This window comes from Podarcis erhardii (genome assembly GCF_964252035.2).
Source record: "Podarcis erhardii genome assembly, chromosome: Z".
NCBI classification, from domain to species: domain Eukaryota; kingdom Metazoa; phylum Chordata; class Lepidosauria; order Squamata; family Lacertidae; genus Podarcis; species Podarcis erhardii.
In genome coordinates this window covers 48,574,309-48,717,599 of record NC_138504.1, presented here as the reverse complement: position 1 = coordinate 48,717,599, position 143,291 = coordinate 48,574,309, and the positions used below count along the sequence as shown (strand labels likewise).

General features: G+C 47.1%; 3 protein-coding genes across 3 annotated transcripts in view; all 3 read left to right on the top strand.

The window, feature by feature from the left end:
• SAPCD2 (suppressor APC domain containing 2) overlaps positions 1–7,506 on the top strand; it is a 15,483-nt gene extending 7,977 nt beyond the window's left edge. Inside the window, exons 4-6 of the mRNA XM_081847729.1 lie at positions 663–758; positions 3,079–3,201; positions 5,268–7,506. Of these exons, the coding sequence (XP_081703855.1) occupies positions 663–758; positions 3,079–3,201; positions 5,268–5,396 (348 nt within the window). The 3' untranslated portion in view covers positions 5,397–7,506. The remainder of the gene's footprint in view (positions 1–662; positions 759–3,078; positions 3,202–5,267) is intronic.
• Positions 7,507–38,003: 30,497 nt separating this feature from the next.
• Positions 38,004–77,278, top strand: ENTPD2 (ectonucleoside triphosphate diphosphohydrolase 2). Its single transcript, XM_081847665.1, has 9 exons — positions 38,004–38,233; positions 60,680–60,797; positions 64,880–65,030; positions 67,348–67,507; positions 67,926–68,153; positions 68,801–69,070; positions 72,535–72,654; positions 73,687–73,821; positions 75,012–77,278. Exons 1-9 carry the CDS (start codon positions 38,111–38,113, stop codon positions 75,213–75,215), a joined length of 1,509 nt encoding a protein of 502 aa, XP_081703791.1. The 5' UTR covers positions 38,004–38,110; the 3' UTR covers positions 75,216–77,278.
• A 7,789-nt stretch (positions 77,279–85,067) lies between these two features.
• NPDC1 (neural proliferation, differentiation and control 1) lies at positions 85,068–135,795 on the top strand. The gene is made up of 9 exons (XM_081847794.1): positions 85,068–85,237; positions 116,471–116,611; positions 126,861–126,944; positions 127,885–128,052; positions 129,698–129,764; positions 130,463–130,547; positions 130,977–131,056; positions 133,121–133,217; positions 134,731–135,795. Exons 1-9 carry the CDS (start codon positions 85,177–85,179, stop codon positions 134,806–134,808), a joined length of 861 nt encoding a protein of 286 aa, XP_081703920.1. The 5' UTR covers positions 85,068–85,176; the 3' UTR covers positions 134,809–135,795.
• The last annotated feature ends 7,496 nt before the right edge of the window (positions 135,796–143,291 follow it).

Sequence of the window (143,291 nt, the reverse complement as noted above, 5' to 3'; positions counted from 1 at the left end):
ATGACCATAGTTTAGAGGTCCCAGGCCCTAAGGAAGTCAGACTATCCTCCACCAGGGCCAGGGCCTTTTCAGTGATGGCTCCGACCTGGTGGAATGCTCTGCCCCATGAGACTAGGGCCCTTCAGGATTTAACCTCCTTCCGTCGGGCCTGTAAGACAGAGCTATTCCGCCTGGCCTTTAATTTGAATTCAGCCTGATCTTTTATTTCCCTTCTCTTCCCTCCCCCTCCCCTTTTATGAAGATCACCCGCTCTGAGACCCCACGGGTAATTCTCCCCTGGCCTCCTCGATGGCCCAAGTAGGACCAATTCAGCCAGCTAGCCCTGGGGATTATCGAATGCTCATTTCCCCTAAATTGATTTTTGAATTTTATTGTTATTTATGTTTTTCTACTGTATTTTCTACTGCTTTTATAATTAAGTGTTTTAAATTTGTTGTTAGCCGCCCTGAGTTTTCTGAACGGGAAAGGGCAGGGTATAAATAAATTATTATTATTATTATTATTATTATTATTATTATTATTATTATTATTAGCTATCTGGGGGTGCTGGCTGCAGGCATGAAGGAGCTATGGTGGAGTGCTCCTATGGGTTGACAGCTGGCCTGGCTGCTCTCTTATATTGATTTCTCCCCCCCATCCCCCCCCGGCTTTGTCTCACACAGGACTTGTTCGCAGAGGGCACTCTGAGCCACCATCTCCTCCTCAAACTGCAAGCGCTGAATCACTACCTCAGTGAGCTATTGTCTCTTTCAGCAAAGGTGAGAGCTGCGGTATGGAGAAGGGCCAAGGAAGTGGGAGTGGTGGGAGTTGTTAGGTCCTGAGTGGGCTAGCAGAGGCTACTAACCATGAGGGGTATACTCTGCCTTCATACTCTGAGGCCGCAATGCTTCTGAACACCAGAAGCTACAGGAGAGGAGAATGCTCTTGTGCTTAGGTCCTCCTTGCAGGTTTCCCATGGGGGGGGGGATCTGGTTGGCCACTGTGAGAAGAGGGTGCTGGACCAGATGGGCCATTGGCCTGACACAGCGGGGCTCTTTAATTAATTAATATCCTTTATTAGGCATAGCAAACCACACATTATCAAACAGACACCGTATATAAATTGTGCAAAATACAAGCTCAACATAACAAGGTTTGTCCCAGTCAGATCTTTAACTCCAGAGAGAATCAATTTGCAGAAGTAGTACAATGCAACCCTAACACATCACTGATCAGTTAAGAACCACTAAATCTCTTTGGATCATTCCTGTTCAGGACCTGCTCTCGGACAGGAATGATCAAATTACCTTAATAGTGGCTGAATTTTTGAGTGCTGTCCATGTAGAAATACTGGGCCATTATAAAGAGATTTAGTGGTTCTTAACTGATCAGTGATGTGTTAGGGCTGCATTGTACTACTTCTGCAAATTGATTCTCTCTGGAGTTAAAGATCTGACTGGGACAAACTCAAAAAATTAGAATATCGTGGAAAAGTTCCTTTATTTCCGTAATCCAACTTGAAAGGTGAAACTAATATATGAGATAGACTCGTGACATGCAAAGCGAGATATGTCAAGCCTTGATTTGTTATCATTGCGATGATCACGGCGTACAGCTTATGAAAACCCCAAATTAACCATCTCAGAAAATTAGAATATTCAAGGAAATCAGCAAAACAAGGACTGCAAATCAATTCTACTCTGAGAAGTAGAAGCACATCTCACTTTGCGTGTCATGAGTCGATCTCATACACTAGTTTCACCTTTTAAGTTGAATTAGTGAAATAATAAATAAGTTTTATGGCAGTCGCACAGAATTTGGCCACCCTTAGCGTAATCTCCAGATCCTTGTCCTTTACCAAGAGTTTTAGACATTGAACCCATTTGGAGATTTTTGTATAACAAGAGTGATAAATACCGAGCATATATCCCTGTAGAAACGGCCCTGTAACAAGACATGAGAGACAGTTTCTACCTCCATCAAGCCACGGGGCAGACTCGTTCCACGTATGGTTTACCCTTGAATCTGCCCTGCAATAAGGCAGATGGCAGCACGTTGAATCTAGTGAGGGTAAATGACCGTCTATATTTGGGTATTTGTAATTCTGACAAATAATTTGCTGGGGTAAATCCTCTCCCATTAACTTTTATTGCTGGGGGTTTATTCATCTCGCTCACGTGGCATTGCAGTTCCACATCCCAAATTCATTGGCGGTTTAATGCTCTAGCAAACATCACTGGGGGCATTCAGAGTGCTCCCCACCGGGTGACAACAAAGGAGAGGGCCTTTTCTGTTGTGGGAACCCTCAATCTGGACCCAGGCATAAGAGCACCCTCTGGGCCATGTGGCTTCCAGTGACTGTGGAAGCAAAGCATAGCTGCCATGGTTAGTAGCCATCGATAGCTCAGTCTCACCCATGCATTTGTCCAATCCTCTTTTAAAGCCATCTAGGTTGACAGCCATCACTGCCTCTTGTGGGAGGGAGTTCCACAGTTTAACTGTGCTCTGTGTTAGTTAGACATGGGTGGCACTGTGGGTTAAACTATAGAGCCTAGGAGTTGCTGATCAGAAGGTTGGCGGTTCGAATCCCCACGACAGGATGCGCTCCCATTGCTCGGTCCCTGCACCTGCCAACCTAGCAGTCCAAAAGCATGAAATGCAAGTAGATAAATAGGTACCACTCCAGCGGGAAGGTAAATGGTGTTTCCGTGTGCTGCTCTGGTTCGCCAGAAGCGGCTTAGTCCTGCTGGCCACATGACCCGGAAGCTATACGCCGGTTCCCTCGGCCAGTAAAGCGAGATGAGCGCCGCAACCCCAGAGTCGGTCACGAGTGGACCTAATGGTCAGGAGTCCTTTGGTCAGGTGTCAGTCATAGAATTGTACAGTCATAGAATTGTACAGAGGACATGTAGTCCAACCCTCTACAATGCAGGAATCACAGCTAAGTAGTCCCTGACAGATCAAGGAGTCACCTAAAGACTTTCTCGTGTGTGAGAATGAGGGATGAAGTGCATTAAGAAAATGGTGGTGGTTTGTCTTTTTGAGAGAGTGTGTAAATCACGTGCAGCCCTGGGACAAACCGCTTTTCTTTGTCTCTAGCCACTGAACCCCAGTTTTGCAATGGGGCATGCTCCACCCTCTGCGCTCACGACCTCCCCTCCTCTCGTCGGATCTCAGCAGGCCTTCAACATGTTGAAGGAGCAGAACCGTCTCCTCACCATGGTGAGTCTGCTATTAAGTGCCAGTCCGTTTGAGTCACTGCCAGCCCACCTGTCCCCAGCCATGTTTTTTTTCCCTTCAAAATTTTTTATTCATTTTATAACACAAATAAACAACACAAACAGAAAAAACAAACAATACAAACGAATTCTTATCTTATCATTTTTTCCCCCTAAACATTGTTAGGTGAGCTTCCCCAAGTCCCCCCATCTGATTTTCATTTTACCTCATCTTTAGCAACCTATATCATAATTTATAACCATTTTTTTATCACACTTACTTTTACCATAAAAATCTTCACATTTTATCCCTTACATATAATACTGTTTTAAAATACACTTTCTTCTACTTCTAACCCTACAGCCTATATCAACTTCCAAAGCTATTCTAAGATTTAAATATTAACATATTTTTTCAAATATTCTTTAAACTTCAGTGGTGCCCCGCAAGACGAACGCCTCGCAAGACGGAAAACCCGCTAGACGAAAGGGTTTTCCGTTTTGGAGGCGCTTCACAAAACGAATTTCCCTATGGGCTTGCTTCGTAAGACAAAATGTCTTGCGAGTTCCTGCGGGTTTCCCCCCTTCCCCCCCTTTTCCTAAGCCGCTAAGCCGCTTATCAGCTGATCCGCTGATAAGCCGCTTATCAGCTGATCCGCTAAAAGCCGCTAAACCGCTAATAGCGCTAAACCACTAAGCTGTCAATGGGCTTGCTTCGCAAGACGAAAAAACCGCTATACGAAGAGCCTCACGGAACAGATTAATTTCGTCTTGCGAGGCACCACTGTTCTTCCAATCTTCTTCCACCGTCTCTTCTCTCTGGTCTCGGAGTCTCCCAGTCAGTTCGGCAAGTTTCATATACAGTGGTGCCTCGCAAGACGAAATTAATTCGTTCCACAAGTTTTTTCTTCTTGCGAGTTTTTCGTCTTGCGAAGCACGGTTTCCCATAGGAATGCATTGAAAATCAATTAATGCGTTCCTAGGGAGACCGCCTTCAGACCAGGTCCGGAGACAGTCTGTCCCCGGACCTCTTCTGAAGGCTGGTGGGGGGGGGGGAGAAGGACTTTTCTCCCCACCGCCAGCCTTCAGAACAGCCTTCTGAAGGCTGGCGGTGGGAAGAAAAGCCCTTCTCCCGCCGCCAGCCTTCAGAAGAGTTCCTGCAGGGCTGCCTAGGCTGCGGGGCAGACATTCGCAGCTTGGGGAGCCCTGCAGGACTTCCCCGCAGGGCTCTCCAAGCTGCGGATAGCAGCCTGCTGCCCCGCACGAGGGGCGCTCTTAAGCAGAGCGCCCCTCGCGCGGGGCAGACATCTGCAGCTTGGGGAGCCCTGCAGGACTTCCCCGCAGGCCTCTCCAAGCTGTGGATAGCAGCCTGCTGCCCCACACGAGGGGCAGACATCTACAGCTTGGGGAGCCCTGCAGGACTTCCCCGCAGGGCTCTCCAAGCTGCGGATAGCAGCCTGCTGCCCCGCGCGAGGGGCGCTCTTTCGTCTTGCGGGTTTTTCGTTTAGCGAGACATTCGTCTTGCGGGGCACCACTGTAGTCCATCATCATCATCTGCCATTTTCGATAGTTGGTAAATCTTGTTTCTTTCTTCCAATTCTTTGCTAGTAATATTCTTACAGCTGTTGTGGCATACAGAAAAACAGTAATATCCCTTTTGGAGATTTCACCCCCCACTATACCAAGTAAAAAGGCTTCTGGTTTTTTAATAAATGTGTTTTTCAACACTTTTTTAATTCATTATAAATCCTTTCCCAGAAGTCTTTTAGCTTGGGGGACGTCCACCACATGTGGTAAAAGGTTCCTTCTTTTTCCATACATTTCCAGCATTTATTATCATGAGTATGATACATTTTTGCTAACTTCACTGGTGTTAAGTACCATCTATACATCATTTTCATCAAATTTTCTCTTAATACACTACATGTTGTGAATTTAATTCCTTTTTTCCACAATCTCTCCCAGTCCACCATCATAATATTGTGCCCCACATCCCTGGCCCATTCAGTTATTACAGATTTCACCTGTCCCCAGCCATGTGGCGGCCTTAACTCTGCCTTTACCCCGCAGGAGGTGACAGACAAGAGTGAGCGGATCACCCAGCTGGAGCTGGAGAAGTCTGCTCTGATCAAGCAGCTGTTTGAAGCGCGTGCCCACAGCCACCACGAAAGCAACCTGCTGGACTCCACCTTCATCTAAGACCATCTTTGGACATTGTGCAGGGCTGCAGGGAGCCACCAGCCCTGGCTGCAAGCATCTTGCAGGATCCTGTGCAGCCGTAAACAAGGTGGCGACTTACACCTCATCTCTGCGCCATTTGGCCTTGGATCCCTTTTACCTTGTGGCCAAGGCCTGAAATCATGACATTGGGTGCAATTTACTCTCTTGACGGTTGGGGAAAGGAGCGTCGATGTGCAGGCCTGCATTGCTCCAGCCCAACCCATTCCAGGATCCAGATTTGGATTAGCTGCTGTTCCACCCCACCCCACCCCCCCGGAAATGCCGGTGGTGTTTGGTGTTTTTATTTTAACTCCTGCCCTACGACGCCATTCCACTGAGTGTGGATGGGGAATTGGGGCTTTCACTCCAGTATTGATGGTCCGACCCGTTTCCCATGGTTAGAAGTCTCTTCCTTGACGTGAGAAAGGAGATTAATGGTATTTATCTTTAGGATATCTGCAACTCATTGACAAGCATTCTACATTGGGGGAACGGTATGTACTCCATGCTGGACCCAGCGGCAGAATGTAAGCATTCACACACCCACCCCAGGATGTTTGTGTGGGGCACACCCCCCCCCAAGGGGGCCTGGGATGAAGGAAGCCCTCTGCGGCTTGCTGATTCTTCTCTTCTCCACCCCTGGGTTAGTCCTGACCCGGGAGCAGAGCTTTAAGCTGGGTGCACACTGGAGCCAGGCTCCAGTGGGAGCCTGTTGTGGGGGCACCTGGTCATGCCTCCTCCCAAAAATGTGCCTGGGGAAACAGCCCCACCACCACCACCACGCTACGCCAGTGGCTGAACCCTGGAAACTGTTCCAAAAGTGAGATTCAGGCCCAGAAATGAAGTCCTTCTTTTTGGCTCAGTTGTCAGGAGTGATATTTTTCTTTGGCTTAAGAGGAGAGTACTCCTGAGTTCACGTAGAGTGCTCTTTCCTCCTTTGCTGTGGCTGGGATTTGGGCAAACCTCCGAACCCCCTTCCTAAACCTGTGCCTGTTTTCGTAAGAGTCACAGCAAAGGCCAAGCAGACGACATTGGGGATTATACCGCCTCTTATGCGAGAGGATTGTTTGAGCTGTTGCAGCTAATAGACTTCTCATTTCATATCAGGTGGTTGGAGGTTTTCAAGCAAGCCTGGAATTCTCCAGGACATAGATGGAGTAGGCTTATTTTATGTTGCTGGTTATTTTAACCAACTCTTTGCAGGAGGTTGGACCAAATGACCCTTTGGGTCCCTTCCAACTATATAATTCTGTGTACAAAACATAGCTATCTTTCGAAACTCTTAAATTCTCTCAATTTTGCAAAGCGCAGTTCTCCAGCTGAGGAATGCCTACAAAGAAGCACACAGCGAGAAGAAGTGTACAAAGAAATGCACTTATTAGTGAAAATAACATACAAAAGATGCATTATATTGGGGGGAAATTGCTCTGCAAAAATGTGTAGATATTAAGTAAAATTGCATAAAAGCATCTATAGAATCCTAAGGGTTGGGAGGGATCCCAAAGATCATCTAGCTCAACCCCCTGCAATGCAGGAATCTCAACTGAAGCATCCAGAAAAGAGTGTCATCCAATCTCTGCTTAAAAACATCCGAAGAAGGAGAGCCCACCAGTTCTTGTGGAAGTCTGTTCCACTGTCAAACAGCTCTTTCCGTCAAAAAGTTATTCCTGATCTTGAGTCGGAATCTCATTTCTTGTCATTTGAATCGATAGTGGGAGGCACTCAAACTGAAAGGCAGGTGAGTTTCCATGATAACCTTTTCTTTAAATTGCTAGCTAATGTGGAATGGAAGCCTGGCAAAACGAGAAGCTGAATATTGGCAGACTTACCCAATATCTGTCACACTCCAAATAGAATGTCCACAGACATGCTGTGACATCACTGATCGTCCACCAATGGCAGAAAACCGATGACAGCTACAGTGGGTTTTGTGGACATGTAACGCTGGGGGAGGGACATGGGTGGCGCTGTGGGTTAAACCACAGAGCCTAGAACATGCCGATCAGAAGGTCAACGGTTCGAATCCCCACAAGGGGGTGAGCTCCCGTTGCTTGGTCCCTGCTCCTGCCAACCTAGCAGTTCAAAAGCATGTCAAGTGCAATAAATAGGTACCGCTCTTGCGGGAAGGTAAACGGTGTTTCTGTGTGTTGCTTTGGTTCGCCAGAAGCGGCTTAGTCATGCTGGCCACATAACCCGGAAGTTGTCTGCAGACAAATGCTGGCTCTCTCGGCCAGTAAAGCGAGATGAGCACCGCAACCCCAGAGCCGGTCACGACTGGACCTAATGGTCAGGGGTCCCTTTACCTTTACCTTTACTAACACTGGGGGAATCCCGTCCACTTTTTGCCACTGCTGTTTTGACTTGGGATGTCTCTGCAAAGAGCACCCCACCCCCCATAATCAGAATTGTAGAGTTGGAAGGGACCCTGAGTATCATCTAATCCAGCCCCCTGCAATGCAGGAATATGCAGTTATTTCATACGGGGATCGAACCTGCAACCTTGGCATTATCACCACCATGTTCTAAGCACCCAAGCTATCCAGGCTGTGGTTAAGATGCTATGTGACTCCACTCTTCAAATATGTTTACCCTCCCCAAATAGGTTTACATCTGAACACTTGTATGCCATTTTTGTATGTAGCATTTTTGTACCGGTAACTTGTCTGAAGTTCTTCATGTATGTATATGTACACTTGTTCTGTGACCATGGAGGATTGTTGGTTCCTTTTTCCTCCCAAATAAAAGCTGAAATGAGCCTGAAACCATTACTACTGCTGCTGTTGTTGTGACTGTTGTTGTTACTCTTATTTATCATGCTAATTGATGCTTTTGAATTCTGGTGCTGGAGGAGACTCTTGAGAGTCCCATGGACTGCAAGAAGAACAAACCGATCCATTCTTAAGGAAATCAGCCCTGAGTGCTCACTGGAAGGACAGATCCTGAAGCTGAGGCTCCAGTACTTTGGCCACCTCATGAGAAGAGAAGACTCCCTGGAAAAGACCCTGATGTTGGGAAAGATGGAGGGCGCAAGGAGAAGGGGACGACAGAGGACGAGATGGTTGGACAGTGTTCTCGAAGCCACAAACATGAGTTTGACCAAACTGTGGGAGGCAGTGGAAGACAGGAGTGCCTGGCGTGTTCTGGTCCATGGGGTCACGAAGAGTCAGACGCAACTAAACAACAAAAATCACATGCAGGGTGCCTTACAAATAATAATGATAGTGCAGGTCTCTGTCCCAAGGGGCTTACAATCTACAAATGGTCCCAAGACAGCAAGAGTGGGCTGTGTGACTTCTCACCTAAGAGCATTCATTATTATTTATTAATAAAAGTATTTATATACTGCTAAATCACAAAACATATCAAAGTGGTTTACAACATTGAAAAGATTAAAACCACACACAATAAAAGCTTTAGAAAAAAAGTAAAAGCCATTTTGAAGCAAAAATGTGTGTTAAAAACACACATCAGTCAACCATTTATGGAGTGGTATTTCCTGCATAAGCCTGGTGGAATAAAAAAAAAGTTTTCATCGGGCTTTTAAAAGTTGGTACTGAGGGCACCTGCTTTGATGTGGATTTCACTTGGGACAACCAAAGTTTCTGCAGAAATGTCCTGCTTTGGTCCACAAGAGGGCCCTGCTGTCCCACTTAGAATACATTGGGTTTTAAAGAGCAGCATTAGCGCACAGGCCACATGGGGTTGATTAATCTTTTTAGATTCATTTCACATATTTATAAACTGATTCACAGACTGAAGCCATTGAAGCACTGTACAACAATATAAACATGAGGGGGTGGGGGAGATTCCCTAGGTGGAGATGGAGGCAATGAATTTTACAGATCTGCCTCTGAGTCAGTCCTTCGCCTCCCAGGAGGACACAGCACAGTAAGATCACATCTTGTGTGCAGTTAGCTTGCATTCTTTCAGACAGGTTGGAAGATAGCCTCTTGGAATTGAGCAAATTAAATGTATTCAAGCTGGAGAGCTGAAAAGTTTGGGGTTTTTTGTGTGTGCCAGGTTTTCCCAGCAAAGCCTCCTCACTGTGCCTTGCTCACTTGTGTGCAACCTCTGGAGTGATGCAAGCATGGGATCAGTTTGAGTAAACACATTTATGTGCCATCCCTGGAACATACCCCACCCCATGCAAGATGGAATCAGATGATGATGATGATGATAATTATTATTATTATTATTATTATTATTATTATTATTATTATTATTTATACCCCGCCCTCCCCAGCCAAGGCCGGGCTCAGGGCTGCTAACAAGCAATAATAAAAACAAGTTGAATGAATACAACTTAAAAACAAGATTAAAATACAACAATTAAAATGTTGAAACATTAAAATATTAAAATACAGCCTCATTGCAGGAGGAGAAAGGAAAAGGAAAAAAGAAAGAAGAAAGAGGGGAAGGGAATCAAATTGACTCCAAGCCAAAGGCCAGGCAGAACAACTCTGTCTTATAGGCCCTGCGGAAAGAAATCAGATCCCGCAGGGCCCTGGTCTCATGAGGCAGATCGTTCCACCAGGCCGGAGCCAGTGTTGAAAAGGCCCTGGCTCTGGTTGAGGCTAATCTGACTTCCTTAGTGCCCGGGACCTTAGGGTGTTGCTTGAAGCTCTCCGTGGGGCATACCAGGAGAGGCGGTCCCGTAGGTACGAGGGTCCTAGGCCGTGAAGGGCTTTAAAGGTCAAATCCAGCACCATAAATCTGACCCTGTATTCCACCGGGAGCCAGTGCAGCTGGTAAAGCACTGGGTGAATATGCTCCCATGGCAGAGAACCTGTGAGGAGCCTCGCTGCAGCATTCTGCACCCGCTGGAGTTTCTGGGACAGCTTCAAGGGCAGCCCCACGTAGAGCGAATTACAGTAGTCAAGCCTGGAGGTTACCGGCGCATGGATCACTGTGGCCAGGTCGGGGCGGGAAAGGTAAGGGACCAACTGCTTGATGTGGCAAAGGTGGGAAAATGTCGCCTTGGCTGTTGCTGTGACCTGCGCCTCCATGGAAAGGGAGGCGTCAAGGATTACACCCAAACTCTTAACGGAAGGCAATGGCACTAATTGGGCCCCCGCAAGAGAAGGGAGTTGGTCCCTCATCCCCATGCCATCCCGAACCAGCCATAGGACCTCTGTCTTTGAAGGATTTAGTTTCAATCGGCTCCCACGAAACCATCCAGCCACAGCTTCCAAGCATCTGGTCAGTGTGTCTGGGGCCGAGTTGGTGTGGCCATCCTTCAGCAGATAGAGCTGAGTGTCATCAGCATATTGGTGACAGCCCAGCCCAAAGCTCCGGACAATCTGGGCAAGGGGGCGCATAAAGATGTTAAAAAGCTTCGGGGAGAGGATTGTGCCCTGCAGCACTCCACACACCAAGGAATGGCGCGACGACATCTCCCTCCCTAGTGCCATCCTCTGTCCCCGACCAGAGATAAAAGAGCACAGCCATTTACGGGCTATGCCCTGTATCCCCACGTATACTGGGACACACCCCCCCCCAATTTTGGCTGAAGGTTTTAATGCATGGGTATGCAAACTAAGGCCCGGGGGCAGGATCCGGTCCAATCACCTTCCAAATCTGGCCCGTGGACAGTCTGGGAATCACTGTGTTTTTTAAGTAGAATATGTGCTTTTCTTTAAAATACATCTCTGGGTTATTTGTGGAGCCTGCCTGGTGTTTTTACATGAGTAGAATGTGTCCTTTTATTTAAAATGCATTTCTGGGTTATTTGTGGGGCATAGGAATTCTTTCATTTTTTCCCTTCAAAAGGAAAAAGTCTACCCCCCACCCCCAGGTCTGAGGGACAGTGGACCGGGCCCCTGCTGGAAAAAAGTTTGCTGACCCCTGTTTTAATGCATAAGTCACTTGGGTACATAAGTCAGGTGACAAAGCTCTGAGGTCAATGGGTGCAGCAGCCAATGAGGTACATGGCCAGGAGTAAGACAAGACAAGGGACGCGGGTGGCGCTGTGGGTTAAACTACAGAGCCTAGGACTTGTTGATCAGAAGGTTGGCAGTTCGAATCCCCGCCACGGGGTGAGCTCCCATTGCTCGGTCCCTGCTCCTGCCCACCTAGCAGTTCAAAAGCACGTCAAAGTGCAAGTAGATAAATAGGTATCGCTCCAGCAGGAAGGTAAACGGCGTTTCCGTGCGCTGCTCTGGTTCGCCAGAAGTGGCTTAGTCATGCTGGCCACATGACCCGGAAGCTGTACGCCGGCTCCCTCGGCCAATAAAGCGAGATGAGCGCCACAACCCCAGAGTAGGCCACGACTGGACCTAATGGTCAGGGGTCCCTTTACCTTTACCTTTAAGCCAAGACATTCCCCGAAATCTTTGCTCCTGAAATGGTTGGCACCCACAGAACTGAGAAAGCAAGCAAGCAGGCACTCCTCTGACCAGGCTGAGTTTGCCAAGTCTGTTTGCACCAGCACAGCTGTGTTCACATCCTTGGTGATGGGAGACAGAGTTGATAGGGCCAGCTCACCGTGTGATGGAATCCCAGACACCTCAGAGAGGGCTCTTCACTGCTCGGAGGTGCTACTAGAGACATGTCAGTCTGCTTTGGCATAGCACTCATGACCAATTCTGCCAGGATGTCTCTACCAGACCCATAACACTTTGGGAACCGATCCATTTCCCACTTGCACCCAGGACTTTGTTGGGGGGGGCAGGACTTTTGTTAGGCAGGCATAACTGATGTGATTGGCCAGTTAGTTAAGTATTTCTATTGTTTTACTAAGGAGGGAGCAGCTGCCCCATGCCTGCCCCCCCCCCCAGGCTACGTCCAGGCCACTGCGGCTTGAACCTGGAACCTTCTGCATGCAAAGCAGGTGCCCAGTACTGAGCTACAGCCCCATCCCCTGAAACCATTGTTGTTGTTGTTTAGTCGTTTAGCCGTGTCCGACCCTTCGTGACCCCATGGACCAGAGCACGCCAGGCACTCCTGTCTTCCACTGCCTCCTGCAGTTTGGTCAAACTCATGCTGGTAGCTTCGAGAACACTGTCCAACCATCTCGTCCTCTGCCGTCCCCTTCTCCTTGTGCCCTCCATCTTTCCCAACATCAGGGTCTTTTCCAGGGAGTCTTCTCTTCTCATGAGGTGGCCAAAGTATTGGAACCTCAGCTTCAGGATCTGTCCTTCCTGAGAGCACTCAGGGCTGATCTCCTTAAGAATGGATGTGTTTGATCTTCTTGCAGTCCATGGGACTCTCAAGAGTCTCCACCAGCACCATAATTCAAAAGCATCAATTCTTCGGCGATCAGCCTTCTTTATGGTCCAGCTCTCACTTCCATACATCACTACTGGGAAAACCCTGAAACCATTAGAAATCCCTTTAAGAGGCGTACAGTCTCGAAGGGGAATAAATGGTATAAAAGGTGGATGCCACAGATATTGTCTGGACTGTAGTCGCCCTGCCGTCCTGGATTTCCCTCACAAGATCAGAAAACAGTACAATTATGGAAAGGGCTGGCCTGGGTAAGGTTTAGGCTCTGTATAGGAAACTGTGTACATCCTGGTCTGCTTCAAGTTGTCTGCATCCCTATTCTTGGGTCGGGGTCACCTTCTGTGTCTTGGGCTCTGCATTCCAATGAATTGGGTAGAGTGAATGGTTATTGAGGAACTTGGTATGTTAATAACGTTTACCTTCATAGATGCTGTTTTATTTTTGCTGTGTTGAACACAGCAAATATACAGTGGTACCTCAGGTTACATACGCTTCAGTTTACATACGCTTCAGGTTACAGACTCCGCTAACCCAGAAATAGTAACTGAGGTTAAGAATTTTGCAGCAGGAGGCCCCATTAGCTAAAGTGGTGCTTCAGGTTAAAAACAGTTTCAGGTTAAGAACAGACCTCCAGAACGAATTAAGTACTTAACCCGAGGTACCACTGTATATCGAACAGATATATATATATATAGAAAAAATATATTGAACAGATGGAAAGCTCTTCATTCTGAACAGGCTGAAAGCAAAGAGTAAGGTTACCATAACTTCTGTCATAGAGCTGCAGTATGCTGATGACAACGTAGTGTTCGCGTGTTGAGAGGATGACCTCCAAACCATCCTAAATATCTTCGCAGAAGCTTACAGAAAGCTTGGCCTATCACTCAACATTCAAAAAACCAAAGTGCTGCAACTGCAAGTACAAAATAACCCCTCTGCAGTGCCACAAATCCAACTCAATGGTGTAATGCTGGAAAATGTCAATCACTTCTCCTACCTTGTGGGATCACTTCCCACAAGGGCCAACACTGATGCCGAAATCCAGCATCGCCTGAGCTCTGCGAGTGCGGCTTTCTCCAGATTGAAGTGCAGAGTGTTTGAGGACCATGACAGTCGCAGGGAAACCAAAATGCTTGTTTACAAAGCTATTGTACTACCAACCTTACTGTATGCTTGTGAAACATGGACAACTTATAAACGTCATCTCCAACTCTCCAACCAAGATTCCATTAACAGTGTCTCCGAAAAATTTTACACATCACTTGGGAAGACAGGCAAACTAATACCAGTGTACTGGAAGAAGCAAAGATCACCAGTGTTGAAGCAATGATTCTTCAACATCAACTTTGTTGGACTGGTCATGTTGTGCGGATGCCTGATGATCGTCTTCCAAAGCAGCTACTCTATTCCGAACTTATTCTGGGCCTATTCTGAAGACTCGGTTGCCTCTGCTCTTAGTGGCCCAGGCATTGTAATTAAGAAGTTTTGTGTTATGTTGTGATATTCCAATGCTATGTGTGGTGTCTCTCAGCTGTTTTGGGACTCTTTTGAGTGGGAAGAAGCTTAGAAATGCAATTGGTCCATTTCTGAACCAATTTGGGGGCAACCCAAAGAGGCACAAGGAAAACAGCAGTTTATGAAACATCAGTCCATAAATTTTTTTTTATAAATAAATAAATAAAAAAAAGGTGGCATGGGGAAAACCCTGAGCTCCTAATGCCTAAAACAAAGGTCAGCACACAAATCTTGCATTGCTGGCAAAGTTAAGCTAACATCTCTGGTAGGGAAGAATGGTAAATGGTCACATTCGCTCTCTAGGTTCCTGAGATGGTTAGGGATCCTTTTTCACTCTTTGCCTTAAGGTGTGCTTGTGCTGTGTGATGTGCTGCCTGCTTATATTGTGATATTGCTGTCTGAAGGCAGCACCAGTTACTCTGTCACTTTCATTTCATGCAAGTTTTCAGGAAACTATGCTTCCTTTATTTCTCTGGTATGTGAATTCCTTGGGGTGTGTGTGGAATGTTGAACATGGGGACACATATTCATAAAAGGTGCCCTTTTTTAACTCCAGCAAAAGATCCTTCGCCTCTTGGGAGTGTGCATGGCTTGTGGGTTCAACATACACATTGCAACGTGGGTAGACAGGGTCAGCAATGGAGGAAAGTGGTTTCAGAGGCTTTTGGGTGGTCCTGTGAAACTGCTGCATCAGGCCGGTGTGGGGTAGTGGTTAGGAGGGGTAGTCTTGTAATCTAGGGAACAGGGTTTGTGTCTCTGCTCCTCCACATGCAGCGGCTGAGTGACCTTGGGCCAGTCACACTTCTTTGAAGTCTCTCAGCCCCAGTCGCCTCACAGAGTGTTTGTTGTAGGGGAGGAAAAGAAAGGAGATTGTGAGCCGCTTTGAGACTCCTTCGGGTAGTGATAAAGCAGGATGTGAAATCTAAACTCTTCTTCTTCTCTTGCTCAGCTGTAGGTCACAAACTCACGGACAGCTGAGTTGCTTGCCAGACAGCTCCCTTGCCCCAACAAACACCTGGCCCACAACCTATCCATCCCTTTTTAACCAAAGACAGGCCAATTTTTTGTGTCCATCCCTGTTAAACTCCCTGCCCAGTTTTGCCTTTTAGGATCCATGGGGTGTTCTCCCTTTTAAGTGAAGGGGCTGGGGGAAGCATCCCTGTTCTCTGCCATTACTCATAACAGCCTATGCAGGCAGTAAATGTTTTTGCTGTTGTTGCCGCTCAGGGCTGGCCCAGGACATTTTGGCACCTGAGGAGAACCACAAAATGGTGCCTCACCTGCCAGTGAAGAAGGGGGTGGAGTGAAGATCTACATCGGGAACAAGTGGGGAGTGAAGATCTACTTTGGGGACATCTATCTAGCATAGATTGGTCTACTCTGACTGTCTTGTACCCCCTGGTGGCAAGTACTGCTGGTGTACACAGTATGTAGGGCTGCTATATGTCTCGGAATATCCAGACATGTCCTCTTTTGGGGGGCAAATAGGCCCATCCGAGGGGATATTTACATTTTAAAGGAAACGTCCGGGATTTGGGGGGGGGTCTTTTGGCTCGGGTGCAGGAGGCTCAGGCACAGGCAAGGGTGTGGACTGCTCTGCACGCCACGGCTGCTGCCAGGCCAAGCTGGAGATGGAGGTGTGCAGGTGCTGTGGCGGTAGCCCCACAAGTGTGTGCCCATGAACCTCTTTCCCCAGCTCGGGCTGGCAGCAGCTCGGGCTGTCCTCTTTTTGCTCTTCAAATTATGGCAACCCTAACAGTATGTCAAGTCAACAGGTCAGGAAATGCAGTCCAGAGTCAAACCCAAAGCACAATCCTGTATAAGTCCTGGAGCAGCCAAGCCGAGTTCCATTAACATGGGCAGTTGAGCAGACCGAGCGCCTCTGCTTCCCTTTTATACCTTGCCTGTTGATAGATCTGTCTGTCTGTCTGTCTGTCTGTCTGTCTGTCTGTCTGTCTATCTATCTATCTATCTATCTATCTATCTATCTATCTATCTATCTACCTTGCCTGTTGATTGCAGCATCTGGGCTTGGCGAGGCAGGTGACCCTCACTGGTTGTGAGCCCACTCCAGCTGGGGAATCACACACCGCCTCCCTGAGCTAATGAGCCCCACTTGGGCTGTGGGCCCTTGCCTGCCTCAGGCTCCCAGAGTGTAACCTCCTGCTGCTCCCTATGTCTCAGAGCCCACCTTGAGCATGGAGATAGGGACCTCTGTGGCTCTGATGAAGGGTCCTGAACTTCTGGTCCCTGCACACTAACCCCCTCACCGCCCTCTGCCACCCCGTGTGTACTTTCCACAACCCCACACTCCCCCCTCCTAACCGCAGCTTGCCCCAGTGGGTCCCAGTCATGGCTGCACCCTTCACCAAGATCCTCTTCCTCCTCTCTGTTGTCCTGCCAGTTCATGGCACTGACTGGCAGTGGCTCTCCAGGATCTCATGCAGTGGCCTTTCCCAGCCCTACATGGAAGTGCCATTGGGGATCAAACCTTGGATCAGCTTCATGCAAAGCAGGTGCTCTGGTACTGAGTCCCTGCACACACACACCTCCGCCCTTCCTGACATCATGCAAGTGCAGCTGCTTTACAAGCCATGACAGGGCATGCTAGGAGGATGAGACCCTTTATTTTGTCTCGGAAAGGCTGCTTGCTGCCCAAGCTCTGGGCCACACCGGTTGTTCTGTGGGTTCCCTGATAACGCTGGGTGCTGCTCAAGGTGGTTTTTGCCCAGGGCTGTGGTTGTTTGGAGCAGTTGCCAGGAGAAGGCCAGCAATAAATCACATAGCATCAGTGAAGTTAACCTTTTATTCAAGGAAACAAGGCCAGCTCAGGAGGCCAGGTTTAAAGAGCACAGCAATGTGTTTCAGTAGATCTTGCCCTTATGTGGCAGTTGTGGGGACCTTCCCACAGCTCCCTAAGTCTCCTCCTCTGCTGGTTCCTTCCTGAGTAGTCTGAGACTCTGACATCTTGTCTGTCTCTGCTCTGGCCTCTTCATCTTTCTTCTGGTTCTGAGTGAGGTGAGCTTGTTGCAGCAGAAGGGGGGACACCCTGACGTCTTCAGCAGCCTGACTCCTCTCTTCCCACTTGGCCTCCCTCCTCTCTAGCCTCCCCATTTGCCTCTGGTTCTGGACTACTGTCTGCCACAAACTCCCCACACTCACTAAAGCCTGTTGCCTCTTCAGCTTCCCACACCTCCTCCTCCTCCCAGTCTGCTGCCTCTTGCCCCTGTGACCACTCATCATCATCCCACCACCAACCCCTGGCTCTGAGCCTGCCTCCCTTGGGGGTTCCCCAGCTGGTGCCTCCCACCATTCCTTTGCATCCAGCGAGTCCATGAAATGGGCGCTGCTCAAGGGGCCTTGATGGTGGCCCAGGCATGCCTGTGGCATCAGCCCAAGTCAACAGCAAAACCAGCCAAATCAGAAATATTGATTTGGGGGAGGCTGGTGGGCCACCTCTTGGTGCAAGCCCTTACTCCATGCAGGAAATTGAAAGGTTAGAGCATGGGGAGTCCTTTGCTCTAAGTCAGGGGTCAGCAAACTTTTCCAGCAGGGGGACAGTCCACTGTCCCTCAGGCCATGCGGGGGGCCGGACTATATTTTTTTTGGGGGGGGGAAGGAATGAATGAATTTCTATGCCCCAAAAACAACCCAGAGATGCATCTGAAATAAAAGCACACATTCTACTCATGTAAAAACACCAGATAAGCTCCACAAACAACCCAGAGATGCATTTGAAATAAAAGGACACATTTTACTCGTGTAAAAACACGCTGATTCCCGGACCGTCCGCGGGCCAGATTGAGAAGGCGATTGGGCCGGATCTGGCCCCCGGGCCTTAGTTTGTCTACCCCTGCTCTAAGTAGTTGGTCAATAATTGTTCCAGTAGGAGACATTTGCTGTGTTTTGTGAAAACAGAGGGCCTTCTCAGTAGTGGCACCTGCCCTGTGGAATGCCCTCCCACCAGATGTCAAAGAGAAAAATAACTACCAAACTTTTAGAAGACATCTGAAGGCAGCCTTGTTTAGGCAAGCTTTTAATGTTTAATAGGTTATTGTATTTTAGTGTTTTGTTGGAAGCCGCCCAGAGTGGCTGGGGAAACCCAGCCAGATGGGCGGGGTATAAATAATAAATTATTATTATATTATTATTATAAAACTTATTTCTGTGCCTCTTTGAAAAAAAACCAATAACATGTATTATTTAAAACCAATAAAATGTATTTTTTAAGCAAAAGCCATTGGTCAGGTGGTTGACCACTGCTCCTTGCATGAAAGCTTGCAAGTGTTTTCATTTGAACCAGAAGTGGCTGTAGCAGGGGGCAGAGAACTGGATCAGGGCAGGGGCAGAGAGGGGAAGAGCAATTCGTCCTTCCCTTTTGTATTATTTTTCTGATATAAATCACTCCCTGAAACTGCAGGAACCCTGTGATGGAAATCGCAAGTCAGCAAGATCTTGAGAATCGTTTCCTGCACCATGGATCTCCCCAGTTTTTAGTTCACTCCAATGGCAAAGAATCTCTCTCTGAGCTGGTTCTCATTTCCCCATCCAGAATTATGGGTCTCTCCACCCCACACCGTTCCACTTCCTCTGTGGATGCCCTTATGCCCTTTTGGTTTTAACCACCAGAAGTTCCCTGTAAGCGTGACTCACACCAGCCTCTCGCAGCAGCCAGGATTTTCGATTCTTCCCTGTAGGCAAGACTGGAATGCCTTACTAGAAATGGCAGCTGTGCACTTCAGCACAAACACATATGGGAAACAAAAGCCTCCAGAAATCCTCCCTAGAATCTGCTTGCCAACCGTTTAAGTTTCTTTTCCCTATATATATATATAAACCGTATATTTTACAATCCCACTTGCAACCCTGCCTAGTCACCTTCTGATTATTTATATCCTGCTTTATTTGCACAAAGTTTTCACAGTGCGTTGGTTCTGATTAGTTTGCAAGATTGTTAGATGACTGCACACCACTCCACAGTTATCCCATCGTTTCCAGTGAATTCCACCCGCCCGCCCCCCATCATTGAGGGGAGGTGTAGTCCCAGGCAGGGCCAGATTTAGGTTTGATGTGGCCCTAAGCTACTGAAGGTAATGGGGTCCTTTATATGTCCAGCTGTCCTTTGTCAACAACAAATTGTCACTTTTTTGTGTTGAATATATGCTATATGGGAATTTATGGACCTAATAGGTATCTAAAGCCATTTGTCACTGTTGCAGTATGTAGGTTTTATTTTATTTTTTCCCCTGATACTTTGGAAATGTACATCCAGTTTTTTCCCCTTTAATGTTTTTGGGGCCCCCCAAGAGAGTGGGGCCCTAAGCTATAGCTTGTTTAGCTGATACTTAAATCTGGCACTGGTCCCAAGCCAGTGGTAGGCATGGCCAGGTACGAAACGTACCCCATATATATGTGGGGAGCACTGTGTGTAGACACACAGACACCCCACACATATATACAGTGCTTTTTTCTAAAAAGAATGTTTAGGGGTACTCTCATTTTCCTACTCATATTGAAATACTGCCTCCCAATGAGGCCAAACTTAGATTCACAAAATGTTTAGGGGCATGCGTACCCCTGTGTCCCCCCAGAAAAAAGTGTGCTGTGTGTGTGTGTGTGTGTGTGTGCACCAGAGCAGCACATGGAAACGCTGTTTACCTTCCCGCTGGAGCGGTACCTATTTATCTACTTGTACTCTGACACAATGGGGTGAGCTCCCGTTGCTCAGTCCCAGCTCCTGCCAACCTAGCAGTTCGAAAGCACGTCCAAGCGCAAGTAGATAAATAGGTACCGCTCCGGCAGGAAGGTAAACGGCGTTCCGTGCACTGCTCTGGTTCACCAGAAGCGGCTTAGTCCTGCTGGCCACATGACCCGGAAGCTGTACGCCGGCTCCCTTGGCTAGTAAAGCGAGATGAGCGCCACAACCCCAGAGTCGACCACGACTGGACCTAATGGTCAGGGGTCCCTTTCCCTTTACTCTGACGTGCTTTTGAACTGCTAGGTTGGCAGGAGCAGGGACCGAGCCACGCGAGCTCACCCTGTCACAGGGATTCGAACCGCTGACCTTCTGATCGGCAAGTCCTAGGCTCTGTGGTTTAACACACAGCGTCCCTTATCGCCAGCTTAGATGCCTTTAAAAGAAAATTGGATGAATTCATGGAGACTACCAATAGCTACTAGCTATGTTGGCTCTGCTCTGTCTCCATGGTTGGAGGCACCAATGCTTCTGAATACCACCAGAGGGGAGGGTTCTCTTGCACTCAAGTCCTGCTTGCAGGTTTCCCACAGTGAGCACCACAGTTAGTCACTGTGAGAACAGGATGCTGGAACAGATGGGCCACTGGCCTGATTCAGCAGGAGGGCTTTTCTTACGTTCTTAATTATATGAATAACTGTAAACTAGTGTTTTTGTTTGTTGCTTTCAAAGATCAATAGTTATTTTTTAAAAAACAAAAACTCTAACCTAACTTAGGCCACTGCAACCTGTAGTTCACCCTTTTTGTTCACTTTCCATGAGGTCTGCTGCCTGGTGACCTTTCCCTCTTTGTGTCTTCAGCGCCAGTCATAAAAAAAAAGATCCGGTTAATCCCAAAACAGTCCAATGAATGTAAAAGATGAACAAAGCTGTCCTGTCAATAGCTTCTTTCATTTCATTTTGTTGTCTTTTCTTTATCCTTCCCAACTGTGAGAATCAACATGTTAGGGGTGTGTTTGGAGGCAGGGACATTGCCTTTGTAAGATTTCCAGGATCCTGCCCTCTTCTCCACAAAGTGCTCAAAGAAACACAACAGCCGTGCCTGCCTTGGAAGAACAGATCATTTTGTCCTTCCAGGAAAGTAGGGTATGCCACAGCTGAACCTCTGTGTGTTTATTCCCTATTCAGCTGCACTGGTGTCTGGAGTGTCTAATCTTGTTTGCAAAAGCAACAAGGACAATTTGTGTTTCGTTTCATTTGTTTTAGTTAGCGCTGCAATCTTTTCATATGTTTGCTATGAGGATAAATCAGCTGAAGTCCTGGCATCAAGGAACACATTTTGCTAGTTGTTAAAGAATACCAGAAGAACTCTGCAGCTGGATCAGGCCAAAGGCCTATCTGGTCAAGCCACCTGTTCTTACGGTGGCCAACCAGGCAGCGGCGTAGCATGGGTTGTCAGCACCCGGGGCAAGGCAAGTAATTTGCTCCCCCTAACCTGGGGCAAGGCAAGTAATTTGCGCCCCTAACCCCTAACCCCTAACCTGCCGCCGCTGCCAACTTCTTCTTGCTGCTGCCTGGGCTGGTCGGGTGTGGTTCTCTCCCGCGCTCAGCGCTGCACTGGGCGGCCGCTGCACTGTCCCTCCCCCAGATAGTCCCTCCCTCGCTCTCTCTCCGCTCCTCTCCACACTGCAACGCACGCCTGGCACCCCCCCCCCCTCCACAGTGGGCGGCGACCCGGCAGCTTGGATCAGATTCGCACAGCCAGCACTGCAGTGAGAGAGAGTGAGTGAGCCAGGTAGGGGCAGAGAGCTGCGAGTGCGAGCGTGCCCCCCCAAATGTTGCGCCCGGTGCGGCTGGCCCCCCCTGCACCCCCCACGCTACGCCACTGCAACCAGGTGACCCAATGAGAAGCCTGCAAGCAGGACCCTAGCACAACAGCTGTCTCCCCACCTGTGATTCCCAACATCTGGTATTTGGAAGCCTACTGTCTCTAACAGTGGATGTAGAACATAGTGATCATGGCTAGTGGCCACTGATAGCCTCCTCCATCCATGTTTGTTTAGTCATTTAGTCATGTCCGACTCTTCGTGACCCCCTGGACCAGAGCACGCCAAGCACTCCTGTCTTCCACTGCCTCCCACAGTTTGGTCAAACTCATGTTGGTAGCTTCGAGAACACTGTCCAACCATCTCGTCCTCTGTCGTCCCCTTCTCCTTGTGCCCTCCATCTTTGCCAACATCAGGGTCTTTGTTGGCAAGGTGATGTCTCTGCTTTTTAAGATGCTATCTAGGTTTGTCATTGCTTTTCTCCCAAGAAGCAGGCGTCTTTTAATTTCGTGACTGCTCTCACCTTTTGCAGTGATCGTGGCGGTTCCATCCATATCCTCCAACATTTCTCTGATGAAAATAGGGACGTCCCATTCCATAATGATAATTTTGCTGTTTATACCCTGCACATCTTGCTGGGTTGCCCCAGCCACTCTGGGCAGCTTCCAACATATATAAAAACATAATAAAACATTAAACATTTTTTAAAAACCCTTCCCTATAGAGGATTGCCTTCAGACGGCTTGGGGGTCGGATAACTCTATACCCTCCAACATTTCTCCAAGGAAAATAGGGACATCCTAAGGAAAAGTGGGACATTCCAGGATTGAATCAGAAACTGGGACAGCTTCTCTAGATCAGGGATGTCCCTGGAATATAGGGACAATTGGCGGGTCTGCTCCATCCAAGATGGTGGCCATCTCTACATCAAATGGGAACAAATTCCGTAGCTTAAATACGTGCTGTATGAAGAAGGCTTTGGGTTGTATCCAATGTTGGACCTACTTAAGCCATTGAAGTTAATTTCAATGAGAAGAACTTAGTTGGATATTCTTTAGCATTCCTGCAAAGCAGGGGTTTTTACTAGATAACTCTTTCCTTTAGACTACTTCCAAATCTAAAATTCCTATGGTTCGGTAATCTGTTTCATTTTGTCTGTCCTGCATCTTCCGGCATTCATCTTCTCCAGATGTCTTCATGGAGTTCTAAAACAATGCAGGACAAAAACTCCCTTCTCCTTGAACCTTGCATACCCATCTATCACCTCCTCTCTTCCTCTCCTTTTCTCTAAAGTCTAAACAAATAACTCTCAAAGTCTGCAAAGAGCATCCTTTACCATTGCCAAAGTTTGTAGGGCACAGTTGGTCTGCCAATGGGCCTGGTGCCTGAAGTGTATGTGTGTGTGTACACACACAGACATTATACAGCTGTATGGATGCCATGATCTACACCTTGGGGGGGGGACAGTGGAATTACTAGGGGGTTGCTAAGGGGCAAGTAGGGGGCAAGGGGTGCTGGATGTAGAGTTGGAAATGAACTCAAGGAAATATCAGACTTTGGAAAGCTGGTATCACTGGATAAAGTTAATCAATTTTGTTGAATTCTGTTAGTTTTAATTGGATTTTGACTAAATGTGCTATTAATTATTGCTGTTTTCAATTTTGTTGTTCGTACAAATGTGGGTGGCGCTGTGGGTTAAACCACAGAGCCTGGGACTTGCTGATCAGAAGGTCGGTGGTTTGAATCCCCGCGACAGGGTGAGCTCCCATTGCTCGGTCCCTGCTCCTGCCAGCCTAGCAGTTCGAAAGCATGTCAAAGTGCAAGTAGATAAATAGGTACCACTCCGGCAGGAAGGTAAACAGTGTTTCCGTGCGCTGCTCTGGTTCGCCAGAAGCAGCTTAGTCATGCTACCCACATGACCTGGAAGCTGTATGCTGGCTCCCTCGGCCAGTAAAGCGAGATGAGCGCCACAACCCCAGAGTCGGCCACGACTGGACCTAATGGCCAGGGGTCCCTTTACCTTTACTATCTTTTGTAGGGTAGCAGGCACTGAAGATGAGTTCATGGAAGCAGGGGGTGGTGAGCAGAAAAAGTTCAAGAAGCCCTGATCTACAGCAGTAAACCACTTAAAAGGTCCATATTGGGACATACTGTCACGTGATAGCCACATGCTGAACTTCAGTCAGCGGAAACACATGGGGCCAAAGAAAAGAGCGCTTTCTAAGCACAAGTCTGATCAGTTTTGCCTTTGCCTCACTGCTTTCCCCCAGAAACCTTCTCTTAAACGCTGAATCAGAGTGTTTGCTAAATCATCAGTGCTACAGGTTTTCCGGGCGGTGGGGAGCGTTGAGTGAAACAGAAGTGTGGGTGGTCCCAGAGTGTCAGATTCTGGGGACATACCATTAAGCCAGCCTTCCCCAACTTGGGCTGTCCTCCAGATGTTGCAGACCACCATGTTCACCAGCCAGCACAGCTGTATAAGGTCACTGGAAGTGCTTGGTTCAAATGTTTGGAGGGTACCAGGTTGGGAAAAGCTCCAAGGAGCCCATCTTCTGGGTTTCTTGGAAGCTTCTGGCGAAGGCCCATTGAGAACAGAATGTGGGAGCAGAGTACCAGTGGTTCTGTCTAGTGGACATTTTGTTCTGTGCTCGTGATGGCGGGAGGTGGTGCGTGAAAAGCCTTCTGATCTTCTTCAAACAAATATTTCTCAGTTTCTGCCATCTTTGCCGCTGGGCATACTTTGCCAGACATACTTTTGCCTTCTCTGTCTTGTGTGGTTGGGACATTAAGAACTGTCATCTTCCAGCCCCAACAGACTGGCCTTCTGGGACCTTTTAAAATGCCAACCGAAGGGCAGCCTGTACACTCTGGTGGGGGGTGGGGGGTGGGGGGTGGGGCAGGGGATTCCTCCTTCTTCCTCTAGCAAATGATTTCCACGAAGGCCACTTTCAATGAATTGCGGAGGCCATGTGTTTGTCAGGCTAATTGTGGAAGAGAAGTAAAACAAAGGAAGATGCTAGGAGGAAATGGCTATAATTAGTGAGCCTGTTATCCACCACCCCCACCGCCCCACACAGGGAGGGATATTTAGTGTGACAAAGGCTTTTCTGTTCTCTGTCCTTGTTTTGGGGGGTGATGGCCGACTCCTTGATATACCCTTGGGCATGCGTCATTTGTTCCAGCCGAAATGCTTCAGAAATACAAATAAAAGGCCACATTCACACTATGCATTTAAAGCACCACAGTACCACTTTAGCAGTCATGGCTTCCCCAAAATAATTATGGGAGCTGTAGTTTGCTAAGGCTGCTGAGAGTTATTAGGAGACACACACACACCCTGCATTCTCCTCCCAGAGCACCAGTTCCCAGGGTGCTTTAACAATCACTCCCTCTTCCCAGGAAACTCTGGGAATTGCAGCTCTGAGAAGGGATTCACCATCACTTTTAATTTGTATACCGCCTTTCTATCTTACAATACTCAAGGTGGTTTACAAGCTGAAGAGACAAAGAATGTAGACCTTATAACAATCTGATGCAATACAAAAATGTGATAATAAAACATGGCTTTAAAATAAGTAAGCTACATCAATTAAAGTAACATTCAACAATCATTAGAATAGTGTAGAATAACAGTATCATCACATAAAACAGATCTATAATAGTTAACCTGTATGTACAGTCCAGCATGAACCACACTATGTACAGTACAGGCATCTCTCCACTTATACATTCAACTCACGTATCCCCACAACACCTACTCACTATGGACCCTACTAAAGCAAACAGTCTAACTGGTCAACGTCTAAAAGATGTCAAGCATCAGAACAACCTGGCCACTATAAGGAAATTCTGCCCTTGGTATGTTCATTTTCCACCTCTCCATTTTGATTCTCTGGCCCCATATTGGCACAAACTTATTATCCCAAAATACAGACGTGCTTTTACACTTGCAAGACTGGATGTTTTGCCATCTGCGGTACTTGATGGTTGATTCCAAAAGATCCCACCCGAGAAACGTCTTTGCCCCTGTGGAGATGGCAGCACCGAAACAGCGGCCCACGTCCTCCTGTTTTGCACTTTCTACAAAGACCTGAGGAACGAGATCATCCCCCCACTCGTACTAACCATCCCAGGGCGCTCAGCCACTTCCACAATGTCCTTTCTTCTATGAGATCAAAATGAGCAGATAACAGCAAAGGTTGCTAGGTTCATAGCAGGGGCAATCAGAATAAGGGCCACTAATTGACAGCTGATTCAGGACTTTAAATTGTGCTCTTACATCAAATTTCCCTTTCTGCGTATCCTGTAATGTTTTATTGTTGCTATGGCCATTGGCTAATGCGAATAAAGTTTTATCTAAATTTTTTAAAAAATCAACTCATGCACAACCATATATATGTGCAGCACCAGGAAATAAATAAATAAATAAATTTAAACTGCAAAAAGGTGTAGAAAGGGTAAAAACGGCCCTGTCCTGAACCTCAATATATCCAGAGAGTAGTCAGACTGTTCAAATGGTCAAATAATGGTCCAGGTTCAATACAATGAGTAAGGTCCAAAGTCAATCTATAAGGTCAGGTTCCCACCTTTGCAGAAGATCCAGGGTTGGAACACCTGGAGTTGGTCCCAAAGTCACAGTCCAGGAGAGACCCCAAAGCAGCCGAGCTGTGATCCATCAACAGAGAAAGTTAAGTCTCTGCCTTGCAAAGGAGCCAACTCCTGGGGGCCAAGGGGTCTTTTGCCCCCCCAATAAAATATTTGAGTGCCCCCCCTCAAGATGATGGGCATTGCCATTCAAATGGTGTGTGTGTTCACCAAATCATGTGATTGATTATGAGGGGCAGGGCTTACCTGCCCGCCAAATATTTTATTCAAGTTGGCCCCTCTGATGTCTTGCTTCCCTTTTGTCCTTCCCAGTCGTGATGGCTGCACCTGAGTTTGCTCCACCTGTGCAGCTGTTCCTCCCCGCTTGGCGAAGTATGTGGTCTTCACCTGCCATCAGTGACTACAAACCTTCTCCCAGACCCAACAAGCCCCAGGTTCTCCACTTGGTCCACTAGTGAGCTGGGCTGTGTTCCCTTGCCTGCCTCAGTCTCCTGGAGTGCACTTCCTGCTGTCCCCGATGCCTCAGAGTCGCTGTGTCTGCAGAGACAGGGGCACCTCTGGTTCTGGTGATGTGTCCCCCTCCCCTGGCTCCCATGAACTGTCCACTACCCCCTCAGCATCCTCTGATGTCCATGGAGTACCTCTCAAGCCCTCAACCTTTTCAGCTTTTCTGGTTTGTTTCAATCGTGGCTACACCCTTTGCCGGGATCCTCTTCCTTGTTCTCCTGGCAGCTCATGACAGGTCTGGGAAGAATGGCGAAACTGAAATGAGGAAGAATGAGAGCCACCATTGCTGCTGGTTTTTTAAAGAGGTTTTCAAATGTTTACAGGCTTTTGTTAGCTTGCACCCAGTTCTCCAATCTTTTAAGGTCATTCTGAATTCTGATTCTGTCTTCTGCAGCATTAGCTACCCCTCTCAGTTTGGTGTCATCTGCAAATTTGATAAGCATCCCCACAACAACTTCATCCAAGTCATTTATAAAGGCAGTGAACAACAATGGGCCCAGGTCATCGGAGACTGTGGTTCCATCAGGGTATATGGTTTTATGCACACGTATTTACAACCTGAGCATAGGATGGAGGGGCTCACGTTATCAACACCCCAACACATCTTGCTTCCCCAGTAAAGTTTCCAGGGGAGCCCCGAGTCCACCGTAAAGCAAGCTACATCTCCATGTCTCCAGCTTCCAGCATTAGCCCAAACTCGCTCACACACAACCCCCACCTCCCAGCCTATTGTTAGTATCGTAGAATTGGTGTATTGCAAGGGACCCTGAGGGTCATCTATCACCATCATTATTATTATATTTATTTATTTATTTATTGAATTTATATACCGCCCTATACCTGGGGGTTTTGGCAGTTCACAGAATAAAATCAAGATCTAAAACCACAAAATACCTAATAAAAATAAAAACAACAACCCAATATAGTGGATGCTCAGGGTTGCGAACGTGATCCATGTGGAATGCACGTTTGCAACCCGCAGCGGTGCATCTGCACACGTGCAGGTTGCGATTCGGCGCGCACTTCTACGCATGCGCAAAGCACGATTTAGCATTTCTGCACATGTGCGACCGCCAAAACCCAGAAGTAACCCGGTACTTCCAGATTTCGACGGTCTGCAACCTGAAAAAACACAACCTGAAGCGTCTGTATGACTGTAGTGCCGCCACCCCCCCCCCCCAAGATACACATTTTAAAAAGGCATAGGATGTAACTTGGATCAACCAAAGGCCTGGTTAAAAAGGAAAATTTTTGCCTGGCACCTAAAGGTGTATCAGGAATACGCCAGGTGAACTTCCCTGGGGAGAGCATTCTACAGACGGGGAGCCACGGCAGAGAAGGCCCTGCTCTCGTGTTGCCAGCTCTGGACCCCTTGTGGAGGAGACACATGAAGGAGGGCCTCTGAAGATGACCTCAGAGTCCAGGTAGGTTCATCTGGAAAGAGGTGGTCCTTGAGGTATTGCTGTCCTGAGCCGTCTAACCTCCTACAATGCAGGAATGTTCTCCATCCTAAGATGACTTGGCATCCTGGCAACAGAGCTCACTCTTTTAAGATGTGAATGATGGGTACTTAGTTGAGCTTTTAAGGCCATCACCTTGATGAAGGAACTGGCCTCACTGTTTTAGCAACCTTCCTCCTCTCATACACAGGATCACACATCTGGAAAGGACCCGTGGATATCATCCAGACAGGCTTCCCTCCCACCCCACCCCCACCCTCACCCCCGTGTGTGTATTAGTTTCTTTTCCTTCAAACCAGCTTCCACCCAGTTTGTGAGTGGAGGCCACAGTTAAAGCGTGTGTGTGTGTGTACATCTGAGCAGTCATTGTGCATGTACAGTTGTACCTCTGGTTGCGAACGGGATCCATTCTGGAGCCCCATTCGCAACATGAGCAGAGCACAACCCGCATCTGCGCATCTGCGCATGCTCAGGTCGTGATTCACCGTGTGACGTCATTTTGAGCATCTGCGCATATGTGAGCGGCGAAACCCAGAAGTAACCTGTTTTGTTACTTCCGGGTCGCTGTGGGACGTATCCTGAAAGAACGTTAACATGAACCAAATGTAACAAGAGGTATGACTGTACAGATGGCGACACAGGTACATAGAGCAGCTTCATTGAATGCCAGTTCAGCATGGGGAAAGAAATTAGGTAATGTGCATCAAGTGAGGAATCGCTTCCCTGCCTCCCCTACAATGTGTCCTGCAATATTAAAAAATCAGCTTGAAACTCAGTGGGGAGAAATGACCCAGCTGACTTCTGGGTAATGCAGCCTGGCTCAGAAGTAAATGTCTGGAAGAGCCTTCCTTATCTCTCTCTGCCTGCGTGAGGAATGCAAGGCCAGTCATGATGCAGTCTGCCAAAGGAGGTACAGAGCTGTCAGCAAGAATTGTCAATAAATGCTCTTCTTATCCAGCAACTGGATTTGTCCAAATAGCAAAACGCATTCTGCCCACACATGGAGAGGGGTTTCATAGTTTTTTAATGGTTTTTTTTTTAGTTATAAAAAATACTTTTAATTAATTCTGCAGAACATGGCGTTGTGCAGAAGAGGATCTTGCGACAAGATACATAGTTCATATGCACTTAAAGATGATCGCCAAAGGAATACAGACATGAAATAAAACCAAAACAGATAAACCACAGGTATGCGTCAAATGTAGCAACTAAAACTGTATGTACCATAGACCTTGTGGTTAGACAAAACAAGGACCCTGTTATGCTGACAGAGAGAATTCAAAGTCACTGTTTCAGCTATATCAGCTTGTAGGCCAAGAGGTGTCCTTGACTATGTTCCTCCTTGCTTCCAAGTGAAATAGACTCAGACTAAACAGGTATGAAATCCTGATCCTCGGGTTTTTTTGGCGCCTAAGAACAATCCCTTATTAGTTAGTTTTCCCAGCAGAAGATGCCAGATACCACCAGTTCCATTTTCCTAAACTGGATGGGGCATCTGCAGAAGAAAAAGTGGACCCTCCCCACCCAAAACAACCACCATAAAGGGTGCTCTGTGTCCCTGTAAAGGTAAAGGTAAAGGTACTCCTGACCATTAGGTCCAGTTGCGGAAGACTCTGGGGTTGCAGCGCTCATCTCGCTCTATAGGCTGAGGGAGCCGGCATACAGCTTCTGGGTCATGTGGCCAGCATGACTAAGCCACTTCTGGCAAACCAGAGCAGCACATGGAAACGCCGTTTACCTTCCCGCCAGAGCGGTACCTATTGATCTACTTGCACTTTGACTAGGTGGGCAGGAGCTGGGACAGAACAACGGGCGCTTACCCTGTCGCAGGGATTCGAACTGCCAACCTTCTGATCGGCAAGCCCTGGCTTAGACCACAGCGCCACCCGCATCCCCTCTAGTGTCCCTGAGCCTCCACTAAATCCAGCAACTTGGACCCTCTCTAGCAACATGCCCTCTTTGTTCTGCAGGACCCTCCACAATCACCTCCTGCACCCCAGGAACAAAGATGGTGATGAACCTCAGCAGAAGCCAGTTTTAGAAGGACAAGTCTCCTGGCAGTGCCAGGCTCTCCTCCCCAATGCTCTGCGGCTGAAAGTGAAACCTCACTTAGAATCATAGAGTGATAGAGTTGGAAGGGACCAAGAGGGTAATCTAGTCTAACCCCCTGCAAGACAGGAATCTTTTGCCCATCGTGACTGCTTTGTAATAGTGCTGTGTTGGAGGGGTCAGTAGCTCCATGACTTTTTCCAGAGCAGGAGCAGTGAGTGCCAGAGAAACTGATAGGCAAGTGAACGAGCTGATAATGAGTCTTTCATGTTGGTTTGCAGCAGATGAGCATAGACCAGTGGTTTTCAACCAGTGTGCCATGGCACCTTGGGGTGTCGAGAGCAGCACTGTCCTCTGTCCCTCTTTCCTTCCCTCCCTCCTCTGATGCCCTCTCTGTCTCTGCCTCCCAAAGGCTTGGGTGGCTGTTTGTTGCAGCAGCCCTGGCTACAAGCTCCCCAGGTGAATGGTGCCTCTGGGGCTGGCCAGGGGGTGCTTCCCAGGCCCCTATGGGGCAGTGTGAGGAGGCACCTCTCTTTGGGGCAGGGGGGCAGCTCAGAGACCAGGGGCGGCAGCAGCAGCTGCTCAGAGGACTCCCAAGGGCAGAGGAGAGGAGGCTGAGGGAACACTCCCCAAGGGAGGGTGTTCAAAAAAGGGGAGAGGCTGCCAGCTCTGCAGGCAAGGGGGGACGTAACTGGGCTCCTGAGCCCCACAGGGGTGCCCCAGAAAGAATGGAGTTGATCAAGGGAACTGTGGATCCAAAAAGGTTGGAAAAACGCTAGCATAGAAGAATCCTGAGATGAGGGAAATCGCCCCAAGCAGAGGCTGGATAGCAGTGGTGAGGTGTGAAATGAAAACATCTCAGATCTTTGGGATGGAGGCAGTACTTGTTGCTGGCTCTGCTGTTAAACTGGGCTTCAATGGCCACTGTGACAGCGACTCTCATTTTTAAAAACTATTGCTTTGTGGCTGTATTTGTGTGGTTGATGTCAGTTGGAAAGGTGGGATATGGAACTGACAAAATAAACAAATTTGAAGAAGTGTCCATGTGCTTGGAATGTTCTTTATGCTTTGACAATTTTAAAGCCTGTCTATTTTTCAAGAAAAGTATGGATGGTGGGTTTCTGTTGGTTTTGTTTACATTCCTTAGTCCATTGCTGTTTTTGATGTTAGGATTTCTTTCTTTCTTTTTTTAATGAGCCCTTGGGATGTTGATTCTTCAGTGTTACTTCACAGAAATGAGGTTTGTTAGTACACAAGTTTTCTCAAGGCAGAAATGAGGAAAAGAACAAGGAAGGAAGGAAGGAAGGAAGGAAGGAAGGAAGGAAGGAAGGAAGGAAGGAAGGAAGGAAGGAGAGGAATCTACCTCAGACACAATGGTGGGGAAATAAGGTCCCTGTTCCTTTAATTGCATAAGATACCAACTTCGTGGCCATGAGACCAAGCTATGAATCAAGACGAAACTCTGAGTTCAAATCTTGCCTCTGCTATGAATGGGGACAGAGGGTGGCGCTTGGGGTGGAACTGTTGTCGCGCCACTCCTTGGTGTGTGGAGTGCTGCAGGGTGCGATACTCTCCCTGATGCCTTTCTACATCTTTATGCGCCCCCACACTCAGCTTGCCCGGAGTTTTGGTTTGGGCTGCTATCAGTATGCTGATGACACCCAACTCTATCTGTTGATGGATGGCCATCCTGACTCGGCCCCAGACACACTGATCAGATGTTTGGAAGCTGTGGCTGGATGGTTACGTGGGAGCCAGTTGAAGTTAAATCCTTCAAAGACATAGGTCCTTTGGCTGGGTCGGGATGATATGGGATTGGGGGGGGGGGCAACTCCCATCTCTTGCGGAGGCACAGTTAGTGCCAGCACCATCCGTTAAAAGTTTGGGTGTAATCTTCGACACCTCCCTTTTGATGGAGGCGCAGATTGCAGCTATAACAAAGGCCGCATTTTTTCATCTCCACCAAGCTAAGTAGTTGGCCCGTTACCTCTCTCGCCCTGACTTAGCCACTGTGATCCATGAGACTGTCACCTCCAGGCTTGATTACTGTAATTTGCTCTATGTGGGGCTGCCCTTGAGACTGACCCAGAAACTCCAGCGGGTGCAGAATGCCGCGGCAAGACTCCTTACGGGGTTTTCTCCGCGGGATCACATTCACCCGGTGCTATACCAGCTGCACTGGTTCCCGGTGGAGTACAGGATCAGGTTTAAGGGGCTGGTTTTGACCTTTAAAGCCCTATATGGCCTAGGACCCTTGTACCTACGGGACCACCTCTCCTGGTATGTCCCACGGAGGACCTTACGGTCTTCAAACAAAAACATCTTGGAGATTCCAGGCCACAGGGAGGCTAGGCTGGCCTCAACCAGAGCCAGGGCTTTTTCAACCGTGGCCCCGAGTGGAACGCTCTGTCACAAGAGACTAGGGCCCTGCGGGACTTGACAACTTTCCGCAGGGCCTGCAAGACAGAGCTGTTCCACCAGGCCTTTGGCCAAGGCACGGTCTGACCCCCTCTCTCCTTCTGTAATCCTCCTAGAACTGTAATCCTACCTGAAGGAGCGTCTCCACCCCCATCGTTCTGCCCGGACGCTGAGGTCCAGCGCCGAGGGCCTTCTGGCGGTTCCCTCATTACGAGAAGCAAAGCTACAGGGAACCAGGCAGAGGGCCTTCTCGGTAGTGGCACCCGCCTTGTGGAACGCCCTCCCATCAGATGTCAAAGCGATAAATAACTACCTGACATTCAGAAGACATCTGAAGGCAGCCCTGTTCAGGGAAGTTTTTAATCTGTGATATTTTAGTGTATTTCTGGTTTTTATGGAAGCCGCCCAGAGTGGCTGGGGAAACCCAGCCAGATGGGCGGGGTACAAATAATAAATTATTATTATTATTATTATTATTATAGTCCAATGGTTGCCATTAATTTGATTCTGAATTTATTTTAGAATGTATTTCAATTAATTGAATGTGATTTTATGTAAACTGTGCTATTTTTACTATTGTTAGTTGCTCTGAGCCCAGCTTTGGCTGGGGAGGGCGGGATAGAAATAAAATTTATTATCATCATCATTATTATTATTATTAGTTGTTTAGTCGTTTAGTCATGTCCGACTCTTCGTGACCCCATGGACCAGAGCACGCTAGGCACTCCTGTCTTCCACTGCCTCCCACAATTTGGTCAAACTCTATTATTTTTATTTTTATTATTTTTATTATTTTTATTATTTTTATTATTTTTATTTTTATTTTTATTTTTATTTTTATTTTTATTTTTATTTTTATTTTTATTTTTATTTTTATTTTTATTTTTATTTTTATTTTTATTTTTATTTTTATTTTTATTGCAAGCTGGCCTCCTGTACACCACTGCTTCTCAACCTCACCATCCTTCATCTGTGATATGGAGATGATGATGATGATGATGATGATGATGATGATGATATTTGTATACCACCCTATCCCCGCAGGTTTCAGATATAACGATGCTTGCCTTGCATTTTGAGGCTGTTCTTCTCCTGAGCTGACACACATAAGGTGCATTGAGTATGCAGACAGTATACATACAGTTCATGTCCTGCATTTAAGTGCCATTCACTTGAATTAAATTTAAGTGGGATAGGAATGGCTGGATGAGTAAATAAAGCTTGGTCACCCAAAGAGATGCTTCTGGATGGCCCACAAGCAGGGCCATGGAGGCAGCAGTAGTCCTCCCTGTCTTCCCCCAGCATCTTGTAGGTGGCTGGAAGCAGACTGTGTCTGGGTATGGAGTGCTTGTTTAGATGGACCAGGAGATCCATCTGGTCCTCTCTGAGTTTCATCTGCAGAAGAGGGGCATTGCCCATCCCCTAAGTGGTGGTGTCTTGACTTGGGAATACACCTTCCAATTGACTCATCTAACCCGCAGGACAACCCTTTGAAGTAGGTTAGGCTGACAGAGGCAGTGGCTGGCGGCCAAGATAACACACGGTAAGCCTCCTGCTGAGTGAGGATTTGAACGCTGCTCTCTCTTAGGTTCTAGTCCAATACTCTAACCCCTATGCCACACTGACTCTCTACTGCTTAGCAACACCAGCCCCATAAAAGGCTGTGGGAATACCATCAGAGGAGTGTGGTGGAATGGTTAGAGCATGGATGGCAAGCCCCTGGACTCCCCAAAGCTAGGAAGGACTCTGTGAATTGAAAGCAGAGATGCTGTATGTGCCTTTGTTATCCAAGAAAATATTTTACTATCTATCTATTGGTGTGGTGTGAGCAAACTTTTATTCTGAAAGTGTGGCCCAGGTAAAAAGTTTGAGAACAACTGCTCTAGTGTATAGTATATTGGTTTGTTTGTTTGTTTTTAAATTGTGCTGATACTTGATCTTTATATGCCCTGTCCTGAAATTCATGCTTTGGATGACTACACAGTTTAGACATCTTCAGAACAAATAAATGGTTACAATTTTATGGAACTTAGTATTTTTTGCACATACGGTATATCCTACTACCTTGGGATCTTGAGACAGCTGATGGGAATCTTTACTAAAATGTACATAACAAATAAAGAGTAGCTTGGCAATCGAGATTCCCACAGTGGTGTTTTAGATGCCTCTGTTGGGGCAGGGGGAGCCCACAAAGAGGCTCATCCACAAAAGCCAATTTTATGACATTTATAGCCCACTTTCCCTCCTAGGGACGCAGGTGGTGCTGTGGGTTAAACCACACAGCCTAGGACTTGCCGATCAGAAGGTTGGCGAATCCCCGCAACGGGGTGAGCGCCCGTTGCTTGGTCCCAGCTCCTGCCAACCTAGCAGATTGAAAGCATGTCAAAGTGCAAGTAGATAAATAGGTACCACTCCGGCGGGAAGGTAAACGGCATTTCCGTGTGCTGCTCTGGTTCGCCAGAAGCGGCTTAGTCATGCTGGCCACATGACCTGGAAGCTGTACGCTGGCTCCCTCGGCCAATAAAGCAAGATGAGCGCCGCAACCCCAGAGTAGGCCATGACTGGACCTAATGGTCAGGGGTCCCTTTACCTTTTTATCTTCCCTCCCAGGAGAGCTAGGCAGCCCTTCACTTCCTCACAACAGCCCTGTGAGGCAGGTTAGGCTGAAAGACAGCAGTGGGCACAACAGCACCCAGAGAAATTCCAAGATGGCCTTGGATTTGAACTTGGATCCCACTCTTTCTTCCTAGACTGACGCTCTAACCTAGGAATACGTACAATCTCCATCAACTTTGTTGGACTGGTCATGTTGTTCAGATGCCCAATTATCATCTTCCAAAGCAACTACTCTATTCCCAACTTAAAAATGGAAAGCAAAACACAGGTGGACAACAAAAGAGGTTTAAAGAAGCTCTCAAGGCAAATCTTTAAAAAATGCAGTACAGCGGACGCTCAGGTTGCAAACGTGATCCATGCGGGAGGAACGTTTGCAACCCGCAACGGCGCGTGCATGCACGCACGGGTTGCGATTCAGCGCTTCTGCACGTGGGCAAAGCGTGATTTAGTGCTGTGCCTGCACGACCGCCGAAACCCGGAAGTAACCTGTTCCAGTACTTCCAGGTTTTGGCGTGTCTGTAACCCGAAAAAATGCAACCTGAAGCGCCTGTAACCTGAGGTATTCCTGTATAAACATGGGAAATTGGGAAACACCGGCCTGTTGGGGAATATCTTTTACCAATGTGTATTGCACTTTGCAATCATCGGGAGGTTTGGGCTGGGTGTTCATCAGTATGCGGATGATACCCAGCTCTACCTCGCTTTTAAATCAGAATCAGTGAAGGCGGTGAAGGTCCTGTGTGAGTGTCAGGAGGCGGTTGGAGGATGGATGGTGGCTAACAGATTGAGGTTGAATCCTGACAAGACAGAAGTACTGTTTTGGGGGGACGGGAGGAGGGCAAGTGTGGAGGACTCCCTGATCCTGAATGGGATAACTGTGCCCCTGAAGGACCAGGTGCGCAGCCTGGGAGTCATTTTGTACTCACAGCTGTCCATGGAGGCACAGGTCAATTCTGTATCCAGGGCAGCTGTTTACCAGCTCCATCTGATACTCAGGCTGAGACCCTATCTGCCTGCGGACTGTCTCGCCAGAGTGGTGCATGCTCTGGTTATCTCCCGCTTGGACTACTGCAATGCACTCTACGTGGGGCTACCTTTGAAGGAGACTCGGAAACTACAACTAATCCAGAATGCGGCAGCTAGACTGGTGACTGGGAGCGGCCGCCGAGACCATATAACACCGGTCTTGAAAGACCTACATTGGCTCCCAGTACGTTTCCGAGCACAATTCAAGGTGTTGGTGCTGACCTTTAAAGCCCTAAACGGCCTCGGTCCAGTATACCTGAAGGAGCGTCTCCACCCCCATCATTCTGCCCGGACGCTGAGGTCCAGCGCCGAGGGCCTTCTGGCGGTTCCCTCATTGCGAGAAGCAAAGCTACAGCGAACCAGGCAGAGGGCCTTCTCGGTAGTGGCGCCCGCCCTGTGGAACGCCCTTCCAGCAGATGTCAAAGTGATAAACAACTACCTGACATTCAGAAGACATCTTAAGGCAGTCCTGTTCAGGGAAGTTTTTAACGTGTGATATCTTACTGTATTTTTGGTTTTTATGCAAGCCGCCCAGAGTGGCTGGGGAGGCCCAGCCAGATGGGCGGGATATAAATAATAATTATTATTATTATTATTATTTGAAGAAGCATGAACTCAGGACAAAAGGAAGAAATGAGATGATGATGGTGATAATAATAATAATAATAATAATAATAATAATAATAATACCGTGCCCATCTGGCTGGGTTTCCCAAGCCATGCTAAGAGGAAGGCATGTTTGGCAGACTCTCACTGTGATCAGCTCCCACACGGAAACCCATGTCCCCACTGTGGAAGGACGTGTGGATCCAGAATTGGCCTCCACAGTCACTTACGGACTCACCATTAAGACCGTGTTCATGGAAGACAATCTTACTTGGCTACAAGGGATCGCTGAAGAAGAAGAAGAAGACAACCTCCATCAATCCTAACCATTGTGTGCCACCCTGAGCTCCTTGAAGAAAGGGTAGGATGGAAATGAATGGAATCTATTGGATTTCCTTACCCATATATGCCCACTTGACCGCTTTGATTGCCAGAATGGACACCGTTATACCTGCTGCACCCATTCCATATTGCAAGTACTCAGTCTTTTAGTGCGGCAGCACCTGCACACTTTGGAACTCCCTGCCTGTTGATGGTGCTTTCACCTTACTCTTTGTGGCGCCTGCTAAAAACATACTTGTTTAAAACAATAAACAATAGTCTAAAACAGATTAAAACATCTGGGCAGCCTTGTTTAAACAAGAATGCTTTTAGCAAAATGTTTAAGAAAATGTAACTTTCTGAAAGTTTTAAATTGCTGTTGTTAGTTTTTCCTTATTGTTGATTTATCTTTTTTGTAAGTTGCTTCGATGTTTGTGCGCTGTTGTTGCTGTTTTAACAGTCAAATTTTATGAAACAGGTACATTAGCACATAAATCGGCGGTAGCCTGCGCCTGCACAGAGAGGTTCCACCGACCTGCCATCCCCACGCGTGGGGCGCTGATACTTCCCAGAAAGCCCGGTCCAAGCTGACTTGGCAGCTTTGCTAAGAGGAGGAGGAGGAGGAGGAGGAGGAGGAGGGACTCTTCCCTACCTGCCCAGTCAGGTCCCGCCCCGCCTTCCTTCTTTGGCTGCGCCGGCCTCTTAAGCCGCCCGGTCAGGAAGGAGGAGGAGCTGAGCTTCGGAGCAGCGGCGGAGAGCAGGCGAGGCGCATCAGCTCCGGTTTTCGGTTTGCAGCTCCGGTTTTCGGTTTGCCAAAGCCGCGAGATGGGCAGCGGCGGGACCAAGAAGGTGGCGGTGGTTCTAGGCGGTCTGGGCTTGGCGGCGTTGGCGGGCCTCCTGCTCCTCTGCCTGCCAACCAAGGACCTCCGGGAGCCTCCCGCTTTCAAGGTAGGTAGCGCGCGTGCAGCGCCCGGCACAATCCAGACGCCTGGCGTAGCCTCCGCTGCAGCTGGCGTGGAGGTGGTGAATCGGGGCACAGCTCTGTCTCCTCCAGGAAAAAGAGCATGTGCAGAGGCACTCAGCTTTGCAAACTGAGCGGGCTTGCGGCAGCGTTCTGCAGCAGAGCATCTGCCTTATGCGCGGCAGGTCGCAGGCGCAGTTATTGGCATCTCCCAACAAGGCTGGCAGCCTCCTTCGTCTGAGAACTTGGAGAGCTTCCACCAGCCAGAGCTGGCACTGGCAGCGCTAAGCGCGGCGGACCAGTGGCCTGACCCCAGTATAAGGCGGTTTCCTATGGCTCCATTCTGATCCAGCTCTTCATTCAGAACAATGAGGACCGGAGCTTTATTTTAGTAGGGGAAGGGCTGTAGCTCAGCCTCAGAGCGCTCGCTTTGCGCGCAGGAAGTTCCTCGTCCGGTCCTTGGCGTTTCCAACGGGAGTCACACGGGGCTTCTGCCAGTCAGTGTCAGAGGACCAGTTCCTCAAACAGGGAGATGGGATGGGATGTTGTTTCTAACTTCCACTTTTCTGCGGGTGGTGGCAGCGCTTCTCTCCGCCTCGAGTTTCCGAGCCCATTTAATGACCTCCAGTTCAAGTCCGAACTCTTGAGTTGAAAGCAAACCAACTTAAATGTTTTATCCAATTGAAGAGTTCAGAAGATGAAATAAAAGGGCCCCATCTAGGATGCAAAGTTGGAGAGAGCTCAGTGTATTACACAGTTTCCATAGGAACCTCTTCATCTTTCTGTTCAAAAGTTGTGGAGAAGTATCTCCAGTTTGTTTTTCGTTTGGGGTATGTGTGTGCGTGCGTGCGTGTTGAGAGTCATTGGGGACAACGCTCAAATTTTTTTGTTATCCTTATTGCTATTTATTAATTTATTAGCCAACCCCTCATGCTAAGGTTGGCGGGTTACAGCATTAAAACCAATATTTAAAACAACATAAACTCTTAAAGCAACTTGCAACCATAAAAATATGTTGGGTCCTAAAAACACGCGCCTCGAGTGTTAAAAGCGTTGGTCCTTCATAGGCGTGGGGACGTCTCCTTGCTTTGAGTTCTAATGTCGCGGCGTTTAAGGGTTTGTCGATTTAGATGCGTTTTCCAGGTGGTTTGATTGGAGGCGGGCAGGGTTAATGGGGTTGAGGAGGGAAATGGGTCGCTAGGGAGAGGGGACCCCTGACTTAGCATCTTCCTGGTGCAATTGGAAGTTCATCCCCACTCCCTAAAATTGTCATTGATTTTGTTCTTGAGCGGGTGGTGGAGGAAAGGCAGGCGCTTCCTGGGCAGTTTAAAGTTTAGTTTCTGGTGAACAAGTGGGATAGTCCAGCTCTTTGCGCTGTAATTCAATGGTAGCAATTCTTTAGGGGTTTCGTTGGAACCCAGGGCTGAGCCCCAGGGCTGAATCCAATCTCTCTTCATGGAGCGCAACGGAAGATGGTCCTTTAAGGCCCTGTCTGTTCTTGGCTCTGGCGCCACCTATTGTTGGTCTCTCTGCTTTCTGGCTTTCTGAAAGTTTTAAACTGCTGCTGTTAGTTTTTCTTATTGATGATTTTATAATATTGTATTTTTTGTAAGCTGTTTTGAGATTTGGTTGTTGTTTTAACAGTCAAGTGGCAGGCAATTTTTCTGGGTGGCCAGCCACCTTAGCTGAGAAGTGGTGGCTAAAAATGTAACAGTAGCTCTGAGCATATCCAAAGTGCCACCCTACTTACTCATGCTCTGCTTATTAATTTTTTTAATCACCTGTGTTTTAATATGCTTTAATATGTTTGAATATGCTTAGCTGAGATGACAAAGTTAACGTGCTTAATTAGAGAAAAATGTTTACTGACATTTATTCAGGACTGGAAACTTCTTATGGACTTTTTCTAGGAAATAAAATGCTTGTAATATCTGGATTTGAAGATTTGAAAAATGGTTTATAGAAGATAGAATGGTTGGAAATTAATGAGTAAAAACTATATTTACCTGCAGGACAGAGAACCGGGAGTCTTTTTCATAGAGTATTTCTTTCCCTTTTCCCTTTCTTCTTTCATTTATTTCCCTTTTTTCTTCTTCTTTCTGCCTTTATTCCTTTTCAGATTAAACATTTATTTCAGTGTATTATAAAATGATATTCTGTACTGGGTATGAACTTTTGCATATCTTTGGGCAAGTATCAATAAATATAATTAAATGGGGGGGGAGGGAAAATATTTTGAGATTGTTTGCTTACATCTTTCATTTTCAGCTTTTTGGATATAACCTGTATTTGGCTGACCAATAAAGTTGTTGTTGCTGAATAACCACACCCAACCTGCAACCGTCTAAAACCAGAGGCTGATATTTCTGAGTGTGACAGAATAATTTGAGTAAAGGATTGAATGCCTATAATCTCTCTGTTGTATTAATTAAATACTTTGTGTTATGTGTGTGGGGGAGGGGAGGGTCCCGGGTGGCTTTCCTGGGTGCTAAAACTGGGGTATGTCCAGGGAGCAAATCATCTTCAGTGACAGGAACTCTGAATTGGTACCTTATTTATCAGCACCTATAACACACAAAAAACACCATGGTACAAATCTTTCAGATTGCACACCACACCTTTTCAAAGCAGAACGGGTTAAAATGAAGTAAAAGGCCACACATTGTCTCCAGCAAAGTGCCACTGAATGTGCCCATTAATCTAGCACTGGATATTACCCATCTTTACATCTCCTGGTTAATATTAACAAGCTGAGATATTAACAAGAACAACTTCAGAGTGAGTGTTCTTTTAAGAAACAGTGGAAGGAATAAAAAGGGATTGCTGGGTGGACCTAAAGACCCCCCCCCCCGACCTTGTCCACCCACCCCTTTTGAAACCAATTATCAACAATTTGAAGGGGGTGGATCTGCTAAGAAATATTAATGGACTGGATGACAATGCACTTTCTTGCTATCCCTGCAAGGCCTTCAGGGCCTTTGGCACCTGGCGAGGGAGGCACATTTAGTCGCAAAGCCTGCTAGGAAAATTTAATGTCCTGTTTTTGGGGAACCCAGTACTGTTGGCCTCCAGCCCCCATCAGCCAGAACTGCCAATGCTCAGGGGTGTTGGGAATTGTAGTCCAGCAACATCTGAAATGGCCTCAGGTGTTCCTCACACCTGGCCTAGTGGGCAGCTTCGCCCTGTAATAGAAAAATCCCAGTTTATCACACAGCAGCTCTTTCAAGATCTTTCAGTGGACCAGTGTTTGCACCTGACCCTCCCATCTCAGAAACCAACCCCCGCCCAATACTGGCATGGAGTAACGGTCACAATCTTTCTTCCTTTCTACCTCCCTGGAGAGAAAGGCAATCAGTCAGCTCAAGCGCTCCAAAACACTTTAAGAATGCAAGGGTCATCTGTTTAGATCAGGGAGGGCAAGGACTTTGCTGACATAGAACAACTGCCTGGCGTGCAGAAGAGCCCAGGTCTAAGGCCTAAGACCACCCTGGGAAGCTGCTGACAGTCGGAGGAGGCTGGATGGACAAAAGGTCTAACCTGATACAAGGCAGCGTCTGATGTTTAGAACAAGCAATCTGTTTGCTGGAAATAATCCCAGTTTCTGTGCCTCCCTTTTTATGGTGGTTTATTGGATTCGTGTGAGGTATCTTCTTGGGCAGTTTGTAGTTTCTGCTTTGGAGAGATGCCTGGGTTTTTAAAAAATGCAATAGGAACCATCTTCAAATATTTGGAATGCTGTTCTCTCTTGTCTCTTGTTCCAGAGGATAAGAACCCAGATTAGTAGGTGCACATTGCAAGAAAAAAAGGCTTCGAACGAAGTGGTAGGCAGTGGAACAGAATGTGGTTTCTCCTCACTGGAGGTTTTAAAGCAGAGGCTAGATGGCCTCCTTTCAGGGTTATTGTATGAGGAGATTTCCTGCATTAAAGGGGTGAGGGTTGTACTAGATCCATGAGCTTAGCCCAGGGGTCTGCAACCTTTAAGACAAAAAGAGCCACTTGGACCCGTTTCCGAAGAAAAAAAAAACTGGGAGCCGCAAAACCATTGCGACATTTAAAACAAATATATCTCCAGAGCCGCAATCTGACAGTGGGCGGGAAGGTGACGTCGGGACTGTGCGTGACTAATGCACACACCGCCCCCATGCGACGTCACGGCCAGTACAGCACCCGCCACAGTGGGGAGTGTCGGGGTGCACAATGCGCCTCCTCCCCTCGCTAGTATCCGCCCTGGAGCCGCGGCAAAGGTGTAAAAGAGCCACATGCGGCTCCAGAGCCGTGGGTTGCAGACCCCTGGCTTAGCCCCTCATCCATAGCTCCACCCCTCTCTTTTCACAATACAGTGGTACCTCAGGTTACAGACACTTCAGGTTACAGACTCCGCTAACCCAGAAATAGTACCTAGGGTTAAGAACTTTGCTTCAGGATGAGAACAGAAATCACGTGGTGGCGGCAGCAGGAGGCCCCATTAGCTAAAGTGGTACCTCAGGTTAAGAACAGACCTCCAGAACGAATTAAGTTTTTAACCCGAGGTACCACGGTATACACTCATCAAGGTTCTGCTTGCTCCTTTCATATCTATCAACAACAACAACAACACAATAGCAAATATAACAACATAAGCAACAACAGTAGCATTTCAGTACTATAAATACTACAAGATTGCATTAATCTTTTCTCAGAGTTGGCCTTGCTCCTTGGGAACCTCTTCCTTGAACCTTTTCCATCTAGGCATCTGGGTTGCTGAGCACCATGCCAGACAGGCAAGATGCCTTCCATATGATCATAAATTTCCAGTTACGTTTTGGGCCTACAGTATCTGTGTTCCCATCAGCAGGGCAGGTACAATATCTGCTGTCAGGGAAGATGAGGTGAGGTTAGAGCGGGGAAGCCCTCTTGTGTCATCCACACTGTGGAAACTGTTGCCAAACACGCCTCGTTCCACGTGCATTCCTGCCATAAATAAACACAGGGCAGTGTAGGAGTTCTCCGCCTACCCTCCTGGTTTTTGTTTAAATTGTTTGGGGCACTGCTCCTTAGGCCCTCCCCAGAGGAAAAGAGGCAAGAGAGAAAGGTATCCCAGCTATTTGGCAACGAGGATCTATTGTGAAATGGCAATGTGAGCTTAGGAAATGAAGTGGCACATTTAGGCAAGGTCAGGTTAAACATTAAGGATATATATACTTGCCGGTGCAGTTTGCAAATGGAGCGAGGCTGTGTGGAGAGATTGCGAAAGAGACTTCCTTGTAGTCGTCATTTTCTTAGAATCATAGAATCATAGAATGATAGAGTTGGAAGAGACCACAAGGGCCATCGAGTCCAACCCCCTGCCAAGCAGGAAACACCATCAGAGCACTCCTGACATATGGTTGTCAAGCCTCTGCTTAAAGACCTCCAAAGAAGGAGACTCCACCACACTCCTTGGCAGCAAATTCCACTGTCAAACAGCTCTTACTGTCAGGAAGTTCTTCCTAATGTTTAGGTGGAATCTTCTTTGACCACATTTTTGCACCATGGAAATCTCATACTGTATTTTCCTTGTAGGGCACATACCAGACATGCATAAATGTAAGCAGATCTGCTAGCATTTCCTTTTGTTTATCTCGCTGCCCTCCATCGTGATGGAGGCCATTTAGGTGGCTTTCGATGTAGAGAGAGAGAGATATGGTTAGATGACGTTGCTGGGCCGGAGCTCCCACTGTTCCTGATCAATGGCCACATTAGCTGGTGCTGATGGGATCTAGGTCTGGTCTTGGACTGGGTGGGTGACCACTTAGAAGCCACACCCACCATGGCTTCTATGATAGCAGCGTCCAGTATGGTTTCAAACTGGATGGGAAACTGAGATCCCTACCTTGCAGGGAAATGGACTAAATGACCCTCTACAGTTTTATGATTCTATGGAAGAAAGAGTCTATGGATCTTTGCATTTATAGCCAACCTTTCTTCCATAGAATCAAAGTATTGTAGAGTTGGAAGGGACCCTGTAAAATGAAGCGGATGTAACCTTCCAGATGTTGCTGGATTGCAGCTTCGCTGTTTCCCACCCACTGCTATGTTGAGGCCAATGCAAAATGGATTCCACGGAGCCGCAGAGGGTTGAAAGGTAAATAGAACTTCCACTTGCAGGGGCAGTCTACCTCTAGAACAGATAGGGCAGACAAACAGTAGATCACCATCAGCTGCCACCCCCTGCTTGCCCCTTTTGGGACCTACAGTGCTGACTAAGTGAGATGATTGCTTCTCGTTCTGTTTGTGGTTTACCCACTTCCTGCCTCTGGCAGGCTGACATCTCCTGCTGATTTCTGGTGGCAATGCCACGACATAGGCTCACTCTTTTATTATTTCTATTTAAAGGTAGTCAAGATTTCCCACCTGTGAACATGGGATCTGTGGATCCATAGAAGGGGGATGAAGGACAGAGAGGGAGAATTGTGGGTTCATATCTTGCTTCCACCATTCTCGCTCATCATCTTCTTTAATCTGCACCATGGGAAGAGTCACACTGACCTGTGTTACGCAGTCACTGGAAAGCTGTTTGAGAAAAGTGAAATAATATAGAGATTGTTCAGGGGAGTTTCTGCTTTTGGTTACATGCATAGGCTGGGTTGCTGTGGGAGCACTGCATTTGGAGAGTCTCCTGGTGGGGCGGGGGCAGAGGGGGGAGAGAGGCACGGTCTCCGCATGGGCATCCTGCCTTCCACGCTTGGTATGTAAATCTCTTTAAATCCCTTGGCACCCCAGCCAAGTCTGAGAGTACTGCTTTGCCAGGGCAGGAGAGAGCCTTTTAAGAAGCCTGGGAACAATCTTGCACAATTTTGCTGAGGCCTGCATCCAAAAACCTGCCCTGCATGCACAGAAGCCTTTTGGCACCTTGACTTTGCTGGAGGGGAGATCAGGAAAGCCTTGGGGCTAATTCGTGGACTGCAATTGCCAGAGACACTTCCAAGTCGTTTCAAAGTCTAAATCCACAGTAAAAGGATGAGTGGTTTGCATTAACCATGACCCCCTAATGCATTCTCTTTCAGCATGGTTACCTCTCAGCAGTTCTCAACCTGTGGGTCCCCAGATGTTGTTGGACTACAACTCCCATCATCCCTGAGCTCTGGCCTTGGTGATGGGATTTGTAGTTCAACAACATCTGGGGACCCACAGGTTGAGAAAGGCTGCTCCAGATATTATCAGACTCCAGCTCCCATCATGCCTCATCATTGGCCACACTGGCTGGGGCTGATGGGAGTTGGAGTCCAACAAGGTTTTAGGTCCTTGTATCTGTTTACAGAACCTTGAATAGCTTTGCTCCAGGGTACTTAAGGCACCACCTGAATATTTGTATCTCATCTCAGTCACTGAGATCATCTGCAGCAGCACTGCTGGTCATTCTCTGAGTTGGTGAAGTTCATATGAAAGCATCAAGAAACTGAGCCGGTTCTGTGGAACACTCTACAACCAGAGAACCAGCAAATTCCTTCCATTTCAACTTTTAAATGTCCGCTGAAAATTTCTACTCCTTCAGGCTTGGAATACATATTTCCACAAGAGTTAGCTGATTTCTGATTTTAAGCTTTTGATATGGTTTTTATTGTATGCCTTTATGCACAATTGTTGTAAACGCTCTGATATATTTAGGAAGAAGCAACTAAGGGTAAGAGCTGTTCAACAATGGAACGTTCTCCCTTGGGAGATGGTGGATTCTCCTTCCTTGGAGGTATTTAAGCAGAGGTTGGATGGCCACCTGTCATGGATGCTTGAACTGAGATTCCTACATTGCCGGGGGTTGGACTAGATGATCCTTGGGTTCCCTTCCAACTCTACAATTCTATGATTTTATGAATCATCATATGTAAATATTTTTATAAACATCTGGAGGGCCACAGGTTGCCATATGGAGTGCTACTTGATCAGGATCTGAGCCATTCCAGTCAGCCATGCCCCTGTTTTCCATCCTCACTCTGTCAGTCAGTATCCTTTGACCACGCTCGGTCTTTATTCAGCAGTTTTTAGGGTTTTCTCTTTCCACCACTCCGACTGCACTGGGTTTTTTTTTACTGGGTATTTTTGTACTTCTCCAAATTTTGGGGCAGCCCCAAGCCTCTTGACCTCCTTCTTTTCGGGGGGGGGAGGGAGGGTGATGTTATTTTGGCTACCTAAACCTTGACTCTCATAGCCTGAATCTATCAGTCGAAGGAATGATTTGGAACCTTGTTCTGTGACCTCCCAGGACTGATCTCCTCCCATTCCCTTCTGCTCGTTCCTTCCTTCAAGTTTGATGACGCCTCCTCTGGCGTTTCTTCTTCCTTCCTCCAGATTAGCATTCAAGTCACCCAGGAGTTATATAAATGCTGTGCTCTTTCCCTGCTTTCGTTCCTACTTTCCAGCTGGAACTCTCCCTGACTCTCCTGTAACTTTGCCAAAGTGTGACTTCATCTGCAGCCTCCCAGATGAGACAATGAGCAACCCTGAAGCCCTGTTTCTCAATCTCTCTCACTTGGAAGCATTGGTGGGTAGAGCTTTGGGAAGTGACAAAATGTGCTGTCACAAACTGACATGATATCTTAGGAATACAAGGAAGAGCTGGGTCAGGGAAGGGCTGTAGCGCAGTACTAGGGCACCTGCTTTGCCTGAAGAAGGTCTCAGGTTCCCCTAATGGCATCTCCAGGTACGGTGAAACCCTGTAGAGCTGCTGGCAGTCAGTGTAGTGATACTGAGCAAGATGCATCCTGTGGTCTGATGGTATAAGGCACTTAAATGACTACACCCCAGAACAGTTGGCCATAGAGCGAAGCAGAGGGTGGGGAATGACCCTGGACTGAGCCTTAAGTGGTCCCCAGAGCCTGCTGCAATATGTTAACTGTTGCTGGACCGATTAGCAACAGTGATCACAGAGCCATAACTTCACATATGTAAATGGACAACTTCCAGTAACATTCATATTTGACTTCAAAAGTGGAAAGCAGGAATAGCATGGCTTCTGCAAAGGCAAGCCATGTCTCATTAACCTTTTAAAGTTCTCTGAGAGAATCTACAGGCACATAGAGGTGACCCAGCTGAAATGGTGTACTTTGTCAAAAGATTTTTGAAAATCTAAGCACCTCACCCAGGACTCCTGAGTGAGCTTAGCTGTCACGGAATGAAAGGTGGGGTCTTTTTTGTGAACCAGGAGCCTATTAAGAAACAGGGAAAGCAGGAAGCAAAGAGTGGGAATAGATGGACAGTTCTCTAAATAAAGAGATGTAGGAAATGGAGACCCCCAAAGGATTGGTGTTGTGACCTCTGCTTTTTAACTTGATCACAAACTATCTATATGTAGGGATGAGCAGTGAGGCAGCCAGGTTTCCTGGTGCTACTAAATTGTTTAAAACAAAAAAGAGTTTGAGAAGAGCTCTGATAGGACCTCTCCAAACTGACTGAGTGGGTGGTAAAACAGCAGGTGCAATTCACTGTACACAAGTGTAAAGTGAGACACACAAATGAAATAGTAATATCAATTTCATGTTTATGCTCCCGGGTTCTGAGGAATAAATGTGGCCCTCTAGATGCTGCCTTGCAACAAGTCTCAGCATATTTCTGCATTGCAGGGGGCTGGAGTAGATGACCCTTGCAGTCCCTTCCAAATCTACAGTTTATGATCTACGAGCTGCAAGAGTCAAGCAGCATCTTGGAGGGCTTGCAAGGGACTCCAGGTCTTTCCCTTCTTTATTTCAAATCAGGACACAGTGAAGCTGCAGTCAATTCTTCTTCTTGTTGTTCTTCTTTCTGGGAATCCCAGAGATGTTCTTTGCAAAGGTCATTCAGCCGCTGCCAGAATGAGCCCCTGTGCGCTTAGAAAAATTCTTCTCTGTCCGGCAGATTGAGTGCCAGGACTTCTCCAAGAGACTATTGGGCTTGTCTTGGGCTTTTTGCAATGCAGCGGGGGCTGTTTTAATGAGGATCTCTTGAATTCATTCTCTCTCGCTGGTCTCTCTCTCTCTCTCTCTCTCTCTCTCTCTCTCTCTCTCTTTCTTTCTCTCTCTCTCTGTGGCTATTTCCTTTCTCAGAGCTTCAGATAATGTTTTCTGCTCAGAGTTCTGTTTGCACCATGACACAGGTGCAAACTCCTAGGGGCCGAGGGATCTTCGCTCCCCTCCCCCATAAAATATTTGAGGGAGCCCACCCCCATTCATGGGCATTGCCAGTCAAATGGTGTGCATGTTCCACATCTTGTGATTGATTATATGGGGTGGGGCTTATATGGGGTATAGTGTAGTATCAAAATAGGGCTTCTTTTTTTGGCACAATATGGATAGACGTCTTTTCAAAATTTGAGGAAGAGGATTGGCTATATTTTACAAAAACTATACCAATCAGTATCCCTTTATTGAATCCATCAAAACTTATTTATACTGTTGAATTTATCTTAATGCTACCAGCGTTTTCAGCTGTACATAATTATTTTCCATATATTAACTAAACGTTTTCCAATCTTCTTTAAACACATGTTCTTCTTGTTGTCTTATTCTATATGTTAAGTCTGCAAGTTTTGCATATTCTGTCAACTTAAGTTGCCATTCTTCTTTGGTTGGGACTTCGCTCGTTTTCCATTTGGGGGCTAACAAAACACAAGCTGCAGTTGTAGCATACATAAATAACCTTTTTTGACACCTGGGGATTCCAGTCTGAATTATCCCCAACAGAAAGAACTCTGGTTTTTTTTGGGGGGGGGGAGAACCTTTAAACATTCCCCCCCCCCAATTCATTATAGATCACTTCCCAATACTCTTTTACTGGGGCTGATGGGAGCTGTAGTCTAAAACAGCAGGAGGGCACCAGGTTAGTGAAGGCTGCTCAAGAGGGTAGCTCAGGTGACCCATGTAATGTTGGGGTGTCTTTCACCCCAGTTCCTCCCATTCTTAGAGCCAGCCAATTAGCCTTGATGGCCCATTGTCTATCCTGCCATGACAATGAATTGCAATGGCTTGGTCGCTGGGTGTGGATAAATGGATAAAAGCTTGAACTTGGAGTTCATGCAAGCACCTTGCAAAATTTGCTATATAAGGGCATTCTCTGAAGCGGAAACACAAACCCACTCTGCCACCTCCAGCTTTCAGTTTTAGATAAGTTGTGAAGATGAAGGGAAACATTTTCTTGGTGGTGTAAAGAAATTCAGAATCTGGCTTTGGGTCTCTCTCTCTAACTACTGATTGTTTTCTCTTCTTGGGGGGTCTCCTGAGATCCTTCTGCTGCTGTTTTACAACCCAAGCCCCCCCCCCAAAGCCCCCAATGATTAGAGTACAGCAATTCAAGGAAAACCAAAACCTCCTGGGGCCACTGTTACGCACAATTCAATACCAAACCATGTGGGAAGTTGCCTCCCCTGTGGCTCTGCGAAAGTTGCTGCTCTGAGTTGGCATCCGTTCAGTTGGTCTCCTCCAGGAAGTGGAAGCTTCCAGGAAGTGGGGAGACAAGTCTAACATACTCCACATTCTAAGGACAGATCACAACTAATAAATGCTTTTTGCGCGGTGACGGGGAAGCAGCATTTCCTTAGATTTGGACATGCTAGGCGCAAAAGAAAAGTAGCAATGCTAATCGTGGACCCTTCTGCATTTCCAACTTTACTATAAGAAGACATTATTTAAAAGATACCCTTCAAAAATCTAAGGGCATATTGGCATTCCCACCACCACACGTACATACATGTCCCCTCCCCACCCTGTATCTTGCATTCCCTCCAGCAATTAAGCGATGGGAGATCACAAATGCAACTAAGGGCAGACAGGGTCATGTACCAGGGGAGGCAGATGCATGGAGCAGAGGTCTAGCCATCATGGCTAACAGCCATTGGCAGGTGGAGCCTCCAGGCAGTATGCCTTTTGAACAACTACTGCAGGGGCCAGATCATTGATCCACCATGCTCACTGTTGTCTGCACTGACACTCTCCAGAGTTCCAGCTTGTGGCTGTTCCCAGCCATGCCTGGAAATGCCCAGGATTAAACCTAGGAGGATTTTCTGAGGCAAAATGGTTGGCCATTGTACGAAAACAGGATACTGGTCTAGATGGACCAGAGTCCGGTTCAGCAAGGCTCGTCTTACACCCTTATGCTTGTTAAATGGAGCCTCCATTTGCAGAGGCAGTCTGCCTCTGAAAGCAGATGCTGGATAACCAGCGAAAGGAGGCTTTTGCCTTTACGCCCTGCTCGTAAAAGCATCCTGATTGGCTGCTGGAGGTATTGGTTTAGATGGTTCTTTGGCCAGATCCAGCAAGGCTCTTCTTAGGATATGTTGTTGTTCTTTGCACACACACCCCTCTCCTGAATGCATCAGCTTTCCAAGAACTCTGTGAGCTTTACAAGTCATGCATCTGGCAGTCCGAAGCATGTATTGTTTTGGAATTTGCAAGAGTCCAAGTCCCAACTCTAGATTTTTCCACCTAAAGGAGGGTGATAAAAAAACAGACTTCTCTCCAGGCTCTTTTGCAGGGGCCTGTCAAGGAAGCGGGGGGAGGGGGGTTGGAGGGGGGGTATTCCTGGCTGAGGTTTGACCTACAGATGTGCAGGCTGGGAAATGGGCTGCTCTCTGTTGCTGAGCTCACAATACGCTGTTTACGGAAAAATTGGCCTTGTGAATCTTGTAGCTAAATAAGCTCCAGGGGAGCCTTGCTTAAAAATGGGAGGAGAGGCTGGACTGTGGAACAAGGCGGGAGGCATAGATGACTATCAGATGTAGAAGGGAACATGGGCTGGCTGTCGGTCTGAATGTCCCCTTTTGGCTTGGAGTGGTCAGAGGTTATGGGAAAGAGATTTCAAGAGGCAGATGCTGGTCCTGCAATAGGCGGAACCAATGTACAAACTGTGAAGGCAAAGCAAGCGAGCTGCTCTGAGTTCTTAATTCCCTGACTCCAGCCAAACTGCTTTGAAAATCATAGAGCTGTAGAGTTGGAAGATATCGGTCATCTAGTACAAACCTCTGCAATGCAGGTACCAAAAAAAATATGAAGAAGTCCAACCTCTTGCATGAAACCATCACCATTTGCATGCACACATTTTACACAAATGCCCTGGAGTGTTTGCAAACATTCCTCTCAGGTGTATGGTGTCTGTCATAGAATGTTGGCCAACTGGAGCCTGCATCTGTGAGTCTGGATATAGCTGTCATGAATCTTAAATCTGAATTGGATCTTAAGTTCAATTCCACATCAGCCTTCTATTTGTTCTTTAAGTTCTCATGAAAATTTATTGGTATTTTAATGCCAATTTCTGCTAACATTATTCATCTTTTTACACAGCTTTGCCCAACCTTTTATATTTTTTTATTGCAAAGCACAGCATCTTGGATGTCACTGCTATGAATACAGGTACACTGTTCCACACACTTTACCCAGTCTTATGTAATTTTGTGCACATTGCTGGACTGGAGGAGAATGGCATTGCAAAATTCAGAGGAACATAAATATTGGAGGATGGCTGTGTTTTTGTCTGCATATTTTTCGAGAAAGCAAAAATTAGGCAGGCTTACCTTTAAAGGTGATCTGGATGGAATTTCTCCCCCATCCTGAATAGTTGTCAAGACAGAGCCAGGCACTACTAGGGTAAGTGAGGTGCCAGGACTTGTTTGGAAGGAAACTGAAGCAGCGTTACCAGTTACAAGGCATTTTTTGCTTGCTCTGGATACTGTCATGTTGTCTGGGCAGCCTCTTTAGGACAATCAAGTTATTGCTTGAATGCAAACCAGCGAGACATGCCCTAGAAAATTAACTGCCCTGGAGGTGTGTATTAAGTAATCAGAAGGCATTAAGAAAAAAAAACCCATTTGCAAGAATCTCCACCAGATTTTTGACACAGAACTGGATCGTCCAGGTTCTCTGCAAAGTGGAGGGTGAAAGGCTGGTGCTGTGTGTGCATTGTTGCAAATTTGAGGACGTATCCTAAGAAGAGCCCTGCAGCAGCTGGATTGGACCAGAGGGGCCTATCTAGTCCAGCATCCTCTTCTTACAGTGGCCAACCAGAGGCCCATTATGGGAAGCGTGCAAGCAGGGCCTGAATGCAACAGCAGCTCACTCCCCACTTGCAATTCCATGCAACTGGTACTGCCTACAATAGCAATGATGGGTTTAGTTTGGATGTAATCTGAGGGGTCCCTTATAGTCCTGTGATTCTTGGCTGTGTTTTGTTCACCAGGAGCGGGTTTACAGAACAAGGAAGACCTCTAGGGATTATCTTGCTGGTTCTGAGACAGTGTTCAGCTGTCCTGCCTTTTGACATGGAAGCATGTTCCATCAACAGATGGGCTCTTCTGAAAGGAGGTCATTTGGGAACCAGAGAATCATAGAATTGTATTATTGTTGATGACTTCTGAGAGGAAGGAATGGCAGTTCAGCTGTCTCTCTGTTAGCTCAATCTTCTGGTGTAGGGAAAGCAGACTGAGAGGTTTTTTGCTCATCCTACTAGAAAGAAACATTTTACCACCCCTGGTGGGAATGCATTCCAATATGAGGGTTTTGGTCTGATGCACATAAGGAACTGCTACTGGTGCTACAGGTGATAATAGAGAATTATTTTTGCTGTCTATGTTTATGGGGCATAACAAGGATATCAGGTCTAAGGACTTGATTCTGCATTTGCTAATTTCAGCTGGAGGAGCCGGCACTTGACACAGGTAAGATTTTGATAACCTAAACTTCCATCCTGGTACAGAAGGATTTGGACTTTAGCAACAGCAGAGAAAATGATGCAGCAAATCAGGTTTATGCAAGGAAAAGGAAAACCACAACAATTTTGCCTGTTTTGTAAGTCAAAGACTTACAAAACACACAACAATAGCAGTTATGAACATTGGGCAAATTTAATATACTTAATGTGAACTCTGGAACTGTTTAATCTTTTATTCTTTGAGGTCACGGTGTGCCTTGTCCTTTTCTTGCATTTCCCCCCTTTTTAATTTCTATTTTATTGTTTTTCTTTTGGATAAATAAACTGGGGGATCCAATGAAGGTGAATGTTGGAAGATTATAGACAGACAAAAGAGAGTAGTTCACTCAGGGCAAAGTTAAACTTAAACTCTGAACTTCCCTCCCAGAAGGAGGATGGCTTTAAAATGGGGGGTGTGCACAAATTCATGGAGGATCAGACTCACAGAGGCAACCAGCCACAATGGCTGTGTTCTACCTCCACTGCCAGTGTCTGCATGTCTCCAAATGCTGGGACTTGCAGGTAGCGAGGCTGCTGTTGTACCCAGGTCCTACTTGGGCTTCCCATTTGGCTGGTCACTGCAACAAGAGGATGCTGGCTCGGATGGGCCATTGGCCTGATCCATGAGGGTTCATCTTCTGACGTCCTCATGTTTCTGAGTCAGACTACTGTTCCACCCAGCCAGCTATTGCCCCTACTCTGCTTGGCAGTTGTTCTCCAGGGTGGTGGGCAGAGAGAGCAATTTCCAGAGCTGATGCAGACATTGAACGTGTGACCTCTTCTGCTTGCAAAGCATGCTATCTGCCACTGAGTGCTAGCCCCAAACGAGGGCTGGCAATCATGAGCTGGCACCACTGGGCACTTTCCAATGCACACACCTCCAAAGGGGGGGCCCCACTGCCTCGTTGTTACTGCCTGTTTCTTACTCTGAAGTAGCATAGGAGGACCCAGAAGATGAGGAGGGCCCTTGCCATCTCTGAGCTTTTCTGTGGACTGGACAGCATCAGTGGGGGGGGGGGAGGTTCACCTAGGAAGAGCCCACCCATCTCAAAATCTGGAGCTGGCCCTGTCCCAAATCCCGCTAATGGAGCTGGTTCTAGGTGCCTCGGCAGTGTGGATTTAGCCTGAGAGGTCAAGAGAGGGAGTTTTCCAGATGACTTTGCAAGGCTTCGGTCTCCATATCACTAGTTGACAGAGAAGAGCCTTCTTTGCACCCTTGGGTTCCATGGGGCAGGCTCATTGCCTTTTGGAACTGGACACTACCCAGCAGCCACCATCCTTCAGTGGCAAAGCACAAGCTGCTATTTCATTCCATTGTGTGCTGTTACTTGCTGGAATGTGAAGGCTTATCTCCCTCCCACTTAATAATGCTTTTTGTTTCTTTCATGTAGAGCACTTATGTCTCAAGGGCTTGTGCTTGCTGGCCAGAAAGGCTCTTTTCTTTTCTTTTTCTTTTTGTGATATGATACTTTATTTAGAATTCAACATTAACAAAGGAAAGAAAAACCACAGTAGTTGCTACATCAATTCCTTTACAATTAACCAATTTTAACAATATATAAATAGTAATAAAAAAATTACATAACACCACTTTTAACTTACGGAGGTTTTCATATTACACTTTTGTCTCTTTCTTAATATATCAAAAAGAGAAAGACCAAGAAGGGAAACAGAAAGAAATAAAAAAGAAGAGAAAGAAGAAGGGGGAGGGGGGGAGGGAGGGGGGAGGGAGGGGGAGGGAGAGGGGGGGGGAAATAAAAATAAAACAGAGCTCTCAGAGTAGTAGCTGACACACACTCAGTTAAAACTAGACAGAGCCTGTCCACAGGCTTGCAGTCTAAAGAACAGAATATAACATGGCACACAAGGGACGGGGGGGGGGGGGAGGGAATCAAACTCAGGCACCAACTCTTAAACAGTTGTTCCTGTAATGACCAAATGCTGGCGCTGTTCAAGGGAAGGAGGTGCTTAGTGCAGCTGGTCTTTCGGCAAAGCATCCCATCTCTCCTGCTGAGGCAGCCTGATGGAATGCCTTGCTCCCAGGGGACGGCTGAGGGAGAGGAGGAAGGAATATGTGTCAAAGGGTTACGTTCATGCTGATGGTATGAGTTGTTGTTGTTGTTTTCTTAATGGGCCAGGGCAGTTTTCTGTGGTTCCATGAACAAAAGCCTGCGGCCCTCCTGATGGCTGTGTTGGCAGGGGCTGATGGGAGATGTAGTCCAAAATGGCGGTGGGTGGGTGGGGACTCCAAGTTGGCCAAGGCTGGAAGAAACCTGCCCATTGGACACGGCAGCAAGCCCAAATACAGGAGAACAGCCAATTAGTGAAGCATTGGGTTTCTGAGCTTATGCTGTAAGATTCCCAAGAAATGTTTATTGATGGGTGGCTAAATAAAACAATAGAATCTTAGAGCTGGAAGGGACACCAAGGGTCATCTAGTCCCTCCCCCGCAATGCAGGAATCACAACTAAAGAATACCTGACAGGTGGCTATCCAAACTTTCTTTGAACATCTCAACTGAAGGGAGCCTGTTCCATTGCCAGAAAGCTCTTCCTGATGGTTAGTCGACATCTCCTTTTTTGTTGTTTAAATCCATTGGTTTGGGTCTTACCCTCGGGAGCAGCAGAAAACAAGCTTGCTCCACCCTCCCTGTAGATATTTCAAGATGGCTATCTTGTCACCTCTCAGTCTCTCTTCTTTTCCAAGCTAAACATACACAGCACCTTCAGCCACTACTCTTAAGGCTTAGTTTCCAGACCCTTGATCATCTTGGTTGCCCTCATCTACACAACTTCCAGTTTGCCAATATCCTTCTTAAATTGTGGTACCCAGATCTGGACGCAGGACTCCAGGTGTGGACTGACCAAGGCAGGATAGAGCAGCTCTAGTACTTCCCTTGATTTGGACGCTTCTATTGATGCAGCCTAGAATTGCATTGGCCTTTTGGTGACTTTGAGTGGCCAACAGCATTCTGCTGCCTGTGCCTTACAAAGTTCAGCTGATACAACTGCAGCAAAATTGACCCATTGGGTCTCTTCCTGCATTCCCATATGCCCCACAGGACAGATAATCTGAATTTCTGAGAAGGGGGAAACAGAAGGGTTAACTGGGAAGAAAATGCTCAGATGCTTCCGGTTGCTCCCTTGCATGCCCCTACAGGCAGGGGCCTCTCTTTTTCTAAGCGCTTTGTTCCTTTGATGGTAGCTTTCTAAATAAATAATAGTTTATCTTTCTGAGTAAGTCCTTAAGTTGCCAGTAATGCAATTGTGGCAAAATCATGAGGGCCATTCTTCTAAGTGGGGAGGGCAATTTGAAGCAAGTGCATTTCATTATGTATTCTTCTAATCAGGGAGAATGATTTGGCGCAAATGCACTTGATGATAGACTTGTAGAGTTGGAAGGGACCCAAAGGGTCATCTAGTCTCACTGCCTTCTTTCTACCCGGCCTTTTGACAGACATTGCTGAACTTTGCCATCTGGGAATGGATCTGAGATTGCCTGACAAATGGAATCTCTCCTACCCCCTCCAAGCTTCTTATCATCATCATCATCATCATCATCATCATCATCATCATCATCATAATTTATTATTTATACCCCGCCCATCTGGCTGGGCCTCCCCAGCCATTCTGGGTGGCACTCAACAAAATATCAAAACACAGTAATGCATCAAACATTAAAAGCTTCCCTAAAGAGGGCTGCCTTCAGATGTCTTCTAAAAGTCTGGTAGTTGTTTTTATCTTTGACATCTGGTGGGAAGGCGTTCCACAGGGTGGGTGCCACTACCGAGAAGGCCCTCTGCCTGGTTCCCTGTAGCTTTGCTTCTCGCAGTGAGGGAACCGCCAGAAGGCCCTTGGCGCTGGACCTCAGTGTCCAGGCAGAATGATGGAGGTGGAGACGCTCCTTCAGGTATACTGGGCCAAGGCTTATCAGTGTCCTTCCTATCCCACTTGACATAAAACTGGTGAGAGCACCTGCGCGGAAGTGCCTGCTAACTCAGGGGGCTATCAGGGAGTTGTGAGTTCAGGCCACATTCTGGTTGCATGGCTTTGGTGTGTCAAAGGCCCGTGCACCGCACAAGGAAATTCTCTGGGCAAACACTCTCCAGCTCCCAAACAGTTTAACACCAAGTCGTAGTAATAATCAATTATTCCCTTGCTGTTCTTGTGCTCATCACTTCTCTCTTAGCTTCAGGATTCCTCACCTGTAATATAGGTGTTTGGATCAATTCAGGGGAATTGTTGCCCTGCCCTCTTTTGCAGTGGGCACTGGATCTCTTGCCCCTTCATCCATTTAGTGGTGCAGCTCCTGCTTTGCATAAAAAGCTCACAAGTTCAGCCTCCAGTGGCCTCTCTAGGCAGTGCTAGGAGAATCTTCCTGCCTGATGAGTCCCTGCCAGTCAGTGTAGGCAATACTAGCTGTATGGACTGCATTGGCTAATTATTGACAGTGCAGTATAATTTTTTTATGCCCTCATGAAAACTCAACAGTGTCTCAGTGCACCTTTCTCCATAATATATCCATTTCTGTATATAGTTTTCCTAATACAATGCATTTTGTTTTGTACGTTACAATATGAATTATTTAATGCGAACTTTCCCCTGATATATGCATATTTGTGCATGGTTTTCACTTTGGCCTTTCTGATTGGCCAAAAGGCTGCACTGCAAGATTCGGGGAAACAGCGGTTCTGATGCTCAGCTCTGTTTGGGTTCCCTTCTTGCTTCGGGAAATGTGAATTGGGTAGGTTTGCATTTACATGAGGACCGAATTCCTCCTGCATCTCTCATTGGTGATGGGTGTTCCCCTTCTCCATCCCCGGCAGAAGCCTTGTGTGTTTCAGTTCCCTGTTCTTCATGGGCATTTGGTGGGGCTTGCCTTGGCAAGCAGGAGGGAGAAGAAAGGACCTATTTATAGAATGGCTGTTCAGTCCATAGATGGTCAAAAGGACAGGAACTGTTGAGAACCCTGCCGTTCTCCTGCCATGGTCTGTTTTGAGAAGGAGCTGTGGGTCTCTCCGCTCAGGTGACAGCTGAATCTTTCCTGACGCTCTCTGGCAAAGAGCAAAGTCCGGGATATCAGCTCTGAAGTGAGTAGCCTTGTAATCCCTGTATGGAAATCCTGCACTTGAAACACAGTTAAGTGTGGGCAAAGCTCAGTTTGCATTTTAAAAGACAGGGGTGTGGCGGCTCCACTCCTCATCCTAAACCAACAGGAGTCCTGTTACTTAAACCAAGGTATATGAGAGCTGCCTGCTGGTATTCAGAAGAGGGACGGTGGCACTTTGCATGTGCTCAGAGGCTATTCCCCTTGCTCAGAGAATCACAATGGGATCCAGCCCCCAGGGGATCCGCATTCAGTCCTGGTTCATTTCTGTGTGTGCATTTGGAAAGCCTTTACCTATGGCCTCCTTAAATTAAATTAAATCAAATCAAATCAAATCAAATTCAATTAATTAATTCTAATTTAATTAAATAAATTATATTTATTTTATATATTCATTAGTATTTTTTAATCCTACCATCACTCTTGGGGCTGCATGCATAGTTTTCATTGAACCATAATGTTGGAAGGGACCCAAGGGTCATCTAGTCCAACCCACTGCAATGCAGGAACCACAGCTAAACTATTCATGGCAGACGGCCATCCAACCTCTGTTTAAAAGCCTCCAGTGAAGGAGAGCCCAGGAGGTCATCAGGTACCCCCTTCACTTCCTCACATCAGCCCTGCAAGGTAGGGGGCCAGAGAGAAAATGAGTGACTGTCCTAAATGTCACCCAGTGAGTTTCATGATTGAAGGAGGGACTGTAACAGTAAGGGTGGGGGCTTTTAGGGGATAACCACCATCCAGGAATTATACTTACCCCTCCCCCACAACTTTCTTAATTTTTATTTTATCTCACCATTTGCTCCTAAACTGGAAGTGAAAGAGGCTCTGCAAGGCAGGGAGTAGGACTGAACCCAGAGATTGCTCTTCCACTGTGGTTAAAAATGTACTGTATTTTTTGCTTTATAAGACGCACGTTTCCCCTCCTAAAAAGTAAGGGGAAATGTGTGTGCGTCTCATGGAGCGAATGCAGGCTGCGCAGCTATCCCAGAAGCCAGAACAGCAAGAGGGATCATTGTGCACCAATCCCTCTTGCTCTCCTGGCTTCAGCGATAGCCACGCAAAGCCTCTTGAGTGAAGAGGGACCCCTCCTTCCTCTTCGCTCAAGAGGTTTTGCATGGCTTTCTTGTTTTCCTCCTCTAAAAACTAGGTGCGTCTTATGGTCGGGTGCGTCTTATAGAGCGAAAAATACGGTAATAGTTATGAGAACAGAAGGAGAGCCTGCTGGGCCAGGCCAGGGGCCCCTCCAGCATCCTGTTCTCACAGTGGCCAACCAGATGCCCCAATGGAAAAACCTGCAAGTAGGACCTGAGCGCCAAAGGCCCCTCCCCTTCTGTGTCCCCCAGCAATTGGCACTATTCAGAAGCATTCCTGCCTCTGACGGTGAAGGCAGAGTAGAGACATGGTGTCTTGTAGCCTTTGATAGTCCTCTTCTTCTCCTCCATGAATTTGACTGCTCCTTTTTTAAAAGCCACCCAGGTTGGTAGCCCCCACTGCCTCCTGCAGGAGGGAGTTGCGTGGCGAGTCCCCCCCCCCAGTGGAAATAATGACACACGACACAATTATTAAGGTTAATGGGTTAAATAAGGCCACAATTTTTGTTGGTTACAGGTGATGAGCGGTATTGGCTTAGGCATTGGTCCTAACCGACTATATCTGACTTCAGCCTGTCTGCTTGAAGTCCGGGAAGGGTTAACCACCAGTAGGGGGAGTCCTGCTGATGCACATCAACTAGGAACTCCCCCGGGGTCGCCAATAGGGGGCGTGCCTTAGGCCTTCACCTCCCTATGCTTCGGACAGGGCCATGCCCCCCCCCCCGGAATCCTTTATCCGACTACCCTTCAATATGCAGGGCAGCTGATGGCATAACCTCCCCTCTTCCATCTGCAGAGCAATACCAATGCCTAACCGCCAATACCAAGAAAGTTGTGACGATTTGCTATGAGGTAGGCGAAAACCAAGTGGCTGGTGCCAATTTGCCAAGTGGAAAAATTCCTACCAGGCCCCTCAACGGTGACCAACCAAGGTCCATAGCAAGGTCAAAGAATGAAAACCTTATAGGGTGGGAAAAGCAGGAACAGCTGGTAAGCGGCAAAGAGGGAGATCCCCGGCTGCGTCCTGCTTTTAATAAGGCAAGCCACATGCCCAGAGCCAGCCGATTGGTTGGCCAGGAGATGCCGCGACCGGGAATCCCCCCAATCGCCCAGAGGGGCCATGAAGCCCGCAACTCCACCTCCTCCGAAGGGCAGAAGTGGCTTTCCACAGTTGGACTTTGCACTGTGTGAAAAAGAACTTTCTTTTATCTGTCCTGAACCTTCCAGCATTCAGCTTCATCAGATGCCCACCAGTTCTAGCATTACGAAAAAGACAGGGAAACTTTGCCCTTTCCCCATGCTATGCCTTGTTTTATAAACTCCAATCCTGTCTCCTCTTGTAAGGTGTTTAAATATAATACTTAGCCATTGATCCCCTTTTGATGATACACCCATGCCTGCTACCTCTTGGGTTGGACAGGTGGGTTTTTCCTCTTGCTGGATCTTCACAACAGCCCTGTGAGGTGGTTTTGTGAGGCAGAGAGTCACCTTTTGAGTTTCAGGGCTTGGCCATCTGTAATCCAGAGTTCCTTCTGAAGCTAACATCCCCCCTTCTCTGTTTGTGCCCAGTATGGAATTGTTTTGGATGCCGGATCTTCCCACACTGCCATGTTCGTGTACAAGTGGCCTGCAGACAAGGAGAATGACACTGGGATTGTCAGTCAACACAGCATGTGTGATGTAGAAGGTAAGTGTGGCTTGTGCGCAGTTAGGCATCCCAGCCTTCAGGGGGCGCTCTACCCTTACTGCAGCTCCCATCATGCTGTTAACAGAATGGGAATGTATTGTAGAATTGGGGAGTTGGGGCATCTGGCTGGCAGCTTACCTTTAAAAATCATTTTGAAATTAGAGGGTTGCAATTGGAGGCAACAACACTCAGTTCCTCAACAGATGTCATGGTTTGTTGGCAAGTTAAGGTACCGCAGGTCCTAGGTTTCGCAAGCTACAAGCAGATTACCTTAAATCTTAGCTGGTCAGCTGGTTAGGCTTACGAAAGATCTGTAGTCGACTCTACTTGTTGCCACAGCCTGGAACTTGTTAGAGGATCCTCCTTTAACTCAGACCCACCTGTATCTTTTCTGCACCAAGGAAACCTATTTTCTCAAAGCAGAATTAAGTCTCACTTTAATTACGCAATTAAAATTGAAGCGATGGTCTGCTCTTGTCCTTGAAAAGCTCTCTGGCACAGTGACAGAAAATGACCTGCCCCAGGAGAAAGCAAACTCCTGCATTTCTACCTGAGGGAAGATAGGAGAGAGCAGTGACTCATGGAGGGGCAATGGGAACTCTAGTCAGAAATCGCCATTCTTCTTAACAGGGCTTAAATTGCCTCTGAGTTAGTGATGTGGCAGAATTATCTGCAGCCCTGATTGGAAGACACTTGCAAAGATGCAATAGACAACGGCCTCTCCCGGTCTGCCCCGCAGAGGACCTTAAGGTCCATGAATAACCATAGTTTAGAGGTTCCGGGTCCTAAGGAAGTCAGACTATCCTCCACCAGGGCCAGGGCCCGGGCCTTCTCAGTGATGGCTCTGACCTGGTGGAATGCACTGTCCCATGAGACCAGGGCCCTGCAGGATTTAACCTCCTTCCACAGGACATGTAAGACAGAGCAATTCCGCCTGGCTTTCAATTTGAATTTGGCCTGATCTTTTATTCCCCTTCCTTCCCTCCCCCTCCCCTTTTTATGAAGATTACCCGCTCTGGTATCCCACAACTAATTCTCCCCTGGTCTCCTCGCTGGCCCAAATGGGACTAATTTGGCCAGCTAGCCCTGGTGATCATCTAATGTTTATTGGATATTTTTCTTCCCCTAAATTGATTTTTGAATTCTAAATTTATTGTTATTCATGTTTTGTACTGTATTTTATGCTATTTTTTGTTGCATCAATTAAGTGTTTTGAATTTGTTGTTGGCCGCCCTGAGCCCGGTTTTCTGAAAAAGGAAGGGCGGGGTATAAATAAAAAATTATTATTAAGAGCACAACTCTGGGATTCCATCTTGCGCAATGTGGCACTTGTTCCTTCTTGGGTCAAACTGGTGGCGCCTGCCTTGGGAGTGTGTTGTGGCGGCTGGCTCTGATCTGGCCATTGTCTGAGCTTTCCAATCTGGCTTTTGTACAGTGGGCATGCCACAGGAGAAGCTAGGTTGGCCAGTCCACTATTTTCTCCCCATCCCTTTTCCCACGGAGCGCCAGACAAAGAACCAGCCTCGCCCACCTGCTTTGAAATCTTTAGTGCCAACTTCCTTTTCTTTTTTTAAGGCAATGTGGTCTCTGTTCCAGAGCTGGCATCGGCTGGGCAAATGGCACAAAAGGCCCAGGTGCTTGTTTTTAAAACATAAAATAATATGTCACAATGGGAGGACAGGCAGAGAGCCAGGTGGGTGCTCTGCCCGTGCCAAACCAACAAATGGTTTTGGGATCCAGAGGGTGGCTCAACAGGGCGTGATTTGGCAATGTAAAGGGCACAAGTTAATCTCCTGGCCATTTCATGCTGGCTCTACACAGCTTTGGAGAAAGCTAGGAGGACTTTGGGACGCGGGTGGCACTGTGGGTTAAACCACAGAGCCTAGGGCTCGCCGATCAGAAGGTCGGCGGTTCAAATCCCCGTGACGAGGTGAGCTCCCATTGCCCGGTCCCTGCTCCTGCCAACCTAGCAGTTTGAAAGCACGTCAAAGTGCAAGTAGATAAATAGGTACCACTCGGGCGGGAAGGTAAACGGTGTTACCGTGCGCTGCTCTGGTTCACCAGAAGCAGCTTAGTCATGCTGGCCACATGACTCGGAAGCTGTACGCCGGCTCTCTCGGCCTATAGAGCGAGATGAGCGCCGCAACCCCAGAGTCGGCCATAACTGGACCTAATGGTCAGGGGTCCCTTTACCTTTACCACAAAAGTGAAGCCCCCAGCCCCCTAAATTACACAGGCTTATACAGAGACATTCCCTCCATATGGTGGGGAGGGCCAGGGGTGCTGTAGCCCTGGGCACATGATTTTGAGGGGATGCGAGCCAGGCTACCCCACGCATGGATCCCCGCCCTGCCTGCCGCCAGGGGTCCCTGGGCCCTGAAGCCTGGCCTGGCCTGGCCTTGCTGCTGTGCCCTCCAGCCCCCTCTCTGAATGGCCACCCAGCCAGCGTTGGGGCCATGCGGATTCTCCTAACGATATCATTGCACACACTCTGCTTACATCTTCTCACATGTAGGCTCCCTATCAATGTGACCTATGGAAGAGTCATAGCTCAGCTGACAGAGCACCTGCCTTGCAAGCGGAAGGTTGCAGGTTCAATCCCTGCCAGCATCTCAAAGTAGTGAAAAAATGAACCTATGCTGCCAATTCTCGTAGTAGACCAGTATGAAGCAAGCAGGACATAGGCAGCACACAAAACACTACCAAACCATTCTACATCCTAAATCTTATATTAATAATCTAAAAATTGAGAGGACAAGGTGCAAGATCTACTACAGAAGCCACAAACAGAAAACTCATTCAAATTGTGTCCAAAAGGAAGATTCAGTCTTTAAAGTTCCTCTAGCCAGGCTCCTGTTAGATATCAACAAAGATAAGTTTAATCAACTGAAGTGTCGGCGATGTTACGTTCAAGGGTTAGATATCAACGAAGATAAGATATCAATGAAGATATCAACATTTGATCAAACTTACCGTTGTTGATATCTACAGGAGCCTGGCTAAAGGAACTTTAAAGACTGAATCTTCCTTTTGGACACAATTTGAATGAGTTTTCTGTTTGTACCTTCTGTAGTAGATCTTGTACCTTGTCCTCTCAATTTTTGGATTATTAATATAAGATTTAGGACGTAGAATGGTTTGGTAGCATCTCAAAGTAGGGCTAGGAGAGACTCCGTGCCTGAAACCCTTGAGAGCTACTGCCAGTCAGTGTAGACAATACTGAGTTAGATGGACCAATAGTCTGACTCTGTATGAGGCAGCTTTCCATGTTCTATGGCAATCTATATACCTAAACAGGAAACTAAGGGCTCATCCACACTTCCGTTTGTCCCGCTGCTTTCCCCCAGGAAAACCCATTCTTTACCACTGAATTGGAGCAAACATCAATCAGATTTCCCCACAGATGAACGTTTGCTCCAATTCAGCTCCAAATAGTGAGTTTTCCCAGGGAAAGTGGCGGAACAAGCGGAAAACTGCTTGGGCATGTGCTTTCTAGGCCAGGGACCAGAGGAAGTATGGGTGAACCCTAACACAGAGAGTCTAATTTCAGATGTTCTTTGGAACGCTGTCTCAAGGGGATGGCCATGGCTCAATGGTAAAGCATCTTCCTTGCAAACAGAAGTCCCAGGTGTTCACTCCTCAGTGGCATCTCCAGGCTCCCTGTCTGAAATCCTGGAGAGCCATTGCTATCAGTCAGTGTAAACAATACTGAACTAAATAGACCAAAGGCCTGAGCTGATACGAAGCAGATTCCTATGTTCCTGCTTATGCCTACATCAATACGGCCACCCACCACACCACACCACCCAACCAACCAACCACTTGATGTCACCATGGCACCAGACGATTGACACCTGTGGAGTTCAGTGGCGATCACTGTGTGATTGAAGGTGACGGAAGCCTCCTCTGAAGATGGACTTTCTGTGCCGTTGGCTGATTGGTGCTGGGAATGCTCTTCCAGAGAGGCTCCCTGTGACCAATGACCAACTGGCATGACCAGTACCACCTTCTCCTTTCAATGCCCATCCCCTACTGTGCCCCTAGACTGGGAATGATGGCTTTGTCTCTGGTTGAATCCGCAGGTGGTGGCATCTCCAGCTACGTTGCAGATCCCTCAGCAGCTGGACGGAGCTTGCAGGCGTGCCTTGACCAGGCCCAGGATGATGTTCCGAAGGAGAGGCATGCAGCCACCCCTCTGTACCTGGGAGCCACGGCCGGCATGCGACTGCTCAAGTGAGAACTCCGTAGCCTAGCCTGGCGTCTCGGGGCATTTTTTCATGCTTCTGTCTATCATTGCCATGTCATCTTCATCACTGGTTGTCATGGCTGCAGCTCCCCAGGAACTGGCTTTCAGAGGTAGACTGCCTCTAAAGCTGGTGGCTCCAGACAACCATCATGACTGGCTCCTCCTCCTCCCTTGAATTTGTCTAGTCTCTTTCTGAAGCCACCTAAGCCAGTGGTATCTTGTGGCAGTGAGTTCCATCATTTGCTTGAACCTGCTGCCCATCTACAGATAGGTAGCCGTGTTGGTCTGCCATAGTCAAAACAAAATAAAAAAATTCCTTCCAGTAGCACCTTAAAGACCAGCTAAGTTAGTTCTTGGTATGAGCTTTCGTGTGCATGCACACTTCTTCAGATACACTGAAATAGAAGTGCTGCCCATCAACTTAATTGGATGATCCTCAATTCTAGTATTACAAGGCGGGGGAGGAACTTCCCTCTCTCTCTCTCTCTCTCTCTCTCTCTCTCTCTCTCTCTCTCTCTCTCTCTCACACACACACACACACACACACACACACACACACATTTTTATAAACCCCACTTGGGCCCTCCCACTGTCTTAGAAACCTTTTTTCTGGGCCCCAAAGCTTTGAATACTGAAGGTGCTCTAATCCTTTCTTTGCACTCCATGGATGAGATCTATTTCCCATTTGGCTCTTCTTCACTGCATCAAAATTAGACTCCGTGAGGTGGCAGTTTCTGTCCTCTCTGGACAGGTCCTAGACCAAAAGGTCCCAGCTGAGTAGTATCTCTCTCTCTCTCTCTCACTCACACACACACACACACACACACACACACACACCTTTCATGCATTTTAACTTTTGACTATCACGTGCATGTTTGTGTGTTGCATGTGTGTTTAAAATTTGCAATTATAACCCACTTTATTATTTTGGAGCATGATTTATCTCTGCCACATAGGATTACACATTTATTTTATTTATTTTGTTTCATAAAATTTATACCCCGCTTGATTGTAAAACACACACACACTGCAAAAGAGTTCACAAAAAAGGATAAATCTATAAAATTGTCAATAAGAAAAATTAACAACAATTTAAGACTTTCAAAAAGTTAAAATAACAATAGACTAAAAGCAAATCAAAACTTTGCACCAACTCTCTAAACATCTGTGTAGGTGCTGCCACACTAAAAGATCAAATTGTTACATGTGCACACGTAGCGCTGATCACAATTCCTCACACCCACAGTTTCTTTGAAGGGTGTTGACCATCACCAGTGCCCAGTGAGTAAGCTGTGTGCATATGAGCAATCAGTGTGTGCATTGGGGTTCTAACAGACCCCCAAAACTGTTAACAAGATGCTTATGGTAATATTTTATTCTCTTGTTAATTATGCTGTTTCGAAGGTACATTTTATATTTGACTTCGTTTCACTTTGAATCTTTTAGATTATATTTTAGTTTTCTGTTGCTTTGAATGTTTGACTTTCTTCAGCAGTGTTTTATTCTGGATTGTTTTATTTGATGCTTCAGTGTAGTAAACAGCACTGAGGTTCCCCCCCTTAAAAATATAAAACAGCATAGAAATGCAATGAATGAACAACCACCACCACCACAACAACAGCAGCAACAAGACAACACTGGCCACCCAGTTCAGTTTTGCCTGCTTTGCAGGTGGTGCTGTGGGTTAAACCACAGAGCCTAGGACTTGCCGATCAGAAGGTTAGCGGTTCGAATCCCCACAACGGGGTGAGCTCCCATTGCTCTGTCCCTGCTCCTGCCAACCTAGCAGTTCGAAAGCACGTCAAAGTGCAAGTAGATAAATAGGTACCGCTCCGGCGGGAAGGTAAACGGTGTTTCCGTGCGCTGCTCTGGTTTGCCAGATGTGGCTTAGTCATGCTGGCCACATGACCCAGAAGCTGTACGCCGGCTCCCTCGGCCAATAAAGCGAGATGAGCGCCAGAACCCCAGAGTCGTCCATGACTGGACCTAATGGTCAGGGGTCCCTTTACCTTTACCTAGGGGGAGTTGAAGGAAGGGCCTTAGTTCAGTGGTAGCATCTGCCCTGCAATCTGAACGTCCCAGGTTCAATCCCTGTCATCTCCAGGTAGGGTTGTGAGACACCCCATGCCTGAAACCCTGGGCAGCTGCTGCCAGTTAGTGCAGAGGTGGACCAATGGTTGGACTCAGTATAAGGCAGCTTCCTATGTTCCCATGTTTCTGCACCCATGAATCTAGCTGGCTGCTTGGGTCACTGGTGTCCAACTTCCAGCCTGATCTAAACAAATGTTCTTGTTTTTTGGGCAGTCTCACTGACCCTGAGGCTTCGGACAGGGTCCTTGAAGCTGTGAGCTCCACCATGAAGCTGTACCCCTTTGACTTCCGTGGAGCGAAGATCCTGAGCGGAGAGGATGAGGGTGTGTTTGGCTGGGTCACAGCTAACTACCTCCTGGAGAACTTCATCAAGGTAGAAGTGTCTTTCTTTCTTTCTTTCCTCAGCCCCTTTTTACTATATTAAACGTGAACCAAAGTCATTCACTGCCAGGTGTAGAACAGGACATTGCGACAGTGCAGTTTCTGCCCCAAAGGCTTTGCATGCAATGGTTAAAGTCAGAGGGGTTCCCTCTGGGTTCTGCTGGACTCCAACTCTCATCAGCTCCTGCCTGCAGGCCCAGTGCTCAGGGGTGAGGGGAGTTGGTCCACCAACATCTACCAGGGCACAGGTTCCCCATAAGAGAAACTCAAAATGCAGAGAAAAAAAGCATGCCTCGTAGAAAGGCTGAGCATTCAGGTGCTCTGGCAAACTAAGTCAAGAGCCAGCAGGCCAGTTCTGTCCTTTGAAGGCAGCTCCTTTAAGATGACCATTCCTGTTCCTTTTAATTCAGTACGGATGGATTGGACAGTGGGTCCAGCCCAAGAAGAAGACCGTGGGCGCCATGGACCTGGGAGGAGCTTCCACCCAAATCACCTTTGAGACAAAAGAGACTATCGAGACATCTGCCAACGAGGTGATGCTGCGGCTGTACGGGCAGACCTACAAGGTCTACACACACAGTTTCCTCTGCTACGGCAGGGACCAGATCCTGAAGAGGCTTCTGTCCAAGGTGCTGAAGGTAAGGGAGTAGGGTTGGAGGTGAGACATCTGGAGGCTGCCATCCTAGAACAAAATTTCCAGTGGTAAGAGGCTCCCTCTGGACTTTCCTTCATTGGCTGTCTGCCAGGGATTCTTTAGTTGAGATTCCTGCATTGCAGAGAGTTGGACTGGGTGACTCTCGGAGTCCCTTCCAACTCCACAATTCAATGATAGTACAAACTCCAGGGGACGCAGGTGGTACTGTAGTCTAAACCACAGAGCCTATGGCTTGCTGATCAGAAGGTCGGCAGTTCGAATCCCCGCGACGGGGTGAGCTCCCTTTGTTCAGTCCCAGCTCCTGCCCACCTAGCAGTTCAAAAGCACATCAAGTGCAAGTAGATAAATAGGTACCGCTCCAGCGGGAAGGGAAACGGCATTTCCGTGCGCTGCTCTGGTTCACCAGAAGCGGCTTAGTCATGCTGGCCACATGACCTGGAAGCTGTATGCGGACAAACACCGGCTCCCTCGGCCTATAGAGCGAGATGAGCGCCGCAACCCCAGAGTCGTCCATGAGTGGACCTAATGGTCAGGGGTACCTTTACCTTTACTTTTTACAAATTCCAGAGAATCCCAAAGGGCCTGGTGTTTTGTTGGTTGACTCAGACTGGTTATTTTCACCCACAACAGGCCGAAAGGTATGTTCTCCAGGTGAGCAACCCCTGCTGGCCCACAGGATACTGGAAGAACTTCACAGCAGCAACCATCTATGACTCGCCATGCACTGAAGCGGAGAAGCCGACCAGCTACTTCCCCACTGCTATAGTCAACATGAGCGGCTCTGGAAATGCAGCCAAGTGCCAGCAGCACGTGGAGAGCCTCTTCCAGTTTACTCCGTGCCCCTATTCCCACTGCTCCTTTGACCAAGTCTTCCAGCCAAGTGTCACAGGGAACTTTATCGTGAGTAGCTCGAGGCGGCGGAATGTCATGGGAGAAGGGATGCCCACTGTGAGCCTTGGCTCAAATAGCAGGACCAGTATTCAGAATACACAAAGTACAGATGGAAAAGGGTGCCTCTGGGCATGTTCAGAGTATATTGCATTTGCCGCCAATTAATCAGGGTCTTGCAAGGGATTTAAGGGGAAGGGCTGCAGCTTAGAGCGCTTGCTTTGCATGCAGCAGGTCTCAGGTTCAGTCCCCAGTCGGATCTCCAGGTAGGACTGGGAAAGATGCCTTGTCTGAAACCCTGGAGAACTGCTGCCACTCAGTGTAGGTGATGCTGCGCAAGATTAACTGGTCTGACTCGGTATAAGGCATTTTCCTGTTTTCATTAGAGGAAAGGAGGACAGTGACCTCCAAGCCATAGTTCAGCCTTCAGCCCTCCACCCTGATCTGGCCCAAACTTCCATTACTATTCAAATTTTTCCTAGTTTCTAATCTCCTTCAAATTCTGTGAACCCGAACACTGCAGTTACCGTATTTTTTGCTCTATAAGACGCACCAGACCACAAGACGCACCTAGTTTTTGGAGGAGAAAAACAAGAAAAAAAATATTCTGAATCTCAGAAGCCAGAACAGCAAGAGGGATCGCTGCACAGTGAAAGCAGAAATCCCTCTTGCTGTTCTGGCTTCTGGGATAGCTGCGCAGCCTGCATTCGCTCCATAAGATGCAGACACATTTCCCCTTACTTTTTAGGAGGGAAAAAGTGAGTCTTATAGAGCAAAAAATACAGTATTAGATTAAACCATAGCTGCATGCTTTGCAGGGGGCCAACTTGAATAAAATATTTCAGGGGGGGGGAGACCCTGCTCCACATAATAAATAACAAAATGCAGTGCACACATTTGAATGGCAACCCCCATCAATTTTGGGGGTAGTGGTGGCCCTCTCAAATATTTTACTGGGGGGCTGAAGGGACCTTGGCCCCTAGGAGTTGGCTCCTACGATGCTTTGTTTTGTGTGTCTACTTTTATTGGTCTGTGACTGTATGAACAATTCATTCATTTGGATTTCTTAAATGAATACCTGCCTCTCTGTTTTCTAGTTTCAGGGATTTTGTAAACTACTGCCCCCTACTGGGGAATGTTTGAATAACACCCCATTTTCCCCTAAACAATTTGGGATATTGTTTGCTTGCACCATTGGTCCATGTGGTTTGCATCTTTCCACCTGCTTACAGGATTCTGACCTGTGGCCCATGCCATGGACCACTGGGAGGCCCCCGTAGACTTTTAATTCTTAAATTTGGAAGGTGGGAAGAATACATGGCCAGAGAGGGGGTTTATTTAAATACATTTATAAATATGCAGCATTATTAAACAAAAAGCATCTCAGCAAAACACCTCCACGAATCTTTTCTGTAGCAGTGGTAACATTTTGCCAAATTAGTCCCTTCCTTCTGGAAATGTTTTCCAAACTCTCTTCTGCATAAAATGCATTTAATTAGGAAACTTAATGGATTCTAGCATTTCCCAAAACTTACCATGACAGTTATTGGCTGTCAGGCCTATTTATTTAATGAAAACAACATTTTGCTATCCATATATTGGCAGCGGCCAACGGGTTTAAATAATAACCTCTGCTCGATTTGGATGTTTCAGCAACTTTGTGGCTGATTAAGCCAATAACTGGGTTGAAACAAATAAACAAAAAACACATCACAGACTATTGCTCATGACAGTGGTGTAGCGGAGGGGAGGGGCAGGGGGGGCTGTGTCCCCGGGCGCAGAATCTTGGGGGTGGGGACCAGGAGCCCCCCTCATGTGCTTGGCGTGCGAGCACCTGGCTGCCAGCTGACCGGGGTTGCATGTACACAGACGGGCAGCCGCTTCCATGCCAGGCAGGGGGTGGTGCAGAGGGTAAATAGACCCTCCGTGCTGTGCCCCTGTCTAGTGGTGGCAATGGTGAGGGCTGGGTAAGCAGGCTCCATCCCCGCCCCCCAGGTACACACTTGCTCCCGCCCCCCAGGCGCTGTCAGACAGTACCACGACCCTGGCTCATGAGTCCTAACCTCAGCGTACGACCACAAGATATTAAGTAAAATGAGGGCATTAGAAGATCTTGCAGCCCATCTAGTCCAGCATGCTGTCCTCAAAGTGGCCAAGCAAAATAATAATATAATAATAATTTATTATTTATACAGGCTTCCCCAGCCACTCTGGGCGGCTTCCAACAAAATATTAAAGTACCGTAATGCATCAAACATTAAAAGCTTCCCTAAAGAGGGCTGCCTTCAGATGTCTTCTAAAAGACTGGTAGTTGTTATTCTCTTTGACATCTGGTGGGAGGGCATTCCACAGGAGGGCGCCACCACCGAGAAGGCCCTCTGCCTGGTTCCCTGTAACGTAAAAGTCTATTATGAGAAGCCCACCAGCAGGACCTGCATGCAAGAGCAGTCTCCCCTTCTGTGCTTTCAAGCAACTTGCCATGGACTGGCTGGATGCAGAAAAGTGGTGGGAGGCAGGGGAAGAAGGCTGAAAGCCAGGGGGTTGGTGTCAGGAGGACCCTGAGCGGTCAGAGGGAGAAGAGGGAGCAGACTGGGAGGAGGAGGTGTTAGAAGCAGAAGGGCGGACTGGGTTTGGCGAGCGGGAAGAGGCTGTGGCAGAGCACAGATCAGACTCCAAAGCAGTAGCTGATGCCAGGGAGTCTCCCACTCCTCCTTTGACCAGCAACCTTCCCCTCTGGTCTCCTAGAACACACAGAGAAATGCAATGTGCGGAGAGGCGGCCTGAGACTGTGTGGGAAAGTTCCTGGAGAGCAGGAGTCCTAGTGGGCCTCTGGGAAGGGGGGGGGGACCTTTAGTCCTCTCAACTGCTTCAACAGGGCAAGACCTCCTAGAAAGCGTTGCTAAGACCACTGGGCTGGAGCTGTGGTCTCAGTGGTGTAGCGTGGGGGGTGCAGGGGGGCCGGCCACACTGGGCGCAACATCTGGGGGTTAGGGTTAGGGATAGGGTTAGGGGGCGCAAATCCAGGGTTAGGGGGCACAAATTACTTGCCTTGCCCCGGGTGCTGACAACCCACGCTATGCCACTGTGTGGTCTGTCTCCTTGAATGAAGAATTAACTTCACTGGTCTCATAGCATTTATGGTACTGTTGCTGACCTACACCTGACTCCGGCCCTGACACAACTGGTATTCAGAAGCATTTCTGCCTCTGACTGTGGAGTCAGAGCATAGTCATCATGGATAGGGGCCACTGATAGCCCCCCCCCCACATGAATTTGGCCTCCTTTAAGGCCACCCAAGTTTTAGTCTCCTGTGGGAAGGAGTTCCATGGTTTAGCTTGGTGCTATGTAAATAAGTCCCTTTTTTAATAAAAAATAAAAAAATAAAATGAAATTGATTATTATAATGACCAGGAAGTGCGACCAGTGGTATGCCACACCCTTCTCACCTTCCTCTCCTTCCTCCTCCTCCTCAACAGGCCTTCTCTGCCTTCTTCTACACTGTGGATTTCATCCAGTCGCAAATGAAGAGACATGTGGCCACCCCAAGCGACCTGGAGCAGGCTGCTAACGAAATATGCAGCGCAACTTGGTCTGAGGTGGGTTTCCTCGTAAGGGGGGGCTTTTACAATGCAAACTGAAGCATGCACCAGACATTTAGGTCCTGGCAGTTTAAGAAGAAATCTGATATTTCAAAAGATTTCAGTTTCAGCTGTAGGGTAGCATGGTGTATAGTGCAGATACCTTCTTAGACCCAGGACCCAATTTTACCCAAACATGCATTTGGGGGACCCATATTTTAATCTTTTATCTTATATTTCTGCTGTGACCCTCCTTGGGTCAGGCTGTGACCCACTGGCACGTCCCAGCCCACCAGTTGAAGACCAGTGGATAGCGTTGGGGCAGGATCCTGAGCTGCAAAGCTCACAATGAGTGACTCACTCTCTCTCTCACTTAGCCTAACCTACTTTGCAGGGCTGTTGAGACAAAATGGTGTGGGTATGGGGAGGGGAGGGGAGGGGAGGGGAGGGAGGGAGGGGAAGAGGGAGAGGGAGAGAGAACCTTGTGTGCCACCTAGTGTTTCTTGGGGGAAAGGCAGAGTGTAAGTGGAGCAAGGAACATACCTGTTGTGATTCCTTCATCACAGGGGGTTGAAGTGGGTGGCCCTTTGTCTCCCTTCCATCTCTCCAATTCTGTGATTTCCTTCAGGACCAGGAAAGAGGCAAAAACAGGGACAAAGAAAAGATACAGCCATGCAAAACTGAGGAAAGGGCAGAGGGCTCTGCAATGCCCCTTTTTGGATAACTGGAGATGTCCTGGAAGCTGGGAGGTTAATTATGTGGGTGACATAACTGAGATTAGACGACAGCTCTTAACACAGCAATTAGGGATCTTTTTCAGCCAGATGGCTGCATTTCCTCACAGGAAACCCTCCAGGCCAGTGAGTCTGGGGTAGGAGAATGGGTTGAACAGGAGGAATAGCCTGTGAGAGCTAGGAACAGCCTCCCCTCAGGCGGGACAGGACCCAAGAAGGTTGGGAGGTGGCAGTCAGAGTTGTGCTTTGCATTTGAGAAGAATTTCAAGCCTTTTCCCTTCCCTCCTCTCTTCCTGCCATGCTTCTGTAAATCTAGCTTCTTGAGAAAGCACCAGGCCTAGAGAAGAGGCTTCCCGATTACTGTTCAGCGACCACCTTCATCTACCTCATCCTCACACGGGGCTACAAATTTGACAACAGCACCTTCCCCAACATCGCCTTCCAAAAAAAGGTAAGAACCTAAGAAGAGGCTGCTGGATCAGGCCAACGGACCATCAGGTCCAGCATTCTGTTCTCACAGTAACCAGTCAGGTGCCTCTTCTGAGAAGCCTGCAAGCAGGGCCCCAGAACAAGAGCCCTCTCCCCTCATGAGGTTGCCAGAAGCTGGTATTCAGAAGCATTCCTACCTCTGACGATGCAGAGCAGACCCATTCAAATTGATGTCCATCACTTCCTCCTGTGGGAGAGAGTTCCCTAGTTTAACTAGGCTCTGTGTGAAAAAGGACTTCCTTATATCGGTGCTGGATCTTCCAACTTTCAGGTTCATTGGATGTCCATGGGTTCTGGCGTTATGTGAGAGGAATAAAAGCTTTTCTCCATCCACTTCTACCATGTCCCCCCCTTACTAGGCTTTCCTCTAAACTAAAGAGTCCTGGGCCACCATGCCATTAAAACCCTATGATCCCACTTTAAACAGTGCTGGCTTCTCCAAAAGAACTCCGGGAACTGTAGCTTCTTCAGGGTGCTGAGAGCTGTTAGGAGGCCCCTATTCCCCATCTCAGAGCTACACTTCCCAGAGTGGAACTTGAAGGTGGTGGAACACTGGGAATTGCAGCTGAGGGGAATGGAGGGGTCTCCTAAAAACTTCCAGCATCCTTAATGAACTACAGCTCCCAAATAATTCTTTGGGAGAAACCAGCACTGTTTAAAGGAGTATCGTGCCTCTTTGAATATATGGTGTGAATGTGGCCCAGGCCTATAATACATACACAAAGTGTGCCTAAGCACATAAATTGAATTTAGATGTAGACCTAGGTAGAGAATGATCTATATTTAAATTAAACATGTTCATTCTGTTTCCTCCTAAGTTTATCTTTTGCCGCTTGCTATCTGTCTCAGATTCCAACCAACGTGTTTCAATAACCAATATGAGCCTCCCCACCCCCCCAAAAAAGCCCCCAGTTGTGCTTTTGGTAACCTGTATTCTGCCTGCAAAAAAGCAGTTATGTTCTTAGCAACATGAATTCTTCTGGAACATGCAAGGCCCTGTTGTTTGATGGTGATGTAGGGAGCTTTGAGAGGGACCCTGCTGATCGCTGTGGTGCTCAAGTGAGGGAGCGCTTTGTAATGGAAGTAGCCACAGGGGAAGCGTTGCCAGTTGTGTGAGTCTTTTTACAACATTTTCTTTGTTCCTACATACAGGCTGGGGATACCTCCATCGGCTGGGCCCTGGGATACATGCTGAACCTCACCAACATGATTCCGGCCGAGGAGACTGGCTTCTGGAAGGGCACAGCATATGGCCCCTGGGTTGGCGTAGTCCTCCTCTTCGTTGCCATCATCCTGGTCACTGTGGCAAGCATCTTCTGTCTGCTGAGATCCACCAGGGGACGGGGAATGATGTAAAGGGCTGTCCTGAGCAGGTGGGAGCCCAGTACGGTGGGGTTTATGTGAAGATGGCGGGTCTTCCTGGGCCACATCCAGTGTCCAGCCTGACCACACGGCTTGTTGGCTTGGATCCCCTGTGGAGATCAGAACCCATTCCTCACATGCCCCACACCCCAAACCACAACTACAGCATAGAAGGAGAGGAGATGGAGACTGATGCTGGACAAAAAAAGAGTTTATCTGAGGCTTGTGACGAAGCCCTTGTTTGGATCCAAGAGTGCTGCAGTCTGAACGATCAACTTCCCTCATTTTCTTCCATTGTTGAAGAGCCAGTGAAAATCACAAGGAGTGGTTGTGGTTGTTCTTGTTTTCTTTTCATAAGGACTCCAGCTGAAAGCAAGGTTTTTCTGGACTTCCACCCACTCCTCTGCTTGCATATCTGTTACTTATTGAAGCTCAGGGACTTATTGAATCTGCCATGAATGCTTTGTTCTTGGCAAGGCTCCAGCCCTGGGAAGAAATGTTGGGTGGGGGGACTGGGTGGGGGGAGCTCAACTTTTTGCATTACAAGCAGACCAGTGTGGCTGAAATCTGGCACTGTAGATAAGCACCAGGTGTGGCACAAATTGCACCAGTGATGTGGGCACCTGTGGTTCTGCTTTCTTTGAGCTCCCCCAGGGCCACCTTACCATTGAGCAAAGCGAGGCAGCAGGTGCGGGGGGCTGAGAGGTACCAGAGAGACCTGCGTGCAGGTCAGCGGTAGAGCTCCTGCTTTACATGCAGAAGGTTCAGTCCTTGGTTAGACCTCCATATAGGACTGGGAATGTCCCCTGCCTGAACCCCTGCTGTTGGTCAGTGTAGACAAGGCTGAGCTACTGACTCAGTAGAAGGTAGGTTCCTAGGTTCTTGGCCCCTGAGCCAACTTGCTGTCCATGGGAGCTTTGGAGAATGCTGCTATGGTTGAAGTAAGAGGGGACAGCCACTCTAGTCAACTATCCAGGAGTGGCCTCTCTTTCCTTTTACCTCAGGCAGCAAAATGTCTGCCCCCATCTGACTTCTTAAAACTTCTTACGGTGGTCTGCTAACATTGCATTCAAGAGTCTCATCCAAAATTAAAACACCAAAGACAAATCTTGAATTTGAAGTCTACCCATAGTAAAGACTTCAAACTGGTTTAGTCTTCAATCCTGAACAGTACTCACTTACCTGGGCATAAGCTCCACTGAACTCAGTGGGACTTGCTTCTGTGTAAATGTGGGTAGCAGGAATGCACCACTGATTTTTTAAAACAACTATTATTATTATTATTGGTATTTGCTTGCTTTCCTGGAAACTGAGCTGTGCAGGTGGAGGTGAAAGTGGGTTGAAGGTCTCTGAAGGAGGAGCTGCAATTCCAGGATAAGGAAATCACTATTTTTTTCATGAAAAATTCCAGGTGGGGCAGCTGGGAAACTGCATTTAAATATACTGTACTAACTTGATTTGAAATAATTTGATGAGGGGTGGAGAGAGAAAACATCACCCCACCCCTTCACAACTTTCGGCTGTTTTTACATCAAATACGCCCCCGCATGTGGCTCATTTATTCCAGGATCCTGTTCTCACTGCGGCTAACTGGACCTTGGTGCAAAACAGACAAGCTTTCGGTGGTTTCTTCCTCACCCCAATACTCCTTAGCATATTCTGCACTCTTAAAACAAAATGCAGCTATATGTGTGTGTGATATATTCCATCTGTTTTCCTTTTAAAGAAAAACACTGCACGTCTTTAAAAAAAGCAAATAAAAACATCTCATAGATACCAACATTTGGCGTGCTCAGCTGAGGAGTTAGTTATTGATCATTGTGAGCCCCTGGTTTGCCTCCAAGCAGTGACTTCAGCATCAGGAGAGTGACAAAATATTTTCTACCATTAGAATCCATTGCTTTTAGGGCTGGTTTCCAGACAGATTCACTGGTGTTGTGGAAGAAGGAGCCTGTCAATTTCAGTTGCTCCCCATTTCTCATTCCCTTCATTATGTTGAATTTGCTCCATTTTTGCATGTTTGTGATTCTTTTATTAAAAAACACATTAAAAATTCATATGCATTTGTGTTTCGTTTCTCCTAACATAGAGATTTTTGAACACAATCTTGCCTAATAAAATGCACTGCTGCATGCTACTTCTCCAGACATTTCCCTGATGATGATGATGATGATGATTTATTTATACCTCGCCCATCTGGCTGGGTTTCCCCAGCCACTCTGGGCAGCTTCCAACAGAATATTAAAATACAATACAGTGGTACCTCGAGTTACAGATGCTTCAGGTTACAGACGCTTCAGGTCACAGACTCTGCTAACTCAGAAATAGTACCTCGGGTTAAGAACTTTGCTTCAGGGTGAGAACAGAAATCGTGTGGCAGTGGCAATAGCAGCATTGGGAGGCCCCATTAGCTAAAGTGGTACCTCAGGTTAAGAACAGTTTCAGGTTAAGAACAGATCTCCAGAACAAATTAAGTTCTTAACCCAAGTTACCACTGTAGTCTATTAAACATTAAAAGCTTCCCTAAACAGGACTGCCTTCAGATGTCTTCTAAAAATCTGGAAGTTTTCTCTTTGACATCTGGTGGGAGGGTGTTCCACAGGGCGGGTGCTACTACCGATAAGGCCCTCTGCCTGGTTCCCTGTAACTTGGCTTCTTGCAGTGAAGGAACCTCCAGAAGGCCCTCAGCACTGGACCTCAGTGTCCTGGCAGAATGATGGGGGTGGAAACGCTGCTTCAGGGATACTGGACCGAGGCCATTTAGGGTTTTAAAGGTCAGCACCAACACTTTGAATTGTGCTCAGAAACGTACTGGGAGCCAATGCAGATCTCTCAGGACCGGTGTTATGTGGTCTCGGCAACTGTTCCCAGTCACCAGTCTAGCTGCTACATTCTGGATTAGTTGTAGTTTCTGAGTCACCTTCAAAGGTAGCCCCACATAGAGTGCATTGCAGTAGTTCAAGCGAGAGATAACTAGAGCATGCACCACTCTGGCGAGACAGTCCACGGGCAGGGAGGGTCTCAGCCTGCGTACCAGATGGAGCTGATAAACAGCTGCCCTGGAAACAGAATTGATCTGCGCCTCCATGGACAGCTGTGAGTCCAGAATGACTCCCGGGCTGTGCACCTGGTCCTTCAGGGGCGCAGTTACCCCATTCAGGACCAGGGAGTCCTCCACACCTGCCCGCCTTCTGTCCCCCAAAAACAGTACTTCTTTCTTGTCAGGACTCAACCTCAATTGGTTAGCCACCATCCATGCTCCAACCACCTCCAGACACTCACACAAGACCTTCACCACCTTCACCGGTTCTGATTTGAAAGAGAGGTAGAGCTGGGTATCATCTGCATACTGATGAACACCCAACACAACCCCCTGATGATCCCTCCCAGCGGCTGCATGTAGATGTTGAAAAGCATGGGGGAGAGGACAGAACCCTGAGGCACCCCACAAGTGAGAGCCCAGGGGTCTGAACACTCATCCCCCACCACCACTTTCTGAACACGGCCCAGGAGGAAGGAGCGGAACCACTGTATGACAGTGCCCCCAGCTCCCAGCCCCTCTAGATGGTCCAGAAGGGTTTTATGGTCGATGGTGTCAAAAGCCGCTGAGAGATCCAGCAGAACTAGGAAACAGCTCTCACAAGGCTTTGTCCCTAGCCTTGGTTGGTTTCACTCATCCAAGCAACCTGTCCACATCCTTGGAGGTAACAGATTGGAATTGATCCCACACAACTTGACTAGACAGGACTCTAGACCTCTCCTGAGTGGTTGCTGAACAACTCCCAGCCCTGCTCCCATGGTGGAGTCTACCTCTTCCCAAATCTGAGCGACTTTATGTGCAAAAAAATTTGCAAAATCATTGCAGGAGATCATGTGGCCCATACTCGGCCCCGATGTAGCAGGTGGTTCCGCTAAATTGCGAACCACCTGAAAGAGTCTCCTGCTGCTGTTTTCTGCAGATGCAATAGAGGCGGTGAAGAAAGTCCTCTTCACTGTCGCTGTCGCCACTTGGTAGGCTCGACACTGAGCTCTAACCCGTGTCCGGTCAGCTTCAGAATGAGTTATCTGCCACCGTCACTCTAGCCGTCTCAGTGATTGTTTCATTGCCCTCAGATCCATGGAAAACCATGGGGCTGTCTGGGCTCCATGCAATCGGAGAGGGCGCTTTGGAGCTAAACAGTCGATAACCCTGGTTAACTCCACATTCCAGCGGGTCACCAAGGAATCAGCTGAAAGGCCATCAACATGGGATAAAGCATCCCCTACCACTCTCTGGAAACCATTTGGATCCATTAAGTGGCGGGGGCGGACCATCCGAATCGGTCCCACCTCCCTGCAGAGGGGAAGGGTCGTGGAGAAGTCCAGTTGCTCTAGGAAGTGATCTGACCATGGCACTTCTTTACTTTCGTTTTTACTTAGTGTCAGATCACCAACATCCATAGAGGTGAACACCAGGTCCAAGGCATGAGTTGGGCCAGACTTATTCAGGGACAGCCCCATGGAAGCCATGCTTTCCATGAAGTCCCAAGTGGTCCCTTGTAAGGTTGTGTTGGCATGAATAGTCCTCAAACTATGACTAAACCTGCCTCCTCGGTAATGACATGGTCTGGTCTTAGCTTAACTCCTCCTCCTACCTGTGATCACTGAGATCGGTTGTCCCAGTGCATCCTCCACTGTGGAACCTACCCCACCCATTTTGTTGGCTGGGACCCACTCCCAGGCAGCCCTGACCCCCCCCCTTAAGAACAAAATAATACCTAAAACAACAACAACAACAGCAACACCACACACACACACACACACACACACAATAAAACAATACAAACCAAAAACAGTAAAAATTACAAACATACCAAAATTAAACACATTCCCAAACTAAACATCCATCCCACCCCCCACACCAAAACCAAAAATTTTAAAGGGGAAAAAAGAAATTTTAAAAACATTTTTAAAAGAACTCTGCGCTGTTCTGAGTCCTCCTGGGCAGCAGCGGCGGCAGCAGCAGCCATCTTTATGATGCCTGTCAGGCCCCGCCCTGGGCCAGGTGGTGAGTGGCAGGAGCGGGGCCCTCAGGCACTCAAGCAGGGGAGTCCTCCTGGGCAGCAACAGCAGCAGCAACAACTGTCCCTGATAATATTTGGTTGGCAAAATGGATCACAAAGTTTAGAAAATATCCCATGGATTTTGAAAGAGAGCTATGCTTCAGTTCGTGCCCATGAATCGGTTCAGGAATTAGTTCAACTGTGAACTGAAACGTATTTCCGCATCCTCTCCTAAGCAGATACCTTTTGCAATTTGCAAATGTGTAGTGGGGCATGCCCTGATTTGGGGTTTGCTCCTAAAATCCTCAGAATAGCTGAAGGGTGAAATGCAAAGTCCAAGTAGGTTCTCTTCAGGGCCCTGACCAGGGATTTGGGTTAGGGTATTATTCTGTAAGCTGGTGGTGCTAGAGGTTGAACCTGGAAACTTTGCCTGCAAAGCAGGTTCTCAACCACAGATCCTTCCCAAAGGCACATTCCTGCCAGGCAAATTGACCTGAAGGGGTTGCTTCCCCCACCCCTGGACCTGAGTCCCCTCACACCTCTAGCCAGGAGTACTACTAGGTACTCAGACATCTTGGGCCACAGGCCCTGGACACAAATTGTCAAATTCAGGCTGAATTTCAGATGGCAGAGGTGGAGGGGAATGCAAACTGTGGCTTTTGCTGCCAGGGTTTCCTCTGAGCTACGGGGTGCCTGCGGGATTTTCAGGACCCAGCACACTGCTTGTGCCAAACCCCACAATGAATCTAACACGTGTGTGTGTGTGTGTGTGTGTGTGTGTGTGTGAAATGTCCTCCAAAAGGGTTAAACTTCAACGGATTCCTCCTCCTCTCCTCAAACTGGGCGGGAATTATGTGGGTTTTTAAAACCCCACTCCTCAGCTGAAGGGCACTCAATGGCTTGCAATTCTGAAAGACACAACACACAAGGAAAAGGGGGTGAGGAGGGAGAAGGGTTGGAAACAAAAAGCAAACTTGTGCATCCGTTCTTACATTAACCAGTTCAGGTACCCTTATGGAATGGCTGTTGCTAAGAGACAGTTGAGGCAGGACAATGGAAAAATATTGGCTTACTTACTCATCTTCTGGCCTAATGGCAAATAATTCAGATCAGATCCCAGCCTCACAAAGCGGCTCAGAGCTAGAGTAGCTCTGGCAGTGCTGGTGGTGAGGGCTAAACTGGCACAAGGATGACTCCATTCATCCTTCATGCCCTGACCCTCTAGCGCGTGAATGCATCCACTACAAGCACCAGCAAACCATGCTATGCTGCTGGGCATGACTAACATAGGTCCATTTCCGTGGGTCTAGTTGGGGTGTCCAAGTTCACTTGCTTTCCTCTTCCCTCCCTATCCACTTTTCCTTTTGTGTTTCATCTTTTTAGACCGTAAGTCTGAGAGACAGGGACTGTTTTATCTCCACTGACCTATAAGCTGCTCTGGGTGACTTTCCTAACTGAAGTGCACAGTATAAATGCTTTGAATAAATAAAATAAAATTAAACAAAACAAAAAAGTGGGGGAAGGATGTCTCAGGATGACCTTAGCCTCTGGGCAGTGCGGCAATTGCTTTCAGGCAAATTTGAAACTTACAGTTAAGATGTAGTGAAGGATTTGTCCAGTTGGGCTTTAGGTACCTCTAGATCTGACGCTGGTGTGGAGGTTTTTGGCCATAAGATGGCATTGTTATGTTATGCTGTAGGAAAACGAACTGTGATTTAAGAATGGGCAGGCTCTACAATCTAGCGGTTTTCGAGTTGCTGCCAGCTCATATGTAGCAGGTATTCTTGTTTTAGGAGTGGGGTGCATTGTGGGTAACCATGATGGTGAAGCAATGTCCCAGCTTGCCTTTGATAGCAGAATGGTACCACTTTTCTAAATAAAAAACAATGCATTCCTTTTCTTAGTATTGAATTTGTTTTTATCTTGCCCTTCCAATGAACACAGGACAGTGAGGCTGGCTCACCCTCACCCCTCCATTTCATCATCACAACAACCCTGTGAGGCAGGTTCCTTAGGGTAACAGTGGCTGGTCTAAGGTCACCCAGTGAGCTCTGCAGCTGCGTGTGGCTTCGGATCTGGATGGCCACAGGCCTAGTCAATGAGACTGGCCAGAGTATGGTTACCAGACGTCCCTGTTTCCCGGGGACAGTCCTCAGATTTACAAATCTGTCCCTGGACAAAATCTGTCCCTGGAATGTCCCCAGATTTCATTTAATGTCCCCAGATTTAACGTATTTTTTGCTCTAAAAGACTCACTTTTTTCCTCCTAAAAAGTAAGGGGAAATGTGTGTGCATCCTATAGAGCGAATGCAGGATGCGCAGCTATCCCAGAAGCCAGAACAGCAAGAGGGATTCAGAATATTTTTTTTCTGTTTTCCTCCTCCAAAAAATACCACATTTTTCGCCCTATAGGACGCACTTTTTCCCCTCCAAAAATGAAGGGGAAATGTGTGTGCGTCCTATGGGGCGAATGCAGGCTTTCGCTGAAGCCTGGAGAGCGAGAGGGGCTTCCGGAGAGTTGCCTGAATGCTGACGCCTGGGTGCGCTGAGCTCAGCGTGCCCAGACTTCGCGCAGCTCTCTGCAAAGCACGGGAGCCCAGTGCGGAGAGTTGCCTGTTCTGGGGGCTGGGGTCGGGGGAAGCTCAGGTGCGCCTTATGGGACGGTGCGTCCTATAGGGCGAAAAATACGGTAGGTGCGTCTTGTGGTCTGGTGCGTCTTATAGAGTGAAAAATACAGTATATTTTAAGTGTTGTAGATTTAATAGTAGGGAATGGTTAAACGGCACAAAACACATCATATGGAGACTTCCAGCGAGGCAAAATGGCAGGCGCCACAGCAGCGAGCAGCTCCTGCGCTACCAGGCTGGCTCTGGGCTGCTGAGACTGCTGCTGCCATTGCCAAGGGGAAACCGGGGACGCCCAGTGCGTCAACTGGGGAAACCACTGAACACTCCTCATGACCCAAATCGAGCTGGGAGCGAGAGCATCTGGCCACCCAGCAGACTCCCCAGCGGTGCTCCAGGGCCAGGAAAACCCTGGAGCTGATGCAGGGAGAAGGAGGAGAGGAGAAGCAGAAGGAAGAGAGAGAAAGAGAAAGGAGAAAAAAGAGGGGAGCCTCGACCTTGCCGCGCCACTGCCGCTGAGGAGGAGAGGTAGGAGAGCACCGGGAGGGCAAGGACATGTGGCCGAGCCCAGGCCCGACCCGAGCCTACTCCATGGCGGCTAGCACTCCAAGAGAGCAGGCTGGGGCCCAGAGGAAGGCCGCGCGACAGAGGAGACCACAGAAGAGAAGATATTACTTCTTTTTTAAAAAAAAACACAACTTTTTTTAATAACTTTTTTTTCTCTGTTCAAAAAAAAAAAAAGTGTCCCCAGATTCTTTGAAAAAAATCTGGTAACCTTAAGCCAGAGCACAGGAGCCAACTTTTAGGGGCAGAGGGGTTTTCATGCCCACCCCAATAAAAGCCCCTCCCAAAGGTAATGGGCACTGCCATTCTAATGGTGTGTGTGCACTGCATCACATGACTGATTATGCAGGGTGGGTCTTACCTGCCCCCCCCCAATATTTTATTCAAGTTGGCACACACACAACCACAATTTTAAACTGTATTATTTTAAATTGTAGTACAGTTCCTAGCACTTTTAGGCCCCCATCCTATATAGACACACACCTAGAAGGAATTAAATCCACTGAACAAACTTATTTCTCAGTGGACATGAATAGAATTGCATTATTAGGTACTCTGTAATATACTAATTTTTAAACATCTGAATCATTAATAACAATGATTAATAATAATAATTATGGGACATGCTTCAGTATTAATCAACCAATAATCATTAATAACAACAGAATAATAATTAGAGTATTTCATTTTTATTGCTAATGACTAATAATTACAACAGTGCATGCTGTAGTATTAAATAAACCAATAATCATTAATAACAATAAAATAATAAGCGGAATATTGATTCTTATTATTCATGGCTAATAACAGCAGCAATAATTATTAATCACTGTAAGTTCGGGGGGGGGGTATTTCTTTTTTATTATCAGTGACTAATAATAATAATAAGAGAGTATGAATATTAACCAACCAATTAATAATTAACTGTAAGATGGTAAGGAGAGTATTTCATTTATATTATTTATGGCTAATAATAATTAAAAAGATGTTTTAGTATTAAATAAACCCATCAGCATTAATAGCAATAAAAAAGTCGTGCGGGTATTTAATGTATAGTATTAATGACTACTACTATTACTAATAAAAATAATAACAGATCATGCTTTAGTATTACGCAACTGACCATCATCAATAACTATGAAATAACGGTTACAGATAGGTAGCCGTGTTGGTCTGCCATAGTCAAAACAAAACAAAACAAATTCCTTCCAGTAGCACCTTAAAGACCAACTAAGTCAGTTCTTGGTATGAGCTTTCGTGTGCATGCACACTTCTTCAGATACGGCGAGAGTATTTTTTCTCTCCATCAGTACTACTAGATTATGCTTTGATATTATTGGCCAAACATTAAAAAAAAAAAACATGTCCCGGGGCTTAAGCGCCACCAGCGCGGCCAGGTGGAGGCGGCGGGGGCGGAGCTTTGCGCGCTGCGCTGGGCACCCGCCTCGCCCTTTCCCTCCTGCGTCCCGGGGCGATTGCGAAGCCCGGTTGCACCTGCGGCCACTCGCGGCTACGGCCAGGTGGGCGGCGCGGGGCGAAGCCTGCTGACCAAAGGAGGGCTGCCATTGGTCCCTCGCGCGCGCCCGCCCCCTCCCCGCCGGCTGGCCCCGCCCGGGCTCTGCTTTGCTCATGCCAGCGCAGCGCTGCTCCCTCGGCTCCCCTGTGCCGCATCGCCAAGCAGCCGCCGCCGTCGCCGCGATGCTCCGCCGGGCCAGCCGCTGAAGGATGAGCGCCGCTCCCTTCCTCCGCCTGCTGCTCCTGACGCCCCTCGCCTGGGGCCTCCTCAGTAAGCCCCCTCCCCCTCTGGGTCTCTCTCTCTCTCTCTCTCTCTGGGCCTCCCCCGCCTGCGGGCTTTCTCTCCTCCCGGTCGCTGTGCCCCCCCCCTGCACCCATCCCCTCCTGGATTTTATCTTCAGTCCTAATCTCCCCCACCATTACTTTTCCCCCTAGCCAGAATAACGCCCCCCAACCTTCCTCTTCGCCCCGCTTCACTTTGTCCTTCGCCCCCCTCCAAACCCCTTGTTCTCCTTTAGATACGCCCCCCCACCCGTCCTTTCCTTAATTAACATTTCTCTTACTAGGGTTCAATCCCATTCCTCCCCGCATTTCCTTCATGACCCCCCCCCCCGCTTTATTTTCCTAATGATTCTATTCCAAAACTTTAATTCTCTCCCCCTCCCTTCTACCCAACCCTGATTCTGTGTGGCTGACCCCACCCTGCCCGAATAATTTCCTCTTAGTTATGTGCTGCCATTTATGCACTTTGTTATTAGTGGGGGCTTGGGGGGGTATTCCACCGTTGGCAGTTCTTTCTGAGGTGGACTGGCTTATATTGGGGGCTGGGAGTTTAGCTGCAGGACTGGATAGCTCCTGCCAAAGTTATACAGTACAGTACAGTTGTACCTCTGGTTATGTACTTAATTTGTTCCGGAGGTCCATTCTTAACCTGAAACTGTTCTTAACCTGAGGTATCGCTTTAGCTAATGGGGCTTCCTGCTGCCGCCACGCGATTTCTGTTCTCATCCTGAAGCAAAGTTCTTAACCCGAGGTCCCATTTCTAGGTTAGCAGAGTCTGTAACCTGAAGGGTATGTAACCCGAGGTACCACTGTACTGATATGTGGCCTCAAGGCTGTTTCCTTGGTGTTGTTTTTAACAAGAGTGCTCTTATTGTGCCTTACTTCTTGGTCGATGTTTCTTGCATGTGTGTGGCCTTGGAGCATAAGCTCCTGCTTAGTGGTGGATTTCATACCCTGCCCCCACCCCACCCGTTGGTGTTCACTAAAGGAGAAAGGCTTCATTCCTTCCCACTCTGATGGACGGAGCACCTAAAACCATGTGTCATCCAGTAAAGAAATAGATTCTGGAAAACAGGGCCTCTTTTCTTGTTGTGCATAATGGGCAGGTAGCTTTTTTTGTTGCTAATTTACCATTTAATCTTGGTAAGGAATCAGACCCCTTTGTGCTGCAAATGCTGCAGCATAGCAGTCCTTTCTAATCTGGGGCACCTCCAGATGTTTTGCAGCACAAACCAGCATAAGCCTGATGGGAGTTGTTGTCCAACAGACCCGTAGAGCACCAGATTGGCAAAGGCACCACCTGCACATTCAGCCTCCTGGCAGCTGAGCTTGTTTTGCAACTTCTGACTCTCATGAATACAACCTTGGACACATCACATAAGTCACAAAGCTCATTGATTGATTGATTGATTGATTGATTGCCCAGATGCCCCAATAGCAGAGATGCTTCCTGCGTTCCCAGTTGTGTGTCAGGATTAGGGTTACCCAACCTTTGGAAGATGCTACATGCTGTTCATCTGCATGAGTTACTGATCCGCAGCAAAGGCTCCTGCAGAGAGACAGAGGGCAGCATCCTCTAAGGGAGGCCCACTGTCACCATCATTGCATTGGTGTGGCAGAATCAGCCATTTAGACCCCTTGAAGAGACTTGGCGTGATTGGAAGGAGGGGGAGTCAGAGCAGTAAATCTGCCAGGGTTGCAGTCTGCATCCTCTTTGGTGAGTGACTGATTGTTCTTGACTGTGAAAATTTAATGAATTCCTTTCTCACTGTGTGGAAGTTGTTGTGTAAGAGATGCAATAAACTTCCACCCTTCAGCTGTTTGGGTTTGTGGACTTTGTGAACTGTTTGCTGCCTTTACTCGAGGAAGCTGCCGCTCTCTTCAGATAGCAGCACAGCTCTTGACTTTCCTCAGTCAATGGATTGACACATCTTGACTTTTACCTGAAGTGGCTGGAAAACATTATCTCAAGAGGGGCGGCAGGATGCTAGAATCTTGCAGCGGCCCTTTTCTGTGGTAGCAATTGTGGATGTACTTCTCAGCTCTGTGAGGCATTCAGGTCAGTCAGTCAGTCAGTTTTATTGCACATAGCCAAAGGCTGCCGCAATGTACACAGAATCATTCAACAATTAAAATAAAATATACGGGATTGATACAAAAAACTTAAAACATTTATATTATGAAGACATTACCTACTCTAAACAGAGCTATAAAAGTACCTCAATATACAAGTTAAGACATTAAACAATAAAATTTATAAGCTAAAGGTATCACATGGCCACTAACATATTAAAAATGAATGTTAATTAATACAATGTGCAATTATATTCGGAGTTTGGTGATAAAGATTAAATATAGCTTGATGTAGACAGGGTCAAATAAATTCATCTCCTTTACAGTTGGTGGCTACCTTGGCTATATAATTTGCTCTAATTTTCCTAGCGGCAGTTGCAAAGAGTTCTACATGCCAGGTCACATACTTAGCTGTGTCTGCGAGGAGATATAAAATCATGTTAGAGGGATTCTGGCCAGGGGACCTTATCCTTATAGGTGCTAAAAATATTTCTCTTGCTTCATTATATAAGGGGCAGTGCAAGATATAATGCATAAGGTCCTCTACCTCAGGACACCCCCTAAATTGTGGATGTACTGCTCAACTCTATGAGGCATTTAGGCAGTGGATGTGGAAGACAGTTTAGAGCAAACGTTTTAGGTGTCCTCTTGGCTGTTTGGCCTTCATAATAATGCTGAGGCCATCTTTGCATCATTGAAGCACATAATTTTGAACAAAGCTGTTGCTGGCCTGGCATAGTGCAAAATTAAGAAGAGCTGCTGTGCTAAAATGTGGGATTGCTCTCTTGCAACTCTGGCCCTGGTCACACCATACAGTCAAGGCATTTAAAGCAGTGTGGAGTAGTGGTTAGACCACTGGGCTGTGACTCAACCATGAAGCTCAGTGGGTGACCTTGGGCCAGTCACTTCCTCTCAGCTGCACCTACCTCACAGGGTTCTTGTGGGGATTAAATGAGGAGGGGGAGGACCATGTACACCAACCTGAGCTCCTAGGAGGAAAGATGGAATGAGTATGTGCATGCAATAAATAATAAATAAATATGACGCCACATTAAAGAGTCTTCCTGCAAAGAATTATTGGAAGTGTAGTTTAAGAGTGCTTAAAATTGTTAGGAGCCCACTATATTCCCCTCACTGAACTACAATTCTTAAAGTGATTTAGCAAACAATCCCTCTTCCCATAGTCACTGCTGGCTTACACCATAAGGGAAATGGAGGAGGGGGGATTGTCCCCACTTTGCTATTTTAAACACGTTTTGCAAGCAGGAATTAAATTGCTTTAACTGACAGTTTGGCAAAAAGTGGGGGGGGGGGGTTCGGGAATCATTGACTTGTTGGCATGCATCCAGGGCTGCCTATCCTCTATGCAAAGAATTATGTGCCAAGAGAAACTGAATTCTGTGATGGGCAAAAAAATATGCAAATTTGTTTTGCCTAATTTATTTGGCTTCTACTGACTCTCATGGGGAAGAGAGAGATGGGATAAGTCTCTCTCTCTCTCTCTCTCATGCGCGCACACACACACACACACAGCAGGTAACCCTTCTCAGTTCCCCTCTTGCTCTTGAGGTTTTGCCAGGTACCTCCACATATTTTTCATTATTATATTTGCTGGTGATGAGGGACAGGACCTTGCCACTTTATTTGTCTTTTAAAAGTGAAAGCTGAAAATGCAATTAAAAAACAAGCAAGCAAGCAATTGGTGGGATTTCAAACCATCAATTAAGAGCCAGATTGTGGCCAGGTGCTATATGGGAATTGACTAATTTAAAGGGTCCTTAGAATCATAATAATTGGAAGGCGCCCAGAGGGTCCAACTCTGCAATGCAGGAGCAGGGGAAAGTGGAGCCCCAGCTGAACAGGGCTGCACAGATGTCCACTGAGACCTCAGCTGTGGGGGTTTGTCATTGTGGAAACGCTCTGGAGAATTTAGCCCCAAGTTAAGCATTGTGCAGATTTGCTGTTCTAATTCCAGGTTCCAAGCAAAAATAGTCTCAGAAGTCACTCATATTCAGTAGAGCAAAATGCATGCAGAGCTGGTCATATCTTGATGACACTTTGCCAGCCCTAAATCAGTTTTGAAAATGATGAGTTAGAGTTATTAACATAATTATTCTTGGGAAGCTAAATAGGTATAGCCTTCCTTAGCTTGAAGGCGTTTGGCTGAGCATATCTGGGACGCATCTATTCTCCACCCACTTCCATTCCAATTTCACAGTAATTGATAAGACTGTAGCTTAATGGCTCGGTTTTACACCTGTGTCCATGTACTAAATCACACATTCAGAATAAGAGTCTTTAATGGCCTGAACCACTTCAGAAGAGCAATTGTGTTCGTTCCTTTTTTAAAAAGTCCATGCTTATAGAAAGCTAGTTCATCAGGGAAGATAATATTTCTTTCCCACTCCTTTATGTGATATTTCTACATGCAGGAAGTGCATATTGGTGCAGTGTAAAGTGATAATTTAGAAAGGACCCTCCTGTTTACATTTTATTGAGGGGAAACTTTGCAAGTACTAATCAATAATGCATGCATTATTTTAGGTATGCCCATAAGGGGCCATTTGAATGGCGTCCATATACAGGTCACTATTTGAAACCTGAGCTGGTTTGAAACCATTTTGCCTATTAGTATCCTACTTCCTGTGAAAGGACACTCTGGTAACCATGATTTGGGTGAAGGAGTTGAGATATTAGTTTTAACATCACAGCTGATGACATGCCTTACTGGTTTGTTTATTTTTAGTACATTTGCTTTTCATATGTGTTTTGATACATTTATTCCCAGTCCCCCCCCCCTACCAAGATTCTCAGGGCAAAGTGCGTGGTTTTTCATCTTCTCTCAATCTCGATTTCATATTCTCAGCAACCCTGCGAGGTAGTTTATGCTGGCAGAGAGTGATTGGCCCAGTTTCAGCCAGTGAGCTTCATGGCTGAGTGGGAGGGTTGAACCTGCCTTTCTCCTGGGCCATGTTGTTGTTGTTGTTTAGTCATTTAGTCATGTCCGACTCTTCGTGACCCCCTGGACCAGAGCACGCCAGGCACTCCTGTCTTCCACGGCCTCCCACAGTTTGGTCAAACTCATGCTGGTAGCTTCGAGAACACTGTCCCACCATCTCGTCCTCTGTCGTCCCCTTCTCCTTGTGCCCTCCATCTTTCCCAACATCAGGGTCTTTTCCAGGGAATCTTCTCTTCTCATGAGGTGGCCAAAGTCTTGGAGCCTCAGCTTCACGATCTATCCTTCCAGTGAGCACTCAGGGCTGATTTCCTTCAGAATGGAGAGGTTTGATCTTCTTGCAGTCCATGGGACTCTCAAGAGTCTCCTCCAGCACCAGAATTCAAAAGCATCTCCTGGGCCATGGATGGGAAGTTTCCAGATGTTGCTGGACCCATCAGCCCCAGAAGCCAAGATGGCCAATGGTCAGGGATGATGAGAGTTCCCCATCACTATCCTAGGTGGTCTGTCCATCCAGGCACTGCAGTTGTCTTCTGTCAGTTCCCCACCCGCCTCCCTGCCAGCACTGCTTCCCTTGCAGCATTAGTGCCGCACTGGACGGCGCAACAAAGGTTGTGTGCCTGGAGGTGGTATTCTCAGTATTTTGGGGCTGCGCCGCAGGCGTCTGCTAAGAGGGGTGTGGCGGTGTTGTGGGGAAAGTCTGTTTGCTGTCCATTCCTGGGTGGCACAGCCCATTGAGTCAAGGTGCCATGGCTGCAGGCAAGGGTGGCACCAAGTGCAGCTGTAGCAAATAGAATGCTTCTGAACCTTCTGAACAGCTATAGTGATTCACTGCCCTGTCAGGATCAGCTCCGAGGATACTCCCCCTTGCAGGGAGGACCAGCGTAGTTGAAAACATCAGGAGGTCACCAGGCTGACATATGGTGATGCTGTGCAAATTGAGCACATAGAACAGTGGTTCTCAACCTGTGGGTCCCCCGATGTTTTTGGACAGCAATGCCCATCACCCCTGAGCTCTGGCCTTGCTAGCTAGGGGTGATGGGAGTTGTAGTTCAACAACATCAGGGGACCCACAGGTTGATAAAGGCTGACCTAGAACAAGGGTAGGCAACCTAAGGCCCAGGGGCTGGATCCGGTCCAATCATCTTCTAAATCTGGTCCGCAGACAGTCGGGAATCAGCATGTCTTTACATGAGTAGAATGTGTCCTTTTATTTAAAATGCATCTCTGGGTTATTTGTGGGGCATAGGAATTCGTTCATTCTCCTGCCCCCCAGCAAAAATATATTCTGGCCCCCCACAAGGTCTGAGGCACAGTGGACCATCCCCCTGCTGAAAAAGTTTGCTGACCCTGACCTAGAACTTCAGATAATATCAGAAGAAAGGGGGTTGGGGAGACCATTTCCCATAAACAAACTGTAATAATTTATTTCCCAACTGTACGATATGTTGCTTGATTGCGGTCTCCACTGGATGGATAAGCTGTATGTTCAGTTTAGTTTTCAAAAGGGTGTTTTGATTTTTAGCACTCTTTGCTTGTTTCCTGATCTTCTAGTTAGCATCCTCTCGGGTCTGAGCAAGAAGCAAATGAGATTTATGAAGCTGAGTCTTGTGGGCGGACTGAATGGGCTCTCAAAACAGTTGAATTTTGGGTGGAAGGGAAATCTGTTCCAGGGCTGTAGCTCAGCAGCAGAGTGCCTGCTTGGCATGCAGAATGTCCCAGGTTCGCTCCCTGGCGTCATCCTTCTATGCTGAGGGAAGATTCTTGTCGGAGTCCCACAGAGAGCCACTGCCAGTTCATATGGCCAGAAATGAACTAGGTGGACTAGTGGTTGGACACCATATGAGGTAAATTCATACATTTCCAGCGAGAAGAGGGTTAGGGCCAAGCAGTTCACAAATTCTGATCCTGGTGAACATCCACCAGCACTTTACTGCAGCTTTCTCCTAATAAACACATTTTTGTATGCAGTGCTGACAAATCTTTGCAAGCAGTTTCCTGTAAAATAATGCATTTCTGCATGTTCTTTTCACCAATGTATCAATTTTTAGGTATGTCATCTTAGCATGTTTGCACCCATTTTTTGTTTGGAGGACATCACTGCAACATTCAGAGAAATGTGATTTTCAAAGAATTATTATGACTCTGAGTGTTTAAAGCCCTTTGCGTAAAACCTAGATATACATATATATATATGTATATATACATATATGTTTAATCAGGCTGCTGCTTTGATGGTACTGGCCTAGATAACTTAGAGTCCTCCCTGTGAATAAGGAAACGGGCAGATGTTTCTTTACGCTTATCTGGATTTGAACATTGCGGGTTGCCAAACCTGCTTTTCCTGAAGCATTTCACAGGAGGCCAAAGGTCTGCAGCCAGAGAAATGCGTCCTGGGCTTGCATGTGAGTGACACAATTTGAGGACAAGGAACATGTGTTGTTATTATTATTAATGGCTGTGGTTCAAGTGCTGCCTCTGTGCTTGGCCCTGGCCTGCAGTATCCTGATCACCTGGTTCAGGGTGATGGGGAAGAAGGGGCCCAGACCTTGCAGAAACAGAATCTCTTTGCTAAGTCCATTGAGGGGCCAATGGGAGAGGAGTGAGAAGTGGAGTGGAGGCTTTGCGCTCCCCAGCTGAGCTGCCACATGCCACTCCTACTCGTGTGCAAGCAGGAGCAAAGCAGGGATCTCTCAGCTGGGAAGCACCAAGCCTCCACTTCTGAGAGATCCTCAATGGAAAGTGTGACAGAGCCTGCACCTCCCCAGCTGAGCAGCCCCAATCCAACTCCTGTTCCCGTGCAAGCAGCAACGTTGCCTAGCAGAGCATCCCGATCCCACTCCTACTTGCCTGCAAGTAAGAGCAGACCAGTATAAAGTAAGCAGCACATAAGCAGCACACAAAACGCTACCAAGCCATTCTACGTCCTAAATCTTATATTAATAATCCAAAAACTGAGAGAGCTATGTACAAGATCTACTACAGAAGCCACAAACAGAAAACTCATTCAAATTGTGTCCAAAAGGAAGAGTCAGTCTTTAAAGTTCCTTTAGCCAGGCTCCTGTAGATAGCAACAAAGGTAAGTTTGATCAAATGAAGCGTCAGCGATGTGTGGCACTCACAATGGAAGTTATACTCAGAACAGAGCACGTTTGGCTCCCCTTCTAAACTAAAATCTCAGTATTCAGGTTAAATGGTCATGTTGGCACTTTGCGATATATAAGTGGGTGTTGAGTTGCAGCTTGGGCACTCGCTCTCTAAGGCTCGCCAACACTGCCCTAGCTAAAAAGCCCCAAATGTGGAAAGGTTGAAGGAAGTCACTCTTAAAAATAATTTGTGAAACATTAAGTGGAATATTACAGTTTGTTTTGTATTTTGATTAATGTAACCCAATAAAAATTATGCATGGGGAAAAAAAAAAAGCCCCAAATGTTGTGACCTTTCCTCATTGGGGAGTTGTTGCAGCTTCTTAATCGTTCTGGTGTCTCTTTTCTTCCTGGACTTTGAGATGAGCCTTGCAGTCCTTGCTCTGACATCAGGTGAGCAGGGGGAAAGTAACATGGCTTTTTCTGTGTTGGCTCCGCGGTTGTGGAACTTGTTGAGATCTTCCAAGCTCTCTCCCTCTTTCCACCTTCAGCTGGATGATGAAGTCTTTCATTTTAAAGCCAAGCTAGCTTTAAATAAGTGACCTGCTACATTTGTTGTTCCTTCAATGACGTTTTGCATTCTGCTGTATCATTGTGTTTTAATGGATGTTTGGTTTTATTGATTTTGTTATATTATATTTAAAAACTGGGTTCGTTTTGGATAGGACAATGGGTCTGCAATATTAAAGTGAAATGAAATGGATATTTTAAGCAGAGGATTGAGCTGGGCATCTGCAGGCAAACAGGATTATGGGCCCATCAGCCCAGGTCTCTGGCCTGTCACTGTCTCTGTGTTTCAGCCAGCCATTTGGCACCGGGAATTTGAACCCAATACTTTCTCGCAGGCTCTGCTGTTGAGCTGTGGGGCTTTACCTTTCAAGTGTGCCAGATCCTCATTTTCCTCCTCCAGACTTTTTTTCCTGTTAACTGAATGCAAAATTTTGGGGGCAAGGATACAGACCAGTGAAGCGCCTTTAATCTAAACCTCTGCAGTGTGTTTGCTTCTGCTACCCCTGGCTGTAGGAAGGAAGGAGGGGGGAAATCCTGGACCTATTATGAACCAGCATGGCCAGGGTGGGGGTGGCCAGGATTAAGAACGGGGAGAAATTCAATTAAGTTCACATTGAAAGGCGAACCTACCTAAATCACGCATTCTGAAATGATATGAGAATGAAACAAAGTTCACCCTTCTCCAATTTTTGCACTGCTGTTCTGCAGCCAAGTAACATGAAAAGAATTGCACATAGTGAAATATCCATAAAATGCATATTTTATTGTAAATATCATGTGCAGATGCATTATTTTAGAGGAAGTTTCTTTACAAATGAGTGTATTAGTGAGATGATGATAATAATTAATAATTATAATTATAATTATAATTATTATTTATTTATACCCCGCTCATCTGGCTGAGTCTCCCCAGCCACTCTGGGCGGCTCCCAATCAAGTGTTAAAAACAGTACAGCATTAAATAATAAGAACTTCCCTAATAATAATAAAAATAAATTTGCACTAAAATGCTTATAGATTTTCATGAGCACTTTTTTTCAAAAAATCACAAACTATGTAACTTTTATGTTGTAAACCAGAGCTTTCCAAACTCTTCATGTTGGTTACAATGCTTTTGTAGACATGCACCATATTGCTACACAGTAATTCAGTTTTACTAGCAAACCAGAGGTTAAACTAACCCCTTTTCAGCCCCTGAAGGAGCGTGGGGAGCATTTGCACGACACACCTACACACTGCAGCTGGCACACTAGTGTGTCGTGACATTCAGTTTGGGAAGCTCTGCTGTAAATGAAGTTTATAAATTTAATAAATAAACGGGAGAATTGAACTTTAAATTGGAAAAATGAGAACCCGGGGGAAACTTGAAATTTGCAGCATCTCCCAACCCTGGTCAGGATAGCCTAGCCCAGGTGTCCCCAACCTGCGGCCCTCCAGATGTTTTGGCCTACAACACCCATGATCCCTAGCTAACAGGACCAGTGGTCTGGGATGATGGGAATTGTATTCCAGAACATCTGGCGGGCCGAAGGTTGGGGATTCCAGGCCTAACCCAGCCTCCATCAACCTGGTGCCTTCTGGATGTTTTTGACTACAACCCCCAAAGGCCTCAGCCAGAGTGGTTGTATGATGCTGTGGCTGATGGGAATTATAGTCTAAAACAGCTGGAAGGCACCAGGTTGGTGAAAGCTGGATGGCCTAGTTAATGCCTCTTAAAATATCTGTTCCCCTTTCCCCCGTGCAGCTGCCTCATTTGATTAGGTGAGCTGATTTGACATGGTGGTTGAGAGCATGAGCAATGAGTGGGAAGTTGTGGGCTACAAACTCAGTATACTAGCACAGGAGGTGTCCTGACATATTACAATCTTCATTAGTAATATAATGATAACCATGCTGATCTACCCTACCGGGGGCTGGTTGAGACTGATTTAAGTAAATATTTATATCCCACCTTCATAGTGCTTACACCCCACTTGAGGTTTCAAACGATAAGATTTTCTTTAGCAGCCTTTCTCAACCCTGGGTCCCCAGCTGTTGTTGGAATACAGTTCCCATCATCCCTGACCACTGGTCTTGCTAGCTAGGGATGATAGAAGTTGTAGTCCAACAATATCTGGGGACCCAAGGTCAACAATATCTGGGAACCAGTCAGTGTAGACGGACTATTGGCATAGGGCAGCCTCTGCTGTTCCTGTGTCATATATTTGACAAACCATGAGCACCTTGTGCAGGTCATTCTCCCCTAAATTCTCTTCCTTTTCCTTCCCACTTCCATTGAGGTACAGTATTGGGAAATCTATTTGGGATGGAGGAGCAACTGCTTATAGCTGCCTGGATGTTGGACTTCCCCAGCCTTTTGAAAACTTTGTGTCAAGTACCTCCATGTGTGGTGGTGGTGGTGGTGATTTTGACATTTTTGTAGCCATCCAAGGTGAAACACTGATAAGGCTGTTGAAAATTTAACACTCCCTTTTGCTAAAAACCTAGAGCAAGCAGAAACCCCTTATTTTGCAGAGAAGGTCTTCATACCCAGTAGCATTCTGCAGATTGCCCTGTTCTGACAAATTTGTGCTTGGGGAGCCCAAGGCCTTCTGCGTCTGAGATTCTCTTCTTCTTCTTACCCCCAAATAAGCACCACCTTAATAGCACCTGGTGATGGCTGGCTCTGCTCGAATAATCCCTTAAGCTGCCCTAAGGAGTTGCCTTTCCTGGAAGTACTCCCAAGGCTGCTTCGAAAACCCAGTTTCTAATCTGGAGCTAGAGCTGTAAACGCTCTGCATCCTGGACATCTGTGCTTCAAGGGCAGGCCTGTAATCCCAGGGGGTGGGGAAGGGGGGAGCTTTTGGGAATGGGTGGTTATATGACCCAATTGAGCAGAAGCATCTTCAAATACTTGGCATCTGGAGGAGATTTTTTTTTGGGGGGGGCCGCAAATTCATTCCTCCTGAGACCTTTCCTTTTAAGGGGCAATCAATGTATTTTTATTTTTAAGGCATGTGCCGTTCTTCAACAGTGTTCCCCTAACAATGAAGTTTTAAAATACAGGCATGGTGTCTCTGGTTCAGGGGGATCTCAAACCCCTTGGAGCTGAGGGAAATTGCCCCCACTTCTTTCAGGAGCCCAGGCTGCCCGCTTTCTCCCCACTGGATCAGAAAAGCTGTCTTCATCCTGGGGGAAGGTAGATAGCCCCACCAGCTCCTTGATTCTCCCCCTAGGCTCAGCTTCTGCCTCTTTGGCCTCTCCCCCACTCTGCTGTAGTGGCTCCCTCTGGGGCGTATAGGCCAGGGGTCAGCAACCTAAGGCCCATGGGCCACAAGCGGCCCACAAGGGTTGTTTAACCAGCCCACGAGCCGCCCCCAAACCAAGCCGCCCACTCAGCAAGTCCCTGCGCGCTGTGCTAAACCGGTGCAGCGTGGCGTGGGGACTCACTTCCACAGTGCCGGAAATCACGTCTGCGCATGCTCAGATGCTGAAAATCGTGTCTGCGCAGACACCGGAAATCGTGGCCGCGCACGCGATCCAGCCCACGGAGGGATCTCCGCTGGAGTGTACCGGCCCAGGCGAGGTAAACATTGCTGACCCCTGTTATAGGCCATCAGGAGGAGGCTGGAAGTTTGTATCCTCTAATACTGTAAATTGATCCCTTTTGTCGCCATCTGCACCCTACCTTGACTAACGGTGGGCTGAGCTACTCACGAGCCAGTAGTCAGTCTAGCATTCTAACAGACCATCTTGGCTGCCTCTTAGTGCAGACTCAGGACTGGCAACAACAGCAGCAGCAGCAGATATGTTCTGTGCTTACGATGATAACTCACTTGTTAATAATGCTGTTTTAAATGTGCATTTTGACTTGCTTTAGAAATGCCTCCATTCAAAATGTTTCAGAAACTTTTTATTCTTAGCTTTGCTGCATTAAATGTGCATTCTGTAGTTGACCTTCTTTGTAGTGTTTCATTTTGAAATATTTTAAATAATATTTCAGTTGCTCGTTAATTATGCTGCTTTGAATGTATACTTTATGGCTGACTTTCTTCACTAATGTTTTTTCCTGGTCAAAACAAAATAAAAAAATTCCTTCCAGTAGCACATTTAACGCAGCAAAGAATGCACATTTAAAGAATGCACATTTAACGCAGCAAAGCTAAGAATAAAAAGTTTCTGAAATTTTTATTATTATTATTATTATTATTATTATTATTATTATTATTATTTATTTTTATTTTTTGTTTTGACTATGGCAGACCAACATGGCTACCTATCTGTAACTGTTTTTTCCTGGATTCTTTTTCTTGATGCTCCAATTCGTTGGAAACAGAATCCTGCTCTCACACTGGCCAACCAAATGCTTCCAATTGCCGGAAGCCTTAGGAAGAGAGAGTGTTGCTCTTGTGCTAAAATCCTGCTTGCAGGCTTCAGAGGTGTAGCTAGGGGGGAGCAGGGGGCATTGTGCACCACACTGCGGGGCTTGACACTTACCACTCCAGAGCCACGTGTCTCTACTGGGTGTGACATGGTTGCTTGGGAACCTGCAGGCTCCGTGCTGCCCAAAACAGCAGTGTGGGGCTTGCATCCAGGCTAGATGGGACATTGGCCTCATCCGGCAGGGTTCTCCTTATGTTTTCCTTCTTCACCCATTGTATTTTGTATCATACCCTCCCTTTCAAACAGCTCAGGGTTGTAAACATGAGGGTTACCCTACTTGATCCTTGTAACAACCATGTAAGGTAGGGGTCCCCAAACTAAGGCCTGCAGGTGACCCCCGCCACCCGCTCTTACTGGCACTGCACGGCTTCCCACTTCCGGGTTGGAGGAGCACCAGAAATAGCTTGTGTGCATGCGCAAGCGTTATTTGCACATGCACAAGCGTTATTTCTGGTGCACATCCGGGGTGTAGGAGGCCCATCCACATGCGCACAAGCTATTTCCGGTGCTCCTCCGACCCGGAAGTGCGCTGGAAATAGCATGTGCGTACGCGTATGGGCACGTGCTCTCCCACCCTCTGGCCCGCTGCTCAATCGGCGCTGGAGACACCGGCCTGAGGTGCAGTACGTTTGCTGACCCCTGATGTAAGGCATGTAACAACCATGTAAGGTAGGTGGGGAGTTTAATGGAACAGCCACAGTTCAGTGGGTAGAGGAGGTTCCAGGTTCAGTCCCCAATGGCCTCTCCATGCAGGGCGGCTAACACCAGTAAAATTACAATAGAAACATAATGTGGAGGTGACCCAATTTAAAATACAGGTTAAAATGCAATTTAAAAATGCAGCCTCATTTTAAAAGTAGCCCATAGATCAAAGCCGTAAGGGGAGGGAAGACATAAGGGTCAGACTGAGTCCAAACCAAAGGCCAGGCAGAACAGCTCTGTCTTGCAGGCCCTGCGGAAAGATGTCAAGTCCCGCAGGGCCCTAGTCTCTTGTGACAGAGTGTTCCACCAAGTTGGGGCCAGTACTGAAAAGGCCCTGGACCTAGTTGAGACCAATCTAACCTCCTTGAGGCTTGGGACCTCAATTGTTGTCATTTGTGGACCTTAAGGCTTGCCTTGCGTACCGCTTTGCAGCTCCCGCCTTTCCCCAGCTCACTGTAGGCTTGGAGTTGTGGGCGGGTGGGGGGGGGCAGAATGTCACCCCCGTCAGGATGGCACCCAGAGCGCACCACACCCGCCACCTTGCTCAGCTTGCTCTGCCTCTGCTGCCCATCAGTGTAGACAACACTGAGCTAGCCTCACTTAGGATGAGGCAGCTTCCTACATCCTATGGCGATGGGGGTGTTAGCTTTGATACGAAAAGCAAAAAAGATGATTTCAGTAATCAAGCTTTTGAAGCAACCCTTGGAAAACCTCAAGGTTTTGCCTTCCAGCCTTGCAAATGAGCCCACAACAGTACTAGCCTGCAAACTTCCTAATTTTAAGCTAGGCAAACCATTGGTCTGACTCGATGTTGGCCTTGCACATTTGTTTTTCTTTCCCCATTAGTAATGAGTGCAGACTTTAATCCAGGCTCCTTGATAGACCCAGTGGCGTAGTGCTGATTGCCGGTGCCTCAGGTGGGCATGTGCATGCATGTTGGGTGAAGTGCATGTGCAGGGCAGGTGCCAGCCAAGCCCTCACGCCTGATGCCACTGGAGCAACCCCACCCCTGCTGGAACAAAGTGGGGCTGCACTGAGCTGCCCGCACGCACAGGGTGGAGCCCATATAGCCGATGCAGACTTTGGTGGGTGGAGAGGGGCACCGGGCTGGGCTGCACTGGGGGCACCTGCATAGGGGTTCCTGGTTCGTGCGCCCTCAAAAATTGTGCATCTGGGGCCACAGCCTCTTGGCGGCGGCACCCCATGTTACGCTCCTGGTTAGACCACACCACATGTCTCTCACTCATCCTTGTTCCTGTTGTGCTTCTGAGGCCTGTGCCACAATAAACCCTTCTAAGACAAGTCAAATGGAAGCTGACAGAGGTGTAGGCTCCTGGTCTCTCTCTCTTTCTTAAAACCTTCTCTTTTGCTGCTCCATCCTCTCTGCCTGTCCTCTCCCCTGCTCTTTCTCCAGCCTCTGGGATTGCCTCATAGAGCATCTATCTGTCTTGCACGCAGAAGAGGAGCCTGGCTTTTGCAAGAGCACCTGCCAGAGGGAGGCACAGGTGGGTGGAGTTGGGCAGAAGGAGCATCTGCTGTGGGGAGGGAGGTGGGCTGGATGGCCTGGCACGGGAGGAGAAGGCTGTGCTAGGTCTCTTGCTGATACCCCATGTGGCGGTGGGAACCAGGGTTTATGGCTGCATGAATCACGCAAGAACAGCTCATTGTGTGTGGAAGGCGAGCATCTGTAGCCTGGCTCCTGAGCTGCCTCTGAGCACCGTTTGCCTCCTGAAAGCATCTTCTGATTCTGCATGGCTCATGCATCTTAGCTCAGCCTTTTCCCAGGCTGGTGCTCCAGGCTAGATATTTTGTGCTGCGACTCCCATCAGTCTCAGCCAGCAGAGGCTGGTGGGAGTTGTAGCCTGAAACAGTGTGGGGACGGGGACGACGACAGGACACCAGGTTGGGGGAAGATGTTTTTGAGCCTTGGAATCTGTGCTGTGCCAAAGGTGAAGGCACCTTTGCGAAACCACAATGCTTATGACTTGGCTTTCAGTTTGAAGGCGCCTGGTTTGAACTGTGAAGGGGAAACTGTCTGTTCTTTTTGTGTGTGTAGTGCAAGGGGTGGGGATCCAGACTAAAAAATGGGTATATGAGCACTGATCCGTCCACTGGGCTGGATGTAACGATGATTAATTTTTATATGCCTATTTAAATTTATGTCTTGTGCTTCACCCTAAGGTCACAGGAGCAGGTTACAGCATTGGGTAAAGGTAAAGGAAAAGGGATCCCTGACCGTTAGGTCCAGTCACAAACGACTCTGGGGTTGCAGCGCTCATCTCGCTTTACTGGCCAAGGGAGCCGCCGTTTGTCTGCAGACAGCTTCCAGGTCATGTGGCCAGCATGACTAAGCTGCTTCTGGCGAACTAGAGCAGCACATGGAAACGGCATTTACCTTCCCGCCAGAGCGGTACCTATTTATCTAATTGTATTTTGACGTGCTTTTGAACTGCTAGGTTGGCAGGAGCAGGGACCGAACAATGGGTGCTCACCCCGTCGCGGGGATTCAGACCGCCAACCTTCTGATCGGCAAGCCCTAGGCTCTGTGGTTTAACCCACAGCACCACCCTTGTCCCACACAGCATTGGTTTCCTCTTGTGCCTATTTATTACATACACCATTGGGTACCATATGTAATAAATAGGCACAAGAGTAAACCAGGTTTTTTTTTATTAAAGAAAAAACAATCCCTGGAATCTGTTTTAAGTCAGACAATCATAGAACTGGGCAGCAGTCATTTTTTTACCTGATTTCTCAGCACCAGGGAGTAACTTTGCCAAACATTTCCATCTTGGACTCAGCCTTGAAACATACACTTTTACCATATGTTTGCATGGTGGTAGTGCTCTTGTTATAACCCACCTGGGTCACCCAGCAGACCACCAGGAGGTCCCAACCCACTACACGGACCAGCAGTGGCTCTCTGGGGTTTCAGACAGGCGATATTCCCATTAGGGACTGAACCTGGGAGCTTTTGCATGCAAGCAGAGGCTCTGCAACTGGGCTGCGGCCCTATCCTGACTTCATGTAATCTGTAAGCTGACCTCATTACTATAAGACCCAACCTATTTTTTTCTCTCCTTTAAAACATTGATTTTCCTTGTTCTGGCTTCTCCTCACCCACTTAGGTGCAATCAGCTTACGTGTGACTTGGTGTATGCACAGCGCCAGAAAATAAATAATTCAAACCCAGAAAGGGAGGGAGAGTCATCGTGGCTCACAAGGAGACTCTCCCTGGAGCCCGAAGAGGATGTTGGTGAGGGTGGAGGAAGCCCTGAAGAGACCGGAGGCAGAGCAGAACCCTTTTTAACACTGTTCAGCCTTCCCAGCTAACAGCTGATGTAGCATAGCTGCAGCAGCAGTCTCAAGGTTCCTGCCTGTCCTCCAGCCTTTTGCAGGCCCCAGAGCTTCAATTCTAGTTATTTTGGACACAGTGGTTTTGGTATTGCTTGGAGAGAGAGTGGCAGAGAGGGTGTTTAGAGGGAGCTCCCCATTTTACACAATTTCAGTTATGCGCACAGGGGCCTGGAATGTAACCCCCACACAAGTAGGGATTCAATTTAGGGATTTCTTTCGACGAGGCAGCGTGGAGTGATTTTACAACACAATAAAAGCATACAGAGATTTATTTGCAACCCGCATGTTTCCTGCCAAGGAGTTCTCCTTCCTCCCCATCTTACCCTTACAACAGCCCTTCAAGGTAGGCTAGGCGCAGGTTGCTGGATCTCAAATCACCCCCTAACTGCAGCACTATATAGGAGGGGATTCCTTTGCTTTTAGGGAAACATCAGTGCCTGATTTTTTTGTGGGGTGGTGTGGGCTTTTCCTGGCAGGAAAGATGAAGGGGGGGTACAGTCTTGCCTTGTTCATTAAGAGGGAATCTGTGGAAGGGCCTCCTCTTCCCGCCTGTTTTGGAGCATTAGAGTATAATCTGCTTCTAAATCTGCCTTGTGTGAATTTAGCTATAGGTGCCTTTTTCGGCTGAGGAAGAAAGAGATTTAGTGTTTATTCCCAGCTACTGTAAATCTCCAGCTTTAGCAGCACTACAGAGCTCATATTTTCCCCCTCCACCACCCCCCTTACATGAACTGGATATAATATTTGAAGAGGAGAGATTAAGTTATTTAATGCAGAGGCTTGGCGGCAGTGGCAGGGAGTGGGGCTAATGTTTTTGAGCTAATGGTACCAGGATTGGGCTTTGTGTGTTACCTAATTTGTTTTTAATTACATGAACGTTGCTGATTTGCTTGCTCTGAGTTCAAAATGTGTCAGAAAGGTGTGTGTTATTAAATGAAATTACTGCTAACAGTAATCATTGTGTTTCTGCCTATATTGTGTAATGCATAGCATTTGGTGCACAATTCAGTTTCCTATCTATGTTTTCCCCCCTCCCCTTCTTCTTCTTCTTCTTCTTCTTCTTCTTCTTCTTCTTCTTCTTCTTCTTCTTTTCTTCTCTTCTCTTTTTTTCTTTCTTTCTTTCTTTCCTTCTTTCCTTCTTTCCTTCTTTCTTTCTTTCTTTAACACAGTGATGGCAAGTTGTCTGCCCAGGGTATGGGTTTGCTGTGCAGAGTGGATAAAATTAATTGCCATAGTGATAACATTCATTTTTAAAGTGTGTGGAGGATACTCCAGGCGGTCAGGCCATGATCGCAGCTGTTCTTTTCAGTACTTTTTGTTATGGGCAAATAACAAAGCCAAAGGTATTCAGCATAGCCGAAATGAGTTTATAATCATAACCCTTTGAATTAAAAAAAAACTAGTCATTGACCAAAGTGATACTTGAAGGACACTTAGCTGACTACAACAGCTGTCTTTTCATAAACTGCTCTGTGTAGCTTGTTTTTCCCCAGTGGTACCTCAGGTTACATACGCTTCAGGTTATACCGCTTCAGGTTACAGGCTGTGGGCAGGTAGGGTCTCAGCCTGCATACCAGATGAGTCTGGTAGACAGCTGCTTCCTGAAGTGCTGCCGTCCTAGTGCTGCTGTTGTGTTGTGCTTGTGTGTCTGGTGGCTGGAACAGCCATGCTGAAACTTCTGGGGAAACTGTGTGTCAGTGTTTTCAAATGAGTAATAAAATAAATGCACGTGCAGTTGGTGGATGACAGGAGAGTGGGTGATTCAGCTGCTATGGGATCGCATAAGGAGGGGCTCCTGGATCAGGAAGGTCCATTGGCCTGTCCTTGGTGTGAGGGTGACTTCCTTCCTTCCTTCCTTCCCTCCGTGGCTGCAGGCAGATCTGACAGTCAGACAAAGATGTTCCCAGGCTGTTATATGATGGGCTGCCAGCTCCATATTATTACAAGAGCAGGCGGCTAATGTGATAAAGGATCCTTAATGGGAGGCAGCAGGATTGCAATTAATAACTTTCTCCCTGTCTCGCTTCCCGTAATTGGAAGGAACAGGAGTATATTTCATTCCTGGGTAGGAGCAGTTCCTGTTACAACGGAGGAAATGTTGTGCAAAGCTTCATGTGTATTCATGGAGCACAAGCAGATTTCATGAGCCTGAGCAAATATTGGAGCAGCTGAGTCAAAAGAGATATTGGGATCCAGAAGCATAACCTTCACCACAGAAGCTGCAGCTGGGCTAGCTTGAAAACCAGCGGCTTATTTCGTTGAGCCTACAAGCAGGTTGACTCAAATGGGGCTTCCATGTTCAGGAGCAATATATCCTTGTGTATTGGAGGGAAGTAGGGAATAGCCATAGTGAACTGTTAAAGGAGAGAGGAATCCTTGCCTACTCATCAGTGCTTTACTAGTCATATGGAGTGGGATTTGCAACAAAATGTTGCAGCATAGAGCACTCTTCTTCAGGGTTCTGGTTTGGCAGCAGTTGCTGTCATTCCCTGACTGTGGATTTCTCTGGAGGCACCCCAAAGCCCTATGAATTCACAGACTGCTTCCTATTTTGAAAATGCAAGTGAGAGAGAACATTAAAAAACAAAAAAACCAACAACAAATGCAGCTACTCAGCTACTACATTGAGTGTCAAAGGCTAGGCTGCTTTCTCCCTTTCAAAGAGTGCTTTGATGGCTCTGAAGGTTACCTTGATGGGGGTTATTTCTGTTTTGCTCTTTTGCCGCTCTTCAGAGTTGTGGAGAACACCATCAATAATTCAACACTGCTTACATGGCAGAGAGAGAGTGGGACTGTTGCCGTTGGCAGAGCAGGGCTTATAATGGGAGCTGCTCAGGGCCTTGCAAAAGAACAAAGAAACGGGTGGCTGAGCCAAATGAAAAAGGTCACCCTTCCTGCTTTGTGTCATTGGTGGTGGTCGGGGGCAATGAGTGCAGCAATGCCTTCTCAGTCACAGGTGTTCCCAGGCCCTATTTTAAGAGAGCTTAGCAGAAGAGGAACTTGGCTGCGGAATCAGACCAAAGTCCCACCGAGGCCACATTCACACCTGTGACTTGGCCCCTGTTCCCTTACCTGAATTCCCAGAGTTTCCTGGAAAGATGATTGTTGAATGTTAAACCCCTCTGGGAATGGCATCTCTTTGCAATTGCATCTCAGCAGAGCTGAGAAACAACCCTCAGCACCTCCCAGGGTGCTTTGGGGGAAGCCATGACAGTTTGAAGTGGCACCACAGTGTTTTAAATGGAATGATTGATGGGTTCCTGGAGAGAGGACTTTACTGGTCATGCCCTCAATGTGGACTGGCACCCACATTGTCATTCTTTGGGCATCAGGGGAAGACCTTTATATTTTCCCAGCTGTTTGGGGTTAGTCTTCTAGTACTTTCTTTGTATGGCTTGTTGGTTTTATTTCTTCTGCTTATTCTGTGGTGATTTGCTTGCTTTGTTCATTAGGGAGGGAGGGAGGTTGATTTTGTGAATTGTATTGATCAGCGCCTAGAGATGGTTAATTTATTGGTTGGTATACAAACATTGTAAGTACATAAAATGAAATAAATAAGTGAAGATAAATGTGAGATTCCTTCCCTGATCCCAGGTCCAGAAGTGATGAAATTGTGCATCAGAGCGCCTGAGTGAAAGTTATTTGGATGTTACCTTAAGGGTTTTCCTAAAACAGTCTGGTTTGATCCGTGGCTTCTGTATACCCTGAACTGTGCTGAAATGGGGACACTTGAGTACAAATTGTGTCCAGATCAATTATTCAAGAGGCTGGGGATTTCACTGCTTAAAGCAAGTGCAGTGCATACATGAGTGTGCAGAGACTGCTGGCGTTGTGAGTGCATATGGAACCTTGGAGCAGTAGGGACGAAGTGAGTTTTGCACACCCACACCCACATCCTGAATGATCTGTTTATCTCCTTGTTTTTCTCAGTGGTGCAATCAGTGTTCCAAGTTTATTTTCCAGTTTAGGTTGTCCTCCACTTCAGAACAGAACACCCTTTTCTGCTGTTCCCCAAGACTGCTTTCATCACTTCTTCATACATAAGATAAAAATGTAACACTGTCGTCATGCCACAGTTTGCATGGCCACCTACGGGCAGCGCGTGAGCAAGCAGCGTGGGTGACAGGCAGCCCAGGCAATCTGTCTAACAGAGGGTAAGGCATTTCACGGCAGCCCCTCCATTAAATGTGGCTGCAGCGAGGTTCAATGGAGGGGGGTTAGGCATTTCAGAGAGTGGCTTGACAGGAAAGGAACTTGGTCAGGTGCAGAAGGAGGAGGGGTTGGCCAGGTGTGGGAGAAGGGGGCTAGAGGGTGTAGGCAGGGTTATCAGATGGACGAGGGAATACAAATACAAATAGGTACAAATTAAAGGTAAAGGGACCCCTGACCATTAGGTCCAGTCGTGGCCGACTCTGGGGTTGCAGCTCTCATCTCGCTTTATTGGCTGAGGGACCCGGCGTTTGACCACAGACAGTTTTTCTGGGTCATGTGGCCAGCATGACTAAGCTGTTTCTGGCGAACCAGAGCAGCTTACGGAAACGCCATTTACCTTCCCGCCGGAGCTGTACCTACGGTATTTATCTACTTGCACTTTGTTCTTTCGAACTGCTAGGCTGGCAGGAGCTGGGACCAAGAAACGGGAGCTCACCCCATTGCGGGGATTCAAACCACCAACCTTCTGATCGGCAAGTCCTTGGCTCTGTGGTTTAACCCACAGTGCCACCCATGTCCCTTTAGGTACAAATTACAGCAACACTAAAAACTGGCATGCCAAACAGAAGCTGCACTCCTAAACAGTTTCACATGGTTTTATGATCTCTCTGAAACCGAACTTGGAAGTCCTGGTAAAATGAAAAAGAGGGTTCCCTTGTGTTGAGAGGTAACAAAACTGTGCCACCAGGCAAAATGTCCTGGGGTGCTGCTGGTACAAGGTTATGTTATTGCCTGATGCAGGATAGCAAATGGAGTAACCTCAAGCAGAGTACCCAAGGCTTGGCCAAGTGATTTTTTGCACCCGAGGCTGCTCTCCCTGGCTTAAAAACATAATAAATTAAATGGCGCCCCCTCCGCAAACTCACTGTCCTTTATATCCGGTGCTCAAGGCAGTCACATCTCTTTACCTAATGGTATAAGTCTGACCAAATTGCGGGAGGCAGTGTAAGACAGGAGTGCCTGGCGTGCTCTGGTCCAGGGGGTCACGAAGAGTAGGACACGACTAAACGACTAAACAACAACAACAGGGTCTGTTCTGGGGAGAGTGCACCACAACTGGAGCATCACCCCAGAGAAGGCCTGCTTCTGGCATTGCAGCTTTCGTGCCTCTGATGACAGGGGCACCTGGAGGAGGGCCGCCACACACACAACCCATTGAGGTGTGCAATCCAACCCAAGTTGGTTGTTGGAAGTATGCACTGGTGCTTCCTATTGCACCGCCAAATATTTCTGGGGCTGTCTTAAGTACAGTGGTACCTCGGGTTAAGAACTTGATTCGTTCTGGAGGTCTGTTCTTAACCCGAAACTGTGCTTTACCTGAAGCACCACTTTAGCTAATGGGGCCTCCTGCTGCCGCTGTTGCGCCACCAGAGCACAATTTCTGTTCTCATCCTGAAGCAAAGTTCTTAAGCTGAAGCACTATTTATGGGTTAGCGGAGTCTGTATCCTGAAGCGTATGTAAGCTGAGGTACCACTGTACAGTCATACCTCATGTTGCGAACACTGCGGGTTACGTCTTTTCAGGTTGCGTCCCACGGCGATCTGGAAGTACCGGAAAGGCAGACGCGCAAAATGGCATCACGCGCATGCACAGAAGCGGGTTGCATTCCATTCAGGTTGCGAACGGAGCTCCAGAATGGATCCCATTCGTAACCAGAGATACCACTGTGCTGCCAATATGTTCTTTCAAAGCCTGTTCTGACTTGGCAACCAAGCAAAGTGTATAAAATATACCAGGTTTCCCCAGCCTGGTTCCCTCCAGATGTTTGGGACATAGTTGATGAAGGCAGAAATAATGCACCCAAGTTTCTCTGCAAAATTCAGCTCCCCATTGCCCAGATTCTTTAAAAAAAGCATTTTTAATAAGGGGGGGACACATCCCACATCCCCTTCCCTGCACCCCCCAGTTGTACAACTTTCATATCAATCTAATACAACTAAATACCTACATTGCCCAGATTCTGACTTTGAGGGCCGAAGAGACCTAGCCTTGTGTCACAGTTACCAAAACTGTTATTTGTGTTCCGATCTCAAATACCATCCCTTCTACTTGCCATCTGATGAAAGCTCTTTCTTCCTTGCCGTGGTTGGCGGTCCCTTGTTTACTCCCCTGTGTGTGTAAAACAGACTCCGCTGACGTGTCCAACTGCTGCCGCACAGCTGAGAACACCCTCTGTGAGAACCTGCAAACCTGTTGTTTAATTTCTCAGTTCCCTGGGTTTTAAGCTCACAGCCTCTTTGCAGCCGGCTGAGGCGTCGCAAGTGGTGTTTAAACATTGCACACACATTTTAATTCTTTGAAAAGTGGAGCGGCCATGTCTTTTTAAAACAAAGTTGGGGTGCAACTGTTGTTTTAGTGCAGAACTGGAGGCATGGCCCCTGCTATAGTAGAAGTGTTCCAACTTACTGTGGAGAGTCCTAGTTTTTATTCTTGTTAATTTGTGTGTGCACTTGATAAATATCTAAAAGATTAGCATCCACGTTACCTTCTTTGGGGTGGGGTGAGGGCGGATACTTGTCACAAAATTTGTAAGTGTGCATTTGTATAGTAGGAGTTTTTCAGAAACAAGACTCTCATGTTCCTCCACTTCAGTTCTGTGTTTGACATAGCAGTGCAAGAACAGCCTTGTTTGCTCCAGCATTTACTTTTTGAAAAAAGAAAATAGAGAAGGCTCTACGTGCCAGAGGCTTGCAGGTGGACTGCTTTGGAAAACTGAGGTTCTATTCAGCTACCCAGGCTAGTAGCCATTTGTAGACCTCAAATCCACTTTTAGCTAATTCCAATAATCCAAGCTTGCAGCAATTTTACAGAATTGTAGAGTTGGAAGAGACCAATCTCCTGCAATGCAGGAATCTCAACTAAAACATCCATGACAGATGGCCACCCAACCTTAAAAATGCTCAATGAATGAGAGCCCACCACCTTCTGAGAGAGTCAATAATAATAATAATAATAATTATTATTATTATTATTTATACCCCGCCCATCTGGCTGGGCTTCCCCAGCCACTCTGGGCAGCTGCCAACAAAATATTAAAATACAATAATGCATCAAACATTAAAAGCTTTCCTAAAGAGGGCTGCCTTCAGATGTCTTCTAAAAGTCTGGTAGTTGTTGTTGTCTTTGACATCTGGTGGGAGGGTGTTCCACAGGGTGGGTGCCACTACCGAGAAGGCCCTCTGCCTGGTTCCCTGTAACTTGGCTTCTCGCAGTGAGGGAACCGCCAGAAGGCCCTTGGCGCTGGACCTCAGTGTCCGGGCAGAACGATGGGGGTGGAGACGCTCCTTCAGATACTGGAAGATGTCTGTCATCTTTCCTCTCAGTCTCGTCTTTTCTAGACTAAACATACCCAGCTCCTCATAAGGCTTGGCTTCCAGACCCTCCATCATCTTGGTGACCCTCCTCTCCCCACCTTCCAGCTTGTCAATACCCTTCTTAAACTGGACACAGGACTCCAGGTGGGGTCTGACCAGGGCAGAATAGAGTGGTACTATTACAGTCGAATATTTTGTAACAAGTACATGGCACATTTCCATCCCACCTGCCTTCCAAAGCTCAGTCAGTTTCCACTGTTTTTTGCTTGCTTCTTTCTTAGAAGGCTGACACTTTGTAAAGCTTGTTTGCTTCTTCGCTTGAATACAGCAGTGCTAGCAAGGCTTCACCTTTGACGATAACCTGCTGTCTGTGAGCCGGGGGACATAGCTTGCCTGGGACAATGGCAGGATGGGAGGCTTGGCTCTGCCTCCTTCCCTCTTAGCTGTTGCAACCCTCAGAAGGATGTCACAGCCTCTCCCTGGCTTTCCGGACTGAGTTAAAGCTCTTAGTGTTTCTTCCTCCTGCCCTCCCTTGCTACCAGGAGTTCGGCTTGCTTGTAGCAGCCATTATATAAGGCCTTCTGGAAGGCAGGCAGACAATTTTTAGAACTGTTTTCTTTTTTCATTTGCAGTAGAAGGGGGAGTTCTGATTTTCCTTAGTGTTTGTGCGGCTTGACTCCTGAGCAAGTAGTGAACAGCAACATAACCATTAGATGAGATTGCTAGGAGCCATCAATTGCCCTTTCCTCCTCTATGAATTCATCTAATCCTCTCTTAAAGCTTTCGCAGTTGGTCACTATCACTCTCTCCGATGGATTCCATAGTTTAACTACGTGCTGCACATCGATCCTACTGCTCTTGAGCTTGCTGTCCAGTCTGCCAAATTTTTGAAAGCCTCTTGACCTAGTGTCCTTGTGGGATTTTTTTTTCCATTAAAAAAAATTTTTTTTTAGCAGTCTCTGCTTAAAGGTTGTGGGGGTTTTTTCTTCCAGTTTGAAAATTTACAATAAAATGATTAAAACGCGAGGCTGATAAAATAGTGCTCAATGAATTATAAATTATTTGGAGGCTATTATAAATGAAGGCATGGAAGACCCAAGCTCAAATTTGTGCTGGTTTGTAAGATTTGTATCGGCCATTGGCCAGCCATTTATCTCTTGGCACCGCTTTCCCATCTGTGAAATGGGCGTGTTTCATGCTTGCTTCATAGAGTTGTTGGGCTGTACTGAAGCCAAAGAGCAGCGCGAAGGATATCCTGTGTGACTGAAAGAGCTGCTGTGCAGCTTTGACTCATCAACCCTGTTATGTACTGAAGTTCTCACCCTGGGCCAGCAGGGGGATACTGTAGATTGTTATGCAAATAAGGGATCGAAAGTGACGTTCAGTGATTGGATAGTTTCAGAAAGTTGTTACAGTAACGTTGTACTGGAGCTCTATATAAGCAGGCTGGCTGAACCCTTCAGTTCAGTTCTGTCCTGGCCTATGAATAAACAAGAGCTGTTTGAAGAATCGCTGTGTCGTCTGATATGTTCACCCACAACTTAACAACCCCCCCAAAAAACTCTGTTTTCAAAGAACTCAGCTGGATCAGGCCAAGGCTTCATTTAGTCCAGCAGGTAATGTTCCTGACCATGTTCAGAAGCAAGTTGCTTATGGGAAGCCTTCAAGCAGGACAGCAGCCCTCCTCTCTGCGGGGGTGCTGCTAGGTCCTTAAAGGTAAAGGTAAAGGTACCCCTGCCCGTACGGGCCAGTCTTGCCAGACTCTAGGGTTGTGCGCTCATCTCACTCTAGAGGCCGGGAGCCAGCGCTGTCCGCAGACACTTCCGGGTCACGTGGCCAGCGTGACAAGCTGCATCTGGTGAGCCAGCGCAGCACACGGAACGCCGTTTACCTTCCCGCTGGTAAGCGGTCCCTATTTATCTACTTGCACCCGGGGGTGCTTTCAAACTGCTAGGTTGGCAGGCACTGGGACCGAACGACGGGAGCGCACCCTGCTGCGGGGATTCGAACCGCCGACCATGCAATCGGCAAGTCCTAGGCGCTGAGGTTTTACCCACAGCGCCACCCTCGTCCCTAGGTCCTTAGGTAAAGGTAAAGGGACCCCTAACCATTTGGTCCAGTCGTGGCCAACTCTGGGGTTGCGGCGCACATCTCGCTTTATTGGCCGAGGGAGCCGGTGTTTGTCCGCAGACATCTTCCAGATAATGTGGCCATCATGACTAAGCTGCTTCTGGCGAACCAGAGCAGCACACGGAAACACCGTTTACCTTCCCACCAGAGCGGTACCTATTTATCTACTTGCACTTTGACGTGCTTTCGAACTGCTAGGTTGGCAGGAGCAGGGACCAAGCAATGGGAGCAATGTCAAAAGTTCAAGTAGATCAATAGGTACCGCTCCGGCAGGAAGGTAAACAGCGTTTCCGTGCGCTGCTCTGGTTCTCCAGAAGAGGCTTAGTCATGCTGGCCACATGACCTGGAAGCTGTACACCGGCTCCCTTGGCCAATAAAGCGAGATGAGCTCCGCAACCCCAGAGTCGGTCACAACTGGACCTAATGGTCAGGGGTCCCTTTACCTTTAAGCTGGTCCTAGACTAGACCCTCAGATCTGCCTGGCATCTTGCGTCACCCCTCTGTGCCAGGCAGACTCTGATTACATTATAGCAAACATGACTAATGGCACCTGATGGAAACAATTCTTGGCAAATGTGTCTAATTCTTTCCCAAGGATGTGCAGAGCAGTTCATGTTTACGAAAACCTCAGGTGCTGGTAAATGAGGCCAGCCTTCCTCCCCACCCGCTGCCCTTCTAGAAATTTCCAGCACTGTTAACCACCAACAAATGGGAGTTTAATTGCATCGTAAGTAGCAGTTGCAACCGGAGACTGTAAATGGCAGCCAATAACCTTATTGGAGCTTTAATTAGATTGAGAAGTATCTCTCTTACTGCTTAATCCTTGTTGGAAGGAGGGAGAGGGAGGCAGAGCAGAACTGCGCCAAAACCTCCCAGAGGGCAAAGCAGAGGCAAGATAGGTTTGTTGTTAGCAGGAAGCTGGCGACAGCTGCAGGGTCCTGAGAGCTTTGCTTGGAGAATCCCTTCTGTCGGTGTGAGGATTCTCTCCTGTTAACTTAAGATGAACTGGCTGGACTAGGCCAAAGGGCACCCACCTGGTCCAGCATCCTGTACTCAAAGTGGCCAACCAGGTGTCCCAATGGGAAGCTCAGAAGCAGGACCTCAAGCACAGTAGCAACTTTCTCCTCATGTGGTTTCCAGAACAGAAACCAGCACTTCTTTGGTGCTCTGGCTGGGCAGCTTCCTGGCCCTGAAGGCTTCTCAACAAGGGATTTGCTGCTGTTGCTCTTTAATAGCAGTATCCAAGGAGAGAGGCCATCATTATAAAATCAAATTCTAGACAGGGCAGGAAAGGCAGCCACTTATCATATTATTCAGTTGTACACTTTAATTTTAAAAGAATGCTTTAAAACAGCTAGGAGATATGTGAAATGGGGTGTGTGTGTGTGTGTGTGTGCAGCTAAAGGAGCTACCTGCCCACCCCACTGGAAACTTCATCTCTCTGCCACCAGCATTATGCCGGCCCGGCACCTAAGCCAACAAGAGCAATCATTGGGTTTCCTTTGCAAAACCCTTCTCTCTCTCTGCCAACCTTCCATCCCTGTGGACAGGCAGCCAATGGTCCTGAGATCTAGCTCAAAGTCACCATGTGCAGCCAGGTTGTGTCTGCGGTGGATGGAAACTGCTCCTGTGTCATTGCCTCCCCTCGCATTACCACCTTGTGACTTTTTTTTATTTTTTAAAAAAGCTGCTTGATTCTTTTCAATCAGCAAATTCTCAACATTCTCTCCCCACCCCCATGCTCATCCTTGCTTTGCAAGAAGTACATAGTAAACCCTCCTTGCTTTACTCTTCTCTCCACCACCACTAATAACCCACAGCATGAAGAATATAGTCACCTGAGGCAACACCATCACATCACATTCTCCCTCTGCTGGCAGGCTGGGCAGGGGTTGTTTGCTTTTCAGGCGGGGGGGGGGGGGGTTTCAGTACACACACACACACACACACACACACACACATTTAAGCAAACAGTTCCTGGAAGGGAGCAGGATGTCAGGGCAGGCTCCAGTGTCCTGTAAGTTGCGCCTTCTCCTGGAAGACTCTGGAGCATTTTTAAGCTGGTGTGTGGCAAGTGACTGTGTGTAAGGATGGCAGATCCCATCAGTCTTGGTTGCACTCACTTTTTCATTTTCCCAGTCTTAAGTCCCCAACCCCCAAATCTGCATTGTTTGCTTTTTTTAAAGTTACACACACACACACACACACACACACACACACACACACAAATTGCATGCTATTTCCCTCCAATATACATGGGGTAAGTTGATTTTGAATAGGCCAGTTGTGCAAAGCTCTACATTCTAGTTGGGGAAAGAGGAATGGGCATCCACCCAGGGCAGTGGAGGGGTAAGTCCTCCACTTAGGCGAACCCAAACCCCCAGATTCCCAGCTTTCATTTTTTGAAAAATATACATACAGTCATACCTCAGGATAAATACGCTTCAGGTTGAGTGCTTTCGGGTTGCGCTCCACGGCGACCTGGAAGTAATGGAGCATGTTACTTCCTGGTTTTTCCACTTGTGCATGCGCAGACGCGGCAAAATGCGACCCGTGCATGTGCAGACGCTCAGTTGCATCTTACGTTCTGTTCGGGATGCGAGCAGGGCTCCGGAATGGATTCCATTCGTATCCCAAGGTACCACTGTATCTGTAGATCTGTAGAATCTGAGATATGGGGTGAAATGTACTGGTGGTATTAATATTTTCCTTCTGAGAAATTAGCCTGCTCCCCAAAGCCTTTTCAGTGCTTTGCTTTGCTCCTGGGGAAAACTTGCAGACATCCATGGTGTGTGTGTGTGTGTGTGTGTGTGTGTGTGTGTGTGTGTGTGTGATAGAGACTTATAATACAATGCAGGATGTGCAGGAAGTGGGTTTGGTCGTCCCCCCCCCCCCCCAATACTAGAACTTGGGAGGCCGGTGTGTCTGCCAAAAAGTGGGTGGTAGATTCAGGCTAAATAAAGGAACGCAACATTCATTTCACTGCCACAGTGTTGCATTAATTTATGCAACAGCGGGATGGCCACTAACTAAGGCGATTTTTTAAATGGAGTCTCCATGAAGTTCAGTCCAGGGCTGTTGGTGATGTTGTCCTTGTTTAGCAGTGATATGTAGTTGCGTTGCATCTGCTGGGGGAGTGGGAGGGCTGGAGCCCCTGTGGCCTCTGTTTGGCTTAGCTTAGGGTTAGATGTCCCTGTTTCCCAGGAACAGTCCCCAGATTTGCAAATAAGTCCCCAGACAAATTCCATCCCCGGAATGTCCCCGGATTTCATCTAATGTCCCTGGGAAATGCAGCAGCGGCAGTCTCAGCAGCCCAGAGCAGCTGGGTCTTGCTGGCTTCAGGAGCTGCTCAGAAGTCACCATATGATGGTAGTGCAGGGAATGGATTGAAGATGCAACTTCCGGGCTGCCTCCACCTTCCCTGACCCCAGCAACTAAGCTGTGACGGGAGGCTTCACGCTGCCTATCGGAGCAGCCCTGATCTCAACTCCTACTTGCATGCAAGCGGGGGAAGGGGCAGGGATCTCTCAGTTAGGCAACGGGAAGCCTCCCTTCCCAGCTGAGGGATCCCTGCCCCCTCCTGCCTGCACGCAAGTAGGAATGGGATTGGGGCTGCTCCGATGGGAAGGGAGGCATTGCTCTGCCCGAGCCTTGCCACCACCGCCACTCTCGGCCCTCCTTCTCCGCCTTCCATGCCTGACCCATCATGCACCACTTCCCCGCCACCACCACCGAAGAACCAACAACTCAGGATTCATTGAAAAAAATCTGGTAACCTTAGCTCTACTACAGGTGAAACTCGAAAAATTAGAATATTGTGGAAAAGTTCATTTCTTTCAGTAATTCAACTTGAAAGGTGAAACTAATATATGAGATCGACTCATGACATGCAAAGCGAGATGTGCTTCTACTTCTCAGAGGTCCAATCTTGCTCGATTTGCAATCCTTGTTTTGCTGATTTCCTTGAATATTCTAATTTTCTGAGATTGTTAATTTGGGGTTTTCATCAGCTGTTCATCGCAATGATAACAAAATCAAGGCTTGACATGCCTCGCTTTGCATGTCATGAGTCTATCTCATATATTAGTTTCAGCTTTCAAGTTGAATTACGGAAATAAAGGAACTTTTCCACAATATTCTAATTTTCCGAGTTTCACCTGTAGAACAAATCAAGGCTTGACATATCTCGCTTTGCATGTCATGAGTCGATCTCATATATTAGTTTCACCTTTTAAGTTGAATTGCTGAAATAAAGGAACTTTTCCACGATATTCTAATTTTTCAAGTTTCACCTGTAGGTCACGGTGGTGCTTTTGTCTTATCTATCAGTGGCATTGGGGGTGACAACTTTGTGCAAAATGCATACAGATTACTAATGGGTTCTCTTTCTCACACACAGGGTCTTGTCCTCGAAGTCTGGAATGCGCTTTGCTGCGGCGTGAGTTCTGCCTCCCCGGATCATATTCCTGTGGCCCGTGTCTCTCTCAGTTCATCGAGGATGAAGACGGCCAGTGTATCCCCAAGGCACGGGCGGCCAGCGGTAGGTAGGGTTGGGTGCAGAAAGCCTCAGCCAGAACAATATTGCCAGTTCTCTTTCCACAGCTCCAACTCAGTAAAGCTGTTTCTGTTTTTTTTAAAAAAATGATATTTATTAAGATTTCCAAAAAAAGGTTACAAAAATGAAAAAAGAAAGTAGAAAGGAAGAAGAAACAAGAAATACAAAATACAGAAAAAATTAAAACAGTTAAAAATAAATCCCTCTTTCTATGTCTTACAATTCATTTACTTGTTTCCATGACTTCCTCACACCTCCCTTTTTTGTATTCCTGTTCGAATAGTTAATTCAGCAAATCTTTTCCCTCTTTGTTTTATCTTAGTTCTTTATCTTAACATATTATAGCATTATATTTTCATCTATTATCAATCTATTTTTACATATTCCTTTTTAACCTTATTACTAAAACCGCTTCGTTTCATTCCAACATCATTTTAACATTCATTAATTTTACAATGTTTCTGTAAATAGTCTTTAAATTTCTTCCAATCTTCTTCCACCAACTCTTCTCCCTGGTATCGGATTCTGCCAGTCATTTCCGCCAGTTCCATATAGTCCATTACTTTCATCTGCCATTCTTCCAGGGTGGTTAGATCTTGTGTTTTCCCTCAGTAAAGCTGTTTCTGGATGATCCATGCCAGAATCAGAAGTCTGGTATTCATGTTTCCCTCTTGTTGTTGTTGTTTAGTCGTGTCCGACTCTTCGTGACCCAGAGCACACCAGGCACTCCCGCAGTTTGGTCAAACTCATGCTGGTAGCTTTGAGAACACTGTCCAACCATCTCGTCCTCTGTCTTCCCCTTCTCCTTGTGCCCTCCATCTTCCCTAACATCAGGATCTTTTCCAGGGAGTCTTCTCTTCTCAGTATTGGAGCCTCAGCTTCACGATCTGCCCTTCCAGTGAGCACTCAGGGCTAATTTCCTTAAGAATGGATCGGTTGGATCTTCTTGCAGTCCACAGGACTCTCTAGAGTCTCCTCCAGCACCATAATTCAAAAGCATCCATTCTTCGGCGATCAGCCTTCTTTATGGTCCAGCTCTCACTTCCATACATCACTACTACTACTACTAATAAATTTTATTTATATCCCAGCCTCCCTAGCCGAAGCCAGGCTCAGGGCGGCTAACAACAATAAAATAGTACAACATTCTAAAATCATTTCATTATAAAAGTAATTCAAATCAAATTGATGGCAACCATTGGGCCAAAGTTCTGTGAAGATTGCCAAAGGAGGGAGTCAGGCTGTGCCCTGACCAAAGGCCTGGTGGAACAGCTCTGTCTTGCAGGCCCTGCAGAAAGATGTCAAGTCCCGCAGGGCCCTGGTCTCTTGTGACAGAGCATTCCACCAGATTGAAGCCACAGCCAAAAAAGCCCTGGCTCTAGTTGAGGCCAGCCTAACCTCTCTGTGGCCTGGGACCTTCAGGATGTTTTTGTTTGAAGACCGTAAGTTCCTCTGTGGGACATACCAGGAGAGGCGGTCCCGTAGGTATGAGGGTCCCAGGCCCCATGGGGCTTTAAAGGTTAAAACCAGCACCTTAAACCTGATCCTGTACCCCACCGGGAGCCAGTGCAGCTGGTATAGCACTGGGTGAATGTGATCTCGCAGCGAGGACCCCGTAAGGAGTCTCGCTGCGGCATTCTGCACCCGCTGGAGTTTATGGGTCAGTCTCAAGGGCAGCCCCACGTAAAGCGAGGAGAAAACCATAGCTTTACTATACAGACCTTTGTTGGCAAGGTGATGTCTCTGCTTTTTAAGATGCTGTCTAGGTTTGCCATCGCCTTTCTCCCAAGAAGCAGGCGTCTTTTAATTTCGTGACTGCTGTCACCATCTGCAGTAATCATGGAGCCCAAGAAAGTAAAATCTCTCACTGCCTCCATTTCTTCCCCTTCTATTTGCCAGGAGGTGATGGGCCCAGTGGCCATGATCTTGCCTCTACTATTTCATTTTCTGTTTGGATGAGAGGCCCTCATTCTCTGCTGCCACACTGTCCTGCATAGTATTCCCTCAGAGCTGCATTCCCTTGGGAGACGTTTAGGCAGCTTCCATGCTTTGGTGTGAAAGCCGTTTTGGTGTGAAAGCCATTAAACCCAGATTAAACATTTGAGTGTTAAAAAGGAGTTGTTGTTTTGTGAACACAAATAAAACAATTGCAACTCATGACAACATAAAACCATGATTCCTGCAGCATGAAGAAACTTGCTGAAACTTTCCTACTAGAAAATGTATGGGGGGGAGGTCCAAATCCTTGCAGTAACACATTTATTGCATCAGTATTTGACCTGTTTCTTATTCCTTTGGACCTCAGCAGCTCCAGTGATAGGTCACACATCTAGATAGGCCCTCCCAGGGAGAGCAGAAAGCCTTAATTTTCTCAGGGCTCCCCCCCAGTTTTGTAACTCAGTGGTTCATGTTAATCAATAGCGCCATCTCTAGGCAGCTGATGATGATAACTAAAAAAAGGTCTTCAGTACACTTTGGTGCTATTCATTCTAGCCTAATGCAAAAGCTGGTTTTGGAAGTGTAAGGCGTACTGAGTTTGAAGATCTTGCCATCTGTTGCACAATGAACCTATTTGTCCCAGGTGAATGTACTGGACCCATGTGGGTACAGTTGTCTTCCACCTACCCACCTTTTGAAAAGTGAGGAATGGTGTTGGAAAGGAATGCAGTTTGTACACTGTGGTCTTCAATCTCCTGCCTGAAACATGACTTCATGCAAAGTGATGATTCTTAGCGACAGATGGGAGCTTACATAAGAGCTTGGTTGTTAAGGGATTGGTGTTCGGACTGCATTTCAGTTACCCAGGGAGATTATGTACTGCAAGTGGCACATCCTTTTCCCTTTAAAATGCTGGAGATTTGGGGCTTCTCTGTTCCTGCGCTGTTTGTAATTTCCTTTAACACTCATGCACTTCTAATGGAGTCTCAAGAGAAACAGCTTGCCCTAGACAGCTCATTCCCCCTTACTCATCGCGCAAATGAATAACAAACTGGATTATCTGAAGGTGGACCCACATTTCAGACCCAAATGCTTGCGGAGAATGCAGGAGGCGCACCTCTTTACCCTGAATTTTTCATACACGAGGAGTCTTGTCTCAGCAAACCTTACCAGGGCACACCATCTAGTTGGCTACACTTATTTTTTAATTGTGGCTGATCTTATTTGTGTACTACCAGCGATTGTTTTATACTGTGCTTATGTACACAGCTAAAAGATTATTATTTTTTTGTGAAACTGTTTATGGACGCTTCCAAGCAAATAAATCTTAATATGAGATCCTGGTGATGTTTTGATGGAAACTGCCTCAAGGGTTGAGAATGTGAACTGAGCGAGGGCTGGGTTGGCTGGCAAGTCTGTTTCTACTGGTTGTTCAGAGCAAAGAGGCCTGTTAACTCCGCCAACCCTAGAGCTGCAGGCAGAGAGAGAGAGAGAAAGAATGCAGGTCTCCTCGGTTGTGTGTGTTCTGTGCTATGTGCTTGCATTATTAAAGACACTTTTTCATGTCCCAAGCAATAAAAAGCTGGGAAAGCTTGCCGGAGTCATGAAATATTTACAGAGTTCTAAAAATAGTAACACGGGGACTACATGGGACACAAGGTGTACCCTGGGTAGTGGACACCCTCCCCCACACACACACCCCGCAAAGGGATGCTGGTATCCAGAATTTTGGGCTCCCGAGAGTGGGAAAGTACATAAGGACATAAGAAAAGTCTTCTGCAGGCCAGTAGCCCATCTAGACCAATATACTGTTCTCACTGTATCTATCTATATACCGTATTTTTCATCCCATAGGACGCTCCGTCCCATAGGGTGCACTTAGTTTTTTGGGGGGGAAATAAAGGGGGGGAAATTCCCTTTATTCCCCCCCCAAAAAAACCAGGTTGGGGAACAGCGGTATGGCGGTGCAGCGCCTCCCATCTGTCCCCCGAGCTTCTGGGCCTGGCCGATGTCTGCCCGGCGCGCAGGGCGCTCTGCTTCAGAGCGCCTCTCGCGCCGGGTGGCAGGCTGCTATCCGCAGCATGGGGAGCCCCGCGGGAACTCCCGCAGGGCTCCCGACGCTGCGGATGTCTGCCCAGCGCGAGGGGCGCTCTGCTTAAGGGTGCCTCTCGCGCCGGGCGGCAGGCTGCTATCCGCAGCCTACGGAGCCCTGCGGGAACTCCCGCGGGCTCCCCAGGCTTGCTGATAGCTTCCTGAAGCCTGGAGAGCAAGAGGGGTCGGTGCGCACCGACCCCTCTCGCTCTCCAAGCTTCAGCGAAAGCGTGTATTCACCCCATAGGACGCACACAGATTTCCCCTTCATTTTTGGTGCGGAAAAAGTGCATCCTATAGGGCGAAAAATACGGTATATCTATATAGATATATGGATATATAGATATATAGATATAAAGGGACATGGGTGGCACTGTGGGTTAAACCACAGAGCCTAGGACTTGCCAATCAGAAGGTCGGTGGTTCGAATCCCCACAACGGGGTGAGATCCCGTTGCTCGGTCCCTACTCCTGCCAACCTAGCAGTTCGAAAGCATGTCAAAGTACTAGTAGATAAATAGCTAGTGCTCCAGCAGGAAGGTAAACGGCGTTTCTGTGCGCTGCTCTGGTTCTCCAGAAGCGGCTTAGTCATGCTGGCCACATGACCCGGAAGCTGTACACCGGCTCCCTCGGCCAATAAATTGAGATGAGCGCCACAACCCCAGAGTCGATCACAACTGGACCTAATGGTCAGGGGTCCCTTTACCTTTACCAATATAGATATAGATATAAATTTTATTAGTTTGTTAACATATCATTTTCAACAGTAATTAAACATACTTTTACATCTTATTCAATTTTTTTGACTTCCATCAGTCCTGTCCGAAAATCTAATCTCTTAGAATGCATTTCTTATCTCCCCTATTACATTTCAAACTCATAACCAATATCTCTATCTTTTTCTACTTTGTAACGCTTTGTATATTTCTGCTTACAAAACTTCTTGTAGTCCTACTAGCGCAATTTGTTGATTACAGTTGCTCTTCAAATAATTCATATACTTCTTCCAATCTTCTGTAAATCTCTGTTCCTGCAGGTTTTGAATCCTTCCTGTCAATTTGTCCAATTCTGCGTAGTCCATTCATTTTGTCTGCCATTCTTCTTTTGTCAGAATTTCTTCTTGCTTCCATTTTTGGGCTAACAATACTCTAGCCACTGTTGTTGTATATAAGAACCTGTTCTCAATGTATCTGATCAGATGCCTGTTATGGGAAACTTGTAGGCAGGATTTGAGCAGAAGACCCCTCTCCTCTCCTGTGGCTTCCAGCAACTGATTTTCAGAAGCATCACTGCCTCATACTGTGGCAGCTGAGTAGAGCTGTTATGGCTACAAACCATCAATGACCCTCTCCTCCACAAATCTGTCCTTTACTCTTTTAAAGCTATCTAAGTTGGTGGTTCAAATCCCCGTGATGGGGTGAGCTCCCGTTGCTCGGTCCCTGCTCCTGCCAACCTAGCAGTTCGAAAGCACGTCAAAGTGCAAGTAGATAAATAGGTACGACTCTGGCGGGAAGGTAAACAGCGTTTCCATGCGCTGCTCTGGTTGGCCAGAAGCGGCTTAGTCATGCTGGCCACGTGACCCGGAAGCTGTACGTCGGCTCCCTCGGCCAATAAAGCGAGATGAGCGCCGCAACCCCAGAGTCGGCCACGACTGGACCTAATGGTCAGGGGTCCCTTTACCTTTACCTTTAAGTTGGCAGCCATTACTGCCTCCTGTGGCACTGAGTTCCACAAAGAACTTTCTTTTACCTGTTCTGAATCTTCCAATGTTCATATTCCATTGAGGGGTGGCTAACACCCCAGAGGACAGGATCACACTTCAAAACGACCTTGACAGATTAGAGAACTGGGCCAAAACAAACAAGATGAATTTTAACAGGGAGAAATGTAAAGTATTGCACTTGGGCAAAAAAAATGAGAGGCACAAATACAAGATGGGTGACACCTGGCTTGAGAGCAGTACATGTGAAAAGGATCTAGGAGTCTTGGTTGACCACAAACTTGACATAAGCCAACAGTGTGACGCGGCAGCTAAAAAAGCCAATGCAATTCTGGGCTGCATCAATAGGAGTATAGCATCTAGATCAAGGGAAGTAATAGTGCCACTGTATTCTGCTCTGGTCAGACCTCACCTGGAGTACTGTGTCCAGTTCTGGGCACCACAGTTCAAGAAGGACACTGACAAACTGGAACGTGTCCAGAGGAGGGCAACCAAAATGGTCAAAGGCCTGGAAACGATGCTTTATGAGGAACGGCTAAGGGAGCTGGTCATGTTTAGCCTGGAGAAGAGGAGGTTAAGGGGTGATGTGATAGCCATGTTCAAATATATAAAAGGATGTCACATAGAGGAGGGAAAAAGGTTGTTTTCTGCTGCTCCAGAGAAGCGGACACGGAGCAATGGTTCCAAACTACAAGAAAAAAGATTCCACCTAAACATTAGGAAGAACTTCCTGACAGTAAGAGCTGTTCGACAGTGGAATTTGCTGCCAAGGAGTGTGGTGGAGTCTCCTTCTTTGGAGGTCTTTAAGCAGAGGCTTGACAACCATATGTCAGGAGTGCTCTGATGGTGTTTCCTGCTTGGCAGGGGGTTGGACTCGATGGCCCTTGTGGTCTCTTCCAACTCTATGATTCTATGATTCTATGATTCTATGATTCCACAAATTCTAGTGTTACAAAAGAGGGAGAGACACTTTTCTCTATCCACTTCACTTCACTTCACTTCACTCCAACTCAATTCATTTCTACCAACTCCCAGAAAATAGCTGGTCAGCTGCTGGCGGACAATAGAGCATAAATTGCCCATTGGCCTGCTATTCACCTGAGCCTGTAAAACTCAGTCTCAAACTTTTCCATTCTGGCTGGCCGTGGGATGGAGGGGATCTCCATAAATCAAGACTTAAGTGTTGAGGGCAGTATTGCCTGCTTTGTGAGTGAAACTGATGAAATGGTTAAAATAAAGAGAGCGTTGCGGGCAAACACTTGATATCTAGGGAAAAGTGATGCAGGGGCCAACATCTAAGATGTTGGGTTGGTGGTGAGGGAAATGCAAGCTACAACTTCTCGGTCATGTTTTGAATCAGGACTTCATGTCAGTCTGGGCTGGGAGATATTGGTAGCCCTACAGGTGTTATTGACCAGTAGTCTGAGATGATGGGAGTTCAGCAGCATTTGGAGAGCTGCAGGCCCCCCCATCCCTGATGAAAGGATTAAGAACTAATCAGTGGCGTAGCGTGGGTTATCAGCACCCGGGGCAAGGCAAGTGATTTGCGCACCCTAACCCATGGATTTGCGCCCCCTAACCCGTGGATTTCCCTAACCCCCAGATGTTGCGCCTGGTGTGGCCGGCCCCCCCTGCACCCCCCACGCTACGCCACTGGAACTAATGCCATGTAGTAGATTTTTCTTTCCTTTTTTTGTAATCTGCTTTGTAATAAAACCTAAACCAGGGAGTATTTAAATTTTGTTAAATAAAATAAAGATTGAACAACAAGGGACAGGATAAACTGAACCTATTTATGTCACTTGGAACCTTGTGGTTACTGATTTATTACGTTTTATTCTGGTATGTAAATTTGTTCCTTTATGTTTGGTTCTAGATATTCTCTTCAACTTTTGCTTTATTTTATTTGTCATCCATTTTTGCACTATATGTTTTATTATGAAAAATATATATGGAAAAAGCAATTGCAAAATAAAATAGATTGAGTATGAAGTTACAAGTCCCCAGTTCAAATCTTACCAAGTTCCTTTTGGCAAGTCTTCATTCTCCCTCTCTATCTCTCATCCTCTCCACCAGGAATAATATTAGTGGCCTACCATATCTGGAGGGCAGATTGAAGGAATCATAGCATTGTAGAGTTAAAAGGAATGCCAGGGGTCATCTAGTCTAACCCCCTGCAATGCAGGAATCTCAACACATGGCCCATCTAATCTGAAACTACCAGACTCTGCTTAGCTTTGAAAATGTGGTAGCAGTTTTCTTGCTCTACTACTAGGAGTAGCCTGGCATATATAGGCTTTTCTCATTTACACTATTAAAGGTAAAGGGACTCCTAACCATTAGGTCCAGTCATGCGGGACTCTGGGGTTGCGGCGCTCATCTCGCTTTATTGGCCGAGGGAGCCGGCATACAGCTTCCGGGTCATGTGGCCAGCATGACTAAGCCGCTTCTGGTGAACCAGAGCAGCGCACGGAAACACCATTTACCTTCCTGCTGGAGTGGTACCTATTTATCTACTTGCACTTTGACGTGCTTTCGAACTGCTAGGTTGGCAGGAGCAGGGACTGAGCAACAGGAGCTCACCCCGTCGCAGGGATTCGAGCCGCCAACCTTCTGACTGGCAAGTCCTAGGCTCTGTGGTTTAACCCACAGCGCCACCCGTGTCCCATCTACACTATTAGGGTGGTGTTTTCTTGTTTTTTGTTAAAGAAAACTGCTGGGAATATGATGCCAAAGCCAGCTGATTGCGCACGGTGCTCCTTGACCCTCCCTCCACCATGCCAGCCCCCTCCCACACCCTGCGTACAAGAAACCCTGGCAATCATTCACTCTGATCTGAGGACGCTTAGCTCCTCCGGCAAACATCATAATTGCCACTCAGGGAACTGCATCTAACTGAATTTGAAGAAGTGACCTGGAGGGGAGGGAGGGAGAGAGAGAGATCTACAATTCCATCCTTTCAAAGAAGCCTGGCTTTATATAATTCCTAGCAACATAGGAGAAAACTCCCTAGGGGCTGAGGGGTTTCTTTTTTTTTAAAAAAAATAATATTTATTAAAATTTTAAAGGTTACAGAAAGAAAAAGTAAAAATACCACATTAAACAAAAACAAAACAACACATCACAATATGAAAAAACAGAAAAATAAAACCCATTAAACAAAAACAAAAACACAAAGAAAAATACATCAGATCTCCTCATTACTAATCTTTCATTAGCTTATTTCCTTGACCTCCTCACACTTCCCTTTTTTGTATTCTAGGTCAATTATCCATTTCAGCAAATCCTTTACCTCTTTTAAAATTTTTGTCCTGTAAATTGTCTTAATGGGGCTGAGGGGTCTTTCCCTCCATAAAACATTTGAGGGGGCCATGCCCCCCCCCCGAGTTGACAGTCATTGCCATTGGAAATGGCGTGTGTGCACTGCTTCATGTGATCAATCATGCAGGGCAGAGCTTACCTGCCCTCCCCTCCCCCATATTTTACTCAAGTCCCCCTCCCCCTGCCTAGCAGAGTGTGTCCAGTGTTGCCTGGGATTTTTTAGAAACTGAAAAATATTGCATTTTAAAAAATGGATAGTGTGATTTGTGAGTTTGGACCCACCACGGCAAAAATTGGGTGAAGTCACGCCAGTCATGTTTTGGTCCGCCATCTTGGTTTGGAATTATGTCCTCACATCAGTGAAGACTCCCACCTTAATGATCTTATTGAGTGGTGATCGAACCTATGCCAAAAAAACCCAGGTAAAGTAACACACACAACTTTGCCTGGATATTTAATCATATTCACATTTAGATGTGCCACTGTCTTCCAGAAGCAAGCAGACTAGACTTCAGTATGGGAGAAAATCCAGTTCACATCCCCAAACCTCTGCCCCCAGCCTACCTCACAGGGTTGTTGCGAGGGTGAAATGCCACTAGCTGGGGGAGAGAACAGGATGCAAACATGTCAGCCACAAGTCCAACGGCTGTTCGATTGGGGAAGAAACACAGTCAATCTTACTTTTAGCCTATTGTTGATTTTATAAATAATTTATTATTATTACACATATTTTCCAGCATAACATCCTTTTAAACATCATTTCGAAATTTTTGGCTATCACAGCCTGAGACTTCCTTCAACCTCGACTGATGGTTTTCTAAAGTCTTTCTAATTATGCATTTGGTTACTGCTGTAGTTATTGCTATAAACTCAAATTCCCAGTACATCTATTCTTAATTCTCTTCACAATTTATTTATTGCTCCTTACAAAACTTCTTTCAACCCTACAAGCGATGTCAAGCTTATTGTTGGTTTTAATTATTATTTTTGAACGTTTTGCATCTTTTAAAACTATTTTTACTGGTGATTATCAGTAAACCACTGTGAGGGCTTATTTTAAGCAGTTGTTTGGTCTATAAATTTATGAAATAATCTGTTGATAGCTTTTCTTTGGATTTGTTGTCCCCCCCCCCAAAAAAAAAATACCTTCTGTCTTCCTTCTTAGGGCGAGTCAGTGTTCCCAACCTAGAGGAAGAAGTTGATTTAGTGGCAGATGCACTGTCCAAACAGAATAATGCTCTCCAGGATGGTAAGTCTCTCCTGCGGACCAGTTTCCACTCCGCACATCTTGGGTGAACGATTAGGGTTGAGACTTTCTTTCTTCTCACATAGGGCAAGACCGTCCAGGGGTGCCTGTGGGTTGTCGGTCTGCATGAATTAATTTGTAAAGAAATATACAATAATAAGAGTACAGGTGAAACTCGAAAAATTAGAAAATCGTGGAAAAGTTCATTTATTTCAGGAATTCAACTTGAAAGGTGAAACTAATATATGAGATCGACTCAGGACATGCAAAGCGAGATGTGCTTCTACTTCTCAGAGGTCCAATCTTGCTCGATTTGCAATCCTTGTTTTGCTGATTTTATTGAATATTCTCATTTTCTGAGATTATTAATTTGGTGTTTTCATCAGCTGTACACCATAATCATCACAATTATAACAAATCAAGGCTTGACATACCTCGCTTTGCATGTCACGAGTCTACCTTTCAAGTTGAATGACTGAAATAAATGAACTTTTCCACGATATTCTAATTTTTTGAGTTTCACCTGTAGAACAAATCACGGCTTGACATATCTCGCTTTGCATGTCATGAATCGATCTCATATATTAGTTTCACCTTTTAAGTGAGATAAAGGAACTTTTCCACAATATTCAAATTTTTCGAGTTTCACCTGTACATTCATTGGTAAAAAAGGAATATAGAACGGGATAGACAGGAAGTCCAAAGTGTTTGTAGATATATGATTTTGGAATAGTTTTTTGTCCTTGTTTCTTTTATTTAGGTATATAAACTTTGTATACATGCTGAAAATTATATTATAATAAGCCTTGTGATGTAATATAAAAATGTTTGCCGATGTAACATAAGAACGTTAATAAATAAATAAAACTCAAAAAAAAAAAGAAGAAAAGAAAATCTTTCACCCTCACCCCAACATTTGTGGACGTGTTTTTGCCTTACACAGAAACTTCAGCCCCCACAGGCAAGCACCCCAGGATCGGTGCATCGAAGTCAGTGTCCTCGCCAAAGGGACAGGCAAGACGCCCTCCTGCAACACCTTCCCTTCGCACAGAAGCAGTCAAAAGTACTCCAATGAAAACCTCACTCTCGTCAAATGATGCTCTCATACTGGGTAAGCGGTTCAGCAAGGCAACTGGGTGTTCCATATATGGCAGAATATAATATAACAATGGAAGACTATATCAATCCAAATTTCAAACGCACAGCAGTGAGGCAAATAGTTGTTTCCACTTGGGGGGGAGGGCTCCCCCTTCCACCACAGAGTTTTGGACCCAATCCGTGTGGAACTTAGGGAACACTTCCGGAGTGCTTGACTCACCACCGGAGGTGGATAAGAGGAATACAGTGGTGCCCCGCAAGACGGAAAACCCGCTAGACGAAAGGGTTTTCCGTTTTGGAGGCGCTTCGCAAAACGAATTTCCCTATGGGCTTGCTTCGCAAGACGAAAATGTCTTGCAAGTTCCTGCGGGGTTCCCCCCCCTTTTCCTAAGCCCTAAGCCGCTTATCAGCTGATCCGCTAAAAGCCGCTAAACCGCTAATAGCGCTAATCCGCTAAGCTGTCAATGGGCTTGCTTCGCAAGACGAAGAGCCTCACGGAACGGATTAATTTCGTCTTGCGAGGCACCACTGTAATAAAGAAAGACGGGTTTGACTTGGTAGGGTCTCAGTTTATATCCTTTATTAACAATAGGAGAGCCTCTTCCACCTCAGTCGCAGGAGCCACTATGGAGACATTATCTTAATTCTTGAGATTGAAGCATACCCTGTGGATGTGAGCTTAAACTGAAATGTAAAAGATTTTCCAAGTTTGTTTTGAGGCCATGTGGGTGACTACATTTAAAACTTAACAGCTGGACGTGCATTTGTCTTGGAAGACAGCACTTTGTTTGTTTGGTTGTTTGTTTTAATTGTAATGAAGTTTGTAAAGAAAAATGTTTAATAATAATAATGATGATGATGTTGCTTTTAATCGGTGTACAGTAAAGTTGAAAAGACACAATGAAGATAAATCAATTTAAACTCAACCACAAAGTTACAAAACTTGCTTAAATTGTCCGCTGAGGTGGAAAGGGCATCTCCAGATGCCAGAAGTCTAATAGGGAGGGGACTCCTCTGATAATAATAATAATATTTTTTTATTTCTATCCCACCCTCCCCAGCCGAAGCCGGGCTCAGCGCGGCTAACAACAATAAAAGTAACACAGCATTCTAAAATCAATTCATTCTAAATCAATTCAGAATCAAATTAATGGCAACCATTGGGCTAGAGTTCTATGAGGATTACAGAAGGAGAGAGGAGGTCAGACTGTGCCTTGGCCAAAGGCCTGGTGGAACAGTTCTGTCTTGCAGGCCCTGCGGACAGATGTCAAGTCCCACAGGGCCCTAGTCTCTTGTGACAGAGTGTTCCACTAGATCGGGGCCACAGCTGAAAAAGCCCTGGCTCTGGTTGATCTCAACCACGAGAGAGTTCCACAGAACTGTCCCACAATGCTGAATGCACCACTGGTTGCTGATTTGCCGGTAGGGATTTTATGCTTCCACCTGCAATGAGGGGCAGTGTATGAACACTTATAACAAGGACAGTGTTTAAGCAAACAAATAAAATGCTAATGAAGAAAATAAAATCATAAAGGCTGGAAGTTCTTTGACAATGCTTCACCTGCCATCATACCAGGAGGTTACTGCTGGTTCCTTCCCTGTTTCCTTCTTTCCCTGGTGTGTCTCTATACAAACTTTCCACCTGTGTGTCTCTGCAGGGATGATAGTCGTGTGTACAGCTGCAGGAATCGCAGCTCTGGTGGTGGCAGCTGTGTGCTGGTGCAGGTAGGCCCATGCAAAACCTTTACTTGGCAAGAGGCCAGCAGTTTTATTTAGTGCTTCCCCCCCACCCCCACCCCAAAACACCATTCTTGGGAACCACTAGGAGGGGTGGGGATGCAGGTATAACAACGGCTAGAATGAGGAGCTGCTTAAGAGCAGCAACAACTGCAATTGTTCATTGCATTTGCATCCCACCATTTTCTCCATGGAGCTCAAGGTGTCACCCATGGTTCTCCCCTTCTTCATTTATTCGCTACAACAACCCTGTGAGGTAGGTTGGGTTGAGAGTGAACGAGTGGCCATGTAGGGATTTGAACCCTGGTCTCTCCCAGGTTCAAGTCTTGCACTCTAAGCACTAAACAAGGCAGCCCTGGGTACCATGCTGTGTTGTAGTATCAAGTGCTGAGGGACGCGGAATGTTGCTCTCAAGCCCTTCTTATGGGCTTTTCAAAAGCAGGCCACTGTTGGTAACAGGCTCAGCCTTTCTCAACCTGTGGGTCCCCACATGTTGTTGAACTACAACTCCCATCACCCCTAGCTAGCAAGGCCAGAGCTCAGGGATGATGGGAGTTGTAGTCCAACAGCATCTGGGGACCCACAGGTTGAGAACTGCTGGCACTAGATGGATTTCTCACCTGATCCAGCAAGCTGCTGGTGTGTCTAATTATTCGCTTGCTTTCCTCTTCTCCTCCTCTTCCTAGGCTGCAAAAGGAAATACGCCTTGCTCAGAAAGCAGACTACCCAGTTCAGAAACTCCCGGGCCCTCCGTCGTATGACAAGATCTCAGTATGTCCTTTCTTCACTGTTTGAAGGGAATGTGGGGAAAAAAACGTTTGTATGCCTAATTCCAGGCAATAATGAGCCCCAGTTACCCAGCCATAGCAGGGGGTTGCCTTTGCATCTCTGTATCCTATACTGTTCTGGCCTCACAACCTTCCAAATACATCTCTGCTAGCAGGGGCAAGTCATTCCTCATGTTTCTGCACTGGGTGCAGTTAATACAATTGCTCCTGGGGCATAAGAATTACCTTCCCTAGGGAGGAGTCTGCACATTGCTTCCCTTTGTGAGCAGCTGCTGTGGACTTGGCTCCTTCTCAACAGGAAATGCTTGCCTGGACTGTGATGATTTCTGCATGCTCTTTTCTTCCAAACTCACTGCAACTTGGGCTAACTTGCAATGCTGTGTACACTGTGCCTGTTTTTCTCTCCCCAAAGCCTGGCGATAAGAAGTTGGCACAGAGTGCCCAGATGTACCACTACCAACACCAGAAACAACAGATGCTCTCCATGGAGAAGTGAGTAGCACCATTATTCACCCATATTTTTAGCATTTTCTTCAGACTACGGCTTCCACACACCTCGTGGCAACACGTCTGCTTTATTAAAATACTTTTATCCCACTCTTCACCCTAAAAAAAAGAGGGAAGTCCTCTTAGAGCAGCTCCCCAATGTCATTGATGAGACAATTCCCTGCCCCTCGGGCTTACAATCTTAAAAAAAAGGCATGATATAAGACAGAGAGAAATGGATTTGGATGAAGTAGGAAAAAAGCAAACTCAGTTAGGCCTCTTCCTTTCCATGCATGGTTCTGGGACTGGGTTACTGTGGAGGGTGCATTTCAAAAACATCTGCCCGAGAGAACTGGAACAGCCAGTCCATTGCATCCACATCTTTAGTGTCTTTTTAATGTGGACTCACTTGGGAGAAGAACAGGAGGAGGAGGAGTTTGGATTTGATATCCCGCTTTATCACTACCTGAAGGAGTCTCCAAGCGGCTAACATTCTCCTTTCCCTTCCTCCCCCACAACAAACACTCTGTGAGGTGAGTGGGGCTGAGGGACTTCCGAGAAGTGTGACTGGCCCAAGGTCACCCAGCAGCTGCATGTGGAGGAGTGGGGAATCGAACCCGGTTCCCCAGATTACGAGTACACTGCTCTTAACCGCTACACCACACTGGCTCTCTACATTCCTTTGGCCTATGTGATGTGGCCTCTGGCTCAGATAGCCTTTTTAAAAGCTTAGGTCAGCCTCTCCCCAACCCAGCAAGCCTCCAAACTGCAGCTTACACCAACTCCTGCTAGCTAGCACAGTCATGCTGGGTAGGAGGTGCAGTTAAAACACCTAAAAGGTACTAGGTTGGGGAAGGCTGGTTGGATTTTGGGAAGATTCAGGACAAAAGAAAGTGCTTATTTACACATCACATAGTTAAATTATGGAACTCCCACAGGAGGAAGCGATGGCCACCAGCTTTGGGCACCAGGCAAAAACATTTATCTTCTTGCAGACCTTTGACCAATTAAACAATATGTTTGGTTTTTTTAATGGGGGAGGGTATTGTTTTTGTTATTATACTATGTGTTTTTTTGTTTTTGCATTGTAAACCACCCTGTAATCTTTGGATGAAGGACAGCATGGAAATTAATAATAATAATAATAATAATAATAATAATAATAATAATAATAATATTTCCATGCTGTCCCTCATCCAAAGATTACAGGGTGGTTTACAAATAATAATAATAATAATAATAATAATAATAATAATAATAATAATAATAATAGCAACGCTCCTGAATAACAGTTTCTGGAAGGTTCTTGTGCTCAGGTCTGGCTTGTGGGTTTCCCACAGGCATTTTGGTAACCAATGGGAAGACAGGATGCTGGCCTAGGTGGGCCCCCTTTGGCCTGATCCAGCAGGGCTCATCTTGGGTTCTTATATGACAGCTTTTGGAAAGGTATAGTTAAATTGATGGAAGGTCTGTGTATACACCTGAAAATTGCCAAGTGCCGTCTTCTGTGTTCAGAGACAGGGCACTTTTGAGTACCAGGTGCCAAGGTCAAGGAGGGAGGGACAGGGGGAGCGGGGAGCAGTCTCGCTTTATTACCTGCTTGCCAAACTTTATCCTTGGTGGCTCCCGTTAGAAGTGAAACACTGGACCAGGTGCCCTGTGGGCTGACCCAGCAAGGCCAGTTGAGTTTCCCCAGCACACCTAGCCAAGTTTCAGAAACGTGTCACGTCAGAGTGCCAGAGTTCTGCAGATGGCTAAGCTTGGAAATGCAGCTTTTGATACTCCAGGGTTTCAACACAGGACTTTTTTTAAACCTGGGAGTGGCTCCAGCTAACTCCTGGAGCTTCTGAACCACCACCACCACCCCCACCACCCCACCCCAACATTTTGGCTCTCTGTGTGTGGAGTCATAGAATCATAGGACTGGGTCAGAAGGGACCCAAAGGGTCCTGTAGCCGAACTCTGTGGGGAGAGTGGGTTGGGTGTTCTGAACGGGTGAAAGGCAGCGGTGTGCTGCACTCTCTCCCTTCCTGCCCTGCCACCATCTCACCTCCTCCACCCCATCAATAGGAATAAAGAGGAGGCCAAAGTTCCAGAATCTGCATCATCGGATGAAGAAAACGAAGATGGAGACTTCACCGTCTATGAGTGCCCAGGCCTTGCTCCTGTGAGTGTTTCCTCTTCCACGCACCAGAGTGCCCTTGGCCCTCTGACAGCTTTTCTTACTCTTTCTGTGTGCTTCTTGATAACTAAGTTCTGCTTGTTTTATTGAGTAATGGTTCACACACTCAAATTAGGATAGATTATTGTTGTTGCACTTAACCCACACCTCCAATCAGAGTTGGAAGTGGCCGGAGGTTCCTGCACTTACCCAGAGTTCAGTTTCCTTGGAAGAAGAATCAACAGAAACATTGGTGTCTTTAGGAAACATGGTTTTATTTACGGGTACATACAACCTGGGACGCGGGTGGCGCTGTGGGTTAAACCACAGAGCCTAGGACATGCTGATCAGATGGTCGGTGGTTTGAATCCCCGCAACAGGGTGAGCTCCCGTTGCTCGGTCCCTGCTCCTGCCAACTTAGCAGTTTGAAAGCACGTCAAAGTGCAAGTAGATAAATAGGTACCGCTTTATAGCGGGAAGGTAAACGGCATTTCTGTGTGCTGCTCTGGTTTGCCAGAAGTGGCTTAGTCCTGCTGGCTACATGACCCGGAAGCTGTACGCCGGCTCCCTCGGCCAATAAAGCGAGATGAGCGCCGCAACCCCAGAGTCGGCCACAACTGGACCTAATGGTCAGGGGTCCCCTTTGCCTTTACAACCTGAGCATAGGATGCAGGGGCTCACAGTATCGGTGCCCCAGCTGATCTTGCTACTTCATTAGGTTTGCAAGTCACAGCTTTGGGGTCCAGCGCAGAGTAGGTGTGCCTCAGTCTCCCCAGCTTCCAGCATCTACCCAAACTCACTCACACAACTCTCAACCCCTCACACTTGGCCTGTTGTCCTCAGAAAAGGCACACCCATTTGTCTGTACGGCAACAGAGCTCACTCTTTCAATATGTGAATGATGAGTAGTACTTAGCTGACCTGCTAAGGCCATCACCATGAAAAAGAAACTGATTTGGCAGTTTCTCTCTTGCAGAACATAGCTTCACAGATAAGGATTGCAGGTCTGGAAATGGAACCCATGGTATCCTCCAGACTGAATTCACAGACTACTAATTATTAATCCAGGTGATTCCTCAATTATATGAGGGTTGTGTTCCAGGGTTCCATCATAAACCCTCAGTCTTCCATCCAGGCAAGCCAGAGCCAGGATTGCAGTTTAAGGACAGCTTCCGCCCAGGCAGAAGTCCTTGTGGAGAGTGGAGAGCGGGACTGGTGAAGGGGAATGGCCTCAGAAAAGGGAATTTGAACCCTTGGCTCCCTGGTCTGGTCTTCTAACCACACGGGAAACGCCAAGTCTTGCACTATTGTGAGAGAGCATTTCAGTTGCGTGTAAGAACTCTTGAGCTCTTCCAGCTGAACAGTGTAGGGCAGTAGATTTTTAAAAGAAAATGATGAAAAAACTGGGGGTTGGGGGAGAAGATGACTAACAATTCTTGAGACAATTAATTTTTCCTGCTTTTCACATCTTCTCTCTTCTCTCCCCTCCCCAACCTGCGCCACCCTGGACTCCATGCAGACTGGCGAAATGGAAGTGAAGAACCCTCTGTTTGATGACTCCTCACTGCACTCCCCACCCACCAAGTTGCACCCATGACCTCCGGCCGAGCATGTTGTGGACTGTGTCTGCCGAGCCTTATGTGTAGGAATGTCCCAACCTGCCGACATCCTCACTACCTAAAGAAAGAGTCTCCTTTGCAGCACCTCCAGATGCCCGAATGTGCATCTCCCCTCCCCCCTCCCCACGCCAACGAATGAATCTCTGAAATGAATGCACATTATTGGCTTCTGGGGAGGGCGGGTGGGGGGGCTTCACTCTTCAGTTCTTCATTGCTACCACTGCAACCCCCAACTCCTCTTAGATACAACAACCTAGCACTATTTAGATGATTGGGCACGTGAATTGGGGTGGTGGTGGTGGGAGGAAATGCCTATTTGCTGTTTTGTTGACTGGGGTGGGGGCGGAGTGTGAGAGAAGGAAGGGGAGTTCCCTGACTTTTTCACCCACCCCCAGCTCCTGAAAGAGGCCCTTGTCCTGGAGGCCAAGTCGTCTTGTCAGCCCTCAGAGCAAAAGCCCGAAATGAGAATCCACCCAACATAAAATGCTATAAATCTATTTTGAATCCAGTGGTGTCATCCCTCCAATTTGTAATATATAAAAATACATGCAGATATACCTTGCAGTTCTTTATTTGAGCAGTATGGTTGGGGGATCGTGGCCCTCCACCCCAACTTTCTGTATTTTGTGAAGATTGAAAGGGAAGGTTGACCTTCCTACCCAATAGTACTCCTAGGACATTAAAATGCCCATTTTAAAGGTGGGAAGGGGGACAAACTAATGTAGAAGGATAACGACATTCATGGTAGTGAAACAATTTCAAATCACTTCTGGGCTTTTATCTGCCAGGCAGTTGGGTCCTCAGCTGTTGGATCTACAGCAAGGTCCAAACCCATCCTAGGATGAGTGATGGTCCCTTGGAGAAGCCTATCTACATGCCAAAAATAAAAATCCCCTTTAACACTCAGGATGTCTCCCTTCCAAATAAAACTGGGAATTGTAGTTTTAAGACTGCTGAGAACTCCAGAGGTTCCAGCTCTTCTGTGCAGAACTGTGGTTCACAAGATTTCGTTCATTATCACGGCCATGTTGTGGGATAAAGAAAATTGTGGACGAAAGGGAGAGTTGATGCAAGTGGAACAGCTTTAAAACATAACAGTGCAGTCCTGCGTCCATTTACCCAGAGGTAAGCTTTGCTGCACTGATGGGACTTTCTCCCAAGCTTGGGACTGTGCCCTTAAAGTCATCAAATCACTGTGCTTTAATTGTAGCACTGGGGGGCAGGGAAAGCACTGGTCTTCACAGATTGCCCCACCTGGTGCTGCAAGGGGGCAGGGGGTGGCGGTGGCAAAGATGCTTCCCCTTTAGAGTCTAGAGAACCCACCCTGCTAGCAAGAGGAAAAAGTTAAAGGCCCAGTTCAAAGGTGGCTGACCGGCCATTTCAGACTGCCAGGGGTAGGAGTGATCCAGCCTATGGGCTTTAGCAGGAACCAAATAAAACATCTTGGTGTTCACAGGGGGTTCCTTGAGTTTAGGCGCAGTGGTTCCCAGCCTGTGGGTCCCCATATGATATTGGACTACAACTCCCATCATCCCTGAGCTCTGGCCTTGCTTGCTAGGGGTGATGGGAGTTGTAGTTCAACAACATCTGGGGACCCACAGGTTGAGAAAGACTGAAGGGGGTTGCCAAGCTGGAAAGTGCTGGGTGTCTGTGTGCTGGGTGTGCAGCTGTGTGCTGGGTGTGCAGCTGTGTGCTGTGTGCTGGGTGTGCAGCGGTCTGGACCGGGATGTTCTGCGGCAAGACAGAAAATCTGCTCCAGAGAGGAGCAGGTGGGAACGTGGATGTGGGGTGGTTGGGCAACAAGCAGAGGGGGAGGTGAGATGGGCGCTCCTCAGGAGCCCTGATCTGCCACCCATCCAAGCTATCCCCACCCTGCTGCCTGAGGCGCCTGCCCCACTGAACCTCATGAGCAGGCTGGCCCTGACAGCAGTGCAAATTTGCTGCCCCAAACATTGGCTTCTTTCCCCCTCTTTCACCACACAGTAGTGCTGACTTCCCTGTTTCTACCCTAGTTGACAACAGGGGTGACAGCTTCTGTTCCATTGCTTTTCTTCTACCTCACTAACCCCCAGTACCGCCAGGGCATCTAACTGACGAGGGGTACCCCTGTCATTCTTTGTGATAAGTGAGAGATTATTGGCAGGGGGCTGGGTGTGTGTGTGTGTGTCCTTGGTAAGATCACTTTTGCAGCCAGTTAAGCCAAGAGCAGGTCCACTGTGGTTTCTGAAGCAGCTGGAGACCCCTTTGTTTTGTACGCAGAGGGCTCCAGGTTAAAATCGCATAGCATTGTGGGTCCAGTAAGGCTGGGAATGACCCACGTGCGAAGCCCTGGACAGCCCCTGCTGCCAGTCAGTGTAGGCAGTTCTGAGCTAGATGGAATCAGGGTCTGAGTCAACTGTTTCTGACAATCATGCCCCTGGGCTGCACAAGAACCAAAATGGGACTATTCCTCGTGTGTTTGGGATGGAGCCAAGTTCTTCTAAAAGTTCAAACCTCAAACCCTGATTTTTTTTGGGGGGGAGGGGATTTTCTAACGCTGATTCTGAGACACTTAAAAAAACCAAAACAATTGAAAACACAATTTTTGAAAGTTCTCCCTCTCCTAATTCGCTGAACAGAGGAAGGATGAGGTTCCTAACTTTGGGGTAACTCCGTTGTTTTGAAATTAAGAGAAGATTGGGGTGAGAGAGACCTCAGTTCATAAAGCAGCCTTTGTAAACCAGATGCATTGGACTACATGCTGGGATGGCTCAGTTGGTAGAGCATGAGACTCTTAATCTCATGGTTGTAGGTTCGAGCCCCAGCATGGGGTAAAATATTCCTTCATTGCAGGAGGTTGGACTAGATGACCCTCATTGTCCCGTACAATTCTATGATTCTGTGACCTCCCATCAGCCCCAGGCAGCATGGCTATGTGGGCTGGGGAACATGGGAGTTGTAGTCCAATGCGTCAGGAAGTTAGCTGGTTAACAAAAGCTGTCTTTATAAAGAGTTGAGCCTGGATAGATTCTTAAAATCAGACATGGGATAAAGAGAGCCTCATATATCCACACCTGTTTTATGTTTTATTTCCCCTGGTCCGAAGGCATTCCTGAACAACAACATCAGAAACCTATGGCCCTTTAAAGTTTTGCCCCAGTCATGAGGTCTAGAAACTTGGGTTTCTTAATTTTCTTTTAATGTTTAGCTGGTTGGCATGGGGAAGGAAGTAATGCTTGAAACAGGAGTGTACCTCTACAACGCTGACCCAAGGAACCTTGAATATTGTCTTACTCTGGGCCCGTGGAATGACAGACAAGATCTACCGGGAAAAGAGATGGCAACTTTATACAATTTTAAATGCACAAAATTGGAAGAGATCTGATGTTCCGCACATTTTTAATTCAGATGTTTAAATATACCATTGCTGGTTATCCCTTGAATCCCTTGTACAGTGTAAGAGAGCCACACAGTTAAACTGCAGAAGGGATTGGAAATTGTCATGGAAATGTATTGATGGAGGGTGTGGGGGGTTAGTATAAAGTTAATTGAAGGTAATACACCAAGAAAACCCGTGGGGTCTTATATGCAGCCTTCATTGATTTGAAGGCTGCCTTTGATTCAATTTCACGAGTAAGACTCTGGGCCAAATTGAATACATCCAGTATAGATAAAATATTATTATTTTTTATTAATGGCCTATATAAAGATACTGTGTTGTACGTAAGATCCTCCACAAATGGCCAACTCATAGGCCCTGTACCAGCCACCAAGGGGGTTAAACAAGGCTGCATTTTACCCCCAGCTTCATTTAACCTATATATCAATGACATGGTTAAAAGCTTAACATCTCTGGAGTTCCATGCTCCTAAATCAGCCACAAAACTAATCTCAGTGCTCTTATACACTGATGATGCGGTCCTCCTAACCCGAACAAAAATAGGCCTTAATTCTTATGCAGAATTGAGCAAAATGACAGGAAGGATTCGAAACCTGCAGGATCAGAGATTTACAGAAGATTGGAAGAAGTATATGAATTATTTGAAGAGCAACTGGCTGTAATCAATAAATTACGCTAGTAGGACTACAAGAAGTTTTGTAAGGAGAAATATACAAAGTGTTGCAAAGTAGAAAAAGATAGAGATATTGGTTATGAGTTTGAAATGTAATAGGGAAGATAAGAAATGCATACTGAGAGATTAGACTGGAAAATTTTCAGACAGGATTGATGGAAGTCAAAAATTTGAATAAGAGGTAAAAGTATGTTTAATTACTGTTGAAAATGATATGTTAAAAAAACCTAATAAAAAAAATATATTTTTAAAAAATAGGCCTTAAAAGGTTGATAGGAGAATTCTCAGTATATTGCAGGAGAGAACAGCTGGTGCTAAACTATAAGAAAACCAAAGTCACAGTTTTCGCAAGGAAACATAGATCACATAGCTGGAGCATGGACAATCGCCCAACTGAGCAGGTTAAAGCCTTTAAATACTTGGGCATAGTCTGAGGGTCAGCCATCTTGTGAATCTTAAAAAATCCCCCCATGCCCCCATAGCATCTTTGGGACAGTCCCTTCTGCTTTCTATTGTTTGGCTTTGAATTTAGCAAACTTATTTCCCATCATGACAGCCCTGCAAAGTAGGGCACTGTCTCCAAGTTATAAGTTGCCTGAAGCTATACAGCTCGCTGGCGTTTGAACCCAGACTGTGCAGCTCAGAGTCTTCTTAACTGTAGCTGTGGGGCATTCAGGTTCCTAAATCATAAAGTGAGAGAAGGAAGGGATCCTTGATTGTATGCTAACATTTTTTTATAGCTCTACAGCTTTAAATATCCTGAGCACAAACACTGCTATTGAGAAGGCTCTGCATTCTACCTGCTCCTTGCTTGGCATTTGCAAAGAGCTTCAAAAGGCACACACACACACACACACACACACACACACACACACACACACATACCGAGTCTTACTGGGATGGGGGGCTATGCCCAGGGTGGGGGGTGGAGATATCCAATTTCTCTGATTTATTTCTCTCTTCTTATTCTGTTACATGTGACTCCTCCAAACTAATTTCATTGTATGGACTGTGCTTAGTGTTACTTTAAAGAAGGGAAAGTTTTATTAAAGGACTAAATTTCAAACCAAATCATGACTTCTTATTCTTTCTTAACCCACTCGCACTCATAAGATAAGCTGGTTTCTAGGTCTTTGGTTTAAAGAGCGTATTCAAGGAAGTATGTTGGATTTCCATATTGGGGGGACTGGACTCTCTTCTGCCTTGATTTCGACTGCCAAGTAATCTTTGTGCCCAGAGGATTCTGGGAAGTGTTTCCAGAGTGCACCTTTGGGTCATGTGAAGGCCCAGTGCCGACTACAATATACAGGATGCCTTTATCTAACCATTTTGAGCTCTTGGGGTATCGATGGAAACTGCTTGTGTCTTCTGCCATAGAGACATAGGTTGAGTCTCAGTATCAAATGAGGCAGGTTAGACACCTGGCCCAGGTAGCATCCGATGGGAACGTGGGCAGCAATGATGATGATGATGATTTCATATATTTTTAGCCTGCAGTTTGGGGCATTAATGCTTCAAAATGCAAATATTGCTGTAAAAATGTTGCATTCAAATAACAGCAGCAGTCATTGCAATTCTTTAAATATAACACCTGTACAGTTACCACTCCGATGAGGAATATGGAGTTTAGGCAAAGCTGCTTTTCACCACTTGTCTTTGGCCTTTATAAAGTCAACATTGTGGGGGGATGAAGGCAACCACAGGAAGGAAACAAAGTTCACCTGAAGCTATCTGTGGTACTGCAACTCCTAACTTGCTTTGCTCGGTGATATCTGAGTAATGTTATGGCCAGCCATCATGTAGATTTCCCTTTTCTTCTCTGTCCAATGCCGCTAGCTGCTAATAATAATAAAAATTGTTTGTTTGTTTATTTCCTATCCCACCTTTTTCTCCAAGGAGCTCAAGCTGGTACACATGGTTCCTCCCCATTCCTCATTTAATCCCCACAACAACTCTGGGAGGCAGGTTAGGCTGAGAAGCAGTGACTTGGCCCCCCAAGGTCACCCAGTGAGTTCCATGGCTGAGTGAGCATTTGAACCCTGGTCTCTCCCAGGCCCTAGTCTGATGCTCTAACCACTCTTTCAGGGATCACCAAGCCACGTGTTTTAGAGTACAGCACCAATCATCACTAATAATTGACTTTGCTTGCTGGGGCGGATGGAAGTTTGAATCCCGCACATCTGGAGAGCTGCCCCTGAACTATATGCATCAATGGCTCTCCAGGGAGACATTCACCTGGAAAGCACAGGTATTCCCTGTTGTGTATTGAGTCAAAGGATTTTATATCTGTATTATTATTGTCTGTAATTGCATTAGGGTAAAGTAACTGCCTTTTGGTTCCAGAGGGTACAGCTACTATTGGTTCATTTAAGCTGCTGTGTTTGGATCCTCTGTCTTATTGGTTGCCTCCAGAAGGCAGGACTGTGATTGCCTGATATTGTTCCCTCCAAAATGTATCCCTTCTAGCTAGTTCCCTGTCCCTATAAATGTAGCTCTCCCCTCCTCAGGTTTCAGTCTTGTTGCTTTAATAAAGAAGTGTTACTAGAGAACTGTCTCCAGCATAATATGTCAAGAGAGCTGAAATCACAAACCCCACGTCACAACAACTGGCGACGAAGGTGGGATCCGGAATGCTGAGGAGCGGTTAAACGCAGCCCTGCCTCAGAGTCCGGATTGTAGCTAAGAACAAGACTCACTGGCCAGCTGAGAAGACGACCCTGCCCACAGGACAATGGAGAGTCCAAGGGTATTGGAGCCCTTCCAGCCATCAGAGCCCCACACGTGGGAAGACTACGTCGAACGCTTCGAGTTCTTCGCAGTGGCTCAAGGGATCACCGATGCCAGCAAAAGAAGGGCCACATTCCTGAGCTACTGTGGGCCTGAGATCTTCAAGCTGGCCAAGGCATTGCTTGCCCCAGCGAAGCTAAGTGAGACATCTCTCAAAGATATTCTTGCCTGCCTAACAAGCCATTTAGCACCTACTGAGACCAAGATGGCCCGGCGGATGGAGTTTCATAAGAGGCAGCAGCGTGCTGGGGAGTCTGTATCTGCATTTCTAGCTGAACTGCGGAAGCTCGCTCAGCACTGCGACTTCCAAGATCTGGAAGAGACTCTCCTGGATCGGTTTGTCGGTGGTCTGAGCAGCAAGAAAGCCAGAAGACGCATCGTGGCTAAAGAAGAGGTTACCCTTGCTTCAGCCTTGAAGGAGGCCACCGCCATGGAGAATTATGAAAGAGAGGAGCTTGATGCCAGTCGCAGGGCCCCTAAGCCACAGATAGAAGTTGCGCATGCCATGGACGAGCTAGAGGCTACTCCGAGCCAGAGCCCAGTCCGTGGGGTCGAGTCAGTGCGTCAGGCCTGCACAGTGCACAAAGATCACCGAGGCAGGTGCCCTGGTTGTGGCGGAAACCATAAGCGGAAGAGTTGTCGTTTCCGGGATGCTATGTGCCGGACGTGCGGAAAGACAGGTCACATCGCCAGGATCTGTAGATCGGTGGCGTTGGGAGCGACAGGAGCACCTAGACTGGAGCATCGCAGATCGCCCACAGCAAACCATGTTCTAAAGGACTGCCACTATGTAACGGAGATCAACGGGAGGGTCGTGCAGTTTCCAGCGCAAGGCAAGCACACGTCAAGGTGAAGATTGAGGGTCAGCTGTGCGACATGGAGGCGGACTCCGGATCTGGATTCACTATCGTGTCGGACCAGACCGCGAGGACATTCTTCCCCAGGGGTAAGTTGCCCCCTCTGGAGCCCTTCCCGGCAACTTTGCAGTCATACTCAGCGGGCCGCATCCATGTCATGGGAATGTGTGCCGTGAGAGTACAGTTCCGGGACAAACAGGCGGTACTCAAACTGGTGGTTGCGAAGGGCAGTCGCCCCAGTCTCCTGGGCACTGACTGGTTCCCGCCCTGGGACTGAGTATATCAGGGCTTAATTCAATCCAAACCTGCCCTGAGATGAGCGAGGCATTATGCAAAGAATTTGCTGGTCTCTTTAATGGAAAACTGGGTTGTTATAAAGGGCCCCCAGTTGACTTCGAATTGGACCCTGGGGTGGCCCCAATCCGACTCAAACCAAGGCGAGTGCCATTTGCACTGCAACCCAAGATCGAAGCAGAGCTGGATAAATTGGTCAAGCAGGGAGTTCTCTCACCCGTGGACTCCGCTAAGTGGGAGACTCCAATCGTCACGCCCCTTAAAGCAAATGGGGAAGTTAGGATCTGTGCTGATTACAAATGTACTATCAATAAGGCACTCAGGGGAAACTCATACCCCATTCCAGTCGTATCACATCTGTTGGCTAAACTGGCTGGGGGCAAGGTGTTCGCCAAAATTGACCTGGCACAAGCTTACCAACAGCTGCCAGTAACCCCACAATCAGCGGAAGCACAGACTATTGTCACACAT

Bases quoted from the DNA above. Each gene is read 5' to 3' on its own strand.
- NPDC1 (XM_081847794.1), top strand. From the start codon at position 85,177: ATGAGCGCCGCTCCCTTCCTCCGCCTGCTGCTCCTGACGCCCCTCGCC. The intron at 126,945-127,884 runs GTAAGTCTCTCC...TGCCTTACACAG, and splicing joins GAATAATGCTCTCCAGGATG to AAACTTCAGCCCCCACAGGC. The intron at 128,053-129,697 runs GTAAGCGGTTCA...GTGTCTCTGCAG, and splicing joins AAATGATGCTCTCATACTGG to GGATGATAGTCGTGTGTACA.
- ENTPD2 (XM_081847665.1), top strand. From the start codon at position 38,111: ATGGGCAGCGGCGGGACCAAGAAGGTGGCGGTGGTTCTAGGCGGTCTG. The intron at 38,234-60,679 runs GTAGGTAGCGCG...GTTTGTGCCCAG, and splicing joins GGGAGCCTCCCGCTTTCAAG to TATGGAATTGTTTTGGATGC. The intron at 68,154-68,800 runs GTAAGGGAGTAG...CACCCACAACAG, and splicing joins TTCTGTCCAAGGTGCTGAAG to GCCGAAAGGTATGTTCTCCA.